The sequence below is a fragment of the Oncorhynchus gorbuscha genome, linkage group LG18, assembly GCF_021184085.1.
Source record: "Oncorhynchus gorbuscha isolate QuinsamMale2020 ecotype Even-year linkage group LG18, OgorEven_v1.0, whole genome shotgun sequence".
Lineage (NCBI taxonomy): Eukaryota > Metazoa > Chordata > Actinopteri > Salmoniformes > Salmonidae > Oncorhynchus > Oncorhynchus gorbuscha.
This window is the reverse complement of record NC_060190.1, coordinates 17,728,987-17,861,988: the sequence shown is the minus strand read 5'-3', so window position 1 is coordinate 17,861,988 and position 133,002 is coordinate 17,728,987. Positions and strand designations below refer to the sequence as shown.

The 133,002-nt window shown below is 43.3% G+C and overlaps 5 protein-coding genes across 9 annotated transcripts; 2 read left to right on the top strand and 3 right to left on the bottom strand.

The window, feature by feature from the left end:
- Positions 1 to 44,690: 44,690 nt before the first annotated feature.
- Positions 44,691 to 54,067, bottom strand: zgc:66455 (uncharacterized protein LOC393502 homolog). Of its 2 annotated transcripts, none has more exons than XM_046312628.1 (9): positions 53,857 to 54,067; positions 53,690 to 53,726; positions 52,449 to 53,516; positions 52,232 to 52,273; positions 51,992 to 52,092; positions 46,438 to 46,499; positions 46,083 to 46,249; positions 45,614 to 45,841; positions 44,691 to 45,348 (listed from the first exon to the last, which is right to left on the bottom strand). In XM_046312628.1, exons 1-9 carry the CDS (start codon positions 53,941 to 53,943, stop codon positions 44,960 to 44,962), a joined length of 2,181 nt encoding a protein of 726 aa, XP_046168584.1. In that variant the 5' UTR covers positions 53,944 to 54,067; the 3' UTR covers positions 44,691 to 44,959. The 2 variants fall into 2 exon arrangements, with proteins under 2 accessions (XP_046168584.1, XP_046168585.1); XM_046312629.1 differs by having other exon boundaries at positions 52,491 to 53,516.
- A 1,334-nt stretch (positions 54,068 to 55,401) lies between these two features.
- On the bottom strand, positions 55,402 to 67,394 carry LOC124003764 (N-acetyllactosaminide beta-1,3-N-acetylglucosaminyltransferase 2-like). Of its 3 annotated transcripts, none has more exons than XM_046312319.1 (3): positions 67,064 to 67,394; positions 58,491 to 58,629; positions 55,402 to 57,673 (listed from the first exon to the last, which is right to left on the bottom strand). In XM_046312319.1, exon 3 carries the CDS (start codon positions 57,647 to 57,649, stop codon positions 56,444 to 56,446), a length of 1,206 nt encoding a protein of 401 aa, XP_046168275.1. In that variant the 5' UTR covers positions 57,650 to 57,673; positions 58,491 to 58,629; positions 67,064 to 67,394; the 3' UTR covers positions 55,402 to 56,443. The 3 variants fall into 3 exon arrangements, with proteins under 3 accessions (XP_046168275.1, XP_046168278.1, XP_046168276.1); XM_046312322.1 differs by lacking the exon at positions 67,064 to 67,394 and adding an exon at positions 61,544 to 61,567; XM_046312320.1 differs by lacking the exon at positions 67,064 to 67,394 and adding an exon at positions 59,170 to 60,406.
- Positions 67,395 to 70,692: 3,298 nt separating this feature from the next.
- Positions 70,693 to 93,948, bottom strand: commd1 (copper metabolism (Murr1) domain containing 1). Its single transcript, XM_046312996.1, has 3 exons — positions 93,738 to 93,948; positions 92,908 to 93,195; positions 70,693 to 72,218 (listed from the first exon to the last, which is right to left on the bottom strand). The coding sequence occupies exons 1-3, from the start codon at positions 93,909 to 93,911 to the stop codon at positions 72,111 to 72,113; spliced, it is 570 nt and encodes a 189-aa protein (XP_046168952.1). The 5' UTR covers positions 93,912 to 93,948; the 3' UTR covers positions 70,693 to 72,110.
- A 294-nt stretch (positions 93,949 to 94,242) lies between these two features.
- LOC124003859 lies at positions 94,243 to 96,715 on the top strand. Its single transcript, XM_046312475.1, has 2 exons — positions 94,243 to 94,350; positions 95,802 to 96,715. The coding sequence occupies exon 2, from the start codon at positions 95,810 to 95,812 to the stop codon at positions 96,602 to 96,604; it is 795 nt and encodes a 264-aa protein (XP_046168431.1). The 5' UTR covers positions 94,243 to 94,350; positions 95,802 to 95,809; the 3' UTR covers positions 96,605 to 96,715.
- Positions 96,716 to 99,816: 3,101 nt separating this feature from the next.
- LOC124003352 (protocadherin Fat 4) lies at positions 99,817 to 121,569 on the top strand. 2 transcript variants are annotated; one of them, XM_046311525.1, is made up of 30 exons: positions 99,817 to 99,983; positions 101,671 to 101,736; positions 102,048 to 102,211; positions 102,467 to 102,511; positions 102,646 to 102,735; positions 102,863 to 102,952; positions 103,449 to 103,556; positions 103,653 to 103,766; positions 103,874 to 103,967; positions 105,308 to 105,420; positions 105,635 to 105,808; positions 105,919 to 106,047; positions 106,314 to 106,469; positions 106,631 to 106,811; positions 107,119 to 107,252; positions 107,342 to 108,289; positions 110,342 to 110,467; positions 110,902 to 111,147; positions 111,418 to 111,516; positions 111,706 to 111,878; positions 112,082 to 112,233; positions 112,368 to 112,675; positions 112,825 to 112,935; positions 113,060 to 113,251; positions 113,357 to 113,451; positions 113,596 to 113,757; positions 120,304 to 120,492; positions 120,688 to 120,765; positions 120,926 to 120,965; positions 121,054 to 121,569. In XM_046311525.1, the coding sequence occupies exons 1-30, from the start codon at positions 99,905 to 99,907 to the stop codon at positions 121,150 to 121,152; spliced, it is 4,755 nt and encodes a 1,584-aa protein (XP_046167481.1). In that variant the 5' UTR covers positions 99,817 to 99,904; the 3' UTR covers positions 121,153 to 121,569. The 2 variants fall into 2 exon arrangements, with proteins under 2 accessions (XP_046167481.1, XP_046167482.1); XM_046311526.1 differs by having other exon boundaries at positions 120,688 to 120,770; positions 121,054 to 121,170.
- The last annotated feature ends 11,433 nt before the right edge of the window (positions 121,570 to 133,002 follow it).

The following is a 133,002-nucleotide window of genomic DNA, read 5'->3' as shown; positions in this document are numbered from 1 at the left end:
CAACATTGTTGTAAACTCCACAATACTAAACTAAATTACAGAGTGAAAAGAAGGAAGCCTGTACAGAATACAATTATTCCATAACATGCATCCTGTTTGCAATATATCACTAAAGTAAAACTGCAAAAAACTTGGCAAAGAAATTATCGTTATGTCCTGAATACAAAGTGTTATGTTTGGGGCAAATCCAACACAACGCATCACTGATTACCACTCTTCATATTTTTAAGCATGGTGGTGGCTGCATCATGTTATGTGTATGCTTGACATCGGCAAGGACTAGGGAGCTTTCCAGGATAAAAATTAATGGAATAAAGCTAATCACAAGCAAGATCCCTGAGGGAAACTTGGTTCAGTCTGCTTTCCAACAGACACTAGTAGAGAAATTCACCATCCAGCAGGACAATAACCTAAAGCACAAGGCTAAATTTACACTGGAGTTGCTTACCATGACAACATTGAATGTTGAGTGACATAGTTACAGTTTTGCCTTATTAAATCATCTTGAAAATCTATGCAAGACTCGAAAATGGCTGTCTAGATAGAAATGATGAACAACCAACATGACAGAGCTTGAAGAAATATTTTACAATACAAAATGGGGATTCACGTTATATTGGTGAACATATCGGAATCGGCCGATATTAGCTAAAAATGGCAACATCGGCATCGGCCCAATGTCTAGTTTAACACCAATGTGAAAAACTGATGTCAAAGCTGATGTGCATACTTATATAATGTAGGTACAGGACGAAAAGATGCCACATAAAATGTTGCGCTACATGTGCAACACAGCATTCCTAACCTAGACCACAATGTCTGCTGTGTGGACTGAGCAGTCAACAAGTCGAGTAGTCATTTGAAAGAATAAGAACATTTCAGCGAGACAACTCAAAGGCGAAATCCATTAAAGCCAAGATAATGGAATTAATTGCCCTTGACAATCAACCGTTCTCTGTCGTGGTTGATGTTGGCTTTTGCAACTGGTTGAGCACCAGTACACACTGTTTGCCTATTGAAATGTAACTTCAGTTCATGAAAATAAATAGCTAGCCAGCTACTTAACCCTGTTGCCCAAAGCTAACATTATAAGCAGCCAGCTAGCTTCTTCTGGCTAGTGAGGCTCGACCCGACTGGGTTATGTGTTGTGAAGCTAGCCACAATAAGGATTAGGCACAATAGTGGCATTTGCGGTTTGCCTTCAACATAAAAGTACCTATTTGAAAGTGATGCAGAAGGTTACAATTGGTGGAATCATGCCATATTTACACTAGATCAAGTTAAACAAGGTTGGAATGTGAAGCAATGAAATGGGGTATCAGTCTACTCGGTGACACCCACAGAACACAACTGTGTGTTGTAGCTCTTATCACTGGACCGTGACTGTGTGAAATCACCTCCCAGTCAGCCTATTGTGTGTATTGACATTCATATTACACTGTGCAAATTTACCTAGGGATTGGGGATCAATGAAATGGGTAACAGTTTACTCAATACCCAATATATTTTTTTCCAACGTCCTACTCAGAGTTATCAGACTCCAAAACATCCATTGTTTTTCCTTGGGAATAGTGTTCAGTACACAGAGTTTGACAATAAATGTGGCTCAATTCACAGTTGTTTCAGAGTCCCGCAATAAGAGCTACGATGTGAATGCTCTCTGGGTGTCACTGAGTAGACTGATACCTCATGTCAATGATCCACAATCCATAGATTTGGCATGGGTCCCCAGATCCTTAAAAGGTTCAACAGCTGCACCATCGAGAGCATCCTGACCGGTTGCATCACCGCCTGGTATGGCAACTGCTCGGTATCTGACTGTAAGGCGCTACAGAGGGTAGTGCGAACGGCCCAGTACATCACTGGGGCAAAGCTTCCTGCCACCCAGGACCTATATAATAGGAGGTGTCAGAGGAAAGCCCATAAAATCATCAGAGACTCCAGTCACCCAAGTTATAGACTGTTTTCTCTGCTACTGCACGGCAAGCGATACCGGAGCTCCAAGGCTCGGACCAAAAGGATCCTCAACAGCTTCTACCCTGAAGCCATAAGACTGCTAATTAATCAAATTAATAAAATTGCCACCGGACAATTTACATTTACACCCCTCCCTTTTGTACACTGCTGCTACTCGCTGTTTATTATCTATTCATAGTCACTTAACCCCCACCTACATGTACAAATTACCTCAACTAACCTGTATCCCCGCACACTGACTCGGTACCGGTGCCCCCTGTATGTAGCCTCATTATTGTTATTCTTATTGTGTTACTTTTTATTATAACTTAATATAACTTTGTAAATGTTTTCTTAACTCTTCTTGAACTGCACTGTTGGTTAAGGGCTTGTAAGTATGCATTCCACAGTAAAGTCTACACTTGTTGTATTCGGCGCATGTGACAAATAAAGTTTGATTTGATAGGTAAGGCTGTACAGTGAAATAAGGATGCCCCCAATGCAAGTCTAAAGTATAATACATCCAGTGTGATTTCAACAGATTTTTGTCAAATTAACAAATTAATTTTATATAACAACATTCCAACCTAGTTTAGCATGATCTATTAAATTATGGCATAATTCTATTATGTGTATTAATTTGCATCACTGTCAATGACATCATGTTATTTTGAAGGCGAACCACAAAGTTCACTATTGTGGCTAATCCTTATTGTGGCTAGCTCCACATAAATGGGTTCAACCACCATTAATCAAATAAGAACTGTCTTATAAATTAGGGTTATTTAAGGTGATGAAACCTAGCTATAGAGTTAGTTAGCTAGCTAGCTATGTTTTTGGGGAAGAACATTGTTTGCATCCATGAGCTAGCTAGCTTTTTTAAATGACCAGCGCTGTAGGTGCGCGAGACAACTTTACCAGCATCATAGCATACATATCAATGAATCGTTGTGACATATGAAATACGAATGATAGTGTAATCAATGTGTAATAACTATGTAAAACATTTGTGAACGCGTAAAATTATTATGTGACAGTCATATTCAGGTCCTGATTGGTCAACAAGCTTATTTGACACGTCAAATAGTGTTATTTGACATGTATCTTTTTTGACAGACCCAAACAGCGTTCCATAGAAATCCTGATTGAGAATGAAAGACAGAACAAATGAACAACGAAACAGCACAGCAAGTAAGTGAAATAAATATGTTTTGATTGTTTTACTGGCAATGGGGACATACTTAAATGCCAACAAAATACGGTTTTGGTCAGTGTGGTGTGTGTATATGTGTGTGTGTGTGTGTGTGTGTGTAACCTTTATTTAACTAGGCAAGTCAGTCAAGAACAAATTCTTATTTACAAATTCTACCGCGGCCAAACCCGGACGACGCTGGGCCAATTGTGCGCCGCCCTATGGGACTCCCAATGGATGTTATACAGCCTGGATTCGAACCAGGAACTGTGGTGACGCCTCTTGCACTGAGATGCATTGCCTTAGACCGCTGCGGCCGTGTATGTGTGTTAACTATTTAACTGTAATAGAATGCTTAAAAGGATGCTACATTTTTTAAATATTGTTTATCGTATCGGTATCGGGTTTTTTTGGCAAGGAAAATATTGGATATTAGTATCGGCCAAAAATGTGATATCGGTGCATCACTAATACAAAATGTTTATCTTTAATTTACAATATGTAGAAACTATGAGAATAGAAAGGATCAGAACTTTTGTGAAGCATCACAGCACAGTTGAAAATATATTGCAAATAGAAACTGGATGGACATCAGAAATACATGGGAGAGGTTGAGGGTAGAGGAAGCACATGACTAAAAACAAACAAAATATAAATATTGTAAAATAGATTATGTCCGTAAAAGGTATATAGTGTGTATAAGCTGAAAGTAAAAGCCTAAGTGTTGTTGTTCATTAGTTTACTCTAAATAGGGGAGGGGTGGTAGGGGTAGTGGAAAATAATAAAGGAAATATATTTTTAAAAGTTATGTATATATACAGTGAATTCAGAAAGTATTTAGACCCCTTGACTTTTTCCACATTTTGTTACGTTACAGCCTTATTCTAAAATGTATTACATAGTTTTTTCCCCTCTTCAATCAAGACCATGGTGCTTGCCTACGGAGCTGTGAGGGGAACGGCACCTCAGTACCTCCAGGCTCTGATCAGGCCCTACACCCAAACAAGGGCACTGCGTTCATCCACCTCTGGCCTGCTCGCCTCCCTACCACTGAGGAAGTACAGTTCCCGCTCAGCCCAGTCAAAACTGTTCGCTGCTCTGGCCCCCCAATGGTGGAACAAACTCCCTCACGACGCCAGGACAGCGGAGTCAATCACCACCTTCCGGAGACACCTGAAACCCCACCTCTTTAAGGAATACCTAGGATAGGATAAGTAATCCTTCTCACCCCCCCCCCTTAAGATTTAGATGCACTATTGTAAAGTGACTGTTCCACTGGATGTCATAAGGTGAATGCACCAATTTGTAAGTCGCTCTGGATAAGAGCGTCTGCTAAATGACTTAAATGTAAATGTAAATGTTCAATCGACACAAAAAGTGACAAAATAATGACAAAAAAAAGTTTTTTAGATGTTTTTTCAAAGGTATTAAAAATAAAATCACATTTGCATAAGTATTCAGACCCTTTACTCAGTCATTTGTTGAAGCACCTTTGGCAGCGATTACAGCCTCGAGTCTTCCTGGGTATGATGCTACAAGGTTGGCACACCTGTATTTGGCGAGTTTCACCCATTCTTCTCTACAGATCCTCTCAAGCTCTGTCAGGTTTGATGGGGAGCATCACTGCACCGCTATTTTCAGGTCTCTCCAGAGATGTTTGATCGGGTTCAAGTCGGGCTATGGCTGGGCCACTCAAGGACATTGAGAGACTTGCCCCGAAGCCACTCCTGCGTTGTCTTGGCTGTGTGCTTAGGGTTGTTGTCTTGTTGGAAGGTGAACCTTCGCCCCAGTCTGAGGTCCTGAGTGCTCTGGAGCAGGTTTTCATCAAGCATCTCTCTGGAAGGGCCTCCCGGGTGGCGCAGTGGTTAAGGGCGCTGTACTGCAGCACCAGCTGTGCCATCAAAGTCCCTGGGTTCGCGCCCGGGCTCTGTCGTAACCGGCCACGACCGGGAGGTCCGTGGGGCGACGCACAATTGGCCTAGCGTCATCCGGGTTAGGGAGGGCTTGGTAGGTAGGGATGTCCTTGTCTCATCGCGCACCAGCGACTCCTGTGGCGGGCCGGGCGCAGTGCACGCTAACCAAGGTTGCCAGGTTCACGGTGTACCCTCCGACACATTGGTGAGGCTGGCTTCCGGGTTGGATGCGCGCTGTGTTAAGAAGCACTACGGCTGGTTGGGTTGTGTATCGGAGGACGCATGACAACCTTCGTCTCTCCCGAGCCCGTACGGGAGTTGTAGCGATGAGACAAGATAGTAACTACTACAACAATTGGATACTACAAAATTGGGGAGAAAAAGGGGTAAAATAAATCAAAAATAAATTTTAAAAAGCATATCTCTGGACTTTGCTCCATTCAGCTTTCTCTCGATCCCGACCAGTCTCCTAGTCACTGCCGCTAAAAAACATTGATGCTTGATGCTTCACTGTAGGGATGGTGCCAGGTTTCCTCCAGACGTGACGCTTGGCATTCAGGCCAAAGAGTTCAACCTTGGTTTCATCAGACCATAGTCTGAGAGTCTTTAGGTGCCTTTTGGCAAACTCCAAGCGGGCTGTCATGTGCCTTTTAATGAGGAGTGGCTTCTGTCTGGCCACTCTACCATAAAGGCCTGATTGGTGGAGTGCTGCAGAGATGGTTGTCCTTCTGCAAGGTTCTCCCATCGCCACAGAGGAACTCTGGAGCTTTGTCCGAGTGACCATCGGGTTCTTGGTCACCTCCCTGACCAAGGCACTTCTCCCCTGATTGCTCAGTTTGGCTGGTCAGCCAAACTGAGTCTTGGTGGTTCCAAACATAATAATAATAATAATATATGCCATTTAGCAGACGCTTTTATCCAAAGCGACTTACAGTCATGTGTGCATACATTCTACGTAACATCTTCCAGTCTTGGTGGTTCCAAACATCTTCCAGTCTTGGTGGTTCCAAACATCTTCCATTTAAGAATGATGGAGGCCACTGTGTTCTTGGGGACCTTCAATACTGCAGACATATTATTCCCTTCCCCAGATCTGTGCCTCACCGCAATCCTGTCTCGGAGCTCTACGGACAATTCCTTCAAACTCATTGCCTGGTTTTTGCTCTGACATGCACTGTCAACTGTGGGACCTTATATAGACAGGTGTGTACCTTTCCAAATCATGCCCAATCAATTGAATTTACCACAGGTAGACTCCAATCAAGTTGTAGAAACATCAAGAATGATCAATGGAAACAGGATGCAACTGAGCTCAATTTCGATGTCTCATAACAAAGGGTCTGAATACTTATGTAAATAAGTTAATTCAGTTTTTTATTTGTGATACATTTATTTGTAATAAAAAAATTCTAAAACCTGTTTTGTCCAGGAAACGCAAGAAACGGACATTACACTGGTGGAAATTTGTGATTTTTGGTGTCCAAATTAGAGATTTTTGGTTGCAACCGCCGTATCTCTGTGAGACACAGAGTAGGTGAATGGATGATCTCCGCATGTGTGGTTCCCACCGTGAAGCATGGAGGAGGAGGTGTGATGGTGTGGGGGCGCTTTACTGGTGACACTGTCAGTGATTTATTTAGAATTATTTATTTAGAATTCAAGGCACACTTAACCAGCATGGCTACCACAGAATTCTGTAGCGATACGCCATCCCATCTGGTTTGCGCTTAGTGGGACTATCATTTGTTTTTCAACAGGACAATGACAGAACAAACCTCCAGGCTGTGCAAGGGCTATTTGAACAAGAAGGAGAGTGATGGAGTGCTACATCAGATGACCTAGCCTCCACAATCACCTGACCTCAACCCAACTGAAATGTTTTAGGATGAGTTGGACCACAGAGTGAAGGAAAAGCAGCCAGCAAGTGCTCAGCATATGTGGGAACATCTTCAAGACTGTTGGAAAAGCATTGCTCATGAAGCTAGTTGAGAGAATACCAAGAGTGTGCAAAGCTGTCATCAAGACAAAGGGTGGCTACTTTGAAGAATCTAAAATATATTTTGATTTGTTTAACACTTTTTTGATTAATACACAATTCCATGTGTTATTTCATAGCTTTGATGTCTTCACTATTATTCTACAATGTAGAATATAGTAAAAATAAAGAAAAACCCTTGAATCTGTATGTGTGTCCAAACTTTTGACTGGTACTGTATAAATATATTTACAAACATATATATGGGGGATTGGAAATAATGCAGATAATTGATGGAAGTTACAATCTCTCTGCAATATTAAAGCTGATCTACCCCCTAAAAAAATATATTATAATAATATTGTACATTGCAGGTGTGCAAAGCTCTTGGAGACTTACCCAGAAAGACTCACAGCTGTAATCATCCGTAAATCTCACAACATGAATTGTTTTGTTGGGTGGGTGAATTCAGTCTTGCAGAAGAACACAGATACAGTGAGGGAAAAAAGTATTTGATCCCCTGCTGATTTTGTACGTTTGCCCACTGACAAATAAATTATCTGTCTATAATTTTAATGTTAGGTTTATTTGAACAGTGAGAGGCAGAATACCAACAATTCCCTCACTGTACATACATTTAGGCATACTCACACACACACGCACACGCACGCACACACACACACGCGCGCGCACGCGCAAACACACACACACACACACACACACACACACACACACACACACACAGGAGGGGATTTTCCTCTACTAAAACCTTTCACTGTTTCAAATGATGTACTACAATGTAAAGTTGTTAGACCAGATTCAATTTAGTTCAACATTCTATACCCCTCTCCTTCAGTTTGTATAGCCCTAGTATACTACATAGGAAAAGGGAAAGAGGGTAAATTCATTCATTCATTCAAACATTTTTCATTTTTCTACGACCGAGAAAGATCGCTTTATTCATTTCCCTTTTTCTCCTGCCTCTACCTACCTTCTGTAGCTTTTGGCTTTGTCGAAGATGATGACAGATTCAAGGGTCTTTAGTGGGGAACCGAGCACTTGAGATTTTCCTGAGGGTGTAGTAGATGGGAGACCCCTGAGCAGAGCTCACCTGATAGAGCCCTGAGAGGTGTCTCATCAAAAGACCCCTTTTACCACATAAACCAGACAATGAGCGCAGGGAGACAATTCTAGGGGCTTGTGCTCAACAGGCACCGGTGACAACAGAACCCTTAATAATCTCATGACAAAAGCCAAAAGGCATCATCCTATTAACCAGTGTGCCTGGGCGCTAATATGAGCTACTGCCCAGGAGCCTTTCATAGGGCTCAGTGCTATTAAAGGGGGTCTAAAACAGCCAGCGGGAACCTAGGGCCCATTCACCTTTCATCTGCCAGGCTGTTGTTTGGCCCACTATAGCTGAGGCCGACTCAAGATGTTAGTGATCTCATTATGGTGCTTGTGAAAAACACCCGCCAAAATTTGACCATCATCTCCCTTTTCTTTCTTTCTTTCTCTTTCTTTCTTTCTTTCCGATTTCAAATCTCAGGATAATTTCTTCTTTCTTCATCAGTGGCTCCAGTGCCTTGTGCACCCATAAATCGATTATCGGCAAATATGTCAATTTTTCGTAGAAGTTTAGTCATCCTTACCCCCTGTTGCACCTCTTTCTTATCTTTTCTTTTCATGGAGGGAATATTCAATGAACAGTCCGAGCCTGAAAAGCAAGCCGCCACCGAGAGTCCCGGCCCCACAAAAAAATGTTCAGATTTCTCATTTAGTTGTCTTTATGCTGCTAGCGCCATGTGGTCCTTGAAGGTGTTGAAAACATGGGAAGCGCCGGAGGGATCAGAGCGGCCTCATTAGCATCGGCTCAGAATTGGAGTGGCCGGGGCTGTATGGCGAGGCCTACTCCTCCGCTGGGTCCGAGACAGCCGCCAGTGGTGCGCCTTGCCTTCGACCCTCATTGTGCTTTTGTGTCCTTTCAAGTTCTTTTTTTGTCATGTCGTCTGGGTTGTTTTCCTAAGACCCGAGGTTGCCAAAAGGATCATGGGAAAAAAACAATAACATCATCGCCTTCCTGTACTTTGACCGCGTTCTTAATGAGAAATTCCTTGGGTTTTGTTTCTAAATGATTAAAGAAGTCCCTTTCAGTGAATGCTTGTGGCTCCTCTTCACACCGTTTTGCGATATATGGTCCTATATCCTTATGTGTATCATAAAGAGAAGACAAGATCAGTCAAAATTGCCAACGGTGCAAGATGGACAAGCATGGCCGAAGGTCTATTCCAAAGTGTCCAATATCAGACAAAATACGAGGCAGGTTTGCAGGCAAAGCAAGATAAATGTGAGAAGCCGTGTTAACATAGGCCTACCCGTGCAAATATATAAACTTACCTTCGAATAGCTTGACAGAACTCTTATTTATTTAACGCAGACAGCATATTGACGTCAATATTTGTGAGGGAGATAGGACGATAGAGGTGTACATTGCCAAGCATCATTTTGTTAACCTTTTCAAGTTGTGGTGAAATGTGAAATGGATAAAGGTCTCAGTGGAAGGGTTTATCTACTAAATCCTGGTGGTTGGCCCAGCTATCTTGGACAATGACCCCAAAGAATGTCAACAGCTCATTTCCACAAGAGCTGGGAGGGAGCTATAATCTGCTGCTGCTCAAAAGCCCATATCTCAAACACTGAATTAAAAAAAAACGTTCTGGTATCGTTATGCAGGCCATCTCCTCTCCCCTTGACAATCTGCATTTGATTGAGCAGCATTAGCTCCAGGTGAAAAAAAAGGCTTTAAAGTCACCAGACATGACATGCATCAATACAAGGTTCATTCCCTTTCCTATCTTTATCTGTAATACACAATCTATGTTCTCAGAAGTTACCGATTTTTGGGGCCTTTGAAGGCTAACCTTTCTGAATGATTATTACAATAATGTTTCATCAATGTTTACAGCAAATCAAATAAATAGGATTCCCAGCATTAGAACTGTTGTCCCCTGAACACCATTACAAAACGCATGCCACCACCACCAGAGAGAAAGTGCACGGAGGACGGAGGGATGAGGCAAATCCAAAAACACTTAAAAATTGTCATTAGTGTCGAGCAACATCCTTTCATTAGCGAGTTTATCAGAGCAACCAGCCATAGGAGGGAGGTTCATGCACCCTTGAGCACAAAGACTCAAGTTGTTCTACATTTACAGAATCATTTAACTTATTTTAATTATTCTTTAAATTACAATTGCAAATAAAGTCGCCGCCTGTGGTTATGCATGGCCTGGAAAAAGAGCAACATTTTTAATGATTACTTTCCTCGTTCCTAACTAATCTCCGAGGGGGAAAGAAATGAATGAAAAAGGGGCGATTTCTCTGTCTGCTACTTTAGTGGAGAGGCCATCAGTCGTCAGCTACACGGACTGCTCAGGACCAGATGTCGCAGAACTGACCAACAATTGGGCCTAAAATAGAGGGAGGGTGGGGGGAAGGGAGGAGGCTCGAATAAATTAATTGCTAATTTCTCAGTCTTTGATGGAATTAGGCTCACTCCTTTCCCCCATGTGCTATGTGAATGTCCATGCGTTAAACGTTTTTTCTTCTTCTTTCTTTCTCCCTCTGCTTTCTTGACGGTTAAGGGCCACCCAGAGGAGAGCGAGTGATGCAAAACCGAGGAGTAATCCCTCTGTTTATCTCGGCTTCGAGGCTCGGCCCCAACCCTGCTTCTATTATCCCACGGATTTAAGGCAAACTTTCATTTATTGGCTGGCCTCAGTTTTCTATCCAACTCTGTTGCCTGAGCTCGGGACCCCCCCCCCCCCAGCCCCCTATTCCAATGGATTTGCATAGAGCAACAATGCATGTTGCCGGGGCACTGATTAGTCAGCGGTGGGACGGCGCTCATCGTATGCGTGGTTTGCCCAGGCACACATGGCTATGGAAGAATGTTGGGCTCCGGGGGGGAAGAAGCAGCACCTGCGTGACATATCTAGGCCCGGCCAGCCACCAGATCAGGCCTCCCTCTGCCTCAGTCAACCAGATGCAGCAAGAGTTTGGAAACGTTGGCTAGATTGACACCAATAGTGATCAAGTAGACTTAATGCAACTCTGTCTATAAGCCTCTGATCACAACTGGCTAATGACTATACACAACTTTTGTCAATATCTAGCAAACAAATACCTCTTCAAAGCAATTCTACTACTACAACAAATTTGAGTTTAGCTCACACATATTCCTCAGAAAGGAGGTTCTACTGATGCTCATCTGGCCGTGGCTTGTGAGAGAGTCCATGGGAGAGTGTATTGGGGACGGTGGCCATATGTTGTGTAGGGCCCTTGGTGTGAGACTGCAGACTATTAATTCAACAGTGCTCCAGATGAGTGCTGACAGAACAGCAGGGAACACAATGTAACGATAGGCCTGCAGAGACCTGAATGTAAAAGCCTCTTCACCTGCAGGTAAATAAGACTCAGACCACCCATCCCCACACCCAAACATGCAGGCCTTATCGCTCTCCTAGCACAGGCCATACACTTCCCATCACACTACAGATGCACTGAGAGAAAAAGAGAACGGTGGAAACGAGTGGATGAGAAGGAGAGAAGTGAACGAGAGGAGGAAGAAGAAGACATGAAAAGAGGAGCGAAAACAGAGGTGAAAAGACATTAAGGAAAAGAGCGATAGAGCGAGAGCGCAAGCAAGCAGAGAGGTGGAAAGAAGAGATAGCTAGTCAGTCAGTTCTACTACAGTCTGTTGACAGTACCAATTTAATTAGCATAATTGGCTCCGCCTCCCCCATTAGCACCGGGCTGTTTGGCTCCCCAGGGCATGTGTTAGAACAAATTTGAGCAGTGTCATATTGCACGCGTTTCAGCAGGGCCGACAGGGTTAGCCTCACATTAGCTTAATGAATGAATCTGCCGCGCTAATGGCTGCGCTAACACCATTAGTCTACGGCAAAGCATCTGGAGGAAGAATTCCAACAGGGAGTTTTTTCCCCCTTTTCCATCTCCTTGAATTGTTTAAAAATAGCTAGGGGAAGGCAAAAGCTCTTCCCAAAATACAAGAGGGTAATTTCCTTCCCTATTACCTTATCTCTAATGTCATGTGCTGGTTTAACTGGTATTAGCTGCTTGTTGCACCAACATGGGCCTGGCTCGAAAGGCAAGGTACCTGGTGCTATACTTATCAAATGGGAGGGGAGGCAACAGCTAAAATAAATAACTTGAATGTTAACTGTTAAATTGAAGTAATAAATATAGTTTAACATTAGGCCTGCTTACCAATAATAGCCCTGCAAAACAAAGATGTGAATATGTTTACAAGAAAACGATCAATTGCATTACAAGTCCTGGAGTCTGGATGTCTATCAGTCAAAATCCACTCTAGGCTAAAGGAAATAACAGCTACTTAAGGAATGGAATGGCTAGTTTAGCAAGTCAATGAAGGGGCATCATTAGCAGGCTCCCAGTCATTGACCATTAACTGATATGAGCGTCTTGATCAGTTTACATGTCAATGGATCCCTTGATGGACCACATAAATCAAATTGAATTACACTGTCAGATACATCATTTGTAAACAAAATGATGATCAATTAGGCAAAGTTACCCTGTCCTCACCTAATGATACACTATGCTTTGGCTTCTTCTACTTTAGATGTGGCAGAATGTGTCATCCTTCTCCCAAAAAAACATTGAGGAAACAAATGTGGATTCAATGAACGGACTATCAAGATTAGGAAAACAGTATCACCTTTCAATTGATTAAAATGAGGGTGGTAAAATGGATTGTTCATAAAGCACATCAATGCTATGGGGGGGAATGTTAGCCTGTATTTTATATAAAACAAATTGGAGACTTGAACAAAATGCTCTGGATTGTTGTTAACAGTGATCCTTTGCCAAACAGATTTGATAGACATTGAACACCCTAGTATGAAATTCCTATCTATGACAATATGGTCAATTCTGAAGAAGATGCTGCAAGATTAAAAGACGAAGAATCCTGTCACAATATTTCCATTAAGATGATACAATGAGCTCCAATCACTGTCCTATTTTTGGCAATGTGCTGTTGCCATGCCAAATTTCACCAGCTTATTGCTGACATCAATATTCAGCAGCTGAAGAAAGCCTCACATGCAATGCAAGGTCCTTATGATAAGGGTTGGCTGGCTTGCTATATCAAAATATCAATATCATTTTTCTCAGTTGGCTCTATCGCTTCTAAGCACCCCCAAAATACCCCCCCACCACCACCACCACCACCACCACCACCACCACCACCACCACCTGCCCCCGTACGCTACGGATCCCTCCCAGTCCCACCCCCTCCAGCTCCCCTCCCATTCCACCAAACCAATGCTTTTTATCTGCAGATTTTCAGACAATGCCTGGAGGATCCCGTTGCCTAATCTTCTCTATCCCCCATCCCTTTATCCCACTGTTAAAGAATGTTTGAAAAGGGTGACATCGAAACTAAAAAAAGAAGAGTGAAAAAAATCACAGCAACATCTGTGATAAAATGGGTTCGGGAGGATGGATGGGTGGGGAGGGGGGGGGTGGGTGGGGAATTTGCAAATAAACAAATAAAACAGCTTTCGTTCTAGATTATATAATTTGCGTATTGCATTCTGTGTGAAATGCTGGCGTTTGTGGAGTTTATGTGTCCGCCAAACAATGCTGAAGTAATACCAAAAACACCAAACCCTATTAATCTTACTAAATGTCATTCAAGTGAATATAAAACATACTTCTTCAAACTTCTACAGTTCTATTAACACGTCTATATGTTCATCTCTTATGTTGTCTGTCTGTATGATTTTCCCTTCTAATTTTAAGAAATTCACAATTCGATATTGGTATATCCTTCTAACAAAACATGCTCAAATCATTAGACAAAATGAGCATCTATAAACATTCTGTAATTTCATCTCCAACTTTGCCTGTTAAGGAGTTTTTAAATATGGAAAAAAAAAGAATTCCAAAAAAATCTCCCCCAACAATGTCAGCATTATTTAAAAACCAAATGGTGACACAGACAAATTAATACAAAACAAATCAACAGAAAATCCCAGGCAGGCAAAAATATGTCAAATATCTAGTTAATGCCCAAATAAACAAGTAGCTATGTCAGCCCTGCACTTCACATCACAGACCTTCTTCCACTCACAACTTGGAAGGGTATTATGTTTAAAACACTTTATTCCTCCCTTACTTCGGATAGATTATACTAGTTATCCCATTAAAGTTTAGTAAAAATGCCATTCTTGTGTCTTTAAGCTCTTGCATAGGAGGTCAATAAGACTAGCCTCCGCTTACAAGACTGGCCTGGGTGTAATCTGTGCCGAACTTACATTAATTAAATGGTAAGCTTCTTTAGCAATACGTTCCTAAAGGAACTTGGCTGATAATATACTTAAAGCTGGGTGCGGGCTGTTTGTTTCAGAGCCAGCAGACATTTAGCCATGCATCTCACGTACGGCGGCTTAAACCTTTGGCTAAAACCAGGGACTTGACAATGAGCACGCCGGCTGGCACAAGAAGTGCATTTTCAACTTATCAAAGCAAAACATATTCGTGCTCAATATATGTATTTTTTTCTCATGTAGTTGTTATTTTACATAATATTCACAGTTTAAATTGTCAGAACGAATGCAAAAAAAACAAACAGAATTTAAATAAATAAGGATAGAAAGTAAAAGCCTGAGAGTCATCTAGGAAACTTTTAAGTTGAGGGCCTGTGTAAAATTAAATTAATATACATGTTTTTATTTTAATGCATATAGAGGTTAGGACATGTCCGTCTACCATTAAAGATTTGCTGTGTGTGTGTGTGTGTGTGTGTGTGTGTGTGTGTGTGTGTGTGTGTGTGTGTGTGTGTGTGTGTGTGTGTGTGTGTGTGTGTGTGTGTGTGTGTGTGTGTGTGTGTGTGTGTGTGTTTCTGTAGTAAAAAATACAATCCCCCAAATCTGGCATTTAGCAAATTCAACTATTGTTTTGTTATCACAAATATGAATACCTCTAATAGTATTATTTCCCAGTGTTATTTTCCAGTAACCCCTGATGAAAGACTAACAAGTTAATTAAATATGCTGGCTGCTCTGAGCTCTCTGGTGAGCATCGTTATGGCACTACTGTAATTAACGGTAGTTAGAGAGGGAATTCCCCAACCAACGATTAGGAAATTGAACTATTACCAATTACTATTTAATATGGAGGACAACAAAAGCAGCCACAATATCCTTAAAGGGCAATTGTGCAAAAACCTACTTAATTATGTAAAGTAGGATGTTAAATCACTCAACTTAGCCCTGAATCAAAAACCTCATACCGTCATTTTTTTTATATCATATTCATGCAGGCAGAGAAATAGGTTTAACTGTGATACACAACTTTGTTTCTGCCTAACTACACCTCAACAGTCATGGACGGAGGAAAGACCGAAATAAAAGTCTGACTTTCTTCTATGAGGAGTCTCTGTTCTGAGCCCACTCCCCATGGCAGCACCCCCTGCCTGCTCTCTCTCCAAAGAGCCTCCACTCCCCTGCGGTCTATCAAATATCACCCCTCACAAATCAATTTTACACATGATCGCCCCCTCCCTCACTCCTCCTGCTGCCCCGCCCGCCGGCCCCTCCCCACTAATTAAGTGGCGAAATTAGCATATATATGATATCAATGGTAAACATCACTCGGCTGGTAATTCACAAACGCTCATGGATAATGGGAGGGTTGAACACCTATTAACCCTGTGCCAACAGCACTGGGGCAGGTAGGGAAATTCCCTAACCTTGCTGTATCTCCCCGAGGAGATACTAAGGAAGGCTCCTAGGATCTGGCATAGCATTGGCTGTAATGATTTCAATGATGTATCTTGACAAAATTGAACACTGTCATGTAAATTCGGTAGTTGAACTGAATCAATTACAATTGTTCTACTATGTTTTCTTAACACAATAAACCACATTTAAAGCAGCTGCAATTGTTTCATTTTAACGATGAACATTAATAACTCTCACACAGACACACACACACACCAATGTGTTTTGATAGTAAATCACGCTGCGGCTAGGGTGCGTGACTAATGAGGCGAGCTGCAGTGGTGACACAGGCAGTTATCAGGCCCTATGCAACCTACAACATAACAACAGCAGTGGCCCTTAGCATAGGAACAATCACCAATGGAGGGCGGAGGGGGGTTCTCCCCAAGCCCCATTCTCTTGCCTCCAGGGGCATGGGGATACTCATTCCTCCTGGGGACAGGGAAGCTGTTTATCCTCCTCCTTTAGCCCTAAAACCACACAAAGAAACATTCAAGGCCCTAAGACTTTGCATAGGATCGGGCTGTGTATCTCGGGGGAGAGGGAACTACAGTACATCTAAATAAAACACCATCAACATGGTGACACAAAACGGCAACAAAAACAGCTTTGTCCTTATTTAGAGCACAAAGAGAGAGACAGAGAGAGACAGAGAGAGACAGAGAGAGACAGAGAGAGCGAGAGGGAGACTTCGATCTTCAGCCTGCTGGGATTTGACAGCAAAAAAAAAATTCTACATTTAAAATCAATTAACTGGCAGCCTGTCCTGACTCTGTACCCCCACACACAATCCTGGGGGCATCTTCAACCAAATCGTCCCTTTCCAAAAAGGTCACGGTCAACACGACTGCTCCGTGAGCTGCACCGAGGAGTGGGATTAGGCCTTGTTCCTGAGCTTTGCTGCTCTTTAATCTAAAACCATAATATACACTGCAACCTTCCCCGGCAGTCAGTTGCTCATCGGCATAGGAGATAAACCTCTGGCTCAAGCGCTCGGGTGCCAGAGGCCACTCAAACAAATAGTATTTGTTTAAATTCCCCCAAGCCCTCTGGAGGCCTAATGATGCAAACACCACAGAGTAGTGGAGCAATCTGAGGGGGTTAAGAACGTCCAGTGTCTACACAGGAACAGGCGTGAATCATATCACTCAGGGGTGCCTCTTGTAATGATATGCGCAGTCTTCAATTGGAGGTATTGAATATCATTCAGAGGGGATCATGAAGACCATGCATATGATACTGATATGATCCTCGTTTGATTGGGTGGAAAATGGGTTGACTGGGTCCAGGATTCGTGGATGATGGGAGGGAGAGTTAAAGACATCATCAGCTGGGTCTGCTGGGATCCACAGGAAAGTGATGCAAAGGCTCCAGAACAATCAATAGAATAATCCAGGTGGCTGGTAGGTGATAATAACAGGAAAGCCGTGTCCCAATTGGTCCAATCTAAGACACTTAAAAGGATAGTAAAACTAAAATAAAGTGGTACCTTTTTTTTTAGACTTACCGTGGTGTTGTCCAGACAGTCAGCAATCCGGAAAATACATTTGTCATCTATGGTAACTACAGATGTCATCCAGTTCCATAGGAGTGTTAGTAGTTGGTGGTCCAAAACTGGCCCAATCCAAGAGTTTAAACTGGTCCAAAACTGGCCCAATCAAAGAGTAACAACGGGTAAAAAAAAACTGGCCCATACAGCAGACTGCGCTAACAAAAAGAGCAGAGTGTGGATGCCGGCTGTGTAGTGGCAGGCAGCTTGGCAGAGCCGTGTGTTAACGGTGATTGACGAGCGGTTAATGATGAGCATCCACCGTGTTGGAGTCTGAGGTAGAATGGCCAGGGGTTACCAAGGTCACTGGTAAGGGCTCCCCAGTCAAAGAGCTTGTTCAGGACAACCAATAACGACTAATTAACAAGCTGATACTGTCAGTCAATGCGTCTCTATTTCAATGGGAAGGAGGCCAGAGACAACGTCAAAAATAGAGCTTGTGAGAAATCATTTTCTCTGCTCTCTCTCATTACAGCCACATTTTTTGTGATGTAGTGAGGGAATATTATCCCGGATATTGACAATCAAAACAACACTAAACAAGAGCGAGATGGTAAAAATAAAACATGATCGGGGAAACGGGCCAAGTCTCCAAGCTGAATGTTAAAACAGGGCTGGTCATGGTTATGAAGATTGGTCGTTCTTCTGTACCACCGGTCTGGTTTGGTCATGGGCGAAGTGTCGTTAATCCCTTTCTGTGTGAGTCCAGGGATTCCCACTTTTGCCTTAACGATGTAAACAAAGATGGCCGACAAGAAATTCAATAAACATGCCCAGTGTGCGTTTGGGAGGAAGGAGGTCATTTAATTCCACAAACCAAAAGGTTGTTCATTCAGCACAAGGACTGCTGTTGAGAAAGGCCCTCGTGACTTACCGTACTCTTATAAAGGTCTTCCATAAAATAGCAGCTGCTGACAGAAAGTTATCTTCTTCGAACATCCCAATAACTTCACATGAACAAATGACAAACACAATTGTATAAAGCACCGACCAATGAATGCACAGTAAAAACAACACTTCAGGGACATAATACAGAGGAGCGTTATACTATATAGGTAAGACAGTCCTTGTATTCATCTTGCCAGTAGACCTAACATTTAGATGTGATGTGATTAATAGCCATGCCAATACTATGTTTAAGAAATATGTTCACATATATAACACTTAAAGCTGCAATATGTAACTTTTTGGGCAACCCAAGCAAATTCACAAAGAAATGTGTTTTATAGATCTGTCATTTGCATTGAAAGCAAGTCTAAGAAGTGGCATATCTGTTCTATGTGCACTATTTATAGGCTTCCCGTTCTTACATTTTTATTTTTTTGCTTACTTTCGATTTTGTACACCAATTTCAAACAGCTGAAAATACAATATTTTTGCTTATGAAAAATAGATTTCACTGCGGTTTAGATAGTTCCAATGATTCTCTGCACTATACTTTCTTGTTAAGTCATATAAACTGAAATTAGGCGAACCATTATAATTTTTGCAACCAGGAAATGGACTATGCAGAAATCGCTCTTCAAATGTACTTTCCTTTTATGACATGTTGCTACATTGTCCTTACAATAGTCATAGACCAGTGGAGATTGACACACACCATTCTCTTTCTCTGTGACTTTCCAGAAACCACAGCGGAGGAGGGGGGGCTTTGGAACCTCGTTGAAATCCAAAGCAATTTAGCTCTATCTTTTTAGAGCTTAACAATACAAGCACAGAAAACTAATTAGGTACATTTCGCCCATTTCCATGTTAATGTTTTGTTTGTTGCCATTGTTTGGCCACACAATGGGCCCAGATGCTAATGAGGGAGTCCCAATAACAGGGGCCTAATGGGCAGGCCGCTCATGGCCATTAGCCCAGAGGCTCTGGTGGTGCAACCCTCCCCTCAGGGAGCAACGGATGCATTTTAAGGCCTAGCTGGGGCTTAACGAAGGCAGGTTACAACGCATAAAGAGAGAGAAACCCAACCGTCAACAAACCCCTCTGTCTTGTGGGGGCCTGAATGACACTAGTTCATCTTTCGCTGATCAGATAGGAGTGATTGTGCATTTGTGTTGGTGCATGAGTGTGTGTGTGTGAGAGAGATAGAGGGTGTGTGTGTGTGTGTGTGACAAATAGTGTGGGGAATGTGCTTGTGCATTAATTCTCACTTATCATCACTTCCTTTCAATGCAAACATACACGTCACCTGTTCTCACCGGGTCTAAGACTAATGGCAAACAAGAGGAAAGCTTATTGCAAACAAGCACTTCATGGACAGTAGGTCTGAAATGACACTCACCCAAGCAGTCTTCTTGTCGCTGTGTGTGACCGTGCCACCGACAATCCTGCAACAACGAAAATAAGTGCAAATGGTGATATCGCTCTGAGATCAACATCTAAAGCATTTAGAATTTGAATTGCTAATACATGTTTTGCCTTCGGTGTAGAGAACAGGTAGAATGACAATAGTTGCTAAAGGTTTGTGTCCGTATTGAAGTGTCACTCTATGTAAATATACGGCACATCTTTAAAGAGAAAAAAAAAAGTCTATGAAAAACAGCCAACCTCTCATCCCTCTGAGCCTTTTGAAGCGCGTATTGTCATGGAGTCGAGCCGGTGTGCATGTTTCCCCATTGGTAACGTAGCCTCGGCGCGGCTGTCGAGGTGTCGGCTTTAAAAAAAAATGCGAAGCCTCCTGTGAAGCTAATAAGGTGCTAATCCCGGGCCGCCGCTCCCCCCTCCGGCCCGCGGGGGCGCGGTGAACACCGAGGGTGAGGCGCGGGGAGAGGGAGACGAGCCGCCTCTTATCGCTGCTCTCCAGACAGTGGCCCCAGATCAATGCAGGCGCGGCGCGATCAATGCATCTGATAAGGAATTAAGACGGGAAAATAAACTGTACATGTTATCGGGGAACTCGGTACACGGCCTAATTATGATGTGGCGTGTGTGTGTGCCGATGATACGGTGGCGGGACGGTGGGGGGGGGGGGGACGGTGGGATGAGGCTGGAGGGGTTACAGGGGGCTGGGGGTAGACAACATGGAGGCAAATGGTGGGGGTGGTTGTGCATTCATGATGCACACTCTTCATGAGGAACAGAACAAACGTTTTACAGAGGGAATGTGATTTGTAATGTCACACGAGGGAAGACTGAGTCCCTCAACATAGAGATCTGAGAAACATGATTAAGAAAATGAACAGTACTCTCTGCAGTTGAGCGAATTCAGTCAACAATGTACCAAATGAGCTTTGGCAACAACCCCCAAAATAAAGCAAAGAGGTGCAATGTGGGGGGGAAGAAAAAGAAAAACGGACGTCATCGCGCTTCAGCAGACGTCAACACACCAGGAGAGGTCAAAAGTGAAAAACAAAAAAAGTTCCCATGTTCGTCCCCGTAGTTCCCGCAGTGGTGCTCCCTGCCAGGGCGGAGGGAAACGGAAGGCACATGTGACGGCTTGATCAGCAGAGCCCGCGGGTTCGGTCGAGGAAGCAGTCTCTCTCTCCGACAGCAGGCTCTCCGTTCGGAGGGACCCTTTGATCTCCCTTCAAACCAATTCAAGAACATCAACTGACGGGGCGGCACGAAACACCCCGATGCCCAGACCCCGATGAGCCCCCCCCCCCGCACCAAATATGTGCTTTCATTTAGGCCAGATTCCTCAACAGAGAGAAGAAGGAGGGAAGGGGGAGGGAGGGAGGGTGGGGGTGGAGGAAGAGCACAAAGCCGAAACCTGCCTCTAGTACGCTGAGAAAAACATGAGTGGGTGAGAGTGACAGAATATTAGATAGTACAGCTTCTTAAAATGCACTACTTAAGGAGAGACATTGCTCGACTGCCTTTGAGAGGGAAGGAGGATAATAGGGTCCTTGGTGTGTTTGTTTGTGCCGAGGACCGACCGGCGTGTGATGACCGGGGAGGTCTGCCGGCCCTAATTGGCCTGTTTAAATGTGCATTTCCAGAAAGCATGACACACCGATGGAAATGAGTTGGGGTTCTTTCTCCCTCTTCTTTTTATCATTACCTTTATGACAACCAACCGTCCCAATTAGGGCTATTGAAGGGCTGGCGATAATTCAACAAAGCAGACACCTCAGGATGAACACATCATTGGAAGAGAGTTAAAAGTTCACGTAAAGTCTTGACAACCTGGGGAAAAGTTCAGGTATCCACACCATGTCTAATCACGTCCTTGAGAAGAGAATGCGATAATCCCATTGAAGTCATCTGCAGCAGGTGACATTAGCAAAATACCTCGTGGTCTCAGAGGAGCAGAGGAGAAGACCCAAAGGCCAGGTGTCAATTTGTTTTCAAACGTTTCTTCCAGAAAAAGACAAGGAAATGCTGTGCTCAAAAGTAGGCGGGGCAAAAGGAGTGGGTGCCACACTTCAAAGGGCTTCTCACTACCCCCTCTCCCCATTCCCCTCTCTCTGACATCGAGGTCGCTGTCAACTTTGACAAGTCACCATTCTGCCATTAAGTTAGGGGGTGGAGTTGGGTGCGTCTGTCTGTGTGAGTGCGTCTGAGTGTGTGTGGGGGGAGGGTTGTCGTCGGTGAAAATCAAACGGAGCCCCAATTAAACTGATTCTAACATGCCAGTGATCACGAGGAGGAGGCTCACCTGGACTCTCCCCCTCCCTCCCCTTGCTTGCACATGCCTTTGCCTCCCTGACTCCCAGGCCTAATTGCCCAGGCCTAAAGCCTTGGGAATCTGCCGCTCCGATGTGCTAACAGCTCTTCAGCACCGAGGGCAAATTCCCACTCGGGCCAAGTCGCCACGGTGATTCCAGTCTCATCTTTAATGAGACAATTTACGAAATCAAAGGCGCTACTGGGACCAGCGGCGTGCGGAAACAGTTCCTACTTTGTTTTCCAGCTGCGACGACTGCCGACAAGACGCGAGACGTCCAATACCTTCAAAAAAAAGTGACGAGAATCGTGATAGGGTCCCCGTCCGTCATTTTAAACAACGGTCCACTAATTACCTATTTTCTCCGAGCAGTGGGTCCTGACAATGCATGGGGGTCTAGGCTTTGGTGTCCGTATAGATTATTGAGCCCACCTACGAGGACCGGCTGCAGAAAAGTACAAAACAATTAACACTATTGCGCCACTATCAAAGGCTGCTCGGGAAACACTAGCTAGGGCCATATATGGATGGAGAGAGGGATGCAGTGGGGGGGAGAAAAAGGAGAAATTAGTGTATTCACATCAAAAGGGAAAGGCAGGAGTCCGGTTGAGGACAATGGGCCACAATTACCATGGCACATGACAAGCACATGGCAGGAGAGACCCCCTCACTGCTTGATACACAGAGGGCCCAGGGCCTGCTCTGGAGAGAGGGGCTGACAGATGTTCTTTGTGCAGGCCGTCTCAACATCATGGACCATACCGAACATCCAGTCCTTTTTTTATGGAGTAACGTTGCAGTTTGACCACAGGATAGTAGACTACACGCCTACTATGCCTACCAGCAATGATTGCCCCAAAAATGTGATTATTTACCCTTATAGGCAAGTCAGTTAAGAACAAATTCTTATTGTCAATGACAGCCTAGGAACAGTGGGTTAACTGCCTGTTCAGGGGCAGAACGACAGATTTGTACCTTGTCAGCTCGGGGGTTTGACCTTCCAACCTTCCGGTTCCTAGTACAACGCTCTAACCACTAGGCTACCCTGCCACCCCAATTGAATTGAATACTGTCCTGTATGTGTTCTATTGCAGTTTGTTCAGAGTCCACGTGGAGAGCACTTTTTCTATGGTCATTTTGAATATTGCAGAAACCTGGGTCAACGTCACCACAATGTGTTATTTCTGATTAAGGCCCTGACATTTTAACACCTTGAAAATGTCCTCACATTCATCTAACAGTAATAAGCAGTGAGTATCCCCCTGCAGGCGTGCTTAGTCTAAAGAGCTAACACTTCAGTGGAATAATGTGGCGTAGGAGAACATATGGGTCCTCATAATGAGGGGGTCATGTGTTCAAACCAGCGTATTTCCACGGATAATGTCAAACACGCTATTCATGGCATGTTGCTTTGAAGCCTTATCAAGGCTTGGATTAGAGGATGGTTGTATCTGAGATCAGCGCGTCTAAGCCCGGTGAAAGAGAGACAGACGGCGAGAGAAAAAGGCCGAGGGTGACGTGACGCTCGTTCCCTGGGAGCCAGGATTCTGCAGTGTAATCTTGTTATGCCATACAAACGTCTACTACGCTCTGGCTTCCTAAAACGAAAACGTGTAGCTAACCACATGCACGTAAAAATGCACACGCACGTACGCACATAGCTACGCTATAGGCTTGCGCACACGCACACACACACACACACACACACACACACACACACACACACACACACACACACACACACACACACACACACACACACACACACACACACACACACACACACACAAAACACCGACATCAGCAATAAGATACCAGTGCACATAAATAATAGGATGGGGTGGAGAGAGGTAATTGACCAAAATGTAATCTTGATCATAAATAGCAGCGAATGCTGCTCATCTCCCTCTGTCACTGATATGAGAAGCTTACACCAACAGCTTAGAGATATCAAAGCATCCATTTTAAAGCTGCTGGCTAATGCCCCCTGTTGGTCACCCAAAGTCATTATGTTAGAGGTGACAAAAAGTCAAGAGAGAATGAATGGAGGCGGTCCAGCTATCGTCCTGTCCAGTGACGACTCATCATTTACTGAGATGGGGCAGCGAGGGAAAGTGATTTGGGGGCTAGGGAGACAAATGAGAGAAAGGTCCAATAGAACAAGTATCGTATGGGGTCAGTTTCCCAGAGCCAGATTGAGTCGACTCCTGGATTATCTAGACATTATTCTCAACGTCTGTTTTCTATCTAAATAGAAGGTACTGATATGGAGCATACAGTGGCTAAGAGGACTGGTCGCCCTCGAGGGAAATGAAACCACCAAAAAAGGATGTTAAATTGTAGTTAATTAGTCAATAGACCGGATACAGTAAATCTATCATATTGGACCATACGGGAATCAAACTCAATAGCAATGCTGAAGGAAGGCAGACGAGGAACCCTAAACTCCCCAGTTTAGGGGGTGCAGGAGTTTCAAGAGAAAATGGTCTGACAGATATGACTGTTTGTCTGCCTTTTGGATCCCACCCCTTCTACTATGTGCATGGGAGGGGTTTGAAAGTCGACCCCTGAAGGTTACATCCTTGACAGAAAACATATGACCTAAAGTTAAGTCACCTTAATGCTTTGGTGGGTAAGATTGACATATTTGACACAACACTACAGATATGTAGGATCTCTTAAAATTGTACACAACACAAAATAGATTACAATACTTGCCAGCTCCTATCGTTCATTATTGAAGCCATATTTGAATTGTAAATGTATTCTACTATTATTTCACTGCTGTATTTAATTAGTTAATACTCTCCACACGCAAGCTGGAGAAGATGACCTCATCACCGTAGTGTTTATGGATCACTGGACCGTTGGCCTTTATATCTGCTATTGAATTATGGGAAATTCATTTTTTTTATTGAAGGAGCGGCCTCCAAATCCAATAAGAGAGTCAGCACTCCTCGGCCACACGGTGATGTATGTTACAGGCCTACACTCCTCTGCCACACGGTGATGTATGTTACAGGCCTACACTCCTCGGCCACACGGTGATGTATGTTACGGGCCTACACTCCTCTGCCACACGGTGATGTATGTTACAGGCCTACACTCCTCTGCCACACGGTGATGTATGTTACAGGCCTACACTCCTCGGCCACACGGTGATGTATGTTACGGGCCTACACTCCTCTGCCACACGGTGATGTATGTTACGGGCCTACACTCCTCTGCCACACGGTGATGTATGTTATGGGCCTACACTCCTCTGCCACACGGTGATGTATGTTACAGGCCTACACTCCTCTGCCACACGGTGATGTATGTTATGGGCCTACACTCCTCGGCCACACGGTGATGTATGTTACAGGCCTACACTCCTCTGCCACACGGTGATGTATGTTATGGGCCTACACTCCTCGGCCACACGGTGATGTATGTTATGGGCCTACACTCCTCGGCCACACGGTGATGTATGTTATGGGCCTACATTTCCCAAACGGACACAGTGTGCATAGCAGCAACGGCATCCAAGTTTGATGCACATATGATATCTTAAATGAAACAATTAGCGCTGAAATAGTTTTAGCCGTGACCAATTTACCACATACAGCAAATGAGGTCATCAAAAGCTCAAAGACAATGCCTGGTATAATGTAATGGACACACACAGGCAAAGACGTTTCTTTAAGGAGCCTTGTGTAAAGAGGGCAAAAGTCATCGTCCACTGCAATGTCATGAAGTAGAAGCTTAAAGGAAAGGTATAGGCCTGAAACCAAACCATTATGGAGGGTACAATCAAAGCTGCCTTCTCCATTCACTCACAAGACAAAAACTGATTCAAGCAAGTTTAAGTTCGGTCTGGGTCTTCTTTACCAGAGAGAGAAAGAGATATTGAGAAAGAACACTGGCCGTAATTTAATTAAAATGTGATAATGAGCACTTCAATCCACGAGGAGGATAAAGCGTCTTGGGTTAAAGGTGCGGTGTGTATGTTCCTCTGGATGTCTCTGGCCTGAGGAGCTGGATTGATCTTTGGTGGTGGGTTGCAGAAGAAGGCCTGCCTCCCCTGGGCTTAAGGGCCACACACCTGTGTGTGCGTCGGGGCCAGATAAGCCCAGATTAAGCTAAAGTTACCCGCTCTCTCTCCGCAATGTCATTCAAAACCTCAACGGCAACCATGCCGGGGACAAAGCGCCTTTTGGGCCGTCCTAATAAACGCCATTAGCTTTGAGACATCAAACATGAAGGATTATGGGATTTTCAGGAAGGGGGGAAAAAAAGATGGAGGGTCAATGGGACTCCCTCACTCAAGCGTCCTTTTCTCTTGAGAGATTACAATACAATTTGTTTTCCTTTTTCCGCCATTTTGTACATCCCTCCTCTTTTGCAGATTCCCCCCCAAAAAAGCCGTACAGTAATCCCCTGCAGATGAAACTAAGGACCCACCAAAAAGGAAGATTACACAAGGCTTTGTAAAGCGTTCCTATACCGATGTGCGTGGGTATTGGGGGTGATTTTTAATCACTTAACACAGGAACTGTTTAAGTAAGCACACACACACACACCCTGACACGCACAGAACAGAAAGCTGCCTTTCTTCTGTATCTACTTCTTACACTACTTCTGTTTACTGAAAACAGACGTTTAGAAATATGAAGACCGCAGAAATAAAACCCACGGACACTGAAGTCAAGAAGTGGATTCAGAAGGGGGATTAAGCCGAAAACTTGTGTTGAATGACAAGAAGTGCCACGTCAATCTGACATGCCCTGCTTCTCTCCATTTGCACAAGGAGACAAAACCCACTGTGTTGAAGGGCTCTTTCATTCCCTAAGCCTGGGAATTTCTCTTTGTAGAGTAGCAGGTGGTTTAGCTGGTATAGGTCGAGGAAAAAGGAGGATATATCTATATATATTTATCATTCTTTCTCCCCACTCCTTCGTCCAAGTGGTTTGTGGAACATCATTTTCTTATCAGTCCGAGTCCAGAGAGGTGGTTTAGAGGTGAAAAGATGTCAATATCCGCCAAACTAAAAATAAAAAAAATTCTGTAGCCAATAGCAGTGGAAACCACAACACAAAGAACTAAGAAACCACAACCACAATTCTGTAGTAGCAGTGGAAGAATTTCTTTCCCACGATTAATGCTACCTCTGTGGACCAGGGGCATCCCTCAAAATCTTCCAAGATCACTTACCACAAAGACAAAAGGGAAGAAGAAAACTGTTAACAGTCAAGCTTCAACCCCGAGGATTACTCTCCTAATGTTGCACAGATTAGCAGCAGCCCGACCTTTGACTCCACCGGGGAGGCCTGTGCTTCTGACTCGGTTTAAGGCAACGAGGACTCTGCCAAATAAATACAACAGAACAGGCGCCCACTTTATCTACTGCCATAGTGGATCCCAAAATGTTTCTGTTGCGATTGAGATCCAGGACTGATCCAAAACCAGTTTTGACAAAGCTTTTAGGTATACTGCGTCACACACAGTACAAAGCGATGTGTGGCCAACAACACAAAGCAACCCAATGAGAGCAGGTGGTGATTTGAGGACAATGGAGGGGAAGAATCAACATATATAAGGGGATCAGTTATCATTCCTTTGTCTGATATCAAAGATCAATATCCGCCAAATGCATTAATGCTAATGAAGAAATAAGATTCAGTTCAGATTGATCAAAGGCAGCCCTGATCCTGGCTCTAGTTCAGCTGTGAATAAAGGTAGGCTAAGCACAATTGCTATAATCCTGAGTGTGTGATGGGCAGATATTTTACTTAACGCAATACACCCCATGTTCGTACATCTTGTAACCTATGGATTAGATAGGAGTGGCCAATAAATCAGATAAGGATATTAGGTTGCGATGCTATCGCCTCAAATTGACGGATTAATGATTGGCTCAATAATTCAACGTATATCTTCAATAAAACATTGGCAGGAGTTTTGAAAATATACTTTTTTTTTGGCAACTCAAGAAGACATGTTCTCTGACTGTTTCCTTTTCTCCTATCGTTCCACTTAGAGCCAGGTCTGACTTTTTTTGCACAACATTTAAACACACACACACACACACACACACACACACACACACACACACACACACACACACACACACACACACACACACACACACACACACACACACACACACACACACACACACACACACACACACACACACACACACACACACACACACACACACACACTCAGCCCTCGTAAGCGTTTCCTTCAGGCGGCGAAGGCATCAACACTCTAGCCACGTTCAGAGGAGGTTGCATCTGCCACTCCCCTCGCCCGACGTTGGGAAGGTTTCTTCTGCCTTAATCCTCTTTGACTTTATTCATGGAAAGGTCATCTCTGATTCTCCAAATGGAGGAGGCGATGGCTGCAGCCGCTCTCTAGACATGCCAGAGAAACCATGGTAGCGCCTGGGAGAGAGAGCGGGATGACAAGGGGACACTGCTGGTTGTGCTTTTTGGATGGGTTTGTGGTTTAAGGTTGTGCCATAAAGTGGCCAGGAATTCAAAGGGGCCAATTTTGGAACGAAACAGTGTGGTATGATTAGCGATTCAGAAAGGGCCATCTTCCTGGAATGGCATTGTCAAAATGGCTGACTATACAGTATGGTACAGAGGCAAAGCCGCACATAACCAAGGAAAGAGAGAGACAGAAACAGAGTAAAAGTGCAAAAGAAAAGGTCACTTCTAACCAGAGACAAAGTACTAATTAAGAGGAACCAGTCCAGTGCCTTCACATGGAGACCATTAAAAAGCCCTCATCTGTCATAAGGGACCTTGTGTCAGGACTTCAGAAGCGCAGTCAATTGTATGGAAACACCACCATCGTTCCACTTGAAGAGTTTCGACCAAGCTCTCTACTGTAGGACGTAGAGAGAGAGATTAGCTTCGAGGCCAATAAGACCCAAGTGCCAAAAGAATGCTGACAGTTTCAGATGACGCAAGAATATTTGTTTTGCTGAAATGTTACAGGTCTTTAAAGCAATGGCGAGCGAAAACAGGTTCAGGATTGTTGGTGTATTGTTTTCTAGTGCAGCTACAGCATGATAACACTCACAGAGGCGTCCATTTCCTACAATGATATCCAATGACATCTCTTTGTCAAAGAAACGGTTCCCATTTCCAACAAAACACATTTTTCCTTCTCTTTTTTTCTTCAAAGCACGCCGCTCTGTTAATCGGCAGTTGGTGTAATTTGTCCTCGCCAAGATCTTTCCATAAACACGTGGCGTTCCCTGTTTGCCCGTTTTATTTGCTTGCATTGTTGTGTTTTTGTTCTCTCCAACTCCTCGTCCCTGCCTGCCTGATTGTTTGCGGTTTAATCGCAGCTTATTCCTGGGCCTCGTTTCCTTTCCTTGTGTTTTCATTTCATCCTCCCCGTCTCTGAGGGCTTGTTTTCTGTTCGTGCCATGGCTCTTTTCATGTGTCCCTCGCCGGCAGAAATCAACGCTTAGATACACAGCAGGGAAGAACAAAACAAATAGACAAACACAGCCACAGAACAGATGCAAAGTGACTCTGAAAATGTCTTCCGTCTCTGATATGGCATTGGAACGAACCAGAGGAGGGAGAAGAGAGCCGATGGTACGGTTGTGTCTCATGAATATGGTACAGTACAAAGAGTACGGTTCTGAATGGCGGTCTACGTTGCGTATACATGCATACTGTACATGTATAGGTACATAGACAGATGGCAGGCTCACTCGTAGGGTTGCAGTAGTACGTCTTCATAGTAGTAGACCTCCATTACTCTATTCTATCAGTTACCAGGGTACCACCTGAACTAAACAATGTTACCGTGGCCGTTCCAGGCCCCGATGCGCAGAAGGGACTCCTGAGGGGCTGCGCCGCCTGACGCGGACACAGACAGACCCGCGGTGGTGCGCATGCCAGACTGGGCCACGTACCTCGCCGCGCTGAACGCCATAGCGTAGATAACGGACGCTGTGGAATTAGGAAAGCCATCCTGATGATAAATCAGAGGAGGCATGAGGGAGGGGAGGCCAGGTGTGTCAGAGGGAGCTGGTGTTATCACATATTACAGAGTCCAGGCCGAGTGAGGAATAGTGATGGTGGTGGTGGTGATAAAGAAAAGGTATTCCGCTATTCGGCCGTTGCGAAAGCACTTGACATTTCCGTTGACATTTGAGCCCCTTTGAGTCTGCTTGAAATTGCGGTGTTTCATCCCGGCGTAATGCTAAACTTTAGAGAACCCATCTTATCTCTGAGATTATACAGTGGTATTATGCAGCACTAATAGCGCATGTAGATACTTCACAAATGATACCAAAAAAAAAATGCATCACATCACATATAAGGAGGATTTGGCCCGCCACTAAAGAATACTTACGAATATGCAAATACCCCTCGGAAGAATAAGGGCTTAACAGATTTGACTCACTCAAACAATGACATGCGCCTCTTTCCCAGGATGCAACTGTCCGTCAGAGAGCGAGATTAGGGCTCTGGGTTGTGACAATGTGTTAAATGAAAGAGGACAACGAGACACCTCTTTCATTACCGGGATATGACTATAAATGTTTCTCCTATTGTTGTATCCAAAGAATGATTAAAGTCCTGCACTGGGAGGAGAGAGAAGAGGGTGTAGCAGGAAAAGGCTGTGCACTGCCCCCTATAGACTATTGTAACTGGCTGCAGCATCACACATACAGAACTGGTAATGTCGACAGTATGTCATTGGTTCAATCTGGCATTGAGTTTAAAAGCTGGTCCTCAAGAACCACTGAGAACTGATTAGGCTATGTTTTCGTTTTTTGGTCTAATTTATCTCCTCATTCATTTCAAGGGAAACTGACCTCAAACAAACTACTGTATCAAGAGGTATCTCAAGTCATAGCTTGAAAATGGTTCTGCAAATATTTTGGAAATGGAATCGAAGATCTAGCCAATTTAGTGACAGGGGTTGGGAATAAGATTCAATGTCCACTTATCACTATGAGCGCCACAGAGTTGCAGTAGCTACTGAGAACACTATGCCTGTATTACTACAGTTACAGGGTATGTTCAGTAGCAGGTGAGCCATGGGGCACAAAGGCTGAAACACCAACAGATGTCCCTGTATTGATCCACAGCTGGTCCCAGTGCCAGGGAGGAGGGGGGAGGGGACATCACTGTTAAATGGGATAGATTTAGTGGTGGTGAGGGGTGCACTGGTTAGAGCCCCCCCCCCCAAAAAAAAAAAAAATAAAAAACTCTTCTGTCACATCCTTCTCGTCAATGCCCTGGGGTCATTTTGTGAAATGTTACCAGTAAATATCCAGCCTGGATTAGTGAAGACACAAAATACCACGGCCATCTGCCCTACTTACAGCAATTCAAAAGCTTCTGATGGCCGCAGTTGATCAGCTGTGTATACACAGCACATCACAGCTTGGGGAAAATGAAGACTGTTTTGTTGATGACTTTCGAGCTCAGCCAAGGTGAGGTACTGTACGTTTATAGGGAGCTGGAACAGGAAGTCACCCCTAGTTGTGTATGGTGGAGCTTGTCTCTAGGGGGGATGGGTGGTCAGACCAGTTCCTCATATCTAGATTCAATCACAGTTGTAAAAGCGGTCCATCTGTAGCCAGAGTCACTGTGCTGTGTAGAGTATTGGACTGACTCTAGCCTTATCAGCTCGGCCAGTCCACTCTCCACCGGCCTGACCAGTTACCACTGGCTCACAGCCCAATCACACTTCAGAGGACTTGGCTAATAGAAAAATAAATTGCAGAGGCCAATTCCAATACATTGTGCCATGAGTAGAAAGGGGGGAAAAACTCTCCCCTGCCTCTGATATAATAGCAACACAACAGTCATATCAGGTTAATACAAATCTATGGGACTATCAGTGGACTCATCCTGTTTAGGAGATGCAAGGTCAGCGGTTTTCTCCAACAGCGGCTCTCCCTCAGGACAAGCAATATGGCCGTTTCCCTATGAACATACAGACGTACTCTGGGACACACACACAGCCCTCCTGTCATATTAGTCCCCGTCCAGCTCTGCTCCGCAACAGAGGGGAGTGAAGGCTCTCTACTCAGCAGGATGCTCGCTGAGGTCAGAGAGAGAGGAAAGAGAGATGTGTTACAATCAACAGGCCTACGTTGTAAATGAGACAGGCTATGGAGCAGCAGCAAAGGTGGGATCGATACTTGTGCTCAAAGTTAATACAACGGCCAAAATCCCCAAATAACTGTTCCTGTGGGGAAGGTTCTGCTTCGACAAGATGGCTGAACATTGCCATGTGTTTATGTTCAATGATAATCCATGATGAAACAGCAATGTGGGCATTAGAAGGCAGACATGTTGACCACCCAAGCAGAGGCTTGCAGCTGCAGTGTGAGCAGAGGTTCATTAACTAGCCTCTTGACACACCGGTTGGGTAAAGTCACTCCATCATTGTGGCGGTGCCCCTTGTGAACCTAACGGAGCAGAGCACTGGCTCCACCACAAACAGAGAGCTACAGAAGTCCACTGTCACTGTGGCCCAGAGCACAAAGACAGGCGTCAGACCCCCACGGAGACGGAGGGAGGCACGTTGTGTTCCATCTAACTGACTCACTGGGAGAGAGTCATCCAGACTGGAAAAGACAACATCACAGAGGAGTACTGTGTCTGACTCAACAGTAAAGCAAAACCTTCCCAGAGGAGTACTGTATCTGACTGAACAGTAAAACAAAGCCTTCACAGAGGAGTACTGTATCTGACACAACAGTAAAACAAAGCCTTCACAGAGGAGTACTGTATCTGACACAACAGTAAAACAAAGCCTTCACAGAGGAGTACTGTATCTGACTGAACAGTAAAACAAAACCTTCACAGAGGAGTACTGTATCTGACACAACAGTAAAACAAAGCCTTCACAGAGGAGTACTGTATCTGACTCAACAGTAAAGCAAAACCTTCCCAGAGGAGTACTGTATCTGACTGAACAGTAAAACAAAACCTTCACAGAGGAGTACTGTATCTGACACAACAGTAAAACAAAGCCTTCACAGAGGAGTACTGTATCTGACACAACAGTAAAACAAAGCCTTCACAGAGGAGTACTGTATCTGACACAACAGTAAAACAAAGCCTTCACAGAGGAGTACTGTATCTGACACAACAGTAAAACAAAGCCTTCACAGAGGAGTACTGTATCTGACACAACAGTAAAACAAAGCCTTCACAGAGGAGTACTGTATCTGACACAACAGTAAAACAAAGCCTTCACAGAGGAGTACTGTATCTGACACAACAGTAAAACAAAGCCTTCACAGAGGAGTACTGTATCTGACACAACAGTAAAACAAAGCCTTCACAGAGGAGTACTGTATCTGACACAACAGTAAAACAAAGCCTTCACAGAGGAGTACTGTATCTGACACAACAGTAAAACAAAGCCTTCACAGAGGAGTACTGTATCTGACACAACAGTAAAACAAAGCCTTCACAGAGGAGTACTGTATCTGACACAACAGTAAAACAAAGCCTTCACAGAGGAGTACTGTATCTGACACAACAGTAAAACAAAGCCTTCACAGAGGAGTACTGTATCTGACACAACAGTAAAACAAAGCCTTCCCTGAATGTATACAGGTAGGCTAACTGCCCCCCCAAAAAGTTCCAAAAACACATCATCAGTCTCTGTCTGGATTCCTGAACACTACTGTGTGTAAACCAGGCGGATTGACGTAATAAATAACATGGGAAATGCAGTGATGTGATATGGTGAGACACCATTTGGTGATGGGTAAAAACGGTCCCTGTCCACTTGGAAAAAGCAATGGAATCAGTGGAATCAAGGAAATGGGGAGGGGGAGGGGGGTTGCCTGGCCACTGTAAACAGGTTAATGATGCCCCATTGTCGACAAAAAAGGCCCCCAAAATTTTTATTAATCCATACAGCTGGATAATAATGAATAAATTAGATCAATAATGTATTTCCATACATAATATACATACATTTCATAACAGTATTAATATAATCCATATTTCTCATAATAGTAGAAACAAAAGTCATTAATTACCCACGGACTGGTTCAAAATAATGGACTATTCCGCCGTGGCAGAGTTCCCATTCATTGTTTCACGCGATACGATTGCAAACAGGAATTTCCTTGATATTAAGCTGCAGCAACGAGGCACTTGCCAGAGTGGGGCAGAGAAAAGGAAAGGAAGGAAAGTAGATTTAATTTCAACAGAAAAATGTAGAAGTTCACACATTTCTTTAGTAAAAACACAGGTGCTGCTGATAATACTGCCAGCGGTATCGAGAGGACGTGTATGTGTAGCCCATGTATCCGATGCTGTCTGGACAAAAAGAGTATGGCTTGTCATACTCTTTTTGGCCAGACAGTATCAAATATATGCTTCAGATATATGGGCTACATCTAGTAAGACAGAGGGGCGCTGTTTCACTCGCTCAGATGCTTTGTCCAGCGAGACAGTTTCAGCCACTTGCGATTTGAAGTTGTCAGGTGCACTGTTCGGATGCTGGAACTATTTTGGACGAATGTGCGAAGCTAACCTCCTTGTGAAGTGATTTGTTTGGCAATAAGATGAAAACATTATGGCACATTCAGAGTGGCCCGTGCCTGGCACCTCCAAATCACTAAGACCCCACCTGAATGGAATATCACTAGCTAGGAGGTATAACACCAAGTCTTCAACTTAAAATGGAAAGTTTCGTCTAATTATAAAGATACATAAATCCCACTTTATTTCTTTATAAATGTAATACAAATACAGACGTGAAACAATACCAAGGATGCAAACTGGTGAGGGGCAAAAAAGGTGAGAACAATTTTGACCTTAAAACTCACGTACTGTGTAGCGGCATACACAAAAATGTGCTTTAAAAATATGAAATAATAAATAACTACCACGCCAGCTGTATGCTCTGTCTGGCTGTTAATTAAGGATGAATATTCTGCATTAGACCAGTGTCATTAGCTTAGGTTTACAAATCCCTGCATGACTTTGCTGCATCTGTTGACCAGAATCGTATTCCCATTCAATCTGTCTAGTAGTAGGCCTATATGGTAATAAAACATCTGAATGTGCCAATGACAAAACAATACACTACCACACACCAAACATACTATTACAATTTGTCTTGATTACTAACACAATGAAAATGATAGGCACATTTTTTGCAGAGTAAACACAACCTCTAGTGGTGTGGGGGCTGTGCTTTGGCAAAGTGGGTGAGGTTATATCCTGCCTGTTTGGCCCTGTCCGTGGGTATCATTGGATGGGGCCACATTGTCTCCTGAACCCTCCTGTCTCAGCCTCCAGTATTTATGCTGCAGTAGTTTATGTGCCGGGGGGCTAGGGTCAGTCTGTTATATCTGGAGTATTTCTCCTGTCTTATCCGGTGTGAATTTAAGTATGCTCTCTCTAATTCTCTCTTTCTTTCTCTCTCTCGGAGGACCTGAGCCCTAGGACGATGCCTCAGGACTACCTGACATGATGACTCCTTGCTGTGCCCAGTCCACCTGGCCATGCTGCTGCTCCAGCTTCAACTGTTCTGCCTGCGGATATGGAACCCTGACCTGTTCACCGGACATACTACCTGTCCCAGACCTGCTGTTTTCAACTGTCTAGAGACAGCAGGAGCGATAGAGATACTCTCAATGATCGGCTATGAAAAGCCAACTGACATTTACTCCTGAGGTGCTGACTTGTTACACCCTCGACAACTACTGCGATTATTATTATTTGACAATGCTGGTCATTTATGAACATTTGAACATCTTGCCATGTTCTGTTATAATCTTCACCCGGCACAGCCAGGCTATGTGGGCCACCCCACATAGCCTGGTTCCTCTCTAGGTTTCTTCCTCGGTTTTGGCCTTTCTAGGGAGTTTTTTTCCTTGCCACCGTGCTTCTACACCTGCATTGCTTGCTGTTTGGGGTTTAGGCTGGGTTTCCGTACAGCACTTTGATATATCAGCTGATGTAAGAAGGGCTTTATAAATACATTTGATTTGATTTGAACTCTACAAAAGACGCAAAAGTCAGTTGAAAAAGTCAAATCATGTCAAACTAATTTTAAACATTTGGTCATAGCTGATACAAATTACTCCCATGAATGTGAACCTCTTCTGCACATGTTAAATCAGTCCTTATGCATAAAATAAATCACCTCTGAGTTGCTGTTTGCAATAATGGACCAAATAAGAGGCCGAGGGCAAGGACAAAGGAGAGGTAGAGGGGCCAACAGAGGAAGATACACTACATGGACACCTGCTCATCGAACACCTCATTGTCAAGTATACTCCCTTTCCGGCCTCTAGGTCATCAGGCTGCTGATTATCCTGCACACCCGTCACCAGCGTCTCGTGCACCTGCGCCTCATGACACTCACCTGGACTCCATCATCTCCTTGATTATCTTCCCTATATCTGTCACTCCCCTTGGTTCTTTCCTCAGGTGTTATTGACTCTGTTTTCATGTTGGTGCGTTGTTTGTGTTTCGTGTTCATTGTTTCTTTTATTCATTAAAACTCTTACTCCCTGAACTTGCTTCCCGACTCTCAGCCCACTCGTTACACTCATTACAAAATCATGGGCATTAATATGGAGCTTCCCCCCCCCCTTGCTGCTATAACAGCCTCAAATCTTCTGGGAAGGCTTTCTACTAGATGTTGAAAACTTGCTGCGGGGATTTGCTTCCATTCAGCCACAAGAGCATTAGTGAGGTCGGGCACTGATGTTGGGAGATTTGGCCTGGCTTGCAGTCGGCAATCCAATTAATTCCAAAGGTATACTATGGGGTTGAGGTAAGGGCTCTGTGCAGGCCAGTCTAGTTCTTCCACACTGATCTTGACAAACCATTTCTGTATGGAACTCACTTTGTGCACAGGGGCATTGTCGTGCTGAAACGGGAAAGGGCCTTCCCCAAACTGTTGCCACAAAGTTGGAAGCACAGAATCATCTAGAATGTGGACCGAGCACAACCCCATTCTCATCGACAGGGCTGCAGTGGAGCAGGTTGAGAGCTTCAAGTTCCTTGGTGTCCACATCACCAACAAACTAACATGGTCCAAGCACATCAAGACAGTCGTGAAGAGGGAACGACAAAATCTATTCCCCCTCAGGAGACTGAAAAGATTTTGCATGGGTCCTCAGATCTTCAAAAAGGTTCTACAGCTGCACCATCGAGAGCATCCTGACTGGTTGCGTCACTGCCTGGTATGGCAACTGCTTGGCCTCCGACCGCAAGGCACTACAGAGGGTCGTGCGAACGGCCCAGTACATCACTAGGGCCAAGCTTCCTGCCATCCAGGACCTCTATACCAGGCGGTGTCAGAGGAAGGCCCTAAAAATAGTCAAAGATTCCAGCCACCATTATACCTACTCCACCAGCTGGTGAAACGTAATTCATCACTCCAGAGAAAGCGTTTCCACTGCTCCAGGGTCCAATGGCGACGAGCTTCACACCACTCCAGCCGATGCTTGGCATTGCACATGGTGATCTTAGGCTTGTTTGCGGCTTCTCATCCATGGAAACCCATTTCATGAAGCTGCTTCCAGAGGCAGATTGGAACTCGGTACATTTACATTTTACATTTAAGTCATTTAGCAGACGCTCTTATCCAGAGCGACTTACAAATTGGTGCATTCACCTTATGACATCCAGTGGGACAGTCACTTAACAATAGTGCATCTAAAACTTAGGGGGGGTGGGGTGAGAGGGATTACTTAACCTATCCTAGGTATTCCTTAAAGAGGTGGGGTTTCAGGTGTCTCCGGAAGGTGGTGATTGACTCCGCTGTCCTGGCGTCGTGAGGGAGTTTGTTCCACCATTGGGGGGCCAGGGCAGCGAACAGTTTTGACTGGGTTGAGCGGGAGCTGTACTTCCTCAGTGGTAGGGAGGCGAGCAGGCCAGAGGTGGATGAACGCAGTGCCCTTGTTTGGGTGTAGGGCCTGATCAGAGCCTGGAGGTACTGAGGTGCCGTTCCCCTCACAGCTCCGTAGGCAAGCACCATGGTCTTGTAGCGGATGCGAGCTTCAACTGGAAGCCAGTGGAGAGAACGGAGGAGCGGGGTGACGTGAGAGAACTTGGGAAGGTTGAACACCAGACGGGCTGCGGCATTCTGGATGAGTTGAAGGGGTTTAATGGCACAGGCAGGGAGCCCAGCCAACAGCGAGTTGCAGTAATCCAGACGGGAGATGACAAGTGCCTGGATTAGGACCTGCGCCGCTTCCTGTGTGAGGCAGGGTCGTACTCTGCGGATGTTGTAGAGCATGAACCTACAGGAACGGGCCACCGCCTTGATGTTAGTAGAGAACGACAGGGTGTTGTCCAGGATCACGCCAAGGTTCTTGGCGCTCTGGTAGTGAGTGTTGCAACTGGGAACAGACAAGTTTTACGCGCCATGTACTTCAGCTCTCTGCGGTCCATTTCTGTGAGATTGTGAGGCCTACCACTTTGCGGCTGAGCCTTTGTTGCTCCTAGACTTTTCCACTTCATAATAACAGCACTTACAGTTGACAGGGGCAGGTCTAGTGGGGCAGCTCTAGCAGGGCAAAAATTAAATCTTCAGTACGGGCCATTCTACTGCCAAAGTTTGTCTATGGAGGTTGAATGGCTGTGTGCATGATTTTATACAACTCTCAGCAACGGGTGTGGCTGAAATAGTCGAATCCACTAATTTGAAGGGTTGTCCACACAGCGAGTTTATTAGAAAGTGCATTGAAGATGTCGTTCCCAAAGCAACGAATAAAACATTCCCAAACCATAAACCGTGGATTGATGGCAGCATTCGCGTGAAACTGAAAGCGCAAACCACCGCTTTTAACCAGGGCAAGGTGACCGGAAACATCAAATCAAATCAAATGTATTTATACAGCACTTCGTACATCAGCTGATATCTCAAAGTGCTGTACAGAAACCCAGCCTAAAACCCCAAAGGGCGGAGCAGTTGCCGTACCAGGCGGTGATACAGCCCGCCAGGATGCTCTCGATTGTACATCTGTAGAAGTTTGTGAGTGCTTTTGGTGACAAGCCAAATTTCTTCAGCCTCCTGAGGTTGAAGAGGCGCTGCTGCGCCTTCTTCACGATGCTGTCTGTGTGAGTGGACCAATTCAGTTTGTCTGTGATGTGTATGCCGAGGAACTTAAAACTTACTACCCTCTCCACTACTGTTCCATCGATGTGGATAGGGAGGTGTTCCCTCTGCTGTTTCCTGAAGTCCACAATCATCTCCTTAGTTTTGTTGACATTGAGTGTGAGGTTATTTTCCTGACACCACACTCCGAGGGCCCTCACCTCCTCCCTGTAGGCCGTCTCGTCGTTGTTGGTAATCAAGCCTACCACTGTTGTGTCGTCCGCAACCTTGATGATTGAGTTGGAGGCGTGCGTGGCCACGCAGTCGTGGGTGAACAGGGAGTACAGGAGAGGGCTCAGAACACACCCTTGTGGGGCCCCAGTGTTGAGGATCAGCGGGGAGGAGATGTTGTTGCCTACCCTCACCACCTGGGGGCAGCCCGTCAGGAAGTCCAGTACCCAGTTGCACAGGGCGGGGTCGAGACCCAGGGTCTCGAGCTTGATGACGAGCTTGGAGGGTACTATGGTGTTGAATGCCGAGCTGTAGTCGATGAACAGCATTCTCACATAGGTATTCCTCTTGTCCAGATGGGTTAGGGCAGTGTGCAGTGTGGTTGAGATTGCATCGTCTGTGGACCTATTTGGGCGGTAAGCAAATTGGAGTGGGTCTAGGGTGTCAGGTAGGGTGGAGGTGATATGGTCCTTGACTAGTCTCTCAAAGACTAGTCTCTCAAAGCTCAGTTACCTTAGCTATCGATACCATCTACTGCATCTTGCCTATGCCGTTCTGTACCATCACTCATTCATATATCTTTATGTACATATTCTTTATCCCTTTACACTTGTGTGTATAAGGTAGTAGTTTTTGAATTGTTAGGTTAGATTACTCGTTGGTTATTACTGCATTGTCGGAACTAGAAGCACAAGCATTTCGCTACACTCGCATTAACATCTGCTAACCATGTGTATGTGACAAATACATTTGATTTTGATTTGACATACTTTTAGCCATGTAGTATAGTTCAGCTCTCAGTTAAAATGGAAAAAGGTTAAAGATAGCCTTTTGTTCCTGGATATTTATGCTCTTGAGTGACATGTTTCTGCATTGGTCATAATTTTAGGAAAACAGAATACCTTCCATGCAGTGATATGTTTACTTGCCTTTTATGGTGCGTAATATAATTTTAGTATCAACAAATGGCACAGACATATAAAAGAGGTATAACCATGTTAGGATATATTGATAATTAGTATTTATAGTAATTGATTGAAATGACTTTTCATTAGATAACAAGTTGTACATTTTAATGGAGGTAATTGATTTTGTGTCACTTATTTAATGTTCTGAGAGTCTTAATACACTTAGCAAATTAAAGGTGTCATTTTGGCCTACAGTTTGAGGCTGCGTGTTAATTGAAAAAATGAATTCTGTTTGGACAAATGTGCTCAAGCAATCGAGAAAAACTGTAAATGCCACACAACAAGGTAACAGCACATAGAGACACTCGTGGCATAGGCTAGCAGAGCTAGCTTGAAGTATCAGCCAGAGAGATCGAGCTGGTGGCATTGGCTACTGCCATTAGGTCATCCTTTATGCTCGTAAGCATTAGCTTTATTGTGTTGGAGGCAGTGCCACTGTATTGCAAGAGACTTGGATGCAACCCACACATGAGGAAACGTCCTCTCACTGTCAACTGTGTGTATATTCAGCAAACTTAGCATGTGTAAATATCTGAATAAGTTCCACAGACATGTGACGAACATAAATTGAATAATGTGTCCCTGAACAAAGGGGGGGGGGGTCAAAATCACCAGCTGCATTAAGTACTGCAGTGCATCTCCTCCTCATGGACAGCACCAGATTTGCCAGTTCTTGCTGTGAGATGTTACCCCACTCTTCCACCAAAGCACCCGCAAGTTCCTGGGCATTTCTGGGGGGAATGGCCCTAGCCCTCACCCTCCAATCCAACAGGTCCCAGACGTGCTCAATGGGATTGAGATCCGGGCTCTTCGCTGGCCATGGCAGAACACTGACATTCCTGTCTTGCAGGAAATCACACACAGAATGAGCAGTATGGCTGGTGGCAATGTCATGCTGGAGGGTCATGTCAGGATGAGCCTGCAGGAAGGGTACCACATGAAGGAGGAGGATGTCTTCCTTGTAACACACAGCTTTGAGATTGCCTGCAATGACAACAAGCTCAGTCCGATGATGCTGTGACACACCACCCCAGACCATGTCGGACCCTCCACCTCCAAATAGATCCCGCTCCAGAGTACAGGCCTCGGGGTAACGTTCATTCCTTCGTCCATGACAAGGCCCCTGCTTACCCCTGGTGACAAAAAAAAACACAACTCGTCAGTGAAGAGCACCTTTTGCCAGTCCTGTCTGGTCCAGCGACGGTGGGTTTGTGCCCATAGGTGACGTTGTTGCCGGTGATGCCTGGTGAGGACCTGCCTTACAACAATCCTACAATCCCTCAGTCCAGCCTCTCTCAGCCTATTGCGGACAGTCTGAGCACTGATGGAGGGATTGTGCATTCCTGGTTTAACTCGGGCAGTTGCCATTCTGTACCTGTCCCGCAGGTGTGATGTTCAGATTTACCAATCCTGTGCAGGTGTTGTTACACGTGGTCTGCCACTGCAAGGACGTTCAGCTGTCTCTCCTGTCTCCCTGTAGCCCTGTCTTGCCTTGGCCACATCTGCAGTCCTCATGCCTCCTTGCAGCATGCCTAAGGCACGTTCACGCAGATGAGCAGGGACCCTGGGCATCTTTCTTTTGGTGTTTGTCAGAGTCATTAGAAAGGCCTCTTTAGTGTCCTAAGTTTTCATAACCGTGACCTTAATTGCCTACCGTCTGTTAGTGATGTTAGTCTGTTAAAGCTGTTAGTGTCTTAACGACCGTTCCACAGGTACATGTTCATTAATTGTTTATGGTTCATTGAACAAGCATGGGAAACAGTGTTTAAACCCTTTACAATGAAGATCTGTGAAGTTACTTGGATTTTTACAAATTATCTTTGAAAGACAGGGTTCTGAAAAAGGGCCGTTTCTTTTTTTTGCTGAGTTTAGGTAGTTACATGGCTCCCAGTTCGGATCTCCCCATGGCTACCCTTAAGAGTAATGGCCCTGACATTCAGTCGTACAGATACCAGTGAGCATCGCACAGAAACATATCACTGTAACGTCAGCCCAAATCGTAACCAGTACAATATACAGGCGTTTGCATGCAGCATATACCCCTACTATATACCGTAGTCTAGGCCCGTAAAACATACCACTGCAGATGTCATCACTGTCATCATCATACAGACCCTTCTGTTGGTGCCCCCTGAGGGTCAAGCTCGTGGGTGAATATGTGTAATATCTGAGACCTCTTAATACCATTTTGTGGAACACCTCAGAGCAGCCAGAACCACCTAAAGCCAAACAACAGAAAATACATACCTGAGCATAACCACCACACAGAGACAAGCTTGCCACTCCCCCATTCTTAACAGAACAGTCTCACACCCACTGTTACAATGCATCTGAGCAGAGGAAGGTGGGGGGATGGAGAGGATTATGGCCAGATGACGCTGCCTGGCAGGCAGGTGAGCTCAGCGTGATTCGTTGGACGGCAGGGGGGGACCAGGCCAGGCCAACCACAGGGAGGGTGCCCTCCTCGACCCCCGGCTCCGCCAGAGGGCCCACTGTGAGCGGCCGGAGGCGTCACCTCTTCCCACTGCCCTGTGGATCGCTGCCCATGGCCTGCTGTCCTTGCCAATTCTACCTAGCAGATATGAGAGGCATTCATAGCAGCAACAAAGAAGTCCCAGGTTCAGGGGCCCTGGCATCTGATTCACAGGAGGGGGGGGGGGACCAGCGTGGGGTGAGGGAGGGAGGCAGCAGTGGAAGAGCAGATGCTGAGAGCACATCTGGAGAAGTGATCTGTCTGTCCCCCACCTACCAGACCACCACAGACAACATTAAAACACACAGACACACACAATATGGTGGATCAAAGCCTCAGATGAGGACCCCATATCCATTATCAAGCTTGAAATCCATTCCAACCAAAATGTTACCATATATAGCCTATTAGTTTACATTTAGTCTGCTGTACATAACTGTCAATGTGTCATAGGCCCTAAAGAAAGAGACAAAGATTCTGATAGAAGGGCTCGAGTCACTTTGTTCAAATTGTACTGCCTCAGGGCTGGAGGACTACTGCGGCGGTAAGTCTAGTCTACACATCACAGTGAGTCTCATTTCATGTCCAGCCCTTGAACACGGACATGAAGGAAAGGGACCGGGAATTTTATAAAGGGACATTTACTCCTGAAAAGAACACAGGGTTTGAGCGGGTTTGAGTACAAAAGGGCTGAAGAGCAAAGTGCCCTGCAATAAAATAAAGTAGGGTCAGCAGACTTCCCATGTGACAGCACACTGCCTTGGATTAGGTGGTGTAAGCCTATTAATGTGGTTTGGACTAGGTGGACCACCCTGTCTCCCCACCCTGCCTGGCCGGCCAAAGATTAGCCTGTTAAACGCACTTCCCGCCTGCATAAAATGCAAACTCTGCTCCTCATCCAATAGCAACAATTCCGATAGGGACCTGTCTGACCACCCGTAACTTAAGTTACCTTTTCTACCATTCAAATGCATGTGGGATTTGTTTCCCTTCAAAAGAGCAGTTCTCTTATCAGCCATATTGTATTAATGTGTTTATCTTTTAGGGCAATGCCATGAGTAAAGGAAAATGTCAAACTTCTCAGCCTGGCATGTTGGCAATGTTTTACACTCCAATTAGAATCAAAGCACTTTTGAGAGAAAGGGGGACATGTTTTATTGTGGACATTGGTGGATCATGCAAGGAATTTTAGTAGGCCTAGCTACACAATTTAAAATAGTCCTGTCATTTCTGAAATATTAATAATTTGGCTCGGATAACTGGTTAGGCCGCTGAGCAGAGCAGGTAGCCTAATGAAATTCAGTCAGCGACCTTTATCATTATGCAATTTCCTTGCATAGCATTCTGGCAGTGGAACAAATGAAGGAGTACGGTTTGACACGGTGCCATTTCACCGACAAAAACACAATCTACCACTAAGTTTGTTTTTTTTTCTACAGAGACTGGGGATTAACATTTCTGAGCTCGGGCCACAGATTAGGTGCGCGGGGGTCTAGAATTTCATCATTTTGCAGAGGCACAATGGCTCATTCTTACAGTTTCCCTCATCTATTCTCCGACTGTAGGGGTCATTGGTGCGTGCCTTTGCTCCTGTATTTGTTTTACGTTCAATACCTTTTTTTTTTTTTTACATATTTAAGAACCACAGGAAAAACAAACTATCTACCCAGTCGAAAACTAAGCTTTTTCAGAGACACTTCCTAGCACGAGCTGCCACCTTGTGGGAAAAGCACAACATCGCGTAAAAGCGCTGTGCCATTGGTATTTAAGGTCTGCTTTCTGTGACCTTTTCCCCCTCACAAGTAAATACATTTTATTTAGAGGCATAATGCCAACCCGGAGATATGCCTGCATATTTAACAAAGTTTACTTTGTTATAGAATTTGTACTTTCCCAATTTAATATAACATTTGTTTTAATATATATTCAATGTAGAGCCAATTTAACATGTATTTAATTGAAGTTAATCTGTTAAATATACTATATACAATGATCCAAAGAATATATCAAGTAGCACATCCAAACTACACACAAAGACAATGTAATACAAAAAGGTAATAACAGTCAAGATATTTCAACAATAGAGAAAAGGCAAAGATACAGGAAAATAACGAACTCAGGAAACAGTGAAGTCAACCTGCCCAAAACAGGTCTCAATGCTCTAATTACACATTCAGGACAACCACAAAACAATCTTCTCTTCAAAGCTCGACACCCTCCCCTGGCTCCATGTACCCATCAAGAGGCAGCAGGGGGCTGAAGCGCAGCAGGGGCAGATCCACCGAGGGGCAGCAGTCCTTGGGGTGAGCCCAGCCTTCCTTAGGGCGCCGTATGGGTGGGACCGGAGGGGGCAGCTCCGAGTTGGTGCAGGTGGAAGTGTTGTCGTTGCCGTCGTTTTTGTAGTCAGGAGGGGGGATGGGGGGGACGCTCACGAGGCTCCTGCGCCGACAGTGGACCAGGAAGGCCCCCCGGTGGTGGCGGTGGTACAGCATGCCCATGGTACCAAGGAGCAGCAGGATGAGGAAGCTGAGCAGGAAGCACACCACGTAGATGCCTTTGACCATCCCGCTGGACCACACCGAAGTACAGCCTAAGGTCAAAGTTTAGGCAAGGATTATATGTACACAATTTACCTAGTGCAGTCACCTTCATGTCTAACATTGTTAGGTAACAATGTGTAACCCTAACAAACCCATTTTCAGGGGTTAACATTTTCCTGTTAAATCAGGAATATTAGGGTGGTGGTCTAACTTGTCAACTTCAGTGCCACTGATTTTTTTAAACTAAACAATGTCATACTGTATGTTTTCCTTGTACTTCAGAAAACAATAATTCTACCAAAATCTATGGAGTACCAGTGTTACGGTGCTGCTGCTCAGGACTATGCTGATCCACCGTAATCGTCGACTCATTGTGCCGGTCCGTATCAGCGGCCTTGTTGTCCACGCAAATGGTTCCACCCGAGCCCAGCCTAGACATGTCCTCGAACCCGGAGTGGCATCGGCATGTGTAGGAACCAAAGCGGTTCACACACTCCGCGTTTACGTCACACAGCACCAGCTGAGTCTCACACTCATTCACATCTGAGAGACACAGGGTGCAAAACTAACATTAATAGAGTTAAATATGAAAACAAAATCACTTCAAATCAATTATTTAAAGTAAAATTAATTTAACCTAATTGAGTCTCAAGACACCTAGTTGCAAGCTATACAACACTATCTTATTAAACCTTTGCAGTAACCTTTAGTGCAAGTTTTAAATATCAGAGTACAGTGCAAAATAAGCTACAGATGTATGTTTGTTTGGAGGAAACAAACCTACCAGCGGTGGATACAGAGACGATGACACCCTGTGTTGAGCTGCCCCGGGGGCTAACCACTATCTGTAACAGCTCCTGCAGGGCCGGGTGCAGGGTCCTGTGATCCTTCATCCCTTCTGGCCCACCCCCAATTTGCAGCCAGAGGATGTAAAGCACTCCTGCACTCAACCTGTTGATAGAACAAAATTGTTAAAAGGCATTTAATCCATCAGTTGTAGCCTAATTCAGCAAAAGTTTGGTATATTTTATCAACTACAGTGCCACTAACTCCTTTTTATGCAGTAAAAAAAACAATATTTGTTTGCAGTCATTAAAGACAAAATTGGAGCTCTTGGTTACAAAATGTAGTAAACCAACCTTTTTATTCTTTTGGAGGATAGGGTTTTGGGTATGTGGACAATTTCCAACTGCTCATTAATCTGAAAAACAAAATAATTGCAGTTCCAAATCAAATGCACCAGTCACAGTAAATAATGACCAAAAGCCATACAGTCTTTACACATTTTGATTTGTTAAAGCCTTAGCTTAAAATGGTTTAAAAATGTTAGACTTTTGTAGTCACCGGCCTACACACAATAACCCATAATGTCAAAGTGAAATGGGTTTGTTTTTCACAAACATCACCTAAAGATAAAATCCCTTTGCGCATGAGGAAGTTACTAAATTACACATTGGATGGTGTATCAATACACAGTCACTACAAAGACACAGGAGTCCTTCCTAACTCAGTTGCCGGAGAGGAAGGAAACCATTCAGGCATTTCACCATGAGGCCAATGTGACATTAAAACAGTTCTCCTATTACAGCCATTAAAAAGTCTGAGGATGGATCAACATTGTACACTGACCAAAAATATAAAAACGCAACATACAATTTCAAAGATTTTACTGAGTTAGTTCCTATGGAACTCAGTCAATTGAAATACATTTATTAGGCCCTACTATATGGACTGAGAATACAGATATGCATCTTTTGGTCACAGATACGTTAAAAAGAGAGGTAGGGAAGTGGATTAGAAAACCAGTCAGTATCTGGAATGACCATTTGCCTCATGCAGCGAGACATCTCATTCGTGTAGAGTTGATCAGGCGGTTGATTATAGTCTGTGGAATGTGTCCCGCTCTTCAAATAGCTGTGCAAACTCGTTAAGGGAACTGGAACACGCTGTCGTACACGTCGATCCAGAGCATCCCAAACTTGCTCAATGGGTGACATGTCTGGTGAGTATGCAGGCCATAGAAGAATAGGCAATTTTCAGCTTCCAGGATTTCTGTACAGATACTTGTGACATTGGGCTGTGAACTATGCTGAAACGTGATGGCCGCAGAAGAATGCCACGACAATGGGCATCAAGATCTCGTCACGGTATCCCTGTGCATTCAAATTGCGATCAATAAAAAGCAGTTGCGTTTGTGGTCCACTCACCGACACCATACACTGCCATATACAGTTGAAACTGGGATTCACCCATTTAGAGCACACTTCAGCATGTCAGTGGACATTGAAGGTGAGCATTTACCTACTGAAGCCACTTGTGACCGCAAACTGCAGTCAGGTCAAGACCCTGGTGAGGAAACGAGCATGCAGCAGAGCTTCCCCCACAACAATTTGGGTTGTGCAAATCCAGTTTCATTCACTGTCCAGATGACTGGTCTCAGACAATCCCGCAGGTGAAGAAGCCGGATGTGGAGGTCCTGGACTGGCGTGGTTACACGTGGTCTGCGGTTGTGAGGCCTGTTGGGGTTACTGCCAAATTCTCTAAGACGACATTGTATGGTAAAATAAATTAACATTCAATTCAGGCAACAGCTCTGGTGGACATTCCAGCACTCAGCATGCCAATTGCATGCTCCTTCAAAACTTGAGACCTCTGTAGTATTGTGTGACAACTGCACATTTTAGAGTGGCCTTTTATTGTCCCCAGCACAAGGTGCACCTGTATAATGATCATGCTGTTTAATCAGCTTCTTGATAATCCATCCACCTGACAGGTGTGGTGTATCTTGACAAAGGAAACATGCTCACCAACAGGGATGTTAACAAATGTGCACAACATTTGGGACAAATAAGCTTTTTGTGCATATGGAACATTTCTGGAATCTTTTATTTCAGCTCATGAAACCAACACTTTACATGTTGCGTTTATATTTTTGTTCAGTATAGTTACTACACAATACAAACCTAACTGACAGAGCAAAAAGGAAGTCTGTTTTTCAACCACTTCACAAATTTCTTGGTAACAAACTATAGTTTTGGCAAGTCAGTTAGGACATCTACTTTGTGCATGACAAGTCATTATTCCAACAATTGTTTACACAGATTATTTCACTGTATCACAATTCCAGTGGGGCAAGAAGTTAACATATACTAAGTTCACTGCCTTTAAACAGCTTGGAAAATCCCAGAAAATTATGTCATGGCTTTAGAAGCTTCTGAATTTACATCATTTGAGTCAATTGAAGGTGTAATTGGATGCATTTCAAGGCCTACCTTCAAACTCAGTGCCTCTTTGCTTGACATCATGGGTAAATCTAAAAACGCAAGTATAAACACCATGGGACCACACAGCAGTCATACCGCTCAGAAAGGAGAAGCGTTCTGTCTCCTATAGATGAAGGTACTTTGGTGCAAAAAGTGAAAATCAATCCCAGAACAGCAAAGGACCATGTGAAGATGCTGGAGGAAACAGGTACAACAGTATCTCAAGCCACAGTAAAAATGAATCCTATATCAACATAACCTGAAAGGCTGCTCAGCAAGGAAGAAACCATTACTATAAAACCACCACAAAAATGCCAGACTACGGTTTGCAACTGCACATGGGGACAAAGATCGTAGTTTTTGGAGAAATATCCTCTGGTCTGACAAAACAAAAATAGAACTGTTTGGCCATAATGACCATCATGTTTGGAGGAAAAAAGTAGAGGCTTGCCGATAAACACCATCCCAACCGTGAAGCACGGGGTGGCAGCATCATGTTGTGGGGGTGCTTTGCTGCAGGAGGGACTGGTGCACTTCAAAAGAGATGGCATCATGAGGTAGGAAAATTACGTGGATATATTGAAGCAACATCAAGACAGTCAGGATGTTACAGCTTGGTTGCAAATGAGTTTTCCAAATGGACAATGACCACAAGCATACTTCCCAAGTCAAGTTATTGGAGTGGCTATCACAAAGCCCTGACCTCAATTCTATAGAAAATGTGGGCAGAACTGAAAAAGCATGTGCGAGCAAGGAGGCCTACAAACCTGACTCAGTTACACCAGCTCTGTCAGGAGAAATGGGCCAAAATTCAGAAGCTTGTGGAAGGCTACCCAAAACATTTGACCCAAGTTCAACAATTTAAAAAGGCAATGATACCAAATACTAATTGAGTGCATGTAAACTTCTGACCCACTGGGAACGGGATTTAAAAAATAAAATACTATTATTCTGACTTTTCAGATTCTTAAAATAAAGTAGTGATCCTAACTGACCAAAGACGTGGATTTTTTTACTAGGATTAATTGTCAGGAATTGTGAAAAACTGAGTTTAAATGTATTTGGCTAAGGTGCATGTAAACTTCTGATTTCAACTGCAAATTAGATTTTCACTTTGTCATTATGGGGTATTGTGTGTAGATGGGTGAGGGGATTAAAAAAATATTTAATCCAGTTTGAATTCAGGCTGTAACAAAATGGTGAATAGGTCAAGGGGTATGAATACCTTCTGAAGGCCCTGTAAGATGACAATCATTTATGAAGAAAGTTAGAGTACCACAGCCCATCATAAATCCCATAAAGCCTAGCGGTCAAACAGGGAAATGTTTCCAAACATTTCCCCACCATTCATTTCCCCCACAGGAGCCTTTAGGATTACCCTGGCGTGGCATTTTGATAACTGTGTAAATCTCTCTAGGACAAGGTGACTTAGGACAGTGCCTTCAGAAAGTATTCAGACCCCTTGACATTTTGTTACAATACAGCCTTATTTTAAAATTTAATAAATAAAAATCCTCCGCAATCTACACACAACCCATAGTGACAAAGCGAAAACAGATTTATATAAGTCTGCAAATGTATTAAAAACAACAGAAATACCTTATTTACACATGTATTCAGACCCTTTGCTATGAGACTTGAAATTAAGCACAGGTGCATCCCATTTTACATTGATCATCCTTGAGTTGTTTTTACAACTTAATTGGAGTCCACCTGTGATAAATTCAATTGATTGGAAATTATTTGGAAAGGCACATACCTGACTATATAAAAGGTCCCACAGTTGACGGTGCATGTCAACGCAAAAACCAAGACATGAGGGCTAAGGAATTGTCCGTAGAGCTCGGAGACAGGATTATGTCGAGGCACAGATCTGGGGAAGGGTACCAAAACATGTCCGCAGCATTGAAGGTCCCCAAGAACACACTGGACACCATTCTAAAATGGAAGTTCGGAACCACCAAGACACTTCCTAGAGCTAGCCACCCTGAGCAATCGAGGGGGGCCTTGGTCAGGGAGGTGACCAAGAACCTAATGGTCACTCAGAGCTCCTCTGTGGCGATGGAAAAACCATCCAGAAGGACCAACCATGATCTGCAGCCCTCCACCAAGCAAGCTTATATGATAGTGGCCAGACAGAAGCCACTCCTCAGTAAGAGGCACATGACAGCCCGCTTGGAGCTTGCCGAAAGGCACCTAAAAGACTCTCAAACCATGAGAAACAAGATTCTCTGGTCTGATGAAACCAAGATTCAACCTTTCGGCCTGAATGCCAATTATCACGTCTGGAGGAAACCTGGCACCATCCCTACAGTGAAGCATGGTGGTGGCAGAATCATGCTGTGGGGGTGTTTTTCAGCGGCAGAGACTAGGAGACTAGTCAGGATCGAGGCAAATATGACCGGAGCAAAATAGAGATCCTTGATGAAAACTTGCTCCAGAGTGCTCAGGACGTGACTGGGGCGAAGGTTCACCTTCCAACAGGACATCAACCCTAAGCACATAGCAGAGTCAACGCAGGAGTGGCTTTGGGATAGGTCTCAATGTCCTTGAGTGGCCCAGCCAGAGCCTGGACTTTAACCAGATCAAATATCTCTGGAGAGACCTGGAAATAGCTGAGCAGCAACACTCCCCATACAAGCTGACAAAGCTTGAGAGCATGGGAGAAACTCCCCAAATACAGGTGTGCCAAGCTTGTAGCATCATACCCAAGAAGACAAGGCTGCAATTGCTGCCAAAAATGCTTCAACAAAGTACTGAGTAAAGGTTCTGAATACTTATGTAAATGTGATGTTTAACAAACTACAAAATAGTAAACACTTATAAAAACCTGTTTTTGCTTTGTCATTATGGGGTAGTGTGTACATTGATGAGAATTTTAGAATAAGGCTGTTAACTAACAGGTGGATAAAGTCAAGGGGTCTGAACACTTTCCGAAGGTACTGTATTCACCTGTATTTACCCCCCCCAAAAATGAAATCTTAAATAGCTACTAATGTGGCCATCATAAAGAACAAATGCCATGATCTGGATGAGACAAAGGCAACAATCTCTGGATTACCTCTCACGTTGGCTACATTAAAAATAGACCGTTTTGGGAACCGTCTTGTTCAAGTTAAGTTGATAAAATACCTGTTAGCAAAGGTGTCAGGTCTACTTTGACGCCTATTAGAATTTTTAATCTGTTTAAATAGAGCTGAATCTATCTATCCCTTTCTATATCTCACCTTGACTGAGAGATTTACATGGATATCAAAACGTCACGCCAGGGTAAGACAAAACACAGCCCTTATTATCAGTGTTTCTAAAATCTCCTATGGGAAAAATTCATGTTGGAAAAACAATTGGAACTATTTCCTTGTTTGAAAGCTAGGTTTTATGGGTATTATGACACCTCCACTGTGGGGCTCTATTGTACATGAGAACTCACCAGAGTCTTCACTGAGATCAACAGTGATCTCACAAGATGGTCCCAATTCTCCTCTGGCGCCACAAGGAAGTTGACTTCAACAGCCACTTCAAATAGATAGTCTGAGAAATACAAGTAGGCATCTACTTTAATACTCATACACAGCTCTATAACTATTGTACAAAGGCTAGTGACTTGAAACTTGTTATAGCCTTTGAATTAATATTAAAAATACCCTTTTCAAAAGAAAAAAGAAATCACCTTCTGGTAAGTGTGGTACTTCAGTGTGATTTCTGTCTTTCTCTGCAAAGTAAACATGCAAGAATTTTCATAAACCAGACAAAGTATGCAAATTAAATTGCTGACTACCTACCATAATGTCTGCTGTCGAAAAACTGTTCAACCATGTTTGAGAGTTGGTTGAAGGGATCCTGGGTATCAGTGGGTGTTTGAGTGTCACTGGATTCTGTAGACTTACCCAGAGTCATTTTCAGCAATTCCTTATTGCCAGACGCCTCACCTTGGTCATCCACCGCTGTTGTGCGTGACACGATGTTAAACTCTATAGGAGGGATGGCATCTGTAGTTTGAGCATCCACGTTCCTTCGCATAGCAGACGGAGTGCGCAATGAGGATTTTGGATTCAAAACAGGGGGCTGGTGTGTGGCGGGGTCACTTCCAAGGTGTGCTGTGTGGGTCTGAGTGGTATCCCTCCCTGACCATGACGTCCCATGACGAGTGACCTCCACATCTCCACTCAAGTTACCCACTTTCCAGTCCTTTGTCAAGTGGCTCTCGTCTGCTTTAGTCCCCTCTGAGATTCCTCTGTTCCAATCTTCCTCCTCACTCTGAACAGGAGAAAACTTGAAGAGCCCCTCTCTGACCATTTGCTCCTCTGCTTCCCATGGTGGAAGCCCATTGGACACAGAGGAAGGGAGTTGGTCAAAATAGTCAAACACCACCTCCGGGTTGGTCTGAGCTGACGGGGTGGGGCGCTCCAGTAAAATGGCCTCCGTAGGTTCACCCCCCTTCATGGAAAGAAACTTAGTGAAACTTCCCAGAGATGGAAAGGGTTCCAGTTCTATCAGTTTTGGTTCAGTCATCAGCTTCCAGTCTTCTTCAGTGGTATCACCATAAGCATTGTACGTGACTGGCGGTACGAAAGCCTCGTATCGCCCATAGAAGCCCCTGTGGGGCGGACTGGGTTTACCTCTGATTAGCTGAATCACGTGGAGGATGTTGGAGAGGGATGTGTACTTGGCCTCACGCCAACACTTCTCCAGGATCCTGTGACCCCCCACAACCCCCAGGGGCTCATCCAGGTGGATCTGGTCCAGCTTCTCGCTGCATGCATCTGACTGGGTGAAGTCCTCTAGGTGGAGGAGCACACGTTTACCAGGGTCTACCTGGATGGTCCAGTTGCACCAGAGAGGTGGGTTGGAGCACAGGTAATCTGGGGAGAAGAACTCGCCGCTCTTGCCACGCATCACCTGGTGGCAGCTTCGCAGCGCGAAGAAGGCGTTGCCCTCATTACCATGACGGTCATCTGAGAAGTTGTGGACAGAGTGTGTAGAGGACAATCCAAAAATGTCAGTCATAGGCCTAAACACCCCCCACACACACACACACACACACACACACACACACACACACACTTTAAATAATTCAAACAAAAGACCATAGAACAGGGCCCAAAGGCTACATAAATATTTGTCTTACCGGGAGGGTTGTAAGCGTCATTCCTAAAGTTACTTATCTAAGGACGTAATACAAACGTTGAGGTAGCATTAAAACAAGAATGTTTGTCAACCACTTGAAATCTACCTACAATCTCCAGCGAAATGTAGGGGAACTGCTTATAGAAGGAAGTCAAGTCATCAACTTACCCAGGACAGGTCGCAGTTTGCGGTAAATAAACCATTGGCAAGTAGTAGTGAACGTACAAATATTAACTTTGAATGATTTCGTGACATTTTAGTGTCACGTTGTGTTGACTTTCTCCACTATTTAGCAAGCAGGTCGGCTTCCTACACTGTCCCAGCTATTGTCAATTCTTTCCTGCGATGTTTCTTTTCGTTTCCGCTAAAAGTGGACGTAAACAGGTGAAATATATTGCCAATTAGCTAATTAGCACGCCTTGATATTCGGATGCTTCTGGTCTATATGGTTTATATCCACTAGGTGTCAATGTAACACTGTTGTAGGTAAGATAACTTGACTTCTGCAGCTGTACATCTCAGAAGCAACAAGTATTATGTTGAACGTTTATCTTACCAGGTACTTTATAAATACAAATATATTTGACAAGAACGACAATTCCATCAATTATGAATGATCCAATGGTAAAGATGTTTATTCTAAACGTTGGATGTTTTGTATACAGTAGTGTTACAGTTACTTATATTGGGGCACTTTAAGAGCCAAATGTTGCTGATGATAAAAGTAGAGCAATAGTTTAGCAAAGCTTATCAGGGTATGGCATCTTTAGTGAGTGCTTTATGATTCAGATCAACTTTGAAGCACGAGAGTGATTCCAAGGTTTGATGTTTGAATTGTTTTTTTATTCACTGTCATAAAAAAATGAAAATACTCCAGGTATCCATCACATAAGACACTTTCTTAAAACATAAAAACAAAACAAACATAGGGCAGAAAATGGAGTTGGAAGTATAGACTCAGTTAATTCCATTATAGGCGTGTGGGTCACAGGAGGTTGGTGGCACCTTAATTGGGGAGGACGGGCTCCTGGTAATGGCTGGAGCGGAATCAGTGGAATGGTATCAAACACATGGTTTGATGCCACCCCATTTTCTCCATTCCAGCCATTATTATTGAGCCGTCCTCCCCTCAGCAGCCTCCTCTGTTGTGAGTATACAGAAAGAGCACAAATTTAAAGCTGAGATCTACATAAAGGTGCCACTGGTCGCCCCAGGCACATTTCTTATTGTTTTTGTTCTGTTTATGAAATGGAGAAGAGGAGCTCAATAAGTGTGGTAAAACATTTTTACATACGCTGAGTGTACAGAACATGAAGGACGCCTACTCTTTCTATGACACAGACTGACCAGGAGAACGCTATGATCCCTTATTGATGTCACTTGTTAAATCCACTTCAATCAGTATAGATGGGGAGGAGGGGAGGATGAAATTAATGAATGAAATGAATGATTTTTAAGCCTTGTGACAATTGAGACATGGATTGTTTGTGCGCCATTCAGAGGGCGAATGGGCAAAACAAAAGATTGAAGTACCTTTGAACTGGTTAGGGTAGTAAGTGCTAGGCACACCCATTTGTGTCTAGAACTGCAACGCTGCTGGGCTTTTCACGCACAACAGTTTCCTATGTGTATCAAGAATGTTCCACCACCCAAAGGACAACCAGCCAACTTGACACAACTGTGGGAAGCATTGCAGTCAACATGGGCCAGCATCCCTGTGGAACGCTTACGACACCTTGTAGAGTCCACGCCCTGACAAATTGAGGCTGTTCTGAGGGCAAAAGGTGGTCCAAATCGATATTAGGAAGGTGTCCTTAATGTTTTGTACACTCAGTGTACTCTGCTGTCCTATCGCGTGTGTAATGACGTTCAATATGAAGGGGAAAAAATGTGTTTGTTGTTTTAAGTAACTTCTTTGTTGCTGTAATATCGCACAAACGTACGTGGTAGATTCACCGCTATGGATTCCAGCTTTAAGGGTTATAATAAACCAGCGATCTTTCAAATAACATAAATAGTTTGTTTCTAGAATCAAGTGCAAAGGAATGTCAGATCCATTGAGAGAACTTACAGCAATACACCACCCTGTGTATTGGCGTAACAGTCTGGAGAAACAGGTTAAGCATGACATTCACACACCACTTGCCATTTTCCACAAGTAGAGAAGTGTCTTGTCACTATTAAAATTAATATGGACCCCCCCCCCAAAAATCATAGTTGATTTTCATGACTGTTATTGTGACAAATTACATTTCTTGCAAATGAAGGACCTCGCATGCAGTAGTGCCTGTATAGTACATACAGTAGTAGTACATTTATATTAATTGATACTACATTTGACGAACACTGTCTTGGAAAGTGTACATGAATGGTTGTTCATGTAAAAAATACTTTGGAATGCTTGGGATATATCAGCTGATTCTACTGAAGCTGGAACACACTGACTTGTGACGTGCTTGTCGGAACTAGGCAACCAAAAATGCTCGACTTGTTAACTGGTTGAACGCGGCACGTGATAACTACAACTAGTTAGCAAGTCAAACTAGCACGTGAACGCAACATTCCTACCGAAACCTCGAGGATTTCTCTTAGAACACATCAAACATCAAATTTCTCAAAGACCCATTGGATGCATGCCAAATGGCACCCCTATTCCCTATATAGTACACTACTTTTGACCAGGGTGCATAGGTCTCTGGTCAAAAATAGTGCCCTGTGTAGGGAATAGATTGTAATATGGGATGATGTATATGTCTCACTGACAGTCCAATTCCGGATCGCTGAGCCAGGCCCAGATTTTGATCATCTCCTGCGGCGTCCTGCTGTGCACGAGCATTAAGCTCTTATACGCGCACGGGTTGCCCCTGTATTTCTCGTCAATGTCAAACGTCCTGAAGCCCTTGTGCTTCTCTGGGACCAAGCCCAGCTTCTGGAGACACATCCCTGTGTAGACATCATCAATAGGATACAGCGCCACCTGCTGGGAGATGTTGTGCAACTGCAGTGCCAGTTCCCCAGAGTACAGGAACCCTCCTCCCCCGGCGTAAGGCGGGTATGGCCCCATAAATACACTCTCTGGGATGAAGTACTTGAGCTTCTTGTCCCGGTGCGGGCCGGCGTTGGTGATTACGTCCCCTATGAACAGATCCCTGGCCCTGATCTCTGGAAGATTGTGGAGGAAGTCTAAGATCCTCCAGGTGTTGACGAAGACGTCATCATCCCCTTTGAAGACAAAGCGGGCGTCGGGGCAACGCTGGCTGAACCAGTCCAGGAATAGCACCTCTTTGAGGGTGAGGTTGAAGAAGGAGTCTCGGTAGTCCCACTGGAGGAGGTCCCCATAAAGTCTGGCCTCGTGACTGAGCATCCCAAACAGGTTGGGGAAGTGGTCGACTGCCGAGGCATTGCCAAGGAGGAAGACCGTGGCTACAGTCCGATTGGCCAGAACGCCCACCCGCCCCCACGACTCCCGGATGGCCTGCCGCCGGTCGAAGTGGGGCGCCAGGGACTTGACAGCCAACAGGAGGTAGGGTTTGCTCTCGCACACGCGTGGCTGGTCCATGATCATCGGATACGAGCGGCAGCGCATGTGCAGCAGGAAGTCCTGGAAGCGGGGTGGCAGGGAGTTGTAGTCCTTTACCTGCGTGGTGACGCTGTAGTCTGGTTGGCAGGGGTCCAGGGACCTGGTGTCGTTGAGCCAATCAGGTAGCTCCAGGAGGGAGTCATTGGTCAAACCCGACATGAGGATGGGGTTGTAGATGTAGTCCAGCCTCTGCTGCTCCTTATTCCAAAAGATCTCGCTGGTCATCTGCTTCCTCCAGAACCTCTTGGAGGGAATGCGCAGCTTCCGCTGGTTCCCCTTGTCCTGGCCCAGGTTCCGAGACACGCCCACGAGGATGAAGACGAAGACGTTGAGCATCATCATCACACACAGCACCCTGGTTTTCTTCCGGCAGCCGTGCATCTTGGCTCTCTGCAGTCTCCGGACCTGAACAGGAAGTGATAGAGACAAACAGGAAGTAAGAGACCAAACCCAGAAGTTACAGACTTACAACGTACAGAGTATGAAGCGACCATAACGACATCGGCAGACTTACGACAAACCTAGAAGGCATGGGCCCATTCAGAAACATAGTGAAAGGTAGTTGTGGGCCACAGCTGGTGGCCTACGGTTTTGAGGCAGTAGACTTAAGGAGAAATGTTTGAAGGTAAAGCAGGTTAGCGGGCCTTCTTGTTCCGTGTGTTGTTTGTGTCCGAGCCGGACCCAGCAGCAGCCGCATACCAGCCTGCTTTTCATCCCCTAATCCTCGAGGAATGAGTTGTGCACACTTTTCTTTATCCCTTCTTTATTTCCTTCTCTTCCTCCCTCTCTTTCTACAATGCCCAGACTAGCATCATCATGCGGTCCCAATTCGAGGAACTCTCCTCGTGACACCAATTACAGGTGGCAGTGTGTCAGTGTAATCTCAGGCTAAACTGGCCTCCCCACACAAAAGAGCCACACATTTCCATGTGCATTATTCATTTCACCGAGAGCTTTCTTGAGCCTCGGTGCACTGGCATGTAAGGAATCTCTATGGTTGTGCAATGTTAACCGAGTGTAAAATTAGCTACACGGGTCAAACTGTTGTAAGAAAACAAACAGAGCCTCGGATAGAAGCAGCAAATACTGTGATTAATCATAAAAAGTACAACAACGGTAATTACTTTATTTAACACGTATCCTTATATATTTCCAGCCATTTCCAGCCATTGTAACCACCGTTCATTTCTCCCGCTGTATCAAGTGATATCTAGCATATTACCTGTGAGTAGCAGGAAATGACTGGTCAGGCTGTTGCTGTGGTCCCGGCCCAGACCTTCTTAGCCCATGTGGGTCTCCTGCATGGGAGAAGGGCCCAGAAAGGGGAACTGGAACAGGACTGGTGTTCCTGCAGCAGCCACCTGGAAACAAACAACAACAAAAACACACAAACACAAGCCCACAACATGTCAACAACGCGGCTGTTTTTCTTCAGGAAAGGCTTTTTCTCAAGGGGTTATTATAGGGTATACGCAAACCAAAGTGCAATTAGACATGCTTATACACTCCCTACTTTAGCTAAGCCCTACACACAAATAACTACAAATCCCAACAAAGAACCTGGTTACAACCAAAGTGGTGTTGTAGTTCCTAGAGGTGTTGTTGTAGTCAACAATTATCTGGGTGTCACTATTTCTGTTTGCTGTAGATTGTCTACTCGAAACCATCACTGTAGATCATCTACTGAAAGCAATGGAATCCTGTACCTTTGACCTCAGAGTTTCTTACTCGTGAAAGTAGACGGAAGACTCTTAGCCTTTTAGGAAATGACGGTTCTGATTGGAATTGCACCTCTTTAACAAAACTAGACAGAGAGCTAGGCTACAGTAATTCAAAATATTGCTCTGCTGTGTGAGTGTGTGTGTCTGTGTGTGTGTGTTCAGCAGCAGCATGGTATTCACAAGCTGTCAAATCTAACCAGACAAGTGGAGCCTTGAATGCCGAGCCCCGAACATGACTCCCCCACTCACTTGCAGTAGCAGACTAGCGTGTGCCACAAATGGCGGCCTATTCCATATATAATGTACTACTTTGACCAGAGCTCTATGGGGCCTGGTCAAAAGTTGTGGACCATATAGGGAACAGGGTGCCATTAGGAACGCAGCTTAGCAGTACAGAGTGCAGCGAGTTACACTTTTCCTCTGCGCAATCTACCTACGCAAACATTCACATCGGTTGTATATGCAAGCCGTGGATAGAGTTTGTCACTGTTGAACACTGTTGGTGAGAGTAGTAGACCTATACTGTAGATGTGGGAACACTGACATTTCATTCACTGACTGACTGCAGCCATTTTATATTATATATATATATATATATATATATTTATATGTATTATATATGTAACTGTCATTAAGTAGTGATATTGGACTCAATGAAGTAAACTGATGAAGTAAATCCTATTTAGCATAAAATAATAAACGATCCCATCATAGTCTACTAAATAGTTACATAGTCTATCATGAGTTTACTTCATATGGTCAGTCATTAAGTCATTTAAGTAATATTTGAGGGAGACACGTGGGCACATGCCGGAGAGGCCACACAGACAGACACATAAAGTGCTGCTGTATTTGAGTGGGGACCCATAATTAAACATCAGACAAACGTGTTCACTGAAGCACAGGTGACTCAACAGTGTGGTATGAATAGGACTTAAGAGGCCAGCCACTGGTAAGAAAGTGAGAAGTGCTAACTTGAAGGACATTAGGGTAGAAATACATACACTCCCCTAAGTATTTATTTGGACAGTGAAGTAAAACATTTTCTTTGGATTCTATACTGTAGCATTTTGGAATTGAGATCAAATATTTTAAATGAGGCAACATTACAGGATGTCACCTTTTGTTTGAGGATATATTTTATACATATCTGTTAAACTGTTTAGAAATTAATGCACTTTATGTATCAAGTCCGCACATTTTAAGGTGTCAAGTTCACTTATAGTGTATAACATTTAGTCAAAAGGTTAGTATCTTGGACCAATATTCCTAAGAGTTAAGGAAAGACTGACTACTACGTCACTTCTTGTTTTTTTATAAGAAACATGAATTTGTTGGAAATTGGAAATTCCAAATGGTTTGCACAGTCAACTTACACACCCCACCACACCACACATGCCACCAGGGGTCTTTTCACAGTCCCCAGGTCCAGAACAAATTCAAGGAAACGTACAGTATTTTACAGAGCCATGAGTGCAAGGAACTCCCTTCCATCTCATATAGCGCAAGTCAACAGCCAACCTGGTTTCAAAAAACAAATAAAGCAACACCTCACGGCACAACGCCTCTCCCCCATGTGACCTACTTGTTGTGTGTATGTACTGACATGTCTGTGTAACTGATAGATGCACACACACACTACATGTTAATGCTTTTAAATGTATGTCAATTGTAAATTATTTTGTCTGTAATGTCTTTTGTGTTATATGTTGGACTCCACTAAGACTAGCTGGCACCATTGGCGTCGGAATCCTAATAAATAAAATCAAAATCCTAGTACACTACATCAAGCCTGTGACTCTACAAACGTGTTGGATGTATTTTCCAGTTTCTTTTTGTGTGTTTCAGATGATGTTATGACCAATAGAAATAAATGGTAATGTATTGTGTCATTTTGGAGTCACTTTTATTGTAAATAAGAATAGAATATGTTTCTGAACACTTCTACATTAATGTAGATGCTACCATGACTACGGATTATCGTGAATCGTGAATAATGATGAGAGAGAAAGTTACAGATGCACAAAAGGTCATGCCCCCAAAACATGCTAACCTCTTACCATCAACAAGTTTGTAGAGTCACAACATGCTTCATGCAGTTATTTGCTGCTATGAATAGGGGAATCAAATACTAAACTTATGATCCAATACCATATAAGTGAATTTGTCCAAATACTTCTGATACATTCAAATGGGGGGACTAGATACATAAAGTGCTTTAATTTCTAAACGGTAAAACAGATATGAAAATAACCTCAAATAAAAGGTGATGTTCTAAACTGTCGCCTCATTGAGAACATTTGATTTCAAATCCAAAATGCTGGAGTGTAGAGCCACATTTTAAGTTCAGCACTTTAAGTTTAGCTTCACCGTCCAAATAAATACGTTGGGGAGTTTACATGTGAATTATATACATTTCAAAGGTTACTATGGACCTCTAGTGATGTAAGCCAATGATGTAAAAGTGACAACAAGTGAATGAGGAAAGGGAAAGGGGCATGCTAACTGTTAACCCGAAGGACATTAGGCATGACAGGGGGAGAAATATACATACATTTTCATGGTTATTATGGAGCGCTAGTCTGGTTGAAGACGCCCACAAGGAGTCACTTTTGTGGGCTCTGGGGTGTTCTAAATGGAAATAATGGAGAATAGAGTGCCTCTCAATGTTCCCTCAGTGAATACAAAGGGAAACATTGATTTACTAATAGGCTAGTCTATTTTCACAGCATCTGTGAAAAGAGACTAGTCATAGGCCTACTACATATGGAGCAACAAAGCAACGGGTTTGAGATGGATGGAGTGTACAGTTGGAGTGTACAGTGTGTGTGTGTCCACGCGTCTCCCTCTGAACCATTACTTACCCTGTCAGTGAAGAATACGTAACAGACAAAGGATTTTGACAGTATCCCTTCATAACCATTTGGTTGCTATGGTGAATTTCCCCTTGGGATCCATTAGGTCCCCAAAACCTGTTTCAGTCAATGGTTCTGCCTAGTGTTCCATATCTCCAGAAATGACTAACTCTCTCTCCCCCTCCTCCTAATGCTATTAGATGAGCAACTGCTAGGAATCAGGTACTCAATGAAAACACAGACTGAGCCCCTATTATGTAGACTATACAGGCCACACACTGAGTGTACAAAACATTAGGAACACCTTCCTAATATTGAGTTGCACCCCCTTTTGCCCTCAGAACAGCTCTACAAGGTGTAGAAAGCATTCCACAGGGACGCTGGCCCATGTTGACTCCAATGCTTCCCACAGTTGTGTCAAGTTGGCTAGATGTCCTTAGGTGGTGGACCATTCTTGATACACATAGGAAACTGTTGAATATGAAAACTCCAGGATTGTTGCAGTTCTTGACACAAACAAACGGGTGCGCCTGACACCCACTACCATACTCTCTTCAAAGGCACTTGAATCTTTTGCCTTGCCCATTCACCCTCTGAATGGTACACATACACAATCCATGTTTCAATTGTCTCAAGGCTTAAAAATCCTTCTTTAACCTGTTTTTTCCCCTTTACCTACAGTGCATTCGGATGGTATTCAGACCCCTTGACTTTTTCCACATTTGATACGTTACAGCCTTAATCTAAAATTGATTACATTTAAAAACAAATCTACACACAATACCCCATAATGACAAAGCAAAAACAGGTTTTTATACGTTTTTGCAAATTCATTCAAAATAAAAAACGGAAATAACACATTTACATAAGTATTCAGACCCTTTACTCAGTACTTTGTTGAAGCACCTTTCGCAGCGATTACAGCCTTGAAGCACCTTTGGCAGCGATTACAGTCTTCTTTGGTATGACACTACAAGCTGGGCACACCTGTATTTCTGTCAGGTTGAATGGGGAGTGTCGCTGCACAGCTATTTTCAGGTCTCTCCAGAGATATTTTATCGGGTTCAAGTCTGGGCTCTGGCTGGGCCACTCAAGGACATTCAGAGACTTGTCCTGAAGCCACTGGTACATTGTCTTGGCTGTGTGCTTAGGGATGTTGTCCTGTTAGAAGGTGAAACTTCGCCCCAGTCTTAAGTCCTGAGCGCTCTCGAGCAGGTTTTCATCAAGGATCTCTCTGTACTTTGCTCCATTCAGCTTTCTCTCAATCCCGACTAGTCTCCTAGTCACTGCCGCTGAGAAACATCCCCACACCATGATGCTGCCACTACTATGCTTCACTGTAGGGATGGTGCCAGGTTTCCTCCAGATGTGATGCTTGGCATTCAGGCCAAAGAGTTCAATCCTGGTTTCATCACACCAGATAATCTTGTTTCTCATGGTCTTATAGTCTTTAGGTGCCTTTTGGCAAATTCCAAGCGGGTTGTTTTGTGCCTTTTACTGAGGAGTCCTCCCGTCTGGCCACTCTACCATAAAGGCCTGATTGGTGGAGTGCTGCAGAGATGGTTGTCCTTCTGGAAGGTTCTCCCATCTCCACAGAGGAACTTTGGAGCTCTGTCGGAGTGACCAGTCACCTGCCTGACCTAGGCCCTTCTCCCCCGATTGCTCAGTTTGGCCGGGCGGCCAGCTCTAAGAAGGGTCTTGGTGGTTCCAAACTTCTTCCATTTTAGAATGATGGAGTCCAGTGTGTTCTTGGAGACCTTCAATTTTTCAGTACCCCTCCCTAGATCTGTGCCTCGACACAATCCTGTCTCGGAGCTCTACAGACAATTCTTTCAACCTCGTGGCTTGGGTTTTGCTCTGCACTGTCAACTGTGGGACGTTATAGACACAGGTGTGTGCCTTTCCAAATCATGTCCAATCAATTGAATTTACCACAGGTGGACTCAAATCAAGTTGTATGAACCTGAGCTCAATTTCGAGTCTCATAGCAAAGGGTCTGAATACATATGTAAATAAGTTATTTCTGTTTTTTATTTTCACTTTGTCATTATGGGGTATTGTTTGTAGATTGATGAGGAAACATTTTTATTGAATCAATTTTCAAATAAGGCTGTAACGTAACAAAATGTGGAAAAAGTACTTAATAAATACTTTCCGAATGCACTGTACACTGACTGACGTGGATTTAAAAAGTGACATCAATAAGTGACCATATCTTTCTTCCACCTGGATTCACCTGGTCAGTCTACGTCACGGATAGAGCAGGTGTTCGCAATGTTATGTACACTTTAAAGGCTTAGATGTCTTAATTTAAATGTATATGTACTCTACGTTATTGTTTAAACAGCTCTCTAATTGGCTTTTACAGTTTCAATGTATGTAGTTAGATCAGGGTCGTTCCACCACAAAAAGGAAGAGGATTTCGACCCCATCCAAAGGAATAGTCAAAAGCCACACTCGGACCACCACACCCCACACCAATCCCACCACAACACTGACTATATAGTCTCTGTTCTACGTGTCTGACAATTATTATGGTGATGTTTCTTTCCCTGTACTGATAAATTAGTCATTGAAGTTGTTTATGTCCCATCCTACATCCAGATATTACCAGGTTCTGACCACTAGATGGTGCTATTCCTGCTATTAGGTGAACAAAGTTTGAAGACCCCCCCTCCTGCAATGTTAAAGGAATAATTTGCACTGAGCTAATTACCAGGACGTGTACTGCGCGCATGCACTGACCAACTGGCAAGTGTCTTCACTGATATTTTTAACCTCTCCCTGTCCGAGTCTGTAATACCAACATGTTTCAAGCAGACCACCATAGTGCCTGTGCACAAGAACACTAAGGTAACCTGCCTAAATGACTACCGACCCGTAGCACTCACGTCTATCGCCATGAAGTGCTTTGAAAGGCAGGTCATGGCTCACATCAACACCTTTATTCCAGAAACCCTAGATCCACTCCAATTTGCATACCGCCCCAACAGATCCACAGATGATGCAATCTCTATTGCACTCCACACTGCCCTTTCCCACCTGGACAAAATGTGAGAATGCTATTCATTGACTACAGCTCAGCGTTCAACACCATAATCTAAGGAACGTGGGACTAATCACCTCCCACTGCAACTGGATCCTGGACTTCCTGACAGGCCGCCCCCAGGTGGTAAGGGTAGGTAACAACACATCCGCCACACTGATCCTCAACACAGGGGCCCCTCAGGGGTGCGTGATCAGTCCTCTCCTGTACTCCCTGTTCACTCATGACTGCATGGCCATGCACGACTCCAACACCAATCATTAAGTTTGCCAATGACACAACAGTGGTAGGCCTGATCACCGACAACAACGAGACAGCCTATAGGGGCAGGAGGTAGCCTAGTGGTTAGAGTGTTGGGCCAGTAACCGAAAGGTTGCTAGATCGAATCCCCGAGCTGACTAGGTTAAAAATCTGTCGTTCTGCCCCTGAACAAGGCTGTTCCTAGGCCGTCATTGTAAATAAGAATTAGTTCTTAACAACTTGCCTAATTAAATAAAGGTTAAATAAAATAAAAAAATAGGGAGGCTGTGTGGTGCCAGGACAACAACCTCTCCCTCAACGTGATCAAGAAAATGGATATGATTGTGGACTACAAGAAAAAGAGGACTGAGCACGCTCCCATTCTCATCGACAGGGCTACAGTGGAGCAGGTTGAGAGCTTCAAGTTCCTTGGTGTCCACATCACCAACAAACTAACATGGTCCAAGCACACCGAGACAGTTGTGAAGGGGGCATGACAAAACCTATTCCCCCTCAGGAGACTGAAAAGATTTGGCATGGGTCCTCAGATCCTCAAAATGTTCTACAGCTGCACCATCGAGAGCATCCTGACTGGTTGCATCACTGCCTGGTATGGCAACTGCTCAGCCTCCGACCGCAAGGCACTAGTAGTGCAAATGGTGTGTAGTGCAAATGACCCAGTACATCACTGGGGCCAACCTTCCTGCCATCCAGGACCTATATGCCAGGCAGTGTCAGAGGAAGGCCCTAAAAATTGTCAGACTCTAGCCACCCTAGTACGCAGTACACATCCTGTTCTCTCTGCTACCGCACGGCAAGTGGTACCGGAGGGCCAAGTCTAGGTCCAAGAGGCTTCTAAACAGCTTCTACCCCCAAGCCATAAGACTCCTGAATACCTAAAAAAAATGGCTACCCAGACTATTTGCATTGCCCCCCCCTCTTTTACACCACTGCTACTCTCTGTTGTTATCATCTATGCATAGTCACTTTAATAACTCTACCTACATGTACATATTACCTCAACTAACCGGTGCCCCCGCACATTGACTCTGTACCGGTACTCCCCTGTATATAGTCTCGCTATTGTTATTTCACTGCTGCTCTTTAATTACTTGTTACTTTTATTTCTTATTCTTATCCATATTTTTTTAAACTGCATTGTTGGTTAGGGGGTCGTAAGTAAGCATTTCACTGTAAGGTACCTGTTGTATTCGGTGCATGTGACTAATAAAACCGGGTTTGGAATTCACTCAATATACAAAAGGACATTGAATTCCTTACCCAGTAAACAGTCTGTTGACAATGTATGACAGCAACCAATGCTTTGTTTTTGTTGACCACTGTTTCAAATACTAACTGTTTTCAAATGTAAGCTACTATCATTTCGAATATTATATGAACCCTATGAATTACAAATGCCCATTTGGGTTCAATTAATTAGCTTAATTTATCAGATCATCAAACTGTATTTCAAGAAAAATAATATTGCAGGAATGTTATCTGTTTCTAACTACAGAAACAATTTGAGATAGTGGATGTCATGGCTTGATGAAATGACATGGAACGACCCGTTTTGAAGTTATTATCAACAGTTAATATGTTCATTACAGGTGATTAACTAAGTCACTGTCATATTTTCCTCTAGAAACAGTGTTTGATTCATGGTTAAAGTAATGATTATTCATTACTATATAATCTAACATTGATCAAATACTAGTATTTATAGGAACAAAAGTGATGGAAGCTAAATTAATAACATTCATATGTTTTTTCTATCTGGCATACGTAGCTATGGTGGCGTTGCAATGTTAGAATATAATATAATTTCTGCTATAGCCGCAGGACTCAAACGCAATGAATGGTCTTCTGTATAATGTGCTAACCAAAATGGTTAAACAGCATGTATTCTCTAAACCTGGTTGCTATACTTTACCTGAATAGCAAAGTTTCCAATCAAAGGAGTCCACCACATCTTGGCGCAAAGTCTATACTGTAGCCTACAAAACGAGTCTATATGAATATGATCCTTTTCCCGCAAATAGTTCACAAGAAGCGTAACTTTAGAGTGAGGCGCCTATGCTCACTATAAGCAAACCATGTTAGTTTAATAATATTTCATAGATCATAGTAGAAGTCCTGTGTAAAGTGAAAGTCCATGCATTGCCAAAAAGAGAGAGAAAGAATACGCCTTAGTAACGCTCTGTGTCTGTGTTCCTCTCTGATCTTGCCTTCTACTCACACCTTCCGCATTTTCAGGAAGAGGAAAATTCCAGCCTGCGTTCAGATCATTGGGAGAAAAAATCATATTCGTATTTTTCTGGATAATGTTTGAGGGGCACGACTCCTCCTTGAATTAGGTGATGTAGGCCTTTGATATTAACAAGGGGATACGGGTCTCCTTTGTTTGTATACTTTAGTGAATATTTTGGGAGACCGTGTGATTAGACAGACACATATTATAAAACCGAGGTAGAGAACTTTCATTTTCCTCCCTATACAAGTGTACAGAGACAGAATTAAATGAGCGAATTCAGCTGAATGGATAGGATACCTGGCTTCAAATATGTTTTCAGTTTATGTTGTTTGTAATTGAGGATTACTGACAATGACTACCCCACATCTTCATATCACCCTCCCCCAGTCAACTCAGTTATTACAGTGTTTCTGTCGAAGGTTGGCATTTATTGTCACGAATCTTGCCCTGGAGGCAGCTCTGCAGTGGTCACTATAGCGGTCACAGCCACAAAATCATACATTTGGATTTTTAACCTAACCGATAACCCGAATGCAGTCTTATTCAAACTATTTCAGCGAGGACACCATTTTTTTCCACCAGAATTTCTGGGGATTACATTTTTTACAATAATTTGTGACCACACCCCAATTTTCACATCAACAAATAACCTTCAATTCATTACATTTTCAACACTTATCAAAATGAAAGAAACCAATAAATTCATTTCCTCAATAATATTTTATTTTTCTAATTATCTTTCTCAAAAACGTGTGTATATTGTGCCATACAATAATATGTACTCTGAATATTATTCTCCATTTAAAAAAAAGATATTGCAAAAAATAATAATTGTCGAACTCACTTATCCAATTTGTACTTTGCAGCTGTCAAAATTCGTTCAGTTCTGCCCCCAGGGCAAGATTCATGACAATAAACGTCAACCTTCGTTTCTGTCTTGCCTTTACAGAACCAAAATCTCCACTGTGATTACCATCTATTTTATGAGCTTGCGGTCCCAAGTTCATATGTGGACTCCATAATTATGTGTGTTGTTTATATCTTGATATGGGTAGATAGAACATATATACACTGTGTACAAAACGTTAAGAACACATTAAGAAGGTGTCCACAGGGTGTTCCACAGGGATGCTGGCCCATGTTGACTCCAATGCTTCCCACAGTTGTGTCAAGCTGGCTGGATGTCCTTTGAGTGTTGGATTATTCTTGATACACATAGGAAACTGTTGAGCATGAAAAACCCAGCAGCATTGCAGTTCTTGACACACTCAAATCGGTGTGCCTGGTACCTACTGCCATAACCTGTTCAAAGGCACATAAATGTTTTGTTTTGCCCAGTCACCCTCTGAGTGGCACACATACACAATCCATGTCTCAGGGCTTAACCATCCTTTAAATCGGTCTCCTCCCCTTCATCTTCACCGATTGAAGTGACATCAATAAAGGATCATAGCTTTAACCTGGATTCACCTGGACAGTCGGTCATGGAAAGAGCAGGTGTTCCTAATGTTTTGTATACAGTAAGACAGTTTTCAAATTAATGACTAAACTAAAGTGGCTGCAGACGTCAATGAAGTGTAGCAGGATGTAATGTTGGATGAAATGTTTTAGAAAGTAAATCCTGTTACGTATAGGTTTTGGCCGGTGATTCAGGACTACAGGTGTTTCCGGTACACTCTGCCTCACACACACCTGAACTTTGTCTTTACAGTAATCTTATAGTAAGTCCTCTTAACATAACTTTATCAGCAGTGTCCCTCTGGCAGTTTCATCCTTCAGGGAAGAGGGAATGTGAGGTGGTGTGAGCTTTTTCTTTACTTGAGAATGACAAAAGCCCTGTGTTCTCCAATGAACCTGGGACTGCTGCATCGAGATGTTTGCGTTATCCATGTTGTTCAGGTGCCAAAAAGATGCATAAGATTTTAACGCTGTCTTATTTTGCATACTAATCGGAGTTGGACAGATTGAAAGCCATATGAGATTGGTGAGCTCTGAGTAACCACAACAACCACCGTTAGCAGATAAAGTGGAGGACACCATGGTAATGCAGTGGACCCCATCTAACATACACGAACACAGTGAAAGATGAGGAACGCGCATGGGAGGCATAACCCTTGCTGCTTGCCTCTAAATATAAGGCAGACTCAAAACACAAAAGAATGACTACAGGCTGGTATAGTTGGGTTAGCTGGAAAGTCCATTTCTTTATTGCCTGTCGTAAACATGGACCGATGCCATAATTACTAGAACTCAGTCTGACTTATTTATAACTGCTAATTGAATGTCTTTAAGTCCAAAATGGCACCCTATTCCCTACACAGTGCACTACTTTTGACCAGAGCCCTATGGACCTAGTCAAATGTAGTGCACTATATAGGAAATAGGATGACATTTGGGAGGCAAACAGGGATTTAAGCGGGGAGTCTGCAGTCATGCTTTCATCAGCGAGCACTTTCAAGCCTAAACCATCACACGCCCCTGCCCTGGTCCTTAATCAAACCCCACTCCTTATTAAAGTGTTACAAAACAAATCCATCTTGAACTCTGGTGAACTTCCAAATAAAACCAATGTTGAGTTCTAGATGTGTGACCTGTAGCTGTCTGTTGTCTAATCCACAACCAGTTTAATGCAATTGTCAAATGGGACCTCCAGGTCACATGTAAGGCTGCCACCTCCAGACTGAGGCGTTTGGCTAGGGTGTTGGGTTTCTCTTCGGGTTACAGAGTTGACGAAGACTGGATTTCAAATCCGACTTCGGTTACTTAGTTGACGGCGAGAGGGTGTGAATGTGCACCAGAAGACTAGTAGGATAGAGGGACTACAGGTCAGCTCAGCTCACAGCAGATGAGTAAACCACAAAATCTTCCCGGCCAGTTAGTCTCGTCACCGCCCCTTGTGACCACAATCATCATGCCAACACAACCGCATTAAAGTTGCCCCAAGATAAGGTCTGAAATCATCCTCCTATCACTTTACAAGTAGGGTGTGTCCTTATGTACATGGGTGTATCTGTCCTCTCAGACCCAGTCACCTCCCTGTCAAAATTGTGGCGTCACGCAAAGGGTGTGTATGAATCAACTTCCCCCACTTCATCAAAGCCTTGAGTGTCATTCTCTCCCCTGTCAGGAAGACAGCCACCCCTCCTCACTTCAGAGGCAACAGTGCCAGTCCGTGCAAGTCGGCTTGGTTGTCAAACAGTAATGCTATAGCTACCGTCCAGTCTTTGAACAGGAAGAATCTTAGAGGAAAAGATACTGAGGAGACTTATGGTTTTTGGAATGCGGACGACACAAAAATAAGTGTGGGGGTCCTTTAACTTTGGTTTATTCATTACAAAGACAACATGAAAAGCAGGCCTTGATACATTTTTGTTACAGTTTAATATATATTTTTTTAACACCTGATCCAAAGTGTGGGTTGATATCCCATTCTGCAAATGGGGGTAACAAGATGACATGGACCTTTCATTAGAGTTGGGCGATATGGACAAATCACGATAAATTGACTGAATTATCACGATAACGACAAACTGAATACATTGATAACATGAATGTGCACCAGTTACTTCTTTTGTATTACCATTAAAACTACTACTTTGAATGTTGTAGCTATCGATTATCTAGTTAGAAATAGCGTATATTAGCAGACTTACTGATTGTCTTTAAACTACACATTCCTCTAGTAAAGGCTACTTATCGTTAATATCAATATCAGTCAAATGTTAGAGAAAAATGTTGGTTCGGTCAGTATCAATCATTTTTGGTTTATCGTCCCAGCTCTAACCTTTATTGTACAAATTCATCTTTATGACATCACTATGGATGAATAAATGTTCATTCTTTCTCTTCTATGATCACTGACAGTTCAAAGGACCAGATACTTTCCATCATTTTGCTTTTCAACAATCAAAAGTCTTTCCAATCAATATAAAATAAGTGAGACAAGAAAATATGGATATTTAAGACATTGGGCCAATTGGGACAGCATGTGGGTCTGTCCAGGAGGGTGCAACCATACAATATATTCAGATCATTATTTTGCATGTACAACAGATAGGCTTGTCTGTCATGTAGAATAGCAAATCTTGTCATTTCTATTTCTACTTGCAATGTTGTGAATGTCTCATCTCACTGAACAGCCTACACCCCTGGCCTGTGCCCAGTACGGAAAGTTCAGACCAGGTCAGGCAGCCGGAATGTTGAGGGGCTAGAAATAGTGTGGGAAGAAGCAGTTCCTTTGGGAACAACGATATCGTACAAGTTGTCTGCCCAAAATTAAGCAAGGGGATGTTAGGTTTACTAGGCTTGAACTGAAATATCAATGTATCACTGTCTGGAATGGCAACGGGTATGTACAAAATGGACATTGCACTAATTGTAAATCAAGCATAATAGTACTGTATGTTCTGTACGTGAAAAGAAGTCTTCCATCCCGGCCACAAAAAAAACAAAACAGCAGGTTCTCTCTAGCATTGATAGAACAATATCCCATTTGTTAGACTCAACAGATAGGACTTACTGTAAGAAATGAGCTAGCCAGTGTGTACAGTAAATAAGGTATAAAGATACATCTATAATGCATAGTTTTCCTGTCTGCTACCTGGCAGGCTAATGGATTCTGTCCAAGTCATAGAATGAAAAGAAATGACAGGAAAAGACTGGAAACCACTTATTGTTTTTATAGAACGGGGACGTTTCTCTCCTATTTCACACAGAAATGTAGACCCTAGCTGCGGTGTACGATGGCGTCGATGCTCTCCTGGATCTCTGCCATCTTCTTCAACACCTGGTTCACCTTCGCCTCGTCAAACTCCAGACACACAAAGTCTGAATCCTGGAAGGAAAACGAGAACGGAGAAGAGGGAAAGGAGTGGGGGAAGGAAGGAAGGCAAAGGGAAAATAGGGACAGTATATTAAGACCAAGACAGCAGGCAGTAGAGCCTACTTCATGGATGATGGGTTGAGGGATGTAGCTCAACTGACGAGACATCAGAAACATTGTGATAACAGGAACCTTTAATAATAATAATAATATAATAATATATGCCATTTAGCAGATGCTTTTATCCAAAGCGACTTACAGTCATGTGTGCATACATTCTACGTATGGGTGGTCCCGGGGATCGAACCCACTACCCTGGCGTTACAAGCGCCATTCTCTACCAACTGAGCTACAGAAGGACTTTACTCACATCAAGTTATATTTTAAGGTCCAAGCTCTCAGCCACATAAAGCAGGAGCAAAGGTCAGATTAGGAAACTCCTATAAACATCCACTGTATGACATCATAGAGCTGAAAGAACTAGACTTTGTTATGAAGTGGTGCTATAGATGGCACCTGAGATCTAAGCCAGTTTGACATCCGTTGAGCCTTTTAAAAGCATATTTCAACACTGTGCTACAGGAAGAGGTGTGTTTGAAAATGGGGTCGGAAAGTTAACAGAAAAGAGAAGCCTAGAACCAGGATGTGGTCCAGACACATTCAGTTAGGACCAAACACTTGTTCTTTCTCTTTCCAACGGACAACAAACTAAAAAGGACTAATGGTAATAAAACACATGTATTTTTATGACGGTTTATAAAGGATGCTTATTCAAGAAAGTTATTTTTAATGTGTTACCAAGAAACTAATACAGTGGACAATGATTTCAGAAGACTGTTGTTAAGTGGTGCGTGCGGTAGATGACCTAGGAGGTACAGCTAGTGTTAATTACTGACACAAATAAAAGGCAACAGTTGGCCTAAATATAGCGACACTTTGCCTGTAGCACAGTCATTTGAGTTTTCCCCATTTATAGCAGGGTCCCTAGAAACTCACTTTCATTCTCTCATGTCTCTGAGGCATTTCAAAAATAGCCTCCAATATCACTAGTGAGAATGTGACCTTTAACCAGCGTGCCATCAAAAGAGAGATGACGACAGGAACAGGGGATGAAGGACAAATGAGGAAAAAGGAGGAGAAGACCTAAAAAAACAGTTGACTGTCCAAGGACATCCATACCCCTTGAAGAGCTACTTTTGAGTCTTAACATGTTTTGTGGCATCATGTTTAACTCATAATGGTCACAGATATGACTAGAATACGGAAGCTGATCCCAGAACAGTGAAGTAAAGCCAGGAGAGCAACTATAGCACCTGCTTTTAAAATAAAAAAATCCACCCCAAAAACTACATTTTGGTATGTTTCACTAGCCCATGGTTGATATAGTCCCAAAATGGGTTGTATGTCAGCAATCAAGTTTTCTAAATTATAACTTGCATCATAACAGATGTATTTCAGTATTTTGAAAGTTAAACATCTTGAAAAGTTGATTGCTGGCACGCAAAACATTTTGGGATACTTGAGTCAGAGTATATTTTCAAATGAGTCGCAGCGTACACAGACCATGTGCAGATCGTGTGATTGGCCGATCTACTCATCAATTTCTATGATATGTAGCGTCTTCATTACATGCCACTGAAAAATGAATGAACGTCCCTGGGTGGCCACAATAGGACACAAGACCTTCCATCTGTCCATGTCTTTGTTAGTCTGTTTGTTCCCGAGAGTGCACATCACTACAATGGCCCTATCACCTCTCTTAAAAGAACGGTTGCCTGGTTACTGGCTACCGCTGCCTTATTTCTTTCCGTAGTCATTTGTTTGTTTGAAGCACAGGGTTTGAAGCGTGTCTGTTGCCTGGGACGATTCAGTGTTAATTTCGGTTGGCGAGAGAGAGGACGCTCTTGAAGCTATCTGTCCACCTCGTATAACTCAGCTTAATGGAATCCTACTCGCATTGTTCAACTGTCACTCAACTCTATAAAACACAAACATTGTGGCTTAGTGAGTAGGACTTGATAAGTCAAGTTAAGATGCAGTTACTCTGTGTAATCTCCTTGCATAGGCTGAAAGGACAAAGCCCTGAAACACCTATAATCATTTACTTTTATTATACTGCAAAACAATTACTGTACAAGTGCTCCTCATTAGCCTTAATACAGACTCCCGAGTGTTGCAGCGGTCTAAGGCACTGCATCTCAGTGCAAGAGGCATCACCACAGTCCCTGTTTTGAATCACATCTGGCCATGATGGGGAGTCCAATAGGGTTTGGCTAGGGTAGGCCGTCAATGTAAATAAGAATTTGTTCTTAACTGACTTGCCTAGTTAAATAAAAAGACCAAAAAGGCCTACTAAACTAAGTACCATATGAGGCACACCTCAATCCTAATCTTCCTCTACTGACACTGAGGGGCAGTGTTTTTACAGCTAATGCCGGTTTGCCCGAGGCTGATGCCGTGCAGGTGTTTGTACACATGCATATACACACACTCAGTCAAATAAACACACACACACACACACACACACACACACACACACACACACACAATAGTGCCAGACATAAACACAAACATATACAGTTGGCATTGCTGTTATGATTTTAGTTGTCCTTGATGTCCTTTGTTTTTTTGTTTTTTCATTGTTGTTTGCTGTTTTCTTCTGTCTTTTTCCTCTCTAGTTCATTTTCTAGGTTGTTGGTGCATTAGAGGTTCTTGGGGCTGGGGAATGGAATGAATTGTGTGGGGGGTGGGGGTCTCGAATGGTTCAGAGACAGCAGTTGGGGATCTGTGGGGGGGAATCTTAGAGGGTTCGTGTTCATGTTTTTTTGGCCTGGTGGGAGATCTGTCAACGTGCCCTTGAGCAGGGCATTAACCCTGGATGTGTGTGTCACTCTGGATGGGAGTCAGGTGGATGACTGGTGTGGTGTAGTTGTTGAGCAGCTTCACTGCAAGTATATCATATCGTATGTTTTGGATATTCAGTCAAAATTTTTTTTTACAAAATAACCTTCCTCTCCTCTGAGGTGAAAAAAGGTAGTAAATTCACCATAGTGACAGCAACTTAATTTATGAATAACTCCTCTCATACAACAGCACTGTAGAGACTTCAATTAAGTGGTGTCTTGTCTTCAAGGGCGTGCTGCTCTGCTGGCCTCATTCTCAGTACCAGGGGAGTGGCAGACAAGAGATCTGAGGGAAATGGGAGCCCCAGCAGCAGGGGCGCCGTATGGGGGGGATGAGGGGGAATAGTGGCGCTTGTGACTGAAAATTAGAACTTTAGGTTAATATTTTTTTGTACATATCATTAATATAATATTTATTTTACTTTGTACTAATAAAACAGTTTATTTTTATTTTCTTGTTTTTGGCAAAAAAAGTAAACATCCGGAGAGCCTCCGTATTGCACAACCCCCCCCCCATATATTTACATCTAATGGTTCGGTCCTGCCCCCAAACCAGGCGCGAACCGTAGCAGTGAATTGCGAGTGAGGAGTACCGGTGGAGCATCAGGTCTCAGCTTCCTATAGACAAATCAGGCTTCCAGACAAATCAGGCTTCCAAAAACGAAAGGAAAGAAAGACAGGAGAGAGAAAATAAAGGACGACAGTATGTCACCCAATTTTTCACAAAGGAAGGTGGGTGTAGTCTGTGAGTGGTGGGAATTAACCTGTTAGCTTAGTCCGTAGCCTACTTTTTGCTCCCCTAACATTAGTTACTTAATATCTAAACAGAACATTTCCGAGTGTTTACATTTCGTTCCTCTTTCAGCCGACATGTAAATCAATGCAATACCAAATCAGTTGTCCCAGCCCCTGCCTGGTGCCAGGCTCAGATGCAGCATCAGACTCAGCAGGCCTGTCAAACCCATCCCCCTGAACCAGCCCTACTCCCAAATGAAGGAAGGACGTGAGCAGCATTGTGTTGAATAAACGTGAGCAGCATTGTGTTGAATAATTGTAGGTACTGCTAGGCATTGAGGACAGGAATGTGATTGTCCAGTCACGAAAAATCTCACTTGACACAGAGGCAGCCAAAATCAGAGCCTTTAAAGGAATATATGCAGGCTCATAAATATATTTATTTATTTATTATTTAACTAGGCTAGTCAGTTAAGAACAAATAATTGCATAGTTAATCGCAAGTCAGTTAAGAACACATTTTTGTATTTACAATGATGGCTGAAAGACAGATTTTTACCTTGTCAGCTCAGGGATTTGATCTAGCAACCTTTCTGTTACTGGCCCAACGCTCTAACCAGTAGGCTACCTGCCGCCCCTAAAGATGATGGGAGTCTCTCCTGTCTGAGGCAACACTGATTGCTACGCAAATGGATGTTGCACCTCAATTTAGCAAGACACACAGCCGCCAGAGGAAAAGGAAGAGATTCCATGATGAGACTTCATGAAGAGACAGCTCAGGACAGTGCAGCGATGGTGTTTCAGAACACGTTTTTTTTTTACTGCCATGGACATCACCATAAGTGACTTGGACACTAGGTTTCACACCACTGAAAAAATTGTAGAATAATTTTCTGCTGTTCTGAAAGTTGGGAAGATTAGTGAGGATAAAGTCCTTTCTGTGTGCCAATCACTGATCATGAAGCACCACCATCAGGCCTTTTCATTTCCATTTTGTTTTCCCATTTCCACTTCTACAGCTGCTTATTTTCTAGTTGGTATGTATACTTAGTTCAAAAAAATCGGATGCTGATTTTATTATTTTGTTTGTTATATCATTCTATAGATAATGTAGAGGTTAATGTTTATTTAAGTTATATTTTTTTTAAGTCATTCATTAATGTTAAAATAACTTTCCATTCAATAATCTTACCATTAAAATGACATTTAGACTGTAAAAGATGGCCTTCAGCACATTTCTTATAGAGGGTATCAGTCTTGCATCAAATAGTGAATTCCACTGTATGCAGAATGTTGCATGCATGTCTGCACAGTGTTATATTTTCACAGCTCACTGTCAGTAAATATTGGACTACAAGAGAGTTGCAAGGCTGCAAAGGTAGAATTATTTAAATCTTTGAGTGGGTTGATTGGGTTCTGGAGGTGTGTGGTTACAGCAATTGCGCAGGGTTGGTGTGGCCTGTGGTGGTGGGGCCCAAAGTGATATCTTTTCATGGGGCCCAAAATCCCTGCCCAGCAGTGCCGTTGGCAATGAAGCAGGCCAGCCCCAACTGCCTCAGACACCAGAGCGACTGCTGACACCAGTTGCACCGGCAACCGATCACCTGTACATGTTCTCAATGGGCTTGACCGCACAGTGACCCACATCCACACAGTGCCACATGCCCGTTCGGGATGAACATGACAAAAAACACAGGTAACCAGGGCTGTATATTCATTAGTGCACAACATAGCAAAAGTTTTGCAACAAAAACAAGCATTTCTTATTGGAAAAATTCAGGTAGGTCCTGTTTGGTTACTAGTGAAGATATTACTGATACTGTATATTGAATGATAAGTGTTTATCCTGGTTGGTTAAGTAAACTACCGTTCAAAAGTTTGGGGTCACTTAGAAATTTCCTTGTTTTTGAAAGAAAAGCAAAAAAAAAAATTGTCCATTAAAATAACATCAAATTGATCAGAAATACAGTGTAGGTGTTTGTTGTAAATGACTATTGTAGCTGGAAATGGCAGAATTTTTTTATGGAATATCCATAGGCTTACAGAGGACTGTAATAGCATCGAATAGTCCCCGAGATATGCAACTGTTCAGGGAAGTCAGGAACCAATACACACAGTCAGTCAGGAAAGCAAAGGCCAGCTTTTTCAAGCAGAAATTAGCTTCCTGTAGCTCTAACTCCAAAAAGTTCTGGAACACTGTAAAGTCCATGGAGAACAAGAGCACCTCCTCCCAGCTGCCCACTGCACTGAGGCTAGGTAACACGGTCACCACCGATAAATCTGTGATAATCGAAAACTTCAACAAGCATTTCTCAACGGCTGCCCCCCCTCCCCCCCGCAGCTACTCCTTTACCCAAAAATCCAGATAGCAAATGTTCTGAAAGAGCTGCAAAACCTTGACAATCTGGACCCTCTATTTCTGAAACTGTCCGCCGCCATTGTCGCAACCCATATTACCAGCCTGTTCAACCTCTCCTTCGTATCATCTGAGATCCCCAAGGATTGGAAAGCTGCCGCGGTCATCCCCCTCTTCAAAGGGGGAGACACCCTGGACCCAAACTGTTACAGACCTATATCCATCCTGCCCTGCCTATCTAAGGTCTTCGAAAGCCAAGTCAACAAACAGATCACTGACCATCTCGAATCCCACCGTAACTTCTCCGCTGTGCAATCCGGTTTCCGAGCCGGTCACGGGTGCACCTCAGCCACGCTCAAGGTACTAAACGATATCATAACCGCCATCAATAAAAGACAGTACTGTGCAGCCGTCTTCATCGACCTGGCCAAGGCTTTCGACTCTGTCAATCACCACATTCTTATCGGCAGACTCAATAGCCTCGGTTTTTCTAATGACTGCCTTGCCTTGTTCACCACCTACTTCGCAGACAGAGTTCAGTGTGTCAAATCGGAGGGCATGTTGTCCGGTCCTCTGGCAGTCTCTATGGGGGTACCACAGCGTTAAATTCTCGGGCCGACTCTTTTCTCTGTATATATCAATGATGTTGCTCTTGCTGCGGGCGATTCCCTGATCCACCTCTACGCAGACGACACCATTCTGTATACTTCTGGCCCTTCCTTGGACACGGTGCTATCTAACCTCCAAACAAGCTTCAATGCCATACAACACTCCTTCCTGTGGCCTCCAAATGCTCTTAAACGCTAGTAAAACCAAATGCATGCTTTTCAACCGTTCGCTGAAACAAACATCACAAAAAAAAATCAAATCTAGAGTCGGCTTTCTATTTCGCAACAAAGCCTCCTTCACTCACGCTGGCAAACTTACCCTAGTAAAACTGACTATCCTACCGATCCTCAACTTCGGCGATGTCATCTACAAAATAGCTTCCAATACTCTACTTAGCAAACTGGATGCAGTTTATCACAGTGCCATCCGTTTTGTTACTAAAGCACCTTATACCACCCACCACTGCGACCTGTATGCTCTAGTCGGCTGGCCCTCGCTACATGTTCGCCGCCAGACCCACTGGTTCCAGGTCATCTACAAGTCTATGCTAAGTAAAGCTCCGCCTTCTCAGTTCACGATGGCAACACCCATCCGTAGCACGCGCTCCAGCAGGTGTAGGTCACTGATCATCCCTAAAGCCAAAACCTAATTTGGCCACATTTCCTTCCAGTTCTCTGCTGCCTGCGACTGGAACGAATTGCAAAAATCTCTGAAGTTGGAGACTTATGTCCCTCACCAACTTTAAACATCTGCTATCTGAGCAGCTGCAGCTGTACATAGTCCATCGGTATATAGCCCACCCAATTTACCTACCTCATTTCCATACGTTTTTTATTTGATTTACTTTTCTGCTCTTTTGCACACAAGTATCTCTACCTGCACATGTTCATCTGATCATTTATCACTCCAGTGTTAATCTGCTAAATTGTAAATATTCACTCCTATGGTCTATTTATTGCCTACCTCCTCATTCCTTTTGCACACAATGTATATAGATAATTTTTTTTTGTTTCTACTGTTATTGACGTGTTTATTGTTTACTCCATGTGTAACTCTGTGTTGTTGTCTGTTCACACTGCTATGCTTTATCTTAGCCAGGTCGCAGTTGCAAATGAGAACTTGTTTTCAACTAGCCTACCCGGTTAAATAAAGGTGAAATAAAATTTAAAATTTAAATTTAAAAAATCTGCAACCATCACTCCTGTGTTCCAATAGCACGTTGTGTTAGCTAATCCAAGTTCAGAATTTTAAAAGGCTAATTGATCATTAGAAAACCCTTTTGCAATTATGTTAGCACAGCTGAAAACGGTTGTGCTGATTAAAGAAACAAAACTGGCCTTCTTTAGACTAGTTGAGTATCTGGAGCATCAGCATTTTTGGGTTCGATTACAGGCTCAAAATGACTAGAAACAAGAACTTTCTTCTGAAACTTGTCAGTCTATTCTTGTTCTGAGAAATTAAGGCTCGTCCATGCGAGGCCCCGGTGCACAACTGAGCAAGAGGACAAGTACATTAGTGTCTAGTTTGAGAAACAGCCCCCTGAAAAAGTCGTCACCTGGCAGCTTCATTAAATAGTACCCGCAAAACACCAGTCTCAACATCAACCGTGAAGAGGCGACTCCGGGACGCTGGCCTTCGAGGTAGAGTCCCTCTGTCCAGTGTCTGTTCTTTTGCCCATCTTAAACTTTTCTTTTTATTGGCCAGTCAGATATGGCCTTTTCTTTGCAACTCTGACTAGAAGGCAAGCATCCCGGGGTCACCTCGTCACTGGTTTTTTAAATTGATTTCACCTTTATTTAACCAGGTAGGCAGTTGAGAACAAGTTCTCATTTACAACCTGGCCAAGATAAGGCAAAGCAGTGCGACAAAAACAACAGATTTACAAACAAACGTACAGTCAATAACACAATAGAAAAATCATTGTACAGTGTGTGCAAATGTAGAATAGTATGGAGGTAAGGCAATTAATAGCCATAGAGGCAAAATAATTACAATTTAACATTATGTGTGATAGATGTGCAGATGATATGCAAGTAGAGATATTGGGTTGCAAAAAAGCAAGAGGATAAATAAACAATATGGGGATGAGGTAGTTGGGTGTGCTATTTACATATTGGCTGTGTACAGGCACAGTAATCGGTAAGCTGCTCTGACAGCTGATGCTTGAAGTTAGTGAGGGAGATAAGGCTTTTTTGCAATTCGTTCCAGTCATTGGCAGCAGAGAACTGTAAGGAAAGACGGCCAAAGTAAGTGTTGGCTTTGGGGATGACCAGTGAAATATACCTGCTGGAGCGCATGCTACGGGTGGGTGTTGCTATGGTGACCAGTGAGCTGAGATAAGGCGGGGCTTTACATATCAAAGACTTATAGATGACCTGGGGCCAGTGGGCTTGGCGACGAATATGTAGTGAGGGCCAGCCAACGAGAGCATACAGATCGCAGTGGTGGGTAGTATATGGCGCTTTGGTGACAAAACGGATGGCACTGTGATGGACTACATCCATCAAGAGGGGGATGACCATGACAGCTTTCCAATCTTTGGGGATCTCAGACGATACGAAAGAGAGGTTGAACAGGCTAGTAATAGGGGTTGCAACAATTTCGGTGGATCATTTTAGAAAGAGAAGGTCCAGATTGTCTAGCCCAGCTGATTTGTAGGGATCAAGATTTTCCACCTCTTTCAGAACATCAGCTGTCTGGATTTGGGTGAAGGAGAAGCAGGGGGGCTTGGGCAAGTTGCTGCTGGGGTAGGTTCTTATTGAAATGATTGATTGTCAAGGATTATCAGTGGTGACAGTGTTTCCTAGCCTCAGTGCAGTGGGCAGCTGGGAGGAGGTGCTCTTATTCTCCATGGACTTTACAGTGTCCCAAAACCTTTTTGAATTAGTGCTACTGGATGCGAATTTCTGTTTGAAAAAGCTAGCCTTAGCTTTCCTAACTAACTGGGTATATTGGTTCCTGACTTCCCTGAAAAGTTGCATACTGCGGGGGCTATTTGATGCTAATGAAGAACGCCACAGGATATTTTTGTGCTGGTCAAGGGCAGTCAAGTCTGGGGTGAACCAAGGGCTGTATCTGTTCTTAGTTCTACATTCTTTGAACGGGGCATGCTTATTCAAGATGGCGTGGAAAGCACTTCAAGAGAAACCAGGTATCCTCTACTGACGGGATGAGGTCAATATCCTTCCAGGATACCCGGGCCAGGTCGATAAGAAAGGCCTGCTCGCTGAAGTGTTTTAGGGAGCGTGTGACAATGATGAGGGGTGGTCATTTGACCGCGGACCCATTACACACGCAGGCAATGAGGCAGTGATCGCTGAGATCCTGGTTGAAGACAGCAGAGGTGCATTTAGAGGGCAAGTTGGTCAGGATGATGTCTAAGACGGTGCCCATGGCTACAGATTTAGGGTTGTACCTGGTAGGTTCCTTAATAATTTGTGTGAGATTGAGGGAATCTAGCTTAGATTCCAGTTTAGGTCACGTAACAGTACGAACCGTGAAGATATGTGAATTGATTTTACCCCCACCCCCCATCTATGGTGTAAGCTCGAATTGTTTGGGCACAGACTTGGATAGTACGACAGAACTCTGCAGGCTAACTCCACCTCCTTTGGCTGTTCTATTTTTTTTGGAAGCTGTTATACTTAGGAATGGAAATGTCAGGATCTTTGTTGGCCTTCCTAAGGCATGATTCAGACACAGCTATGACAGGGTTGGAGGAGTGTTCTAAAGCAGTGAATAAAACAAACTTAGGGAGGCGGCTTCTAATATTAACATGCATGAAACAAAGGCTTTTACGGTTACAGAAGTCAACAAATGAGAGTGCATGGGGAATGGGAGTGGTGCTGGGGGCTACAGGGCCGGGGTTAACCTCTACATCACCAGAGGAGGAGTAGGATAAGGGTACGGCTATAAGAACTGGTCGTGTAGTGCATTCGGAACAGAGTCAAAGGAGCAGATTTCTGGGCGCAGAAGAATAGTTATGTGATAATGTACAGACAAGGGTATGGTAGGATGTGAGTACAGTGGAGGTAAACCTAGGCATTAAGTGACGATGAGAGGTTGTCTCTAGAGGCACCATTTAAGCCAGGTGAAGTCACTGCATGTGTGGGAGGTGGAACAAAAGGGCCATCTAAGGCATATTGGGCAGGGCTAGGGGCTCTTCAGTGAAATAAGATATTCACCAACCAAAACAGCAATAGACAAAGCATATTAACATTAGGAAGTGGTATGTGTAGCCAAGTGATCATAGGGTCCAATGAGTAGCACTAGATAAGTCAGGGAGCCAATTCCATAGTCGCTGCTACCTTAGGCGAGCTGGAGACACAGGGCTAGCAGATGGGCTTCCGGCAAGGTCGCAACGGAGGAGCCTGTTGAAACCACCTCGGACGGTTACCTCGGCAGACCTGCCGTGATGGATCGGCGGGGCTCCGTGTCGGCAGTAAAGGGTCCAGGCTAATTGGCAAAAGCGGTATTGTAGCCCAAAAATTGGCTGGTGGACCTCTTTGGCTAGCCGGGAGATGGGCTTAGCTCGAGGCTAGCTCCATGCTAACTGTTGCTTGCTTCGGGACAGGGACGTTAGCCTGGAGTAGCCAGTCATTTACAACATGAATAATGTCTACACTGTATTTCTGATCAATTGGATGTTATTTCAATGCAAAAATAAGAAAATTTCTAAGTAACCCCAAACTTTTGAACGATAGTGTATGTGCTGTTATGCTAGCCATGTGTGGAGGGAAAATGCATTGAGAATGAACTATGTTGCAGACCATCGATGCACTCAAGTGTTTTTGAGTTCTCATAGAAGGAGCATTAACAGTATGCAAGTGTTTATGTTTTGCCTACACACTGTTAACAGCACAAACTGAATGATATGCTTTATAGGCCTACACAGCATACCTGGCACAATTAACAGAGACAATGGTTTGCTAAACACTGACAGGCAACTAAAATGTGTAATACAAAATGACTCATAGAAGACACTGAATACAAACTGTCATTTTAGACACACTACAGGTCAACCGACAGACAACTGTAGTCCTATCCAATCTATCTTCCATCCCCATTGTGTGCATAACCAAATAACCACCAACAACTCCTTAGGTCTGAATACAGTAGTTTCACAAGTTGGGCTGCGTCTCAAGGTCATGGCAATCTATTCTCTATATAGGTTGCACTATTCTTGAGGACGATAGGCTCTGATCAAAAGTAGTGCACTATATAGGGCCATTTGGGATGCACACAGAGTTCGAATGCTGACTCACTGTTGCTACACCCATTCCTCTCTTCAGTATTGGAGACACCTACGAGTCTATCGGATCTGTCATCATATATTAGAGAACTCATTTAATACACTCAAAGGGCCACGCTCAGGATCGTGCGGCACGCTAATGCATTTGTTTACTGGAAAAACAATAATATATGAGATAATGAGAGTGCTAGCCAAAACAGAGCTGGGGCCTATTGTGAAATATGATACCCCAACCTGGTCTCAGAGCATTTCTTATTATTCTGTATGTAAATCTGAGACACTCCATTTGGTATGATATGGTACGTATTCATTTGTAGGTGTCCATCACCATTTCGTATGATATTTTACAAATTACAATTCGTATTGCGTTACGAGTTTGTTAAATGTACAGTATGTAACAAATTTGCAAAACATATAACATGTTACGAATTACAGAAAGGTGGCTAATATTAGCTTGCTGGCTCACGTTAGCTAGGCTAGGGGTTAGGGTTAAGTTTAGGAGTTGGGTTAATGGGTAGGGTAAGGGTTAATGTTAGATTTAGGGGAAGGGTTAGCTAATATGCTAAGTAGTTGCAAAGTAGCAAGTAGTTGAAAAGTTGCTAATTAGCTAAAATTGTCCATGATGAACTCATAACCTTTGACTTGCTACAGTGCCTTGCGAAAGTATTCGGCCCCCTTGAACTTTGCGACCTTTTGCCACATTTCAGGCTTCAAACATAAAGATATAAAACTGTATTTATTTGTGAAGAATCAACAACAAGTGGGACACAATCATGATGTGGAACGACATTTATTGGATATTTCAAACTTTTTTAACAAATCAAAAACTGAAGAATTGGGCGTGCAAAATTATTCAGCCCCCTTAAGTTAATACTTTGTAGCGCCACCTTTTGCTGCGATTACAGCTGTAAGTCGCTTGGGGTATGTCTCTATCAGTTTTGCACATCGAGAGACTGACATTTTTTCCCATTCCTCCTTGCAAAACAGCTCGAGCTCAGTGAGGTTGGATGGAGAGCATTTGTGAACAGCAGTTTTCAGTTCTTTCCACAGATTCTCGATTGGCTTCAGGTCTGGACTTTGACTTGGCCATTCGAACACCTGGATATGTTTATTTTTGAACCATTCCATTGTAGATTTTGCTTTATGTTTTGGATCATTGTCTTGTTGGAAGACAAATCTCCGTCCCAGTCTCAGGTCTTTTGCAGACTCCATCAGGTTTTCTTCCAGAATGGTCCTGTATTTGGCTCCATCAAATCTTCCCATCAATTTTAACCATCTTCCCTGTCCCTGCTGAAGAAAAGCAGGCCCAAACCATGATGCTGTTTGACAGTGGGGATAGGGTGTTCAGGGTGATGAGCTGTGTAGCTTTTACGCCAAACATAACGTTTTGCATTGTTGCCAAAAAGTTCAATTTTGGTTTCATTTGACCAGAGCACCTTCTTTAACATGTTTGGTGTGTCTCCCAGGTGGCTTGTGGCAAAACTTTAAACAACACTTTTTATGGATATCTTTAAGAAATAGCTTTCTTCTTGCCACTTCCATAAAGACCAGATTTGTGCAATATACGACTGATTGTTGTCTTATGGACAGAGTCTCCCACCTCAGCTGTAGATCTCTGCAGTTCATCCAGAGTGATCATGGGCCTCTTGGCTGCATCTCTGATCAGTCTTCTCCTTGGATGAGCTGAAAGTTTAGAGGGACGGCCAGGTCTTGGTAGATTTGCAGTGGTCTGATACTCCTTCCATTTCAATATTATCGCTTGCACAGTGCTCCTTGGGATGTTTAAAGCTTGGGAAATCTTTTTGTATCCAAATCCAGCTTTAAAGTTCTTCACAACAGTATCTCGGACCTGCCTGGTGTGTTCCTTGTTCTTCATGATGCTCTCTGCGCTTTTAACGGACCTCTGAGACTATCACAGTGCAGGTGCATTTATACGGAGACTTGATTACACACAGGTGGATTGTATTTATCATCATTAGTCATTTAGGTCAACATTGGATCATTCAGAGATCCTCACTGAACTTCTAGAGAGAGTTTGCTGCACTGAAAGTAAAGGGGCTGAATAATATTGCACGCCCAATTTTTCAGTTTTTTATTTGTTAAAAAAGTTTGAAATATCCAATAAATGTCGTTCCACTTCATGATTGTGTCCCACTTGTTGTTGATTCTTCACAAATAAATACCGGTTTATATCTTTATGTTTGAAGCCTGAAATGTGGCAAAAGGTCGCAAAGTTCAAGGGGGCCGAATACTTTCGCAAGGCACTGTAGATGTTCACGTTCTACGCCCATCCTACTTTCCTTTTTGCCTTCAGGAACCATCGGTCTTATGTATCCATACTAATTTGAGTGGGACGGATTTACATTTACTGTGTTACGTCTAGTCTATGAGACCAGGCTGGATACCCTGGGAATACAAGTGTGCTCCCATTACAACAAAACGGAAGAATGACGGGAGAGAAAACAAGCGGATATGTTTTTATTTAAGATTTCTCTGTGCAGTCCTCTGAGAAATCACCTGTGTGGAGAAAATAATTGGTCATGCCTTCTATGTTTGCCAATGATTGACATGTAGGTGAACACATCGACATGTAAAGACAGTTATAAGCCAGCATCCTGAGAAAATAGGACAGGGAGACAATGTGTAATAAGCAATCGTCCTCCTCTACTTTCCATGTCTTGACTCTCCACCCTTCAATTAAAAGACACCTAATGTTACATGCCAGCTCTCATCTATAGTCAGGAATTGGAATGGTCTGAATACCTATCATATATCTTCACTTTCCGAACTCTTGAATTGGCACACACACAGAACAAACCTTCACTTTTGACAAAAACTATTTGGTCATAGGGATTCAGTCAACATTCTTTCTGCCTGACGGCTGATATTGTTAATGCATTATGTCTTTGACTTCACAAGGTAATGGAGGTTGGGTTCGGTCGCTGCTGGTAAAAGCTTGTCTTGTAAATCAAACATCAACTGGGAACTCCTCTCTTGATTCCACGGATCACTGGTCCAAAACACTGTCTGTCAAATGTAATGCACTTACAGTAGGAGAACTAAGGCTTAGGCTGTCATCCCGATGAAAAGTCAAGACCAACACCTGGATGGACTTAGTTAATGGTGTTCAGTAGGACAAAACGTTTTACAATGGGAAAAACAAATGTGTGTTCTTATTGGACAAGATCCTATAGCACCTCCATTTTGAAATGTTTCATAACATTTCGTGCCTAAAGAACAGGAACGTGCTATATGAAATGTAAAGATGTGTAAACTACACCCTCATACAGCACGAAGAGATGGTTTACTACTGGAGCTCTGAGAATTCAATAGAATGTACAGCATGTACTGTGGTCATCTTCAAAGGGGAGAGCACAGCCATCAGTGGTGCTATTTACTTAGCTTCCCTCAGCTAAGTAAATAGATCCATTGAACAACTACTTTAGGGGATCTCCCCCAAAACCAACAGAATTAGTTTACTATTTCACAGCACCTGATAAACTGTCAGTTGCAGAGAATAGTATGTGTAGGTAGGATGTAGGCTTTTTTAAACCACAAGGGAATAATAAAGGGAAAGGGGGATACCTAGTCAGTTGTACAACTGAATGAGTCTTCCGCATTTAACCCAACCCCTCTGAATCAGAGATGTCCGGAGGGCTGCCTATCCACATCCATGTCTTCGGCGCCCGGGGAACAGTGGGTTGACTGCTTTGCACAAGGGCAGAACGACAGATTTTTACCATGTCAGCGCAGGGATTCGATCCAGTAATCTTTTGGTTACTGACCCAATTACAAACTGTTACAGAACCAAATTGGCCTACTCATCAGAAAACCTATACTGCATAATTCAGACTTGTGCTAATGTTTGTTTTATAGATGAGGGGTGACTAACCTGTAGAAAAATTGCATATGACTGTGTTAATCTTACTCTACACAGACTACCAATGGTCTGTCAGCCTCTAGTTTTCATGCTGAAAATTTTACAACTATGCTACTAGATACTAAGTGAAGTTATTGATTTATCACGTTATTGTAAGAAGTACACACACTGGAATTCTTGGTTAAAGTTCTCATGAATGAAATAGTCTCTCCCACTGCCAAATCAAAACGTCAACAGACCACTTCTATTCACCCTAGTAAAAATGATGTTTTCATAAATCGGCTTTGATTCGGTTTTAATATCCATGAAAAGGCTCAATGCCTGTGGTTACAGCAAGGAAGTGGTTGGGTCAGATTAGAACATATTTTTGATCCCAGATAAAAGCTGAAGCTCCATTGGGAACGGAGCAGACTCCACCCAGCCCATTATTAGGCTATTCCAAGTTTATTTAAATAGGTGGGAGTGGATGCTATGTTCCATTTTATCTCAAGTCTACAGGGAGCTCCCGATTCAGAGTAAATAGGCCTGTGTGTTGAATGAAAGTGGGCCACTCCGGTCCATTAGAAGATGAGACATGCAAAAGAAATAGGAAGCCATTTGAAATGTTGTCTTGATTGTATTCTGTATGGTTCATATACATTTTCCTGTTAAATTAGGCCATTTCTGTGCAATATTTCTGGGGGACCCCTTTTGGCTCTAGAGCACCCTCAGAAGCAAACGTTCTGTATAGCCTTTTCAAGCAGTTGACTCTAGAGCAGGGGGGGGGGATTCCAGTCCTCGAGGGCCACATTAGTGTCACAGTTTTGCCCCAGCTAACACACCTGACTCCAATAATCACCTTATCATGATCTTCAGTTTATAATTAAATTTGATTAAATCAGGTGTGTTTGCTAGGGATGGGGAAAAGTGACACCAATCAGGCCCTCAAGGACTGGAACTGCCCACCCCGCTCTAGAAAATCAAGGCTATAGAATCATTAGCGGGACAAACTAGCCCACCAACCAACCATAGAATGGATGTAGCTCAGTCATGCAGATAAGATGTCGTCCTATAGCTGGAATAGACTGTTTGGTGCTTGGCCGTTGGTGATTAAGATGGGGAAAGGGGCGGGGCAAGCTGATCCCAGACCTGTCGATCCCAGAGGTCGACCAATTAATCGGAATGGCCGATTTCCAGTTTTCAAAACAATCGGAAATCGGTAATTTTGGACGCCAATTTTTTATTATTATTATTTTTTGGACACCTGTATTTAATCTTTATTTAACTAGGCAAGTCAGTTAAGAACACATTCTTATTTTTAATGACGGCCTAGGAACGGTGGGTTAACTGCCTTGTTCAGAGGCAGAACGACAGATTTTTACCCTGTCAGCTCAGGAATACAATCTTGAAACTTTACGGTTAACTAGTCCAATGCTCTAACCACCTGCCTCACGAGGAGCCTGCCGGTTACGCGAATGCAGTAAAAAGCCAAGGTAAGTTGCTAGCTAGCATTAAACTCAATTATAATCACTAGTTATAACTACACATGGTTGATGATATTACTAGTTTATCTAGCGTGTCCTGCGTTGCATATAATCGATGCAGTGCGCATTCGTGAAAAAGGACTGTATTTGCTCCATTGTGTACCTAACCATAAACACCAATGCCCTTCTTAAAATCAATACACAGAGCACACATGACTGTAAGTCGCTTTGGATAAAAGCGTCTGCTAAATGGCATATATTATTATTATTATTATAAGTATATATATTTTTTAAAACCTGCATATTTAGTTAAAAGAAATTCATGTTAGCAGGCAATATTAACCAGGTGAAATTGTGTCACTTCTCTTGCGTTCATTGCACGCAGAGTCAGGGTATATGCAACAGTTTGGGCCGCCTGGCTCATTGAGAAATAATTTGCCAGAATTTTACCTAATTATAACATAACATTGAAGGTAGTGCAATGTAACAGGAATATTTAGACTGATGGATGCCACCCGTTAGATTAAATACGGAACGGTTCCGTATTTCACTGAAAGAATAAACGTCTTGTTTTCGAGATGATAGTTTCCGGATTCGACCATATTAATGACCTAAGGCTCACATTTCTGTGTTATTATGTTATAATTAAGTCTATGATTTGATAGAGCAGTCTGACTGAGCGACAGTAGGCACCAGCAGGCTCATAAGCATTCATTCAAACAGCACATTTGTGCGTTTTGCCAGCAGCTCTGATGCAATATGACTTCCAGCCTATCAACTCCCGAGATTAGGCTGGTGTAACGATGTGATGTGAAATGACTAGCTAGTTAGCGGGGTGCGCGCTAATAGCGTTTCAAACATCACTCGCTCTGAGACTTGGAGTAGTTGTTCCCCTTGCTCTGCATGGGTAACGCTGCTTTGAGGGTGGCTGTTGTCGTTGTGTTCCTGGTTCGAGTCCAGGTAGGAGCGAGGAGAAGTACGGAAGCTATACTGTTAACTGGCAATACTAAAGTGCCTATAAGAACATCCAATTGTCAAAGGTATATGAAATACAAATGGTATAGAGAGAAATAGTCCTATAATTCCTATAATAACTACAACCTAAAACTTCTTACCTGGGAATATTGAAGACTCATGTTAAAAGGAACCACCAGCTTTCACATGTTCTGAGCAAGGAACTTAAACATTAGCTTTCTTACATGGCACATATTGCACTTTTACTTTCTTCTCCAACACTTTGTTTTTGCATTATTTAAACCAAATTGAACATGTTTCATTATTTATTTGAGGCTAAATTGATTTTATTGATGTATTATATTAAGTTAAAATAAGTGTTCATTCAGTATTGTTGTAATTGTCATTATTACAAATACATTTTAAAAATCGGCCGATTAATCGGCAGCAGCTTTTTTGTGCCCTCAAATAATCGGTATCGGCGTTGAAAAATCATAATCGGTCGACCTCTACCTGTAACCTCCATGGTGGTTGCTGGGGTCTGTCAGTTGACTTGGTGATCGTCCCAAAGGGCACCCTATTCCCTTTGGTCAAAAGTAATGCCCTATAGGGAAAAGGATGCCATTTGGGCTGCACACCTCAAAATACTTTCCCCCTCTCAGACACTCTACGGAATATCCACGTGGACATCTGAGCCGTGGCTTCCATAGCGACTTTACAAACCAAACTAGGGAAAATGTGTTTCCATCGGATCTATGACCAAACCAAAGACAAATCAACATTTGCCATGATTCTATATATAGCTTAATAGATACATAGGTTATAGATGGGATAAAGAAATAGGCCTAAGTCATTTACATCCTTCAAGTCATAGAGATTAAATTTAATGAAAGCCCACAGCATCCTAACCTAAAACACTTAGAATGATCTTGATATGGGAGTATGAGCCTATTGGCCAGTTACATTTACTGGCTATAAAAAGGATGTTTATTGGTAGGGATGATGCAAATTATCATACTTGTTTATAATGCACTGTGTTGTAATCAATCATGGATGTAATAATAATCAACTAAATATAGCTAGTGTGGCGGTTAGAAAACAAATCTGTAGTAGGAGCAGAAAAAGCTCTAAAAACTGAATGTACTTTTCTTTTACGAATTGATACAATAATCATTCCCTGGGACTGATGTGCCTACACTGCAATAAAGTCTCACTTATAGTACTAGGCCACCTCGTTCTCACATTCTAACAGTGTCGACCTTACATTGGGGCAATTCCCCAGTAACAGAGTGATGCTGAGACTCATCTTTCACACACAAACTGTCATTCTTTATGGTTTAACTTTGAAATCATTGTTTTTTGTTTGACATACATTTTTAAAGTGAAAAATCAGATTCTCAGCATCACTGTTACCAGGGAATTGCCCATTGTCTTCTGGCAGGTGACGTCACTCCTACACAACTCTCGTCTGTCAACCGAACAGCAGGCAATATTGTTGCATTGTCTATCTGACGTAAGACAATGCTTTTGGCACCTATAATTGTGAAACTTTTCCTGGAACTCTCCCTGCTACTAATACCAAGAAGAGAAGATAATAGTAGTGTAATCAGCTAATTCCAGACTAAAAGGATTGAAGCTAGAGCCAAGTCGCCATCTCAGCAGAGCCACAGAGATGCCAACTCTCCACAACAATGCTGGTCAATAACATGATAGAGGTAGGAGAAAACCTTTTTAAAAAGGCACACACAGGGCCAGGCTTTTGGGATAACCAAAATGAACACCACCTTTGCAAAACAAATTATAGCGTGCCATTAAAAAGTCATACCAGCATTCTTAGATGGATTGTGAGATATTGGGTTACAGTGATACTATTGAAATTCCAGTATAGTCCCCAACCCTCAACTATATATGCTTCCCAAATGGCACTCCATTTCCTATATAGTGCACTACTTTTGACCAGGGCTCATAGGGCCAAAAGTAGTGTGCTACATTGGGAATAGGGTGTCATTTGGGACACAACAATATGTTAGGTTGAGGACTAACAGGTGAGAGGCAGACCAGTACTGTATATGTAGCACTGGTATATCAGACACAACAATTTGAAACTATGACGATGTAATAAATATACTGCTAAAGCAGGAAAGAGGAAGGTGAGTGCAAAGTCACTGATGTGTTCTGAATGACATGTACTCTTCAGCTTCCTCAGTTTGCATAGTCCTACATTATATTGACATTACATTTCCTAGAGGTTCAACTATGCATGACCCGGTGGCCCAGGGGGGTGGCAATTTCACTTTAAGACTAATTAGATGATGGTTTAAAATCAAAACTCCGCCCACCTGGGGCACATTATGGAACAAGTCCAGATGAGAAAGCCTGTTGATTTCCATAATGTACTATGTCTGAAAGCACAACTGGGGAATCAAAACATAACAATGGTCTAATTGTAGGCAGCCATGTAATGTGCTTGTACAGTCAGTGTGACTGGCATTTTAAAGAGTGGGCTTCTTGCGCCCCCCTCCTTCTTCCCACTCCCCTTTCCCCTCTCACCTCTCCAGTCCTGCCCAGTTCCAGCTCCACCAGGGCCACGGGAATGTTAACAGCACCCCCTCTGCTGGCTGAGGTCTGGAGGTCCACCCTCCAGGTGAGGCCCTTCAGGCCGGGCTCCCAGCGGCTCTGGCCCAGCAGGCTCTCCCTCACCCGGGCCCGGTGGCTCTTCCAAAACCGGGAGAGGGCGGCCGCCTGCTCGGCGCTCACACCCCCCGTGCCCTGCTTCCTGGTCTGGGCAGTCAGGAAGGCTTCCAGCTGGGCCTGATCCATGTTAGCAGTGGCAATAGACTGAGGGGGGGAGAAGAAAATAAGCAAATATTTGTTAGTCTAACAAAGAGGTTGACGTTTTTCTAGTTGTATTATCTTGGCCTGGACAAGATAGAAATGTAGACAACTTCATCTTCACATCAAGGACATTGAAGGGAAACTTGACATGTGTTTACACAGGTGTTCTAGTGCTGCCGTCTAGTGAGAGGTAAATCTCAGCCTGTAGACAGACAAACTGATCTATCATTGAAAACTACTGTTGTCAACATGAATGAATCCACACACCCTATCCTAGCTATTTATTTACAAGGCCATTTGTACAGTATAGTACAAATTTAATTAACCAATTGAGCTGAAAGATTTGTTTTGGTAAGATTGTACAGACAGCTAAAGAAAGACAATAGAGAAACTGGTTTCAAGCATATGGGCTGCAGGACGAGGTTGAGCATTTGAAACATGTATCCATTTGCTACCTATAGCCTATCCCTATAATAATGTAGCTTCTCAATCAACACGAGGGGAATCAGGTGAGAATGGTCACAAAATGCAGAAGTTGACAGTACCTTTAAAAGGCCTTTCATCTTTTCATGCATCGCGCGAAACTCCTCCTGCGTTAAGTCTGGATAAAGTTCATTTTTCAAAAGTTCCTCTGTTATTTCAGCATTATTATAATACACTATTTGTGCTATTCCGTTCAGCAAACCGTTCAAAGATTTCGACGTTTCAACATCCGCCATGTTGTAACCCCACTGGTCACGTGACTTCTGTTGTGTATACCCGCTCATTGGCTGTGTTTCTCACCATACTCACGCACATCAATCACTGATTGGCCTACATATCCAAGAAGACCCATCCATGCACACACACACCAATCATCGTTGAAAGCTACTTGAGGTTGATAAAATGTAGTGTTATATAATGAAAATTCAAAATATAGTATGGCCTTTGTAAACCTTTCACAAACTAAGTAGAACATGAAAAATATGTTAATTTTTGTAAAGTTTCAAAATCAGTCTTTAATGTTGACATGCAAAAAATGTGGTACTTTCAGTTTCATTTCCTAAATTTCAGCCTCCCAGCCCAATCCCTACCAGGATAATACCCATAAAACACTCACTAGGACACAGCATACGCACAGCAAGAAAGCAGCAAGAACAGATCTACTTCATAAATAAGGTACAGGGCAAGTATGTATGAGTGTGTGTGTGTGTGTGTGAGAGAGCGAGAGATGGCAACATAGTAAGGGGTATCACAGGTTGTTTTCTCCATTTGGCATCGTAACTGTAACATCAAACACCTATTATTGTATAGTTTGTGAAATACAGTATCAGCCAGTACTAATAATAATTTTAAAAAATTGACAAAATATTAATCCACCCGGCGTGTCAGATTTCAAAAAGGATTTACGGTGAAAGCAAACCATGCCATTATGTGAGGACAGCTCTCTCAGCAGACAAAACATTAAACAGCTAGCAACAAAGTAGATTGCTTTTCTGACTTTCGTGACCAATCAAATTAATCCCTTACCTTTGATGATCTTCGTATGTTCGCACTCACAAGACTCCCAGTTACACAATAAATGTTTGTTTTGTTCGATAAAGATTATTTTTATATCCAAAAACCTCCATTTGGTTGGTGCGTTTTGTTTAGTAATCCACAGGCTCGTGCAGTTCACGACAGGCAGACGAAAATTCCAAATAGTATCCGTAAAGTTCGTAGAAACATGTCAAACGTTTTTTATAATCAATCCTCAGGTTGTTTTTACAATAAATAATCTAACATATTTCAACCGGATGGTAGCCTTTTCAATAGGAGAGAGAGAAAAGGTCTTGCTTCAGGCGCTCACGCATACACAAATCTGGGGACACCTAGCTGTCCACAGACACGATGTGATCATTCTCGCTAATTTTTCAGAATAAAAGCCAGAAACTATGTCTAAATACTGTTCACACCATGTGGAAGCCATAGAGAAAGGAATCTGGTTGATATCGCTTTAAATGGAGGATAGGCTTGCAATGGAGAAGAGAGGTTCCAGAATAACAGCACTTCCTGGTTGGATTTTCCTCAGGTTTTTGCCTGCAAACCCGTTGCTGACAAGTGTATAAAATCAAGCACACCGCCATGCATTCTCCATAGATAAACATTGGCAGTAGAATGGCCTTACTGAAGAGCTCAGTGACGTTCAACGTGGCACCGTCATATGATGCCACCTTTCCAACAAGTCAGTTCATCAACTTTCTGCCCTGCTAGAGCTGCCCCGGTCAACTGTAAGTGCTGTTATTGTGAAGTGGAAACTTCTAGGACCAAAAACGTCTCAAATGAGAAGTGGTAGGCCACACAAGCTCACAGAACGGGAACGCCGAGTGCTGAAGCGCGTAAAAATCATCTGTCCTCGGTTGCAACACTCACTACCGAGTTCCAAACTGAATCTGGAAATAACATCAGTACAATAAGGGTGGGACCTACTCCATATTTAATACCCATGAAATTGGAATGAGATGTTCGACGAGCAGGTGTCCACATACTTTTTGTCATGTAGTGTAGCTATATTGTGTATGACAGGCATGTCATGTAGTTGTAGGGTAAACATTTTGTTTTCCTCTCTCTCTTTCCTCCTATCTCTTCAGGTGTAACGATGGCTAACATTAAAACATTAAATGAAATTGGACACCTCAACTCATCTGGCTTTGGTAGGCCTTGGCCCAGGCATGGACTTTACCTGCTCCACTGGTTCTCCCATAACTACGTCATATTCGACAACAATGGTGACCTGCTGGCGCTGTACAACCCCAAAAGGAAGGAGTTTGGTTTCCATCACTTCAATAACCGACTCGAGTGTGACGGTAACTGTTATCAATTGCTCCCCAACCAGAACTTTCCATACTATGTGATGGGCAACCTGAATACCCCAGGGGCAGGTGACCTGCCACCATACGTTAGGCAGAACTACAAAGGTTACCATGATGACAGCAATATGGACCGTATCATCATCAGTCTTCACCCCAGCTTGGTGTTGGATAAAGTCTATGTGACCCAACACGAGGATGTGAGGACCTTTGATCGCCAGAACACCTATCGGATCAGTAAGGGTTTGGTCAGGCTCATCCGTAATCTGGAACTGGAGGAGCTGCTAAGGCAAGCTGGGTACCCCAGAAGCATTATGTTTGTCAAAGCAGTCAAGCGGCAAGAGACTCCAGCTCGAAGCCACACCACCGTTTATCAACCAGCTGTCAGCCAAACTGACTGGGTCAACAACAAGAGGCCCTCTGTTGTGAGTCCCAGGCCAACACCATCAAGGGAGTCTGTGATTGACATGCCACATGACTTAATGCTTTGTGAGAGCAAAATAAATCATGTGTCTGTCAGTATCCCCGAGAGCAGAGACTCCCATAAGCCTCGGCGGGAGAGGCGATGCTGTGTCATTCTGTAGACTGGGCCAAAGAGAGTCAAAAGGGTTCATCTTACAGGACGAATCGGGAAATAACTGTGGACAACATTTATTACAGTGCTCCTATAAGTAGGTTTACAGTGCAACACTATTGTAAGTACTCATTATTGTTACACTGTACCTACAGCAGTGACCCTAACCCTAAGTCACTTTTTAAACAATTATTTAGAATAAAGTATTTTTTTAATTAAAAATAATTTATTTCAACATACAATCACTTCTTTATATGTGTAGATTTCTGAAAGATTATAATCAACCTCTATACTTCTAGAGAAAACTACAATTACAGCCCAATGGCAGCCCAGTTACCTGGTTTGGAACAGAACACAGAACCTGGTCCAGGTTTGGAACATAATACAGAACTGCAGATTGCCCTTTAATAATCGTAATTATCTTTCACTAATGCAACTGTACATAATTGATTTTCTGTAAAACCAAGGCCAATAATTAATAATTTCCCACAGTGTTGTAACAGCTCTGTTCTAATTGGTTGAGCAGCTTCTTGTTTAGATTCAACTGACTAAGGGCTCTATTCAATTCGTATTGCGGATGTTCAGCATTACAGCGTGATAGAAATATTAAGGCAAATTTCAGTGGCGACAGCGCCTGCTGTACCACCAGAGACTCTGGGTTCGCGCCCAGGCTCTGTCGTAACCGGCAGAGCCTGGGCAGAGCTTCGTCTCTCCCGAGCCCATACGGGAGTTGTAGCGATGAGACAAGATAGTAGCTACTAAACAATTGGATACCACGAAATTGGGGAGAAAATGGGGTCAAATTAAATTTTAATTCAGTGGCGACTTCGCAGTCACGGTAAACGCTGCATATGTCGTCTCAATGGGAAATTACCTTTACATTTCTGTCTCGCAATCTGTAACGTTTCAGCGACACAGATTGAGTACAGTACATTGTTTCCGATAAAAAGCGGGAAAAAGTATGACCATCTTCAACCACAAACCGATACCACACCTTATAGTTAAAACGTTTGTGAAAGTAGAAAGAGATGAGTAAAATGGTTTTTACAAGCGGGTATCTGGTATAAACTGTCAAAGTAGACTCATTATGAAGCGTTCATTCAGAATGTGAATTTGTTATAAATCATATACTGCTGATAAAAGGGAATAAGTCAACATTTGTGCATTATCAATCAAAGAAAGCATACATTAAATCAACCCATCTATTTCCCACTCTTTATTCTCTATTCGCTTTAAGATTGCACTGAGATTGACCAATCAGAATATACTGTAGGTCATTGATTATGCTTGTGTTATAGTTCCCAGGTGTGGGATGCTATTGGCAGATATATACCCCTAGAAAAGGATTAATGAAGAGAAAGAGAGAATTAGCTTCTTTAACTTGGTTTCTGTTCCAATGCATTTATTAAAGTTTCTCATATTCCAAATATTCCAAATGTATGTTTTATTCGAAATCATCAAATTACAATGTAGAAAATTACCCGTTTACATTCATTTAAATAGATTCACACATTTATTCTCATATCAATTGAAATGTCTTTTTTCTTTTTTCTCAAGCAGTAGTTTATAACTACTGTGTATCTTTGTGTGTCTTACACCAGCTGTGATTTAGGTCAAAGTTCACTGATTACAGTCAAATATGGTCTATTTATAGACGGTTTACAGTATCATAAGATGGTCAGTCTCGATTTCTCAAATCACATTGTTTCATAATAACCTCATCTCCCACTCAGTTTTTATTGAATATATAGTTTAAATGTCACAACAAACAGGACTAGAAATGTGTACAGCAACAGCCAACTGGCCATTTAATCTGAGGTGAGGGTATTAAAAGCATTATTTCCCAGCAGCATACATGTGTTCTTATTGAATTGAAATGCACTAGATATATTCCGAGACAGAAATACAGTTCAACCTCCACTCAAATCCTAGGTATGTGTCTGACCATTATCTCAATATCGGTAAACTTAGTGATAAGGCTGAGGTGTGTTTGACAGGCAATGTACCAGTTACAGGAAGTCTTCATTGGCACACCATGTTACCATGGAGCTGTCAAGCTTAGGAGTCCATTTTGGATAAACTTTAATCCAGATCAATTTATATGATTTTTGGCAATGATATGTTGGTGGCGGGAAGGCTGAAACCACACTCACTGAAACTGTTAAGGATCCGCCCCTTTTTTTCAATTTTCACCTAAAATAACATACCCAAATCTAACTGCCTGTAGCTCAGGTCATGAAGCAAAGATATGCATATTCTTGGTACCATTTGCAAGTAAACACTTTGAAGTTTGTGGAAATGTGAAAGGAATGTAGGAGAATAACACAATAGATCTGGTAAAAGATAATACAAAGAAAAAAACAACCGTTCTTTTGTATTTTTTTTTGTACCATCATCTTTGAAATGCAATAGAAAGGCCATAATGTATTATTCCAGCCCACGTACAATTTAGATTTTGGCCACTAGATGGCAGCAGTGAATATGCAACGTTTTAGACTGATCAAATGAACCATTGCATTTCTGTTATTATTATTGTATCAAGACTGCCCAAATGTGCCTAATTTGTTTATTCATAATTTTTCATGTTCAAAATTGTGCACTCTCATCAAACAATAGCATGGTATTCTTTCACTGTAATAGCTAAGCTTTCTGCCAATATCAGATATCTCTATGTCTAATCGCATTAGCCTACGTTAGCTCAACCGTCCTGTGGACAGGACACCGATCCCGAAGAAGTTTAAAACTATAAAGCACTCCCTTTCCGCTTACAAGGAAATTAAACTTAGACTTTATACTATAACGTAGTGTCCTACCGATGTAGGATCTTAATTTGATCACTCTTTTGTTGCTGATAATTATCCTGCACTGCAGGGAATGCAAACTTGAAGTGTATTTGGCTTCTAAAGTTTGTAATTTGGACATTGATTTCAGAATTTATTTGCCCTGACGAAAAATGTATCCACCACTAAAAACAAATCCCTTAATTAATCCACATCATAATTCAACTTTCCTGTTGCTGTTGGATTATTGTCCTGCTGTAGCAAATTGGCTCAAATTAAGACCCTACATCTGTATGTGGCTGTTACAATGAATGCGCAACACATTCCATGGTGTTGTCAGTGCCCCTTGGACCTGTTTATATCCCTGTAGTCAGGCAGTAACACTTAATGGCAAGTCATAAATGTATTGTAGGGTAAATAAAGTGTGGCCATTTCAATATTCCCTCTATTCAGGAAATCAGTCGCTCAAGCAGGTGCTGTGGACGGTACTGTAGCAGGGGGTAGAAAAGTAGTGACAATCACCATCCAATATGGGGTCTATACGTTTTATGTGGATGTTACTCCTCTCAGGCTCTCTATGTGTTCATGTCGTCATGGGCATCCCCATCAGTGAGTAAAGTTTGTTTGTGGCTTCATTTTGAAGATTGGTATGATATCAATACGGTACATGGTTTGGGGAATACTGTATACAGTAGATTAATAGAAAATGGTTAAGATCAATTAGAAATGTTAATCGGTAATTGATTTGCCTTTGTATTTTGCTAAATGTATGCTCTTATATTATTTTACACATATAAGCTATTTATTAGATTATTATTATGTATTTTTGACACTTCATTTAGACATTAGTAAACAGAGGGGGAGACAGGCAAGTTGGAGTAACAATAGGGAGGGTAAATGCGGGGAATGAACCAGTAGGGAGCGGCTTATATGTGGCTGGATCCGAGAGTGTTGCCATTAGACCATGACGCATAGATTGTTGTTACCTAATTACAGTGGTGATTTTAGTCCCCCCCCCCCCATTTTTGAGATGCATGCCAGCAAAGCCACTACACAACACAAAACGATTTTGTCCTCAAACTTTGTCATCAAAGTCTGGCATTCTCTGGATTTATGGTGCTTTCAAGACAACTAGGAACTCGGAAAAAAACTAGGTTGAATCATGACGTCAGTGATCTTCAGGTTGGATCGTTAGAAAGAGGCCTGAGTTCCCGACATGGAATTCCGAATTGAATGACCGTTAAAAACTTATTTTCCCAGTAAGAGCTCGTTTTTTCCCAAGGTCCCAGTTGTCTTGAACTCACTGAAGTCTGAGATTTCCGGGTTTCCAGTTGTTTTGAACATGGCAGAGGTTATGCTGGATTGACAGCATAGATAATGTTTTCAACCTTTTCTGGCCCATGGTGTTGAATGTTTATCCTTTTAAGCTTGGAAAAGAGACCCTTAAACCCAGACTTGGACCACACACCCACTCCACTGAATAGCAGGCTAGTGAATGCTTTACAACGCTTGCAGTTCGCTGCTGATTTCTTCCAAACCATTGTTGAATTTGCGATTTCCAATTTATTGTGTAATGTTTATGTCCAATGGCCGATGAGCACTGATACATTTTATCTATAATTTCTCTTCATATGACAAGGATTCATATGAAAAGGATTCGCCAGTAGATTGTCGACGTGATTCATGATGACTGCTTGTCTAGTTTGCTAGCTAAGATTTTGAAAGTATGATGTTGACATGATCAGTCCCATCAAATCTACGGTAAATATAACGTGATTTTATCTGTGGCCAATGACCTTGAGACTTCTTAAAATGGGCACTTCTAATTTAACTCTATGGCAGCACCAAGGGGCTTGAATTTTTGAGCTCTCCCGTAGATTTTGCAGGGATATAGTGTCCCCATGAGTGACAGAACACTGAGCCAATCATGGCGTAACTAGAGAACATTACAAACCCCTACGATTCGTATTTTCCACTGGCTGCTCCACCACCACAGAAAGCACTGAGCTACACTGAAACACCTGCAATAAGGAGCTGCCTTATTCAATTTTCTTTTAAAAGAGACCATTTTTGTATGCGACTTTATTAACAATGATTTTTAAATTATTTATTTTTTACATTGTTTGCAAACTGATAAGCGACACATATTAATGGCAAATTAACATGCAAAACAGGAGATATTGACACAACTCAAATAGAATTCACCAGAATCCTGATTAGAGATTGTCATTTGCTATTTCATGATGCTAAAGATCCACGTAAACAATACCATGTTTGCCCTAATGTTTATTTCTAGGTACATCAGTGAACTGTGCTGAAGGGTCAGACCTAACACTGGGAACTGTGGATGAGGAATATGAGGGTAATCAATGCAGTCATTCATTGCAGTCATCCATGCCATATATATCCATTCAAGTATTATATCTGTTCATGAGTCATCAAACCAATTTGTCTTACTGGTATTTCTGTTCATAAACGATTACACAGGAAAAGAGAGATGCCTGGATGAGGGGAGAAAATTCGATTTATAGAATGGCTTCAGTCTTTTTTGTAGCAACCTTTGTTACAATATATTGACTGTAATGGGGGGAAACATTCAACAACATTCAATAGACATTGCTGGTACTACACATCACCCTAATTAATATTTGCCTCCCCATGATGCTACAACAGGGGAAGTGGAAGTCCTCAACGAGATCCCAGTGGGTAATACCGTGAGGCTTGAGGCGTATGTTTTTCCAGAACACATCAATTTTCTCGAGTTAGTTTACACCCCTGGGAGTACAAATGCAACAGTCCGTACCAAGATGGCGCTGGATGCAGATCTGTTAACACAGGTGAGATGGTTATGGTGGCTCTACAACGTCTAGCTCTGGTCCAGGGTGTTGGTGCGCGTGCCTCTGCTAAACTCCTACAGTAGAGGAATGCACCGTAGCGCTCTGGATCAGAGCTATACAACGTCATTCATGGTCAAGTATGGTTCACTTTTGGTGTTCGCTTTTTTATTGACAAAATAGGCGAAGGCTAATTCCTGATGAACATGCTGCAAAGGGTTTTGAACTTTACAATTATTCCCCCTCTCTCTCTTGTAGACTGGCGGTCAACTTTGGTATTCTGTTGTGTGTGTGAATGGCGCGGTAAGTAAAATTGAAAGATTATAAACTAATGTGACAATGGTTAGTATGTATGCTGTATATGGTGGATTGTAACAATATATTGCAATGTATGAGAAGTGCATTTTGTTGACATAAAACTGTCATTATCTCTTCAGCTCGAAAATAAACGAAAACTTATCGTCGCCGACCTAAATGACAACGCTCCAATATTTGAGCAAAAGGTGTACACGAAAACGATATCTGAGGTAAGGCTACATCAGTCTACAGAAGATGAGTTGGCAAAAACATAATACTCCTGTCTTACACCTTGCAATACAATGAGCCCCTACGGGTTGTTAAAGTGGTGAACCACCATGTGTTTTGTCTCTCCAGATTCAGGCAGTGAATTCTGAGGTGATCAGAGTGAAAGCAGTGGATGCCGATATCAGCATAAACAACAACAGAATTACATACCGCATATTGGTGAGTCACACATGGGCCCGTATTCACCAAGAGTCCCAGAGCAGGAGTGCTGATATCGGATCAGTTTAGTCTTTTAGATAATAATAAATAAGAAAGGAGACCTGATCCTAGATCAGCAGTCCTACTCTGAGACGCCTGATTACATTCAAGTCCTGCTCTATACTTTTTTATAAGTGTAACAGCAGTGGTTCTGTGACCACACCTGAGCTACATTAGCTCCCTTAGCTTAGAGGGATGGACAGGAGATCCGGGTTCGAATCCTTTTGGTCACATAAATTAGTCACAGCGAAGTGATCAATATGTCACATTCACCAAAGTAAACAGCTAGTCTAAACTGTCCATACAACTGTCTTACAAAAATATATACAGCTACAATGTAGGTCTATAATCTATAGCAGATATTGGATAACCCAATGGAAATTATGACTGAACAGAGTTATCTGATTCTTCCTCTGATACTGTTCCACAATGACTTTGGTCTTCCACCTTATTTAAGGACCCAGCACCCGCTGAATTTGAGGTCCGCAACGATGGGGCTATACTGCTGAAGAGACCTCTGAACTACAACGTCGCCCAAAACTACAAATTCACAGTTGAGGCGCGGGTAGGTGATCTCACCATATCACAACCTACCACATTGGTCCAGAAATGGATATCCATGTTTATCTATTAATAATGCTTCTGGGATCCTTCCTTTTAGGATAATGGTGATCTCTTCGACACAGCAGACGTTGTTCTTGAGATTACGGACTTTGATAATCTGAATCCCTATTTCAATCACAGCCTTTACCAGGCTACCATACAGGAAGAACAAGTGAGTGTCATCATACCCATCAGACTACAAAATGTCATATATGTATCCTTAAAGCCACTGTGTTGCTGTGGTTGTGATGTCTATTTAATACATCATCTCCTCTTTAGACAGGGCCTTTCCTCACCATCCAGCCAGAGGGCATAAAAGCACAAGATGGAGACACTGGCATTAATGTGGCTATAGTCTACAGCATCAGTTCAGGTAATCTACTTGAGGCTTTTACCACAGGCTTGGACTACAACTCCCATCAGTCTTAGGATTTTTTTGTTGTTGATATGAAACAAGTACACTATATATACAAAAGTATGTTGACACCCATTCAAATGAATCGATTTGCCTATTTCAGCCATACCCATCGCTGACAGGTGTATAAACTCAAGCACACAGCCATGCAATCTCCATAGACAAATATTGCCAGTAGAATGGCCTTACTGAATAGCTCAGTGGCTTAAAATGTGGCACCCTCATATGATGCCACCTTTCCAACAAGACAGTTTGTCCAGTTTCTGCCCTGCTACTGTAGAGCAGCCCCAGTCAACTGTAAGTGCTGTTATTGTGAAGTGGAAACATCTAGGAGCAACAACGGCCCAGGCGCAAAGTGGTAGGCCACACAAGCTCACAGAATTGGATTGCTGAGTACTGAAACACGTAAAAATCATCTATCGGTTTCAACACTCCCTACCGAGTTCCAAACTGCTTCTGAAAGCAACGTCAGCACAGTAACTGTTCGTTGGGAGCTTCATGAAATGAGTTTCCATGGCCAAGCCTAAGATCACCATGCACAATGCCAAGCGTCGGCTGGAGTGGTGTAATGCTCACCGGCATTGCCCTCTGGAGCAGTGGAAACTCATTCTCTGGAATGAATCACGCTTCACCATTGGGCAGTCCGGCGGACAAATCTGGGTTTGGCGGATGCCAGGACAACGCTACCTGCCTCAATGCATAGTGCCAACTGTAAATTTTGGTGGAGAAGAAATAATGAGGCGGTCTTTCATTGTTTGGGCTAGGCCCCTTAGTTCCAGTGAAGGGAAATCTTTACGCTACAGCATACAATTACATTTTAGACGATTCTGTGCTTCCAACTTTGTGGCAAAATTTGGAGAAGGCCCTTTCCGCATGACAATGCTCCCGTGCACAAAGTGAGGTCCATACAGAAATGGTTTGTCGATATCGGTGTGGAAGAACTTGACTGGTCTGCACAGAGCCCTGACTTCAACCCCATTGAACACTTTTGGGTTGAATTGAAAACGCAGACTGCGAGCCAGGCCCAACCTCACTAATGCTCTTGTGGCTGAATGGAAGCATGTCCCCGCAGCAATGTTCCAACATCTAGTGGAAAGCCTTCCCAGAAGAGTGGAGGTGGTTATATTAATGCCCATGATTTTGTAATGAGATGTTCGTCGAGCAAGTGTCCACATACATTTGGTCATGGAGTGTATCTTTGCATATGGAAACCGTCAGAATATCATATTTGCATGAAAACGTATGTATGAGGTTCTGTTCACATTGTGGTGGAATGTTGTTGTGTGACTTTACCTCAGTATCGCCAAGCAAGTATCTCAGTAACTTCAACATCGACACAAACAGTGGAGTCATCTCTGTGGTGACTGGGCTGGACAGAGAGGAGATATCCACAGTCACTGTCAATATCAAGGTATTGGGAATTGTAGCTATAGCATTCTAGCGTTTTACGATTACTCTAAATAAGTAAAACCGTACTTCTCTCAGTTCATTCTCACTGTAGATTTATGCACAATCACAAGTGCATTAAGACAGTTAACATGGTATGGGCTTTAGGAGGGCTGGTGACCGTTGTATACATCCCAAGTTATGGATGTCAAATATCAACATCTATCACTTCCTTCCAGGCATCTCAGCAGGATGACAGCCTAAAGTCCGCTGACGCTTTGGTGTCTGTTACAATCGAGGACGTCAATGACAACGCTCCAGAGTTTGACAAAGCTAGCTACTCTGTCGCAATATTGGAGAACTCTCAAAAAGACACAGTTGTTTTCAGAGTCACAATCACTGACCTGGACAAGGTAGGTACAGTGGCATACAAAAGAAATGGGTGATGGATTTACACAAAAAGAGATTTAAAACTTCATTTCCCCCCCCAATTGGACATGAAACCCTTTTGTCTTTGTCTCAGGGTGGATTTGTGGGAACATTGCAGATCCTTCCGGAGTCTGTACCTTTCTCTATACTCTTGGATGGAACTGTCATAGTGAAGAGTTCAGCTGACCTGGACAGGGAGACTGTTGGAAACTTCCTCTTTCAGGTCAGACACTCTGAAACATAACAGTACTCAGACCTACAACTTTTATCCATTTAGCAGCTGACATAATCAAAATAGCTAACAAATCAGCAAGGAACCTGGAAATATGTCTCAAAAGGTGCAAACTCCAGGTTTAATGGCACTTGGCAGTGCCCTGTACCATCTAATAAAACATGTCTTATCAAGAAATCTGTCCCAATGGGGAGTGCACACGTCAGTTGGTATGCTGTTGAACACCTTCCCATGTCTTCCCTACATCCAATATGAAGATTGAAGCACGGGAAAATGACCCGCCTAACCACGTTGTGTTGGCTGATGTGAACGTCACCCTCCTGGATGAGAATGACAACAGTCCTCAATTTAAGAGCTCCAGGTACGAGGGCAAGGTCTTCAAGAACCAAACGGTGGGGATGTTGGTTACCCAGGTGAGATGGCTTCTAACCTTGAACCTCAATTAGTCACTGTGTTTGTTAAAGTGTTTTGTCAGAGCCATTTACAATGTGGGAAACACATGATAGCCATAGTAACACGATTGTAAAAAGAAAACAATGGTATTGCTTTGGTCACCACACCATGTGATTGGTAGGTTGAAGCAGCCGATCTGGATGCTGGTGCTAATGGACAGGTCAAGTACTCAATAGAGTTTGGGAACCTGGAAGGATATTTCTCCATCGACGAAAACACGGGCGAGATAAAACTGGAAAAAAACATTCCTCTGAAGGAGAACGAGGTCCTTCAGTTCCCTCTCTATGTGACAGCAAGAGATGGTGAGTCTAGGTAAAGTCTCTGTATAGAGAACTTGAAGGTAGTGTCATGTAAACTATTTTGTGGAGCGCAATGTAGTGCGGAATTAATCTGAGCGTAAAGTTGAGGAGATATGTGAAAGAACACAAGCAACTCAAGCAAACATACCATAGTCTAGTAACCATAGTATATATACACTGTAGACTAAAATAATATGAGAGGAATAGTGTATATCTACAGGAGGCTAGTCTGTCAACAGCTGGAGATTTGGTTATGGGTTCCCAAAGAAATTGCAGCCCAAAGTGACTGTTCTCCTCTCCTGTCCTGTAGGTGGCGTAATATCTCGTTCCTCCTCGGTGCTAGTGGAGATCCAGGCACCTGGAGATTCCAACCCCCAGTTCCTCTTGAAGACTTACCGTGGGAGGATAGAGGAAGAGACGGATCCAGGGACGATGATTGTCAAGGTGAACTTCCCCAGAACCACTAAATTCTACTTCATCTGAAAATAAATAACCAGATCGATCCTATAACATTTTTGTCACCCCATATATAGGTGACATTCCTAGCAGTAACAACAGTAGTTCCCGTGACGCTTCAGGTCCTGAATGACGCCGACAAGTTCGCCGTTGACTCCAAAGGCGTTTTCACCTCTAAGGTCAAACTGGACTATGAGACCAAAAATAACTACTCAGTCCAGATCTCAATCTCGGATGGCACCAGTAGAGATGAGGCAACCGTTGTGGTGGAAGTGATTGACATCAATGACAACAGCCCCGTGTTTGGCGCCAGCTCTGTGACACAACTGGTCCCTGAGGATACGGAGGTAGGGGCCAACCTCACTGCCATGACCGCCACGGACGCGGACAACGGCTTCAACAGGGAGCTCCGCTATACCCTCCGGGGAGGCGAGGGGAAGTTCGCTATCGATCCCAAAATAGGGATGGTGTCCCTGGCTGGGGCGCTGGACAGAGAGACCAAAGCAGAGTTCAGCCTGGAGGTGGTGGCTCAGGACCAAGGTCGTCCAGCTCTCTCTGCAACCGCCACTCTGCTCATTCAAGTATCTGACGTCAACGACAACGTTCCAAGTTTCTCCAAGACGGAATATGAGGTTGAGGTCTTAGAAACAGAGTCTGTGGGAACGACACTGGTCACACTAGAAGCGGTGGATCTTGATGAAGGCACAAACGGTGCAGTGACCTATAGTATATTTCTGCAAGACCCTCCCTCGACCGTGGCGTTCTTCCAGCTGGACTCGTCCACTGGGGAACTGCGGCTGGCGCAGGCCTTGGACTATGGAGCAGTGAAGGTGTACAACCTAATGGTACAGGCTGCAGATGGGGGGACCCCGTCCCTCATTGGGAATGGTTCAGTGGTGGTGAGGGTGAAAGATGTGAACAACAACCCGCCTCAGTTTAGCGCAGAGCGTTACGATGTCGCCGTCTCTGAGAACCTGGCCAGCGGAGCGGCTATCGTGACCCTGGAGGTCACCGATGAGGATGAGGTCAGAGAAATGAGACTGTCATTATCATCATGAGATCGATTATATTTCGTTATGATATAAACAATATCTATAACATTACCATCTACATTGAGATCCGTGATATATCTGCACGATATGAAAAATATTGACTACGGTATATTGATTACAGTATAACAATGACGATATATCAACTACTATATATAATCAAATGACAATATATACAGTACCAGTCAACATTTTTCACACACCTGCTCATTCAAGGGTTTTTCTTTATTTTTTAAAACTATTTTCTGCATTGTATAATAGTGAAGGCATCAAAACTATGAAATTACACGTATGGAATTATGTAGTAACCAAAAAAGTGTTAAATCAAAATACATTTTATATTTGAGATTCTTTAAAGAAGCCACCCTTTGCCTTGATAACAGCTTTGCACATTCTTGGCATTCTCTCATCCAGCTTCACCTGGAATGCTTTTCCAACAGTCTTGAAGGAGTTCCCACATGTGTTGAGAACTTGTTGGCTGCTTTTCCTTCGCTCTGCTGTCCAACTCATCCCAAGCCACAGGGTGGCAGGTAGTCTAGTGGTTAGAGCATTGGACTAGTAACCGAAAGTTTGCAAGATTGAATCCCCGAGCCGACAAGGTAAAAATCTGTCATTCTGCCCCTGAACAAGGCAGTTAACCCACTGTTCCTAGGCTGTCATTGTAAATAATACTTTGTTTACTTTTTTTCTTAACTGACTTGCCTAGTTAAATAAAGGTTCAATTTAAATAAATAAAAAATGGGTTGAGGTCGGGTGATTGTGGAGGCCAGGTTATCTGATGAGGCACTGCATCATTCTCCTTCTTGGTCAAATAGCCCTTACACAGCCTGGAGGTGTGTTGGGTCATTGTCCTGTTGAAAAACAAATAATAATCCCACTAAGCACAGAGGAAGTGTGCTGTGGCACACTTGTGCCTTGAATTCTAAATAAATCACAGACACTGTCAGCAGGAAAGCACCATCACACCTCCTCCTCCATGCTCCAAAGTGGGATCCACACATGCAGAGATCATCCGTTCCCCTCCGCTGCATCTCACAAAGACACGGTGGTTGGAACCAAAAATCGTACATTTGGACTCATCAGATCAAATGACAGATTTCCACCGGTCTAATGTCCATTGCTCATGTTTCTTGGACCATTGGTGTCCTTTAGTAGTGGTTTCTTTGCAGCAATTTGACAACGAAGGCCTGATACACGCAGTCTCCTCTGAACAGTTTATGTTGAGATGTGTTTGTTACTTGAACTCTGTGAAGCATGTATTTGCGCTGCAATCTGAGGTGCAGTTATCTCTAATGAATTTGTCCTCTGCAGCAGAGGTAACTCGGTCTTCCTTTCCTGTGGTGGTCCTGATGAGAGACAGTTTCATCATAGCGTTTGATGGTTTTTGAGACTGTACTTGAAGAAAATTTCAAAGCTCTTTTCCAGATTGACTGACCTTCATGTCTTAAAGTAATGATGGACTATAGTTTCTCTTTTCTTATTTGAGCTGTTCTTGCCATAATATTGACATGGTCTTTTACCAAATAGGACTATCTTCTGTATACCACCCCTACATTGTCACAACAACTGATTGTCTCAAACGCATTAGGAAGGAAATCAATTCCACAAATTAACAAGGCACACCTGTTAATTGAAATGCATTCCAGGTGACTACCTCATGAAGCTGGTTGACAGAATGCCAAGAGTGTGCAAAGCTGTAATCAAGGCAAAGGGTGGCTACTTTGAAGAATCTCAAATAGATTTAGATTTGTTTAAAAATGTTTTGCTTACTACATGATTCCATGTGTTATTTCATAGTTTTGATGTCTTTATTATTCTACAATGTAGAAAATATTAAAAATACCGAAAAACCCTAGCATGAGTAGATGTGTCAACTTTTGACTGGTACTGTATATCGATGACAATATAGAAATGGTGTATTTCATAACGATATCAACAATCTGAAAATATTTCAATACAACCATCCCACTAAAACATTTATGACTAATTTTGGAATGATAAACTGACACCATAATCTCTTCCTTTTAGGGTGGATTCTCGAATGGTGACTTCATATTTACCAGTGACACCTTCAACATAAACAAACAAGGTGTTGTTTCCCTGAAGAATGACGTCACCTTGGACAGAGAGACAAAGGATAACTATGTTTTACAGGTATACCACGTCATGTCAACCGACATGTGCTTCATCTGCATTTCTCATAAGATCTACACCCAAATATAGGCCCCAATAACAGTTGGGTTTGCTTCCATAAATGTAATCTATGTAGAGTGGGGAAAAAATTTCATATCTTAACGAAGGGCAAGGACGCAACTGGAGGACAATCTATCTCTTCCTATCACCCGGACCTCAACCCCACCTAGACACCAAAGTGAACATTGTCTTTGCTCATGTTGTTAAGTCATATAGGTGATAAAAAATGTACAACGTGGATCGGCAAATGCAGGCTGGTAATTTTACTTAAGATGCTCAGCGAGACCATGACGGTCAACAACGTTATACGTTGGAGTCAACAATTTCAACAAAATGACATGCTAAGGTTTGTCAACTACGTCACGTGTTAAAATCGTAACCCTCTCACTGTTCAGGTGGTGGCGGTGGACAAAGATGGCCTGAACGCCACAGCCCAGCTCAACATCACCGTTCTGGACTACAATGACAACACACCCCAGTTCCCTACCCTTCCAGACCCCATCCCTTTCCCTGAGGGGGAGTACTCTGACAAGTCTCCAGGAGAGGTGTACCATATCCTTGCCACAGACTCCGATCTCGGCTCCAACGGAGAAGTCACCATCTCCATCTCCTCATCTGCCATGCCATTTCGCTTCAGGGAGGTGAGTCCAACCAAATAATGAAGCTCCTGGTGAACCTTCTTTACATAATACATTTTGTTAGATGAGAATTTGGATCTAGGGTACCAGGTTCGTTTACTGAGGTGTCAATCATTTTGATTAAGAAATGACCAAACACACAAAAAAGCAGACGCTTTTGATGACATCATTGGCAAACCATGTTTCTCCTCACGACTTCTCATACTCACTTAATCATGAGCAATGTTGTTAGGGTAACACTGCGTATTTACACTAGTGTGTCTTGTGCTGAAGGATGGGATGCTACTGGTTGTGGGTCCTCTGGATCGGGAGACCAAGGACATCTATGAGCTGGTCATTGTGGCCACTGACAAGGGGACACCACAGAGACAGGTACTATATACAAAACACAGTGGCCTGATTTATAGGGTCCCTTCACCCTGAAATCAGTACGACATTACCATAGCAGTACCATATCATAACACTATACACCACAATACCATAACACACAATATCAAAGTTCTGTGCAGCCTGCCTTCTTACACACAGTTGGTTTCAACCATTCCAACCCCGCTTCACCAGAACATGACCAGCATCAGAGTGAGCGTGACAGATGTTAATGACAACACGCCGGTGTTCAGTGCCAGTACGTACACGAAGAGCATCCTGGTGAAGGACACCAAAGTGGGGGACGTGCTGTTGACCCTCTCTGCCACAGACAAGGACATGGACCTGAACGCACTCATCACCTACAGGTTAGCCATGCACTGCTGTCAAAACTCACACACACCTCTGTTGTACTTTCTACTCCCAGTCGTGGAGCCGATACTGTAGAGATGAGTTTCAGGTCCAAATTGAGGAATACAAATCGGCCTAAATGGATCCTTAACAATGTTGAAGAAATGTGTCTGTTCCTACACCGAGTTATGCGTCAAATGCTCCTCCTCTGGCTATCTAGTTTCTCCTCAGGCGCCTCCCCCCGCTTGGCCCTGAATGGTAGCACAGGAGAGGTGACTGTGGTCTCTGACCTTTCGGATGTCACGGAGGACACACTGCTTGAACTCACTGCAATGGCAAAGGACAGCGGGATGCCTCCTCTGAACTCCACAGGTCAGGGATCGAGCATCGCAATTGGACTTGTGTTTGTGTGTTTTTGTAACGTTGAGTTAGAGTGTATTATTTCATGTTAGTCTGAATAATGATGGATACTAAATCTGTGTGTGTTCTCTCTTTTCACCTCATAGCCAATGTCCAGGTCTTCCTGATGACTGTCAGCCTTGGAGTGGACGTGGCCTTTGAGAACTCCTCCTACAACTTCAACGTTCCGGAGAACGAACCAAAAGGGAGACCTGTGGGGACAGTGAAGGCATCACCAGGGAGCCCCGTGTTTGTGGTTAATTATTTCCTGACCACGCACATGGACCTGTTCTCTGTCGATGCCCTAGGAGCCCTCACCACCAAAGAGCCGCTGGACAAAGAGACTGAGGAGTGGTACATCCTGGAGGTGGAGGCAGTGGACTCCAGGACTCCCCCTACTTCTGCCGTCGCAATGGTATGACCCATCCGGGTACCTGGCGACCAGATTTAGAGGAAGTTTTAGAGGTGTTGCTTAGCTGAAAATATCTCATCATATGGGGGAACAGATTTAGGATCACAAGTAATCTTTCGTCTCTCACTCTCTTCCCTCACTCTTCCTCTCAGGTCAGGGTACAGGTGGAAGATGTGAACGAGGCCCCAGAGTTCAAGGAAGAGACTTATGAAGCCAAAATCTTCAGCATTGCCCCATACAAATACCCTGTGGTCCAAGTTCAGGTAAGGGATGCAAAAGTGAACAGCGGGATAACCACTACATCCCTGGTGCCATGTCAAAGTTGACATAAGTTCTCATCCAGCTCCTCCATCCTGACCCCCCCCCACCCTTCGCCCCTCTCCCCAGGCCACAGACCCAGACAGTGGGGACAGCGGTCGTCTGGACTACAGTCTGACAGAGCCCAGCTCGTCTTTTGACGTGGACCGTTCCACAGGCCAGGTGTACGTGGTGTCAGCGGTGGGACTAGAAGGAAAGACAACCACCGTCCTGGTGAAGGCCACAGATACTAAAGGACTCCATGCTACAACCAGGGTGGAGGTGAGTGGTGACAACAGTGTACTGTACATATGGTAACACACATGACTAAACCAGTAACTTAACTTGCAACAGTAGTTACAGTATGCTGCTCTATTCTGCCCCCAGGTGGACGTGCAGGGAAGTGCAAGTAATGATGTCGTAGTCATCTCCCTCAACCAGGCCACCAATGTTGTGGAGAAGAAGGTCCCTGAGATGGAAGAGTAAGATATTAGAATTGATAAAGTTTTTGTACCACACAATATGAACCACACAAAAGTGTGGGGCTGTTAGACTGGGTCCTTTTGCCCACTTTATCTCTCTTCCTCAGTCTTTCTCATATGCCTCTCGTTCTCTGTGTCTCTTAGGTCTTTAGGGCGAGTTCTGGGCTGGACCGTGAAGGTGTTAGAGATTTCCAGCACCAGCAGAGGAGCTGTTGCGTCCCGGGAATCTGGGAGCACCGCTAGGACGTACGTCAGCTTCATTGCCGTGAACAGCGGGGAAGTCATCCCTGCCAAAGACGTCAAAAGGTAAGATCAATGTGTTGTTGAAAATCACTTCATCCACAACAAAGTAGGGCATCCTATAATGAGAAAATCAAAGCCATTGTTGGTTAAAGTTTAACTTTGAGGATGGCGAGTCTGAGGTTGGTCTCATTAAGGGAATTTTTGTGGAACATTCTTTAGTAGTTGACATAGACATACAATGACTGGACGCAACATTGCTTCCACAATTTTCTATTCAGCACGATGAACATCCATGTCTGTTCTACACAATACAAATCTAATCGGAAAAATCTGTAATGTGACGTTGCATTCTTGAGAATAAGCCCCTAATGCGCAGACCAGCTTGCTGGTGTGTTTATGGACATATTCAATCAAACCTTATCCCAGTCTGCTGTTCCCACATGCTTCAAGAGGGCCACCATTGTTCCTGTTCCCAAGAAAGCTAAGGTAATTGACCTAAACAACTACCACCCCGTAGCACTCACTTCCATCATCATGAAGTGCTTTGAGAGACTATGGACCATATCACCTCCACCCTACCTGATTCCAAGTTGGCATAGCAGTTCAGATGTCTTTTGTCCTCGTCTTGTTGTGTCCTATATATATATATATATATATATATATATATATATATATATATATATATATATATATATATATATATACACAACTTTTTTCACATACCTTTTTATATATATTTATTATTTTCCATAAACTCATCTTCAAAACACTCTCCTGCAACCCGCCTCACCAATTTATATTTATAAAAAAAGTATTATTTACCTCAAATCTGTAATCCTCCAAGAAGCTAGCCAGAAACTAGCCAGGAGCTAGCCAAAAGATAATCCAGAAGCTAATCAGAAGCTAGTTAGCTTCTTTACTGGCTAATCGTTAGTATTCAGCTAACCACGGTTTGTGGTCATCAGCTATCCTTTAGCTCGAAAATCTATCGCCAGTTTTGTACGGCGCAGCGCGGCTCGGAACGGAACATACCGGACCAATTATTCTCTCCATGTCCCTGGATTTCAACCGCTAACTCTGGACATTCATACCTGGATCTCACAGCTAGCTAGCTGCTATCCGTGTGACTATCAGCTTTCGTCGATTCCGGAGCAAACAACAATTATTCCGGAGCTAGCCAGCTGAAGAGTTCCATCAATCACTCCTGGGCTACAATCACCTATCCGGACCCGTTTTACTGCCTACGCGGAGCCCCACCGGGCCTTCACAACTGGACTGCCGACGTTATCTACCCGAAGGAGTTATCCGGCTGACTCCTCCGTCGCGACGTTACCTGAACGCCCATCTGCAGCCCGCTAACCGTTAGCTGTCTTATCGGCTGCTATCCGAATAAACAATCGGACACTTTATTTATTTATTTTTATGATTATTATTTTTCTTCTTGGGCCTCTAACTATATCTATTGTTTTTTTGTTGTGTGATTTGGATTAATCCCCTCTACCACATGGAACCCCACTAATTACTGACGGAACGCAACAGGTGGCTAATAACAGACCTCCATCCTATGCTAGCTTGCTACCGATGGCCTGGCTAGCTGTCTAAATCGCGACCCCCAACCAACCTCTCCACTCACTGGACCCTTTTGATCACTCGACTAAGCAGGCCTCTCCTTAATGTCAATGTGCCTTGTCCATTGCTGTTCTGGTTAGTGTTTATTGGCTTATTTCACTGTAGAACCTCTAGTCCTGCTCACTATACCTTATCCAACCTATTAGTTCCACCACCCACACATGCAATGACATCTCCTGGTTTCAATGTTTCTAGAGACAATATCTATCTCTTCATCACTCAATACCTAGGTTTACCTCCACTGTATTCACATCCTACCATACCTTTGTCTGTACATTATACCTTGATGCTATTTTATCGCCCCCAGAAACCTCCTTTTACTCTCTGTTCGTTCTAGACGACCAATTCTTATTGCTTTTAGCCGCACCCTTATTCTACTCCTCCTCTGTTCCTCTGGCGATGTCGAGGTGAATCCAGGCCCTGCAGTGCCTAGCTCCACTCCTATTCCCCAGGCGCTCTCTTTTGACGACTTCTGTAACCGTAATAGCCTTGGTTTCATGCATGTTAACATTAGAAGCCTCCTCCCTAAGTTTGTTCTATTCACTGCTTTAGCACACTCTGCCAACCCGGATGTTCTAGCTGTGTCTGAATCCTGGCTTAGGAAGACCACCAATAATTCTGAAATTTTAATCCCAAACTACAACATTTTCAGACAAGCTAGAACTGCCAAAGGGGGCGGTGTTGCAATCTGCTGCAAAGATAGCCTGCAGAGTTCTGTCCTACTATCCAGGTCTGTACCCAAACAATTTGAACTTCTACTTTTAAAAATCCACCTCTCTAAAAACAAGTCTCTCACTGTTGCCGCCTGCTATAGACCCCCTCTGCCCCCAGCTGTGCTCTGGACACCATATGTGAACTGATTGCCCCCCATCTATCTTCAGAGCTCGTGCTGCTAGGCGACCTAACCTGGAACATGCTTAACACCCCAGCCATCCTACAATCTAAACATGATGCCCTCAATCTCACACAAATGATCAATGAACCTACCAGGTACCTCCAAAGCCTTAAACACAGGCACCATCATAGATATCATCCTAACCAACTTTCCCTCTAAATACACCTCTGCTGTCTTCAACCAAGATCTCAGCGATCACTGCCTCATTGCGCTGCATCCGTAATGGGTCAGCGGTCAAACGACCTCCACTCATCACTGTCAAACGCTCCCTGAAACACTTCAGCGAGCAGGCCTTTCTAATCGACCTGACCGGGTGTCCTGGAAGGATATTGATCTCATCCCGTCAGTAGAGGATGCCTGGATATTTTTTTAAATGCCTTCCTAACCATCTTAAATAAATCAAATCTAATTTTATTTGTCACATACACATGGTTAGCAGATGTTAATGCGAGTGTAGCGAAATGCTTGTGCTTCTAGTTCCGACAATGCAGTAATAACCAACAAGTAATCTAACTAACAATTCCAAAACTACTGTCTTATGCACACAAGTGTAAGGGGATAAAGAATATGAACATATAGATATATGAATGAGTGATGGTACAGAGCGGCATAGGCAAGATACAGTAGATGGTATCGAGTACAGTATATACATATGAGATGAGTATGTAAACAAAGTGGCATAGTTAAAGTGGCTAGTGATACATGTATTTCATAAAGATGCAGTAGATGATAGAGAGTACAGTATATACATATACATATGAGATGAATAATGTATGTAAACATTATATTAGGTAGCATTGTTTAAAGTGGCTAGTGATATATTTTACATAATTTCCCATCAATTCCCATTATTAAAGTGGCTGGAGTTGAGTCAGTGTGTTGGCAGCAGCCACTCAATGTTAGTGGTGGCTGTTTAACAGTCTGATGGCCTTGAGATAGAAGCTGTTTTTCAGTCTCTCGGTCCCAGCTTTGATGCACCTGTACTGACCTTGCCTTCTGGATAATAGCGGGGTGAACAGGCAGTGGCTCGGGTGGTTGTTGTCCTTGATGATCTTTATGGCCTTCCTGTAACATTGGGTGGTGTAGGTGTCCTGGAGGGCAGGTAGTTTGACCCCGGTGATGCGTTGTGCAGACCTCACCACCCTCTGGAGAGCCTTACGGTTGTGGGCGGAGCAGTTGCCGTACCAGGTGGTGATACAGCCCGCCAGGAAGCTCTCGATTGTGAGTGCTTTTGGTGACAAGCCGAATTTCTTCAGCCTCCTGAGGTTGAAGAGGCGCTGCTGCACCTTCTTCACGATGCTGTCCGTGTGGGTGGACCAATTCAGTTTGTCTGTGATGTGTATGCCGAGGAACTTAAAACTTGCTACCTTCTCCACTACTGTTCCATCGATGTGGATAAGGGGGTGTTCCCTTTGCTGTTTCCTGAAGTCCACAATCATCTCCTTAGTTTTGTTGACGTTGAGTGTGAGGTTATTTTCCTGACACCACACTCCGAGGGCTCTCACCTCCTCCCTGTAGGCAGTCTCGTCGTTGTTGGTAATCAAACCTACCACTGTTGTGTCGTCCGCAAACTTGATGATTGAGTTGGAGGCGTGCGTGGCCACGCAGTCGTGGGTGAACAGGGAGTACAGGAGAGGGCTCAGAACGCACCCTTATGGGGCCCCAGTGTTGAGGATCAGCGGGGTGGAGATGTTGTTGCCTACCCTCACCACCTGGGGGCGGCCCGTCAGGAAATCCAGTACCCAGTTGCACAGGGCGGGGTCGAGACCCAGGGTCGAGGGTCGAGCTAAATGCCGAGCTGTAGTCGATGAACAGCATTCTCACGTAGGTATTCCTCTTGTCCAGATGGGTTAGGGCAGTGTGCAGTGTGGTTGAGATTGCATCGTCTGTGGACCTATTTGGGTGGTAAGCAAATTGGAGTGGGTCTAGGGTGTCAGGTAGGGTGGAGGTGATATGGTCCTTGACTAGTCTCTCAAAGCACTTCATGATGACGGAAGTGAGTGCTACGTGGCGGTAGTCGTTTAGCTCAGTTACCTTAGCTTTCTTGGGAACAGGAACAATGGTGGCGCCCTTGAAGCATGTGGGAACAGCAGACTGGGATAGGGATTGATTGAATATGTCCGTAAACACACCAGCCAGCTGGTCTGCATATGCTCTGAGGGTGCGGCTGGGGATGCCGTCTGGGCTCCAGGCATGCCCCATTCAAGAAATTTAGAACCAGGAACAGATATAGCCCTTGGTTCTCCCCAGACCTGACAGCCCTTAACCAACACAAAAACATCCTATGGCGTTCTTCATTAGCATCGAACAGCCCCCGTGATATGCAGCTGTTCAGGGAAGCTAGAAACCATTATACACAGGCAGTTAGAAAATCCAAGGCTAGCTTTTTCAAGCAGAAATTTGCTTACTGCAACACTAACTCAAAAAAGTTCTGGGACACTGTAAAGTCCATGGAGAATAAGAGCACCTCCTCCCAGCTGCCCACTGCACTGAAGATAGGAAACACTGTCACCACTGATAAATCCACCATAATTGAGAATTTCAATAAGCGTTTTTCTACGGCTGGCCATGCTTTCTACCTGGCTACTCCTACCCCGGTCAACAGCACTGCACCCCCCACAGCAACTTGCCCAAGCCTTCCCCATTTCTCCTTCTCCCAAATCCGTTCAACAGATGTTCTGAAAGAGCTGCAAAATCTGGACCCCTACAAATCAGCCGGGCTAAACAATCTAGACCTTATTTCTAAAATGATCTGCCGAAATTGTTGCCACCCCTATTACTAGCCTGTTCAACCTCTCTTTCGTGTCGTCTGAGATTCCCAAAGATTGGAAAGCAGCTGCGGTCATCCCCCTCTTCAAAGGAGGGGACAATCTTGACCCAAACTGTTACAGACCTATATCTATCCTACCATGCCTTTCTAAGGTCTTCGAAAGCCAAGTCACCAAACAGATTACCGACCATTTCGAATCTCACCATGCCTTCTCTGCTATGCAATCTGGTTTCAGAGCTGGTCATGGGTGCACCTCAGCCACGCTCAAGGTCCTAAACGATATCTTAACCGCCATTGATAAGAAACATTACTGTGCAGCCGTATTCATTGATCTGGCCAAGGCTTTCGACTCTGTCAATCACCACATCCTCATCGGCAGACTCGACAGTCTTGGTTTCTCAAATGATTGCCTCGCCTGGTTCACCAACTACTTCTCTGATAGAGTTCAGTGTGTCAAATAGGAGGGTGTGCTGTCCGGACCTCTGGCAGTCTCTATGGGGGTGCCACAGGGTTCAATTCTTGGACCGACTCTCTTCTCTGTATACATCAATGATGTCGCTCTTGCTACTGGTGAGTCTCTGATCCATCTCTACGCAGACGACACCACTCTGTATACTTCTGGCCCTTCTTTGGACCCTGTGTTAACAACCCTCCAGGCAAGCTTCAATGCCATACAACTCTCCTTCCGTGGCGTCCAATTGCTCTTAAATACAAGTAAAACTAAATGCATGCTCTTCAACCGATCGCTACCTGCACCTGCCCGCCTGTCCAACATCACTACTCTGGACGGCTCTGACTTAGAATACGTGGACAACTACAAATACTTAGGTGTCTGGTTAGACTGTAAACTCGCCTTCCAGACCCATATCAAACATCTCCAATCCAAAGTTAAATCTAGAATTGGCTTCCTATTTCACAACAAAGCATCCTTCACTCATGCTGCCAAACATACCCTTGTAAAACTGACCATCCTACCAATCCTCGACTTTGGTGATGTCATTTACAAAATAGCCTCCAATACCCTACTCAACAAATTGGATGCAGTCTATCACAGTGTCACCAAAGCCCCATATACTACCTACCATTGCGACCTGTACGCTCTCGTTGGCTGGCCCTCGCTTCATACTCGTCGCCAAACCCACTGGCTCCATGTCATCTACAAGACCCTGCTAGGTAAAGTCCCCCCTTATCTCAGCTCGCTGGTCACCATAGCATCTCCCACCTGTAGCACATGCTCCAGCAGGTATATCTCTCTAGTCACCCCCAAAACCAATTATTTCTTTGGCCGCCTCTCCCTCTCTGATGTTGCCCACAGCAAGCTGCAGAGCGAGGCGGGCACGGTGAAGGCAGAGCTAGAGAAGGTGTTTGGGGCGGGGCTGGAGCATGTGATGGAGGAGGAGTCAGCCGACCCCACCTCTGACCAGGTCATAGTCATCGTCCTGGGCATCCTGTTCGGCCTGACTCTGCTGGGATTGGTGGCGATGGTGACGTTCACCGTTATCAAGTGAGTAGCTCATTCATGTTTGCTTAGTGTTTGTTATTAGCATTAAGTTAAGATGAGCAAGAAATGACTTATGATAATGAATCTAGCCCTTCCCACTAGCCATAATTGCAATTATGACCCCCTTATCCCCCAAATTGACTATGACACAAATGATTCTAGGCTAACCACTGTTTCAACATTTCAATTTCTTTTCAGGTTCAGAAGGATGAAAGAACCCACAGAGGACTCCTGTGGGGAAAGCTTTGACATTGATAGGCGAAATGAAGCTTACACGTAAAGTACTGTTTGAATATGCAATTACATATGGCGTCTTAACGTTTGATTCATTGATGATGGGATGCAATTGAACGAGTAATATTTCAAATCAATACTTTGTCATTTTTAGACAGCTACTATGCGAGTTCTTTCTCATCCGCCTTTTCTTCCGCTTTAGAAATAGAGATATGAAGGCGTCCGCAACAGGCTCAGAACAGGTAAGAACCCAGAGGCCAAACACAGGCCGTTCAAATATACAGTGTGATTTGTTGGTCAAGGGCGATGATCCATGCTGTTGTTTTTTAGGGGCAAAGGTCATGGAGAAAGAGTAAGACTTCACAGGAGGCAGTGCCAGAGTGTGACAGACAAGATGAAGATGGTGACAGCCATAACTCCTCTCTTTAGGTCCAACTGACAACTAAACACATATAAAGCACACACAATGAATGTGCACCAGAGCAGTGAGACAGATGGAGCAACACTGCAATGAAGGAATGATTAGTTTACTCTGACTTATTGGTTGGCTAATGCACTAATGCTTTGACCGTCAATTGCTGGCTACAGTCTATGCTGCACTCATATTAGGAGCATTTCTCTGTAAAACAAACAAAGACCTTTGGCCAATAAATGTAAAAATAGAAAAGGCTATGATATGAATATGAAGATTTTAGCGCTAAGAATAGCACTTACTATGAATTATTTTATATGCTATACATTGTTTCTGAGTGCTCATAATGGTATGTATTTCCTCTGTCACCAAACAAACCTGAACCAACTTTTCACTGCATTTAGGTTTAACTAATAAAAAAGACATACCCTGGATAGAAAGTGTCTTATTTTTACCAACATTTCTCTATGCTAATGCTTAGACTCAAACCTTTAGAACTGGCTCGAGCTTGAGACAGACTCATGTTCATTATGCACCAAATGGAAGAAAACAGATTGAAATGGGATTACCTGGACTTGTCCAATAAGACTCACTTTAGTTTTTTTTTGCTATTGTACCATTACCAGTGTAGGTCTGATGGATGGTGGGGTGTTTCTAAATACTTGTCCTGAAGGCAAGGGTGTAACTTTTTGTTAGAAATTGGAGGGGGTCAGGGTCAACACCCATCTAGGGGGGGGACCGGGGGCATGCCCCGAAGGATTATTATTTTTATTTTTAAATAGCTGTGAAATGATTGTTTCTGGTGAATATTTAAGGGGAAATAAATAAACTGCCCTGATAATTTCTTCAATATACCCCAATCACAACAGACACACCAATATTTTTCTATATTACTTTAAAACTGTCTTCTTACTCTTAACAGTAAGTCACCACCACACCACTTCTTTAACTACATTTAAATGTCAAATCTATTCTATTTATGTACCCTTCACCACGCTTGGCTAGTACTTGAATAACTTGAATAATTTCTTATACACAGTGCTTAACTTGAACTGAAATAGGTGCCGATACTCGTTTTTTTAAGCTAATATTCAATAAGACGAACAGGAGCTCAAGCAGTGTGAGTTGCCGGTACTCAGCTCCGGTGAGATCCTGCCAAAGTCGAGCACTACTTATTAGAAGTCGACCGATTAATCGGAATGGCTGATTAATTAGGGCGATTTCAAGTTTCCATAACAATCCGAAAATCGGTATTTTTGGACACCGATTTTGATTATTTTTTTATACCTTTATTTAATCTTTATTTAACTAGGCAAGTCAGTTAAGAACACATTCTTATTTTCAGTAACGGCCTAGGAACAGTGGGTTAACTGCCTCGTTCAGGGGCAGAATGACAGATTTTCACCTTGTCATCTTACAGTTAACTAGTCTAACGCAATAACGACCTGTCTCTCTCTCATTGCACTCCACAAGGAGACTGCCTGTTACGCAAATGCAGTAAGCCAAGGTAAGTTACTAGCTACCATTAAACTTGTCTTATAAAAAACAATCAATCATAATCACTAGTTACCTACACATGGTTGATGATATTACTAGATATTATCTAGCATGTCATGTGTTGCGTATAATCTGACTGAGCATACAAGTATCTGACTGAGCATACAAGTATCTAAGTATCTGACTGAGCGGTGGTAGGCAGAAACAAATGTAAACATTCATTCAAACAGCACTTTTGTGCGTTTTGCCAGCAGCTCTTCGTTGTGCATCAAGCATTGCGCTGTTTATGACTTCAAGCCTATCAACTCCCGAGATGAGGCTGGTGTAACCGAAGTGAAATGGCTAGCTAGTTAGCGCGCGCTAATAGCGTTTCAAACGTCACTCGCTCGCTCTGAGCCTTGGAGTGGTTGTGCCCCTTGCTCTGCATGGGTAACGCTGCTTCGAGGGTGGCGGTTGTTGTTGTGTTTCTGGTTCGAGCCCAGGGAGGAGCGAGGAGAGGGACGGGAGCTATACTGTTACACTGGCAATACTAAAGTGCCTATAAGAACATCCAATAGTCAAAGGTTAATGAAATACAAATGGTATAGAGAGAAATAGTCCTATAATTCCTATAATAACTACAACCTAAAACTTCGTACCTGGGAATATTGAAGACTCATGTTCTGAGCAAGGAACTTAAACGTTAGCTTTCTTACATGGCAAATATTGCACTTTTACTTTCTTCTCCAACACTTTGTTTTTGTATTATTTAAACCAAATTGAACATGTTTCATTATTTATTTGAGGCTATTGATGTATTATATTAAGTTAAAATAAGTGTGCATTCAGTATTGTTGTAATTGTCATTATTACAAATAAAATAAAAATCAGGGCTTTTTTGGTCCTCCAATAATCGGTAGCGGCGTTGGGAATTGTTTTTATTTAAATCGGTCGAACTCTACTACTTATACCCAATTCATGCAATCTGTCCAGAATGTTCTTACTTGGTTACACAAACTGAAATGCTCACCCGATGACCTGTTTGTCCTCTCCCTGCCTTAACATGAACGGTGCTCTTGCTCTCTCTCTATTGGCCATCTTTAAACCCTGCACTTTTCTCCTCTTTGGCATTGGCACCTCCATTAAGGGCACTGGCTACTTGTTCACTAGGGTGAACATGGACTCACTGAATGCTGCTCATCTGAAACTTGTTGGGGAATAATCAGAATTAGGTGCTAACATAGGTAAAATGTTTTATATTCATCATATGTTTAAGTTACTTCTCATCAGAATGTTATTTTTGTATAATACTGTGGCGGGGTTGCAGTATCTGTTCTATGTCAGGACTAAGTTGCTTGGGCCGCAGAGAGGGGAGAGGTCAAGGTGTCATCATGTGTAAACATATATTTTGCTCCACTGTGTCTGAGTGCCGGTCACTCCCTACTTTTCCCATCGGGGAGAGGAGGATGGCAGTGTCTGGAATCATTCTATGCTCCCTCTTTTGTTGCCCCCATCTTAACCTATAGCCTCACTCTCCTCTCAGTGAGCTTGTCCAGGATTGGTTGTATTTAGAATTGTTGTATTTAGAATTGGTTCTATCTAAATGACAATTGGATATATATCATAGGGTGGGGGTAATGTCTTGGTACCATTTTGTACCAAGGACGAAATAAGAGTTTTGTTTAGGAGACCAAACTGAACGATAATTTATAGCCAACTCTGTCTGGCTAGGGGATACTCCTCTCTGAATTAAAGTCTTTTCTTTGTGTAAATTCCTAAGATCTGTGGTTTGTCATGTCATCTAGGGGGGGTGGATCTTTGCTATAAAGGATCCCATTTGCCATTATATTGGGACTCTCAACTTTTCATTAGAGATACTGAACTGTTGAAAGTCAAAATGCTATTGCAAAAGCTTAATTATTATAAAAGGTGAAGATTAAGCATAACTCTGACTGGTGTGTGGTTTGCTCTCATGATTTGGTAAATAGAGGAAATTTCCATGACAAACTGCAGTAGAAAAGGGGAGGAGCCTGATATTGTGCTAGCTAGCGTTACAACAATTACACATCTCATCACCAATAGTTACCTAGTTACACAACAATATAGGAATACATTTATGAAGTGTTCATTCGTTTTTACTCATTTTAAAATTTCTAAACATTTATACATTGGAGCGCTCATGCATATTGCCGCATTCATGTGCTAGTTGGAACTAGGAAACTTGCTAACTGGTTGTAGTTTACGCGGCATATACAGTACCAGTCAAAAATTGCCACACCTACTCATTCAAGGGTTTTTCTTTATTTTGACTTTTCTACATAGTATAATAATAGTGAAGACATCAAAACTATGAAATAACACATGGAATCATGTTGTATCTAAAAAAAAATCTAAATAAATTTCATATTGTCACCTATACAGCGCTTGAGGTCGTCAGGCTGCTCATTAGTACGCACACCTGTCACTATCGTTACGGGCGTCAGCTTTCCCTATATGTCCCTCCCTTTGGTTATTTCCCTAGGCGTTATTAACTCTGTTCCTGTGACCCATGTCTGTACTCTACTCACGTTTTGTTCTATGTTAATTTATTTATTAAATGCCCTCCCTGTACTTGCTTCCCCACTCCCAGCGTATACTTTACATATATTTTTAATTCCTCAAAGTTACCACCCTTTGCCTTGATGACAGCTTTGCGCATTTGCTCAACCAGCTTCACCTGGAATGCTTTTCCAACAGTCTTGAAGGAGTTCCCACATATGATGAGCACTTGTTGACTGCCTTTCCTTCACTCCGCGGTCCCACTCATCCCAAACCATCTCAAATGGTTTGAGGTCCGGTGATTATGGAGGCCAGGTCATCTGATGCAACACTTCATATTCCGCTTGATCAAATAGCCCCTACATATCCTGGAGGTGTGTTGGGTCATTGTCCTGTTGAAAGACAAATGATAGTCCCATTAGGCGCAAACAAGGTGAGATGGTGTATCGCTGCAGAATGCTGTGGTAGCCATGCTGGTTAAGTGTGCCTTGAATTTTAAACAAATCAGACAGTGTCACCAGGAAAGCACCCCCACACCTCCTCCTCCATGCTCTACGGTGGGAACCACACATGCGGAGATCATCCGTTCACCTACTCTGCATCTCACAAAGACACGGCGGTTGGAACCAAAAATCTCAAATTTGGACAAATGGACAGATTTCCACCGGTCTAATGTCCATTGCTTGTGTTTCTTGGCCTTTAGTAGTAGTTTCCTTGCAGCAATTAGACCATGAAGGCCTGAAATCTCAAATTTGGACTGTCATCAGATCAAATGACAGATTTCCACCGGTCTAATGTCCATTGCTCATGTTTCTTGGACCATTGGTGTCCTTTAATAGTGGTTTCTTTGCAACAATTTGACAATGAAGGCCTGATACACACAGTCTCCTCTGAACAGTTGATGTTGAGATGTGTCTGTTACTTGAACTCTGTGAAGCATGTATTTGGGCTGCAATCTGAGGTGCAGTTAACTAATGAATTTATCCTCTGCAGCAGAGGTAACTCGGTCTTCCTTTCCTGTGGCGGTCCTCATGAGAGCCAGTTTCATCATAGCGTTTGATGGTTTTTGAGACTGTACTTGAAGAAAATTTCAAAGCTCTTTTCCGGATTAACTGACCTTCATGTCTTAAAGTAATGATGGACTGTTTCTCTATTCTTTTTGAGCTGTTCTTGTCATAATATGGACTTTATCTTTTAGCAAATAGGGCTATCTTCTGTATACCACCCCTATATTGTCACAACACAACTGATTGGCTCAAATGCATTAAAAATGAAAGAAAATCTACAAGTTAACAAGGCACACCGGTTAATTGAAATGCATTCCAGGTGACTATCTCATGAAGCTGGTTGAGAGAATGCAAAGTGTGCAAAGTTGTCATCAAGGCAAAGGGTGGCTACTTTGAAGAATCTCAAATCTCAAATATTTTGATTTGTTCAACACTTTTTTGGTTACTACATGATTGCATGTGTTATTCCAGTGTTGATGTCTTCCTTATCATTCTACAATGTAGAAAATAATCTAAATAAAAGAAAAACCCTTGAATGAGGTGTCCCCAAACTTTTGACTGGTACTGTAGTTATCCAGGTTTCAAGACTAACTAAAAAAAATCAGAATCCTCCTTAAGTGCAATTTCAACTGTCGCAAACTGAAGATGAACCCCCCCAAAATAAAATACCTTGTTTATTTTTGTTTTGATATGCCAACAACAGCAGTGGTGTAAAGTACTTAAGTATTTTTTTACTTAAGTAATTTTTAAATATATATATATATATGGAACAACTAACTTCACTACATTCCTAAAGACAATAACGTACTTTTAATTCCATACATTTTCCATGACACCAAAATAACTAGTTCCATTTTTAATGCTTAGCAGGAAAGGAAAATGGTCCAATTCATACACTTAAAGAGAACATCCCTTGTCATCCCTACTGCCTCTGATCTGGCAGTCTCACTAAGACATCATTTACAAACACAGCATTTGTGTTGAGTGTTGGATTGTGCCTCTGGCTTTCCATAAATAAGAAAACAATTGTGCCTTTAATTTGTTTAATACACTTAAACAACACAATGTAACTCCAAGTCAATCACACTTCTGTGAAATCAAACTGTCCACTTAGGAAGCAACACTGATTGTGCAAATGGAATAGACAACAGGTGGAAATTATAGGCAATTAGCAAGACACCCCCAATAAAAGGAGTGGTTCTGCAGGTGGTGACCACAGACCACTTCTCAGTTCCTATGCTTCCTGGCTGATGTTTTGGTCACTTTTGAATGCTAGCGGTGCTTTCACTTGAGTGGTAGCATGAGACGCAGTACATCAGGAGACGTGGAGGAGGCCATAGGAGGGCAACAACCCAGCAGCAGGACCGCTACCTCCGCCTTTGTGCAAGGAGGAGCACTGCCAGAGCCCTGCAAAATTACCTCCAGCAGGCCACAAATGTGCATGTGTCTGCTCAAACGGTCAGAAACAGACTCCATGAGGGTGGTATGAGGGCCCGACGTCCACAGGTGGGGGTTGTGCTTACAGCCCAACACCGTGCAGGACGTTTGGCATTTGCCAGAGAACACCAAGATTGGCAAATTCGACACACTTCACAGATGAAAGCAGGTTCACACTGAGCATGTGACAGACGTGACAGAGGCTGGAGACGCCGTGGAGAACATTCTGCTGCCTGCAACATCCTCCAGCATGACCGGTTTGGCGGTGGGTCAGTCATGGTGTGGGGTGGCATTTCTTTGGGGGGCCGCACAGCCCTCCATGTGCTCGCCAGAGGTAGCCTGACTGCCATTAGGTACCGAGATGAGATCCTCAGACCCCTTGTGAGACCATATGCTGCGGTTGGCCCTGGGTTCCTCCTAATGCAAGACAATGCTAGACCTCATGTGGCTGGAGTGTGTCAACAGTTCCTGCAAGAGGAAGGCATTGATGCTATGGACTGGCCCGCCCAGACCTGAATCCAATTGAGCACATCTGAGACATCATGTCTCGCTCCATCCACCAACGACACGTTGTACCACAGCCTGTCCAGGAGTTGGCAGATGCTTTAGTCCAGGTCTGGGAGGAGATCCCTCAGGAGACCATCCACCACCTCATCAGGAGCATGCCCAGGCGTTGTAGTGAGGTCATACAGGCACATGGAGGCCACACACACTACTGAGCCTCATTTGGACTTGTTTTAAGGACATTACATCAAAGTTGGATCAGCCTGTAGTGTGGTTTTCCCACTTTAATTTTGTGTGACTCCGAATCCAGACCTCCATGGGTTGATACATTTGATTTCCATTGATAATTTGTGTGATTTTGTTGTCAGCACATTCAACTATGTAAAGAAAAAAATATTTAATAAGAATATTTCATTCATTCAGAACTAGGATGTGTTATTTTAGTGTTCCCTTTATTTTTTTGAGCAGTGTATAACAAGTTTGAAATTATTTATACTTTTACTTTTGATGCTTAAGTATATTTTAGCAATTCAATTTACTTTTGATACTAAAATGGTAAACCAAATACTTTTATTCAAGTAGTGTTTTACTGGGTGACTTTCACTTAAGTCATTTTCTATTAAAGTGCAGTTGAAGTCGGAAGTTTACACACACCTTAGCCAAATACATTTAAACTCAGTTTCACAATTCCTGACATTTAAAAGTAGTAAAAATTCCATTTTAGGTCAATTAGGATCACCACTATTTTAAGAATGTGAAAAGTCAGAATAATAGAGAATTATTTATTTATTTCATCACATCCCCAGCGGGTCAGAAATTTACATGCACTCAATTAGTATTTGGTAGCATTGACTTTCAATTGTTTAACTTGGGTCAAACATTCCAGGTAACCTTCCACAAGCTTCCCACAATAAGTTGGGTGAATTTTGGCCCATTCCTCCTGACAGAGCTGGTGTAACAAGAGTCAGGTTTTTAGGCCTCCTTGCTTGCACACACTTTTTAAGTTCTGCCCACAAATGTTCTATAGGATTGAGATCAGGGCTTTGTGATGGTCACTCCAATACCTTGACTTTGTCCATAAGCCATTTTGCCAAAATTGGAAGTATGCTTGGAGTAATTGTCCATTTGGAAGACCCATTTGCGACCAAGCTTTAACTTCCTTACTGATGTCTTGAGATGTTGCTTCAATATATCCACATAATTTTCCTACCTCATGATGCCATCTATTTTGTGAAGTGCACCAGTCCCTACTGCAGCAAAGCACCCCCACAACATGATCCTGCCACCCCTGTGCTTCATGGTTGGGATGTTGTTCTTCGACTTGCAAGCCTCCCCCTTTTTCTCCAAACATAACGATGGTCATTATGGCCAAACAGTTCTATTTTTGTTTCGTCAGACCAGAGGACATTTCTCCAAAAAGTACAATCTTTGTCTTCATGTGCAGTAGCAAACCGTAGTCTGGCTTTTTATGGCGGTTTTGGAGCAGTGCCTTCTTCCTTGCTGAGCGGCCTTTCAGGTTATGTCAATATAGGACTCGTTTTACTGTGGAAAAAATATACTTCTGCACCTGTGTTCTCCAGCATCTTCACAGGGTCCTTTGCTGTTCTGGAATTGATTTCCACTTTTCGCACCAAAGTACGTTAATCTCTAGGAGACAGAGTGCATCTCCTTCCTGAGCGGTATGACGGCTGCATGGTGCCATGGCATTTATACTTGCGTACTATTGTTTGTACAGATGAACATGGTACCATCAGGCATTTGGAAATTGCTCCCAAAGATCAACCAGACCTGTGGGGGTCTCGATTTCTTTTTAGGTCTGGCTTATTTCTTTTGATTTTCCCATGATGTCAAGCAAAAAGGCACTAAGTTTGAAGGTAGGCCTTGAAATGCATCCACAGGTACACCTCCAATTGACTCAAATTATGTCAATTAGCCTATCAGCAGCTTCTAAAGCCATGACATTTTCTGGAATTTTTCAAAGCTGTTTAAAGGCAAAGTCAACTTAGTGTATGTAAACTTCTGACCCAGTGGAATTGTGATACAGTGAATTATAAGTTAAATAATCTAAACAATTGTTGGAAAAATTACTTGTGTCTTGCACAAAGGGCGGCAGGGTAGCCTAGTGGTTAGAGGGTTGGACTAGTAACTGAAAGGTTGCAAGTTCGAATCCCCGAGCTGACAAGGTACAAATCTGTCGTTCTGCCCCTGAACAGGCAGTTAACCCACTGTTCCTAGGCCGTCATTGAAAATAAGAATTTGTTCTTAACCGACTTGCCTAGTAAAATAAAGGTCAAATAAAAATGCACAAAGTAGATATCCTAACTGACTTGCCAAAACTATAGTTTGTTAACAAGAAATTTGTGGAGTGGTTGAAAATGAGTTTTAATGACTTCAACCTAAGTGTATGTAAACTTCTGACTTCAACTGTACAGACTTGGAATCATTGGCCACTTTAATAATGGAACACTAGTCACTATAATGTTTAAATAATGCCAACAGTACATACTGCTTTACTCATCTCATATGTATATACTGTATTTTAGTCAATGCCACTCCAACATTGCTCAATCTATTATGTATTTCTTAATTCCATTATTTTACTTTTAGATGTGTGTATTGTTGTGAATTGTTAAGATACTGCTGTACTGTTAGAGCTTGGAACACAAGCATTTTGCTACACCCGCAATAACAATGCTAAATATGTGTACGTGACCAATAAAATTATTTGATGTGTGCCTTTCCAAATCATGCATTTACCCCAGGTGGACCAAACAAGTTGTAGAAACATCAAGGATGATCAATGGAAACAGGACGCACCTGAGCTCAATTTCGAGTCTCATAGCAAAGGGTCTGAATACTGAATATAATGTTTATTATTTTTACCCCGCCCCCCCCAAACAAAATGTGTTTTGTTATTATCGGTATTGTGTGTAGAATGAAGAGGATTTTATTTTTGATTTAATCCATTTTAGAATAAGATTTTAACGGCCTCCTGAGTGGCGCAGCGGTCTAAGGCATCGCAGTGGAGGGTTTGGCGGGAGGGAATTTTACTTGGCTCATCGCACTCTAGCGATTCCTTGCGGAGGACCGGGCGCATGCAAGCTGTAGTCAGTTGAACGGTGTTTCCTCCAACATATTGGTGTGGCTGGCTTCCGGGTTAGGCGAGCGGGTGTTAAGAAGCGCGGCTTGGCGGGTCATGTTTTGGAGGACGCATGACTGTCTTCGCCGAGCCCGTTGGGGAATGCAGCGATCAGACAAGATCGAAATAAAGTACAAATTCCTCAAAAACATCTATTAAATTCCAAATGCACTGTATGCCTGGACGCATTGAAGCGCTTCTGGCGGCTCGTGGTGGATGTAGTTAGCCAACATCTCAAAGTACAGCCTAGATGATTTGTCCACACCGACGCTGAAATGGAGGCGTCAGAAAATAGACAAACTTTTAATTACATAAATAGGCTTAAAAGGCAGTCATGTTTGACAAATATAATGTAAGATACTTAACTGTTGACATACTCTAGGCACGGTTCGTTCAGAACAAAATGGTCACAAGAGTTGCGAGACAGGCCAGTGCCTGTTGCACACCACGACAACCACCGTGGAATCTTAACGGAGGCAATCAGCATTTTAAAACAATTTAACCGTAAACGTAATTGTTTAAAACCTGGAGGTTGTATGTCATTTTGAGGTCTTACCTTGTTCCGAAGTAGCCTAGCAAAAATCAGACCATAAAATATTGAGGGAATTATTTTATAAACAGTTCCTTATGCCACGAACACCAGCATTTCTAGCAGGTTTCTATCAACTTTAATTCGTAGTCCAGCAGCCCAAGACAATCCTAGTTATATTAGCAACCCATGCTAGCTGTTGCATCTTTAGATCTCCCCTCTTTCTAAATGCTCATCTCAGTCACATAAAACCACTGACATTCGGTGCGCTTTTTTACAACGGCTCCCACCAATTGCATTTTGGAACATTCGAGTGTAGCCTATACTGCATTGTGCGCATTTCTGCGCTTATCATGGGCCAACCTCCCTTGGACCGGGCAGAGCCAAAAGCATATTTGGCAGTGGGGAGATACAATCATAAAACATCATAAAATGAGGAACTGATTCTGTGGTGCAAAGCCAGAAAGCCTGTAGGTGCTTGGCGCTTTACAGTGGGAAATCAAACTAAACACGGCATATTATTTGGGGGGGGGGGGGGGGGGGGGGGGGGGGGTTCAAATTGACCCGTTGTGCCGCAAGTTACACACCTGCCTGAAGGGTCCCTGTGTAAACTGGTCTTCAGTACCCTGTAACAAATCAACACATTTAAACAGAGGATGGTTATGATAAAATACCAGCACACACTGGTCTAGACCAGGATTGGGAAACAAAGTAACCACATGTCATCTCTTCAAGGGACTGTTTCAAAACGGTTTCAAAACACTGATCTAGCATTGGGGTGTGCACCATCACAACATATGACCCAGTCAGACAGATTGTTAAGGTGTAAAGTAAAACCAGACGGAGTAAAAAAAAACAAAAGCAGAGCTAATAATAGCGGCCGTCTCCCCAAATACCTTTCTCAAAACTGCTGCAGTCTAAGGACCAGGTTTCTCTTGAAAACATTCTCCATCTAAATGGGATACATTTGATTTGATAAAGACAAGGTTCAATTAAAATGATTGTGGTTGTTCACAGCAGTGCAAAGCATAGTGGAATAATAAGTCTGGAAACATTCTACCTTACGACCGTGGTGAAGGCTTGGGGCGGCAGGTAGCCGAGTGATTAGAGCATTGGGCCAGTAACCCAAAGGTTACTAGATCAAATCCCCAAGCTGACAAGGTAAATATCTGTCGTTCTTCCCCTGAACAAGGCAGTTAAACCCACTGTTCCCCTGTAGGCCATCATCGTAAATAAG

Coding starts and splice junctions, on each gene's coding strand:
- zgc:66455 (XM_046312628.1), bottom strand. CDS start 53,943: ATGTCACGAAATCATTCAAAGTTAATATTTGTACGTTCACTACTACTT. Junction 46,250..46,437: donor TCCTCCAAAAGAATAAAAAG/GTTGGTTTACTA, acceptor TTCTATCAACAG/GTTGAGTGCAGGAGTGCTTT. Junction 45,349..45,613: donor GCAGCAGCACCGTAACACTG/GTACTCCATAGA, acceptor CTTTGACCTTAG/GCTGTACTTCGGTGTGGTCC.
- LOC124003764 (XM_046312319.1), bottom strand. CDS start 57,649: ATGCACGGCTGCCGGAAGAAAACCAGGGTGCTGTGTGTGATGATGATG.
- commd1 (XM_046312996.1), bottom strand. CDS start 93,911: ATGGCGGATGTTGAAACGTCGAAATCTTTGAACGGTTTGCTGAACGGA. Junction 93,196..93,737: donor AGATGAAAGGCCTTTTAAAG/GTACTGTCAACT, acceptor TCCCCCCCTCAG/TCTATTGCCACTGCTAACAT. Junction 72,219..92,907: donor AACTGGGCAGGACTGGAGAG/GTGAGAGGGGAA, acceptor TTTTCCTTCCAG/GATTCAGACTTTGTGTGTCT.
- LOC124003352 (XM_046311525.1), top strand. CDS start 99,905: ATGGGGTCTATACGTTTTATGTGGATGTTACTCCTCTCAGGCTCTCTA. Junction 103,557..103,652: donor AATTCACAGTTGAGGCGCGG/GTAGGTGATCTC, acceptor CCTTCCTTTTAG/GATAATGGTGATCTCTTCGA. Junction 108,290..110,341: donor AGGTCACCGATGAGGATGAG/GTCAGAGAAATG, acceptor TCTTCCTTTTAG/GGTGGATTCTCGAATGGTGA.
- LOC124003859 (XM_046312475.1), top strand. CDS start 95,810: ATGGCTAACATTAAAACATTAAATGAAATTGGACACCTCAACTCATCT.